Genomic DNA, 137,420 nt, shown 5'->3' with positions numbered 1-137,420 from the left:
AACCTCTCGCGAAGCACCTAATCGAAATGCGGGGTTCATTTGACCGCGGGGCCGCGATCGCACGAATCCAATCGGTAATCGAAAAAACTCGGGTCAGGCCGTTTTTATTTTCGTTTCGCCTCGTCCCGGACGGCCGAGAAGTCGTTCGTTAGCTATCATTTGCATTCGCTCGTTCGTATTAGTTACATTCGACCGGCTGATCTAATTAGTCGTCGAACTTAGCGGATCGTTAGCACATTCGCTATCGTGTGCATTATGCAGAGTCCAGCCGACAACCGGCCTACGAGCAACGCAACGATGGTAGGGGCGCGATGGAGACCGGACGGGCGCGACGAAAGAATTATCGAAATTATCGGAATCGAGGAACGGCAACAAGAACGAGCGACATGTCGTACAAAGTGTTTCATTCGGCCGCGTACAACTTAACTGGCGATCCTGACCCGGTGGAAACCTGTTCTCGACTCTTGCCTCGGTCGAGATCGTTACACAAGAGTTTCTATTTTAACGACGGCGTCGCGATATCCCGCGTTATCGTTCGATAATAGCGTAACAAACGACGCCTTGAAAACTAGTAAACGGTTTATATTACTGATTTAGATCAAACGGCCACTAAGGCGTTTTTCAAGCGTTTGGCTCGACGCTTTATCGCCAAGTTTGTCTTTAAAATTGGAAATTCCAATGAAGGTAGTTCCGGAATTGCGACATCGATTACGCGCATATAAAGATAAAGCGAAAGACTCGTATGTTACCGTGTAAGTGGATGCGATAATGAGAATAGAAAGAGTACGCTCCATAGAGCACCCTTCTGTCCTCTGTTCTTATCTAATTACGCATGCCGCTAGTTGATCGAGTTACACGTACGTAATTGCTATACAAGTGTGTATGCGTTATTAGACAAGGACACAAGCGATTTTTTCGCAACGTTCTGTTTCTATTCTGATATCGGGTTTCTTTATATCTGTACGATTACGCGCGAACCGAAGAACGACTTTCGATTTTCAATTCGTCCTCTGGCCGTGAAATCAATGCGTCCACGCGTACCCACGAAAAATGTACCGCACGACGAGGAATAATCGCCGCAATTCCCTCGCCGGTACTTCGTAAAGCGTCAAAATCGGTCAACTTCGGCTGTATATCGAGCCGTGCGGTTCTCGAGACAATCTGCATCGCGGTTGCGGTTTCAACGTAGGCGGCCGAGATTCAGCAACGCATTACGGATTGTCCGATCCCGTGACCGCAACAAATATATGCATATGCACGCATTTTCTTCGGCTTCGTCCGCGCCACGTTTGCTTTCTCACGCCATGAGAATCGCCGAGCACCATTCGTGAATTAAACGCTACGCCATTCATTGGCAGCTACGAAACTTACGCGTTCGACGATAGAGTCATTTACAGGCTAATTGAATGAAACTCGGATTCACAAACGCGTACCTTCGTTTTAACAAAATCGAAGCTGTTTGAGAAACATTGTGGCAACGTTTCACCACCTAACTTTATTTTCGTTAAATCGCTACGAGATGCGCGTTTTTGATACGAACCTCGGCAATTTCGACGAAAAATTCCGATAGTTCGATAGCTGCAATAAACTACAACGAACAATATGCTTTTATTTATCGTTGTTAAGGCTGGTGGATAAAATAAACAAATAAAACGAACTGTATGCCGTACTTTCGCCAATAAACGCAAGGCTACTTTACATCTTTGTTTGCAATTAAAGAAATCTGTCAGAATCGCAAATCTCTATCGCTTCCTATCTAATGTAATCGAACGAGTAGATAACAGACTACAATCCCATCATGTTTTTATTCGCAAGATACGCAAAATTTTTTCTACGCACAATGGCGAAGAACAGACTCGTATACCTATACTTTTTCTCCGCTGTTCTATGGTATTCGCGGCAACAGGGTCTGTTCTCTCGACGTATAATATCCTGCTGGTCAGAAGAATAGGTAACGCACTCGAGGTCCGAAGTGCTATTGTTCTAAAAGCCTCTCTTGCTTGTCAAAGTGTGCCTGGCAATGCGGGCAAGTCCCTGGCCTCTCTGTAGCCCCGCGCACGTCTTTCACCCTTTCCCGTCTTATATCTCCGCGCACCCCACGCTCGCTTCACCAAAGTATCGAAATCTTGAAAGGAGCAAATCAAAGGAGCAACCGTGAGAACAGCTTGCTCGTTGGCAGAATCTCTTTCTTCTTTCATTTGTCTCGATTTGTTTTGTGACGCTTTCGTACAATGTCAGATTATTTTATTATCCCTAATGTCTATGCACTTATGGAGAATTGAACTTATACTCGTTATAATACTTGACGAAGGAAACAAATTTCTCTCTAGTTATGTTCACAAAGATATCAATTCGCATAGACAGCCGCGATATAGTAAGAAGAAACGAGGAGGATGACAGAAAGATTCTAATCGGCGAAATTAAAGAGTATCCATCGGTAACCTAAAGATTAAAAAACAGACGATCGTTAGTTCATTGAAAGGTTTGGTTGCGGCGACTCGGCGTAAAAGGAAGAACCACGCAGTTCCGCGTTTTCATCTTCTCGAGCACTGTTGACGCATTCCGCCTCATTTCTGCGTACTATCAGTGCAGCGGTGTCGTAAAACTATCTCTAACGACCATATCTCACCGCAAATGCTTCTACAGTTGCTTTTCTCCTACGACATTACAACATTGGCGCCGTATAAGATTCAAGATTCGAGATTCGAGTTGGCAAGAACTGTAAGATCTAGTCAGCGTACCTTCTAGTTTAGTTTTATCGTTTTAGAAGAAATAGGAGGGAAAACAAAGACAAATCTTCGCTGAAATACGAATCGGGTTTCGTTAAACTTTTCCACCAAGAACAACTCTGACTCGTGAGGGAAGATCGTAATATCCGCGGAGGTAACAGGAGGTGAAGCCGAGGTCGAGCATCGTGGTTGTTGGAAGTTTGGAAAATAAAGGAAACGCTTCCGTCGTGCAATCACCGGAGCCTCAAGATGCGACAAGCAGGTAGACGCGACAGGAACAAAAGCGAGGGGCAGACCATGTTCCACCGTATACATATCGCGAGGCAACTTTCCGTAGCGTTTCGAATAACAGCCAAGCAGATTGCTCGTGCATAATTAAGGAAGGAAGTTGATTCCGTCGGAATTCATGGGAAAAAAACGAGAGAGACAATCTTCTCGAGGAAGCGAGTTTGCTTAATTTCATTCAAAGTAACGGAGAATTTTTCATCGTCAGCGAAGAAAGATACCCGACATGTTCAGGTCCTGCAGTGAAATTCTATAATTCTATAACGGCAAATAAAAATTTTCGGACACATTCGCGAAAACCATCAACGCGCGTAAATTCACGAGTGTCAGTTCACGATGGAAAAGATATTGCGCTCCTCGGACGCTTAAAGGCCAAACACATCGAAAGAATTTGCCATTAAACGAAGAAGAAGATGTATAAGAGAGAGAGAGAACGAGGCGAACAAGTCAATTACAGTCCAAATGAAGATTTCAAGAAATGAATACAAATACGAAGGATTAAAGGATCTAGAAGTAGGTGGCTGGATAGGTATAGCGCGCCGCGTGTTCAAGCACCGCCTTCGGACAGCGCACAGAGAGATTAAACCAGTAAAATGCAAGTGCCCATAAAACCGGTAAACGCTGCGCCCTCATCTCCAGGGCGCCGGGACGTCAGTTTAATGACGGGAATAATTTTACTTGTGACCCGACCAACCGACGAGCCGCGACCAGGAAAACCGGTTTTGCTACCGCAATACGTCAATAACGCGGCTATGCTTTGCCAAGGCGAGATACGAGACAATGCCAGATATGCATGACGATTCTCCGGAATGAATGAATTTTTCCTCCGTAATTGAGCTTTTTTCTACGCGTCAAGGTATAACGACGCGCTGGTAAATTTAAGACGATCTGCACGTCGGCGAGATACGGCTTCATCGCATCGCAACAATTGTGTATTAGTGGTAATCGTTGAAATTTTACGTATCTTCGATATATCAAGACCGCTATAAATCAGAGTTATCGACGTTCCGTTGGCACATTTCGTCCAATCGAACGGAACTGATCGATTTTCAACAGAGTTGCCTCTCTAAAAACAGCGCTGTAACCGTGCTTTAATAGCTGACTTGCCACGTTATACATAGAACGCTGGCAAAGCCGAACACGCGCAATCACACGAGAGAAACTCGGTGGATGTGGTTGCATCTTGAATTAACCGACACATCCTGTGCATGTGATTCTGCTTCGGTCCGAATCAGCCGGCTTTGCGTTAAATTTTCACGGAAATCCAAAGACTCGAAACCTACAAATGAAGGAACATGTTCCGTTTAACCTGCAAGTCGCTCTGTAGCCTATCGAATTCTATCGTACTCTGACAAATATTCCGCTAATTGGAAGAAAAAACCAAAATCAGAAAGACGAACGGAAATCATGAAAATTTCAAATTTTGCTCGAGTTCGCGGTACAAACTTTCTACTTTGACGCGATTATCGAACGCGATCAGGCGAGGATAGAGCCGATAAATCAGAGACCGGTCGAGATTAGCAGACACTTCGTGTATGCGATTCAGCGACGGAAAATCGGCCAGAGGGCTAAGACTGCGTAAATATACATGACTCTCGTAGTCATAGCAGTGAGTACGCGTACAAACATCGATTCCGTCGTTGCTTATGCCATCGGTGAGGGTTCCCTCCGCGTATCGGGCATCAATGCCGCGTGTAATACCAAGAGAAATACATTCGATGGTAATCGCGCAACTGAAACGTACGCCCGGCGTACATCCAACCGGCATTAACGTTCGAATCGATCATACAAGCTATCGGTATTACGGGGTAAATCATTTGCCTTCGCCGATGCTAGTGGCGATAGTGGTGGTGGTGACGGAGTTGGTGGTGGCTGGGTACGCTAGAAAGTTGTTGCCGGGTTGCTCGTGCACCGCCGCCGCCGCCGCTGTACCAAGTAGCAATTGCCGCTCATTTGTCAGCCGCGCCACTGAAATATCGCGGCTGAAATAGAGGCTACGCGGCAAACCAACCGCGTTTCCCGCTGCCTAGTATCGGTCACTTTACGCTTTGATCACTATCCTGCATCGTGCACGAATTTCCTTAATGGTAACGCCGTTTCACATGCTAGCGTGCATCTGCTATGAAGCAAATACGTAGAGTGGCGCACGATAGGGGTCGTTTAGAGCTTTCAAGGATTAGGTTCTATAGGAGGATTACGTTTCGTTGAAGAGTTCTCTCTCCGTGATTATCTGTCTTCTTTAGCCAAGTGCGTACGATATCGTTAGATACAGAGCGGTTTATCTGAAATTGAATAGCTTTCGATCACATCTTTCGAAATGGCACGGAGAAGAGGTTTTGGTAGTAAATTGATTGTATACGTTTCCTCTGTGTTATGCGAGAACTGGTGTTTTGTGAAGTTTCGTAGTTTCTCGCTTCGCCGGGTTCCCTACCGGAGCTCTCCCTTCTACCTTCTTATTTTTCTCGTTGCTCTTTAACATTGCGTGTATTCCTCGAGTGCCCTTTACTCTCAGCCCACTTTGACCAAGTCCTTATAGAACTCTAATCCGTAGACAACTCTCCATACCACTCAACCCTGAAGAGGTCGAAGGATTTACCGTCGAGGCACCGAGCGCTCTAAGCAAAACTGAGAAGGATAATGCAAAGAGAGAGCGAGCGAGCAAGAAACCCAAATGCCGAGTATTATCGCATCGACTAAAAGGTATTACAGTATCCTAAGAAGCATTTATTCAGCCACTCGTTTACTTTGGTAAGTTGCTTCATCTTCCTGTTGCAAAACCACCGTCTAACGATGCATCTCTATTTCCATTTGCGTCGTTCGAATTATCAAATAAATTATCTTGTACATTTTCAAAGGCATTCTACGAATTCTCGTTCTCTGCATTCGAATATCAACGTAAAATACAAATTCGATTTCTCGAGAACTATTCAGCGAGGAAATTGAAAATTTCGGCCTAAGTTGTGACAAAGATGGACGGGCGTCACGAGCAAACGTGTGTCCTAGATTCGAAGGGCTGCGAGGGCCTGAAATCGGATCTCCGGTTCCATTCCTTCGCGTCCAGGTAAGAACACGGTGATGGCATTTCGTTCAATGGAATTCCACCGTCGGATTCTTGGACAGCAATTTGCCAGTTGCATTCGAATTTCGCGAATTCCTAGCCCGTGTATCAGGCTGAGAGGTAACCGCCATAGTCGATAGATATAAAAACGACTGCATAGACGCACGGACCACCCCACGTGATCGTCGTCTACGTTCATCAGTCTCCTCCCAATGTTCTGTCGTCGCCAGATAAACGTCGTCCCCGATCTAGTTGAACATTAACGTTACAAATATCCAGGACATATGGGGCCGTACGTGTACGTACGAATAACGTCATTGATTCGTCGGATGGTCGAATCCGAATTCTACCACGTGTCCACGATGAACAGTGACGCGACACTGATCGCTGGCGCACTCGTAAAACACGCGAGAGACGATCGATCGTTTGTCTTGCTCGATCCAATTGCGAACGAGAGCCAAGGCTTCACCAACTATCGGACATTCCCATAAATACCGGGTCGCCCTTTGCACCTCGACGAGCCGCAAAAAGACGAAGAAGAGCGGCAAAAATAAAAGTGGCGCGCGTCAACAGGACGAAAGTTCAGCAGGCAAAATGGCGTCAGGATCGATTGTTTGTCCCGTTTGATCCAATTTCAATCAGGATTTCGTTCGCCAGCCACGATCGTTTATCTTGCAAAGTTCCACTTCAGTTAACCGATAACATGAATTTCACGACGCGACCCGTGTTCATATTTTACTATCTACGCGGTGCTTTTAATCAAGCCGCTGTTATCGCGGCGGTCGTTCTTGTCCAAGAACCGATAGCACAACTGCGTATAGATGCCGATACCTCGGACGAAGGAAAGCATAAATGAAAAGAACGAACAGTTTCCAGAGAACGGATACCAGCGTAGATAAATTGAGAGAAACGCCAACGGTAAGAAAGATCTGTCAAGACATTGCAAAGGCACTCGGGTAACAGCTTCGTAACGATACAGAAAAATTCCCACAAAGTTAACGCGATAGGTTGCTGGCCAGCGTATAACTTAATAACGTCTATCACAGTCGAAGCAAGCCTGAAAGTACAGCCCGGAGCTCGTAGCTTTCGGCTGAAATCCGCGAATGTGCTGGCTCGCTGCGGCACGTACAGATACGCGCGCACGCACGCACATGGGAGGCGAGGGAACTAAGTCGGAAGGGTTATGATACGCGTGTCAAATTTGGACGGGGCCCCGAGAGACCGCCCACGCGGTCGAATGGAGCAGAGTGAAAAGCAGCTCCGGCGCGATCGGGGCCCAAGCGGCTCCTCGGTTAATTATCGTACCTACGCCACATTCGTGCGCGTAAATCACTTGACGATGCCTTGAGACGTGAGATGTTTCCTCCCTCTCTCGTCTCGCCTCGTTTTTTCTTTCGCTTCTCCTCCGTCTTCTTCGTCTTCTTTAACTTTACGCTGATTCCGACCTCTCCCCTCTCTCGCGTTCCCTTACTTTCGTTTCTTCCCCACCTTGCCCCCTTTCTCCGCTTCGTTTTTCTTTTCCAATTGGTTTTATTTCTTCCATGTCTTAACCCCTTTTCGCCAACAGGCTATCCGTAGGATCCTCCGTCCCTCTCGTTCTCTCTCTCGTCCCTCTCCGACCAATAACCAACCGAAAATACCACCTCCTCGCGTCCTCCCCCGCGAAAGCATTTCTCTCGCGGTCCCTCGTCTATACGCGGGTCTAAAATATGAAGGGCCCCGAAGTTAATACGGCATTTAATCGGGCATGTGTAGGCACAACATCGTGGCGTAGCATGACGGAGGGCGCGAGTGGACACGGCCTCGTGTGCGGAAATCGAATAGCCGCATCTGTACACGGATAAACACGAGTGTGTATTCCACGATGTACGGGCATCACGGCTAATTATGAAATATTGCGGGACCATTGGCAGACCACCGCCGGCATCTGCCGGCTTCGTATAGCCCTCCACGCTCCGAACGTCCACGCGCGTATATGTCACGCGTATGACCTCGCGGAGTTTGCCTCCTCGCCCTATGGCCTCAAATGGAGAACACGAACCGAAATCCAAGCGGACGATTCGCACGCGAACCAACCCAAGGACGACGCTTTTTCACGCGAGCATTTCTGTCTTTATACGCGGCTCTGTGACCTCCTCTTCCTCTCCGTGTGCCGGCTCCTTCTCGGAAACTATTCGCCGCTCTTTCAAGTTCCTACCCGAATACTTTTCAACCGAAGATACGGACCAGTCGGAGTTATAGGGGATTAGGCGCCTACTTCGTTGCTCTCCCCGATATTTATTGGATTGGCGATAACGAAAGCTCGTACTTTTCCATCTTCCTCTTCTTCTTTTTTTTCTTCTTCTTCGTCTCCTTTACCCTGCTTCTTCTCGCGTTAGTAATAACGATAAAAACTCGGTACACTTGCTTTCGCGTACGCTGCCCTTTTCTCAAGGCAGGTACGTGATTTAAATGTGACTGTGACCGCAAATTATCGAACCGTCCCTTCACGGTTAATCAGAATCGTTGCTTGAAAAATCGTTAAAAGTGGGCCTAATAATTTATGCCGCGCCAATTCTCGTCCCTTCTCCCTTCTGCCGCGCTCGTGTTATGTCCTTTCTTTTCCTTCCTCGTCCCTTCCTCTCGACGATCCTCGCGCCGCGATCACGCGTGTGTTCGCGATACGAAGAAGCGGCCTTATAACCCCATGAATAGTGCACCGTGCGAAATGAACGATTGGTAATGTCGCCGTGGAATCTCGTTTGAGTGCGTGAAACGCTTCCCAGGGAGGACCGTTTCGCGGAACGAATTTGATTTAACTCGAAATTCGCGCGCACGCTTTATGACCTCGACGAACTTTCGGGAATAAAGTCGGATAAAAGCCGCGCATCTCTGCCGATGAGGAGTCTGCCTCCGCTCCTTCCTGCAAGTTCTCCGCACCGCGGATTAACAGAGCGTATGTCAGGAAAATAACCACGTAATCGAATGGCACGAATAGAATCAACGTCGCGAGTATCGTAACGAGACGTTGTCCCGAACGTCTGATTCCCAACACGGTAACGTTTGTCTCAGTTACTGATAATGGAAGATGGAGAATTCAATTTTTGTCTACGATAAGAAAAATATCGATATTACGTAACTTGTTTTCGATGATACTAAAACTGACTTTAATACGATCTAAACATCGAATGAGATGAAAATTATTTGTTTAAGATTTCGACGTTCTGTCAAAGTTCATTAAAGAGAAATTATATTCGTCGTTCTCACATGTAAAGTTACTTCACCAATTAACATGAAACGTGCGTGTTTTTGTAACAGAGACAACACTGTCCTTTAAGTCTCGTGCTATTAACACTAACACTAAACACTAACACTAACACTAACACTAAACACTAAGTACCAAAGTACCAAAACACCAAAGCACCAAAGCGCTAAAGCACCAAAGCACCAAAGTACTGAAGTTGAAGTTGAAGTTGAAGTTAAAATTAAAGTTGAAGTTGAAGTTGAAGTTAAAATTAAAGTTGAAGTTGAAGTTGAAGTTGAAGTTGAAGTTGAAGTTGAAGTTGAAGTTGAAGTTGAAGTTGAAGTTGAAGTTGAAGTTGAAGTTGAAGTTGAAGTTGAAGTTGAAGTTGAAGTTGAAGTTGAAGTTGAAGCACTTTTTAGTACTTTAGTACTCTGGAGTACTTTAGTACTTTAGTACTTTAGTACTTTAGTACTTTAGTACTTTAGTACTTTAGTACTTTAGTACTTTAGTACTTTAGTACTTTAGTACTTTAGTACTTTAGTACTTTAGTACTTTAGTACTTGGTGCTTGGTGCTTGGTGCTTGGTGCTTGGTGCTTGGTGCTTGGTGCTTGGTGCTATGTACCAAGTACCAAGCACTAATATTAACACTAACAAAAAATTTTAGTTGCTCTATAAGCAGCTTGAACCGTGTTGAGGTTATCCGCTAGAACAACGCGTGAATAAACGTGTAATAGAAATATATTTAAATAAGTATAAGTACAATATACGTTGATCCAGATCCGCACGCTGGCAGCGTTACGATACGACAAACCAAAATCTAATTGCGATTTAAAATGGCATTATCCTACGATCATGCTTCACATTGACGTTTATTTAAAGAGCTGCGGAATAAGAGATGGACAAGTGAAAAATTTCGTACGTGCGAAAGGGTGATCTATCTTTGGTCGTTAAGAGGACAAACATCGGGCGAATTTGTTGAAAGCACCGGACACCTTTCGATCAATGTAAGTATATACTTTCGTGCGAAAAACCGGCTGATGTTCGGTACAGCGAGACGACTCTTGTTTCAAAAAATGATCACCTAAACGATGCACCTGCAAAGTACAGCCCCACTTGCGAGAAAAATGTGGTCGTAATAACATAATCCTTCTTATAGCATTCAACTTTTTCCTAGCGGCACTTTTTTCTGTCATCAAGCAAACAAGAGATACGATTCGTGTGACTCGGCCGGTGTAAAGATTTTTACAATGGAAACTGCACCGCCCGCCTCTGTTGAATATTAACGACCACGTCCAAATGACGGAGATCCTCGTTCAAAATGTGTACAAAACATCGGTCAACTCTTTTTCACCGCATCTTTTCATTAGCAGAACGCTTCATCGCTTAAATAATGTACATAAATCTCCAGAAATACTTCGGACAGTTGGCGTAGAGTTAAGAAACGCGTGAGAGGTCTAAACAGAGCATCGAACCATACTCGTGCAACGAGCAAGCGTTTGCAATAATTAATCGATCGATTTATCGAGTTTGTACCGTGATACCCTGAGACGTAAATCTTTAACGTTGAATTTAATACAGATTTGATACGCGATAACCCAGCCACAATTTCCTACGAATTCGCCGTACAATCTGAAACGAGACGTCACCGTTCTATTCGACAAAACGAACCAATGATATAGCCGCCCACCTTCGCTCTTCTATTTATACGAGTATGTACCTCGAGTAATATAGCGCAGCTCGTAGGATCTTCGCCTTTAGAGAGCAGCTTAGCCAGTCTAAGTCTCTCTGGTGGCTTTTCGAAAACGTAACGTGGCGCAACCGCAAGAGCATTCGTTTGTACGACACCGCAGCGACGTGCACGCGGGGCCAGGTACGCGCCGCAAAACCGCAGGTGGCGCGAAATTTTCGGCCAGGAGTATTACTAAGTAATTTGTTCCCACCCCGTGTTAAAGTCTGCGGCGTGGCGGAGAAAGAGGGATCGTCGCGCGGCATAAGCCGCAATATAATCTCGACCGTTCCCTCTCTGTTCCTCTCTTTCTCGTTCCGAAGGACAGACGCCCGCGAAGGCTAGAGCGCGAAGAAGATAGGAGCGTACTCTCCCCGCGGGCTCATTCGTGGCCGTCGGCCACCATCGACGACGAAGAGTAGGTAATTAAAGCGGACAATGTCTTACACGCGGAATTAAAAGGGCCCCGGCACCCCCCGGGTAGCGAGAAATACGATACTCGCAAGTTTGCGCACGCGAGCTCGTACCAGGCCGATTTCTAGCAATAAATACACGTGGAATCGCGACGTTCGTGCACGTGTGCGTACACGAATGTGGACAGAGACGCGTGTTACGGATGCGGGCGGGTGAGCAAATGGAAAGCTCTCGGTGGATTATTCGTCAGGTAGCGCGGCTATTGGCGATTGACGAAAATCTGACGAACAAGGGATCGCGCTCCAAGCCTGACTCTACATGGAAACGCTATCGAAGCTGGGGTGCCGCGCGTCGATTGGTCAGACTCGACGGTTGAAACCCTTTCGAGAATGTCGATGGGAGTGTCTCGGAAGAACTGCCCTGTGCCAAGTTTAAGGACCTTTCAGATATTTCTTTTGACGAGCTACGCGTTTCTGGCAGAAGGAGAATCGGAGACTGATTAAAGAGGTGCCTTTGATCGCGGCGGAATCCTCCTGATGATCGAATAGAACGTTATGTCGGAAAACAAATTGGTGAAAAATATGTAAAAAGATAAATCCACTGGAATGGCTTAAAAGCAGAAACGAGGATCGAACGAAATTACAAACTGAGGCCGTCTAATTTGAATCACGTGCGACGAAGCGAACGTTAATCCCCGACAACGGTAGCAAAGGCAAGCTTTCGAGGTGTCCTTTCGAGACGTGTCCAGATAGAATTCCACACGAAGCCGGGTGACATCCTTTCAACTTCGACCGATAAACCGGTTCATCGATGGATCGAGTATGGGCAGTATGGGTAAACGACTTTTTTCCACGCCGCGTCTCGAAACATCGGGCCGCAATTAAAATTGGGCTTAAGTCCCACCGAGCGACGTTAATCCTCGATAATAGCAGTTAGGTCGCGGCTCGCGACATTCTTTGGCAGAACTCGAGCCAGGTAATAACGGCCGTGATGCGTTTTGTTTTCTCATCGGCAAGGGATACAGTTGGTGAGTCGTGTTTCTCAAAGTCATCCCATTAGTAAGCGCAATATAATCGGGCATAAATCTCGACGATCTTAATGTTGATCCGGTTTTATACGACGTATGACAGCTTCGATTTGCAGTGGCGCCGTCGTAAAGTCGATTTAACGATATTTTCGTGTATGCAAATAATCCAAGTCCGTGTTAATCGCGCGGAAGCTTCGTTTACTCTCGTCCGTTTACTCCTCGTTTACTTTACACCTTGCGCGTCTTACGTAGTCATTTGCTCGAGGAATGCTCCTTCGAATGATATGTCCTTAATACTGTTTCAAGCAGTTCGACCGTCCAACTCGAACATTTATCAATGACGAACATTTATCTCGGATGGATCTAGTTTCATTCGCTGTATGGATCCCTCGGTTCCTCGTTTTTTGCTTACTCATCCGGCCGGACAGCGACAATCCGAATTCAAAGCGTTAAAACGCAGTGTGCGTTTCGCGGTCGACCCATTATTGCCATCGTTCGCCATTCTCCCCGCAATTACAGACGCGTCTCTCAGAATACGAAGCGCTGATATATATATATATAGAAAGAGAGAGAGAGAGAAAGAGACAGAGATCCAAAGTCATAGAGGACTCCAGAGGTGTCATCGACGCTTTCATCTTAATCGACACACTGGCGCGAGGATAAAGACATAAAACGTAACGGGCGTCCGTGAAGGGAGTGTATAATGGTTAGCTGGAACTTGTGGACGTAACGATCGAAAACCGATCGAAAGGTAAGACGAAAGGAAAGGAAGGACAAGCGGAAGAGGAAAAGAAGGGAAGAAAGAGGTGGACGGTTGATGCACGCAACAGAGAGAATGACGGAGAGACGTCGAAGCGGTCGAGCAAAAGGTTCCGTCTCTGTTCGTCTCTCTTGTTCGCGTAGCTCTACCCTTTCTCATCGGTTTCCTCTTCTCTCTTCCATTTCGCTTCTGCCCTGTCGACCTGCTCCTTTCCTTTCTCCGCGTCTCTTCCCGTTTCTTCGTTCGCGATGCGACGATGTGTGTGGTCCGTCGTGGCAGCCGCCAGAGTCGACTCGCTAATAACACCCCCCCGGCCCTTTCGGCCCTCCTCACCTTCTCCCTCCTACTGTCCATTCTCTTCCATCCCTGCCGTCGTCCTCCCCATCATCTCCTACTCTTACCCGATGCCGACGAAGGAAAAGGGTAAAAAGGTACCAAAGATTCAGAACCCAGTCCGCAAATCGTCTTCTATGAATGCCTCCACGGAGAAGCCCGAGGCTCTCCCGTGGCTTCCACGCAATTCGTCATCCTCGTCCTACCTTTCCCGATTCTCCTCTCTACCTCCGATCTTCCAGATGCAGCCCCTCTTCTCTTCCCCTCTCATCTCTGTCCCCCCTTTTCTTCACCGCGTCAGAGGTCCCCGCGACTACGCTTCTTCCCCTTTTTGCAATGCGCTCGAAAACGCACGAACGCGCGTCCGCTTGTCGAGCTAGAGAATTTTTCGCATTCTATCGCTTCATTATAAAGGCCAGTCCCTTATGCTAGCTCCTGATTTCGGGGGATCGAGATGCGACACTGGCCACGCAGTCGAATCACGCCGTCCTTTTAGAATGTACGAACCTGTTTTCGACTCCCTTTTCCCCTCGTGCGGCCGCAACCAACGACAGGGATGCGCTTCTTCGTGTCGTTCCTCTTCTTCTCCATCTCGTCCTTCTTCGCTCGCGTATCGACATGGCTCGCTCGACTTTCTCACTTTTCTACGGATTCTTCTCATTTCGATAGACAGTCTCGCGTCGATGCGGTCGATACTCCGAATCGTCCAAAGATAAAAAACAATTCGAATAGAATAGGCGCTTCGACCTGTCTCTCGATTCGCCATACTATAACGAACGTCGATTAATTATTCGTTAAACGATAAATTATACAGAAGATATCTTGAAATTGTACATGGAATCGAGCGTTATATTTGCGAGGAAATGGAAAGAATCGATGAAAGAGAACTGTCAACGGGATTAGCGCTTCGGTAAAATTAACGTTCGAAAGCAACCGATCGAAGAGTGTGAAAGGGAAAAAAGAAAATCCCTTTTGAAGATAAAATACATAGAGAACGATCAAGGACGTAGCTGCACAGGGCGATGTTTAACTCTGCAATCACCGTAATCGGTATGCTAGTAGTTCCGAGTACAGTTTAAAAGGAACGAACCCGTAAAACGGCGCGAAACTGGTCGTTGGTTTCGCGCGTGAATTCGTCTTTGTGAATTTACGGCGACCGCTAAATACATATATATTCCAGATAGATTCCGGTTAGAATTTCGTTTCGCGGTTCTACAGGACGAAACTGGGCGGAGAAATTTACCAACGGATCGACCGTGAAAAAATTCTATAAATTTACACGGTGCACGCAGCCGCCGATGGTCACGATAAGTCATTTTACGCACAGAGTCACGGTTGTCCGACGATTCTTGTGCGGCGAATGCCACCAACGAATTATCTATTCTCAAATTAAAGGAGGGAAAAGAGTTATGGCTGCTTAAAAGGTGCCGTTTCACGAGGGCCATTTGTACTTTATCGTTTCGCCCAGGGTATCCACGTAAGCACAAAGTAATAATCGATTGTTCGTCCCTCCCTTAAACGTTGAAAATTTACGTTTCAGTTTTACGAGATACTTGTGCCGTTTCCATGGAATCCGTGACTCAACGAGTCCAAATGAAATGAGAGATAAAAGGGACCAAGAAATGTATACAATGTGTGCTACTGACCATTCTCGCCACAACTGACGATGCAACGAAATTCTGAAATTGAAATATAGTACATGGAAATTGTAATTTATCGGACGCTTAAGCTTCCGTTTTGTAGCCACGTTCGCCCACCTTCTTGCCATTCGTAAACTCCTTTACGATTTGCCACATTACGACTAATAAATTACATTAGAAATTCGAGATCCAAAAGATAGCTGCGTTGATCGTTCTCACTGCGTCTTTCCGTTGGTTCGGTTTTCAGTCGATTCGTTCCTCGGCCAAGAGTAATTGACACAAAATTTCAATCATATTGATTGCACCGCCGCTCCGGTTTAAATCTCAAACACCGCCGCGTATATATACGCGTCTTTTTGTAAGTCATTAGTTTTTGAAAGCCATTAGATTTTGATTCGAGGTAGTAGCCATTTGCAATAACCGTCCCGTGGCTGCTATCGATACTCTATCTGATCTTATTGCGTGTCTCGCCTCGTGGATTTACGTGGGCAAGTTGGGCGGAGTCATCACCAGTGGTTCTCCGGTTGTTCCTCAATTGCGTACGTAGCGAAAATGTCGTAAATTTGGCCGAAAATTCGCTTCGATGAACAAATTTCAATTATCGATCCTCGGCCACATTTTTCCTATTTTCGAAAGATCAACTTTAGCTCAAATACGAATTATATTTTAAAAAAATTGAATCGAAAGTCGTTTTAACGCGCTCGCGTTACGGATTTATTCGGAGATGCGACTGCACATCCGAACGCGCATAAAAAATCGCTATCTTTCGTTTACAACGTCATTCATCGCTTTGTGAGCGCGCCTTTTCTCCGGAATAACGAAAAAAAAAACAAATGTTGCAGCATTGAGTTACATACATCTATTCTCCTTTTAACGCAACAATCCGCGAAACAGCAACTTCGCGCAACGAACGGTGCCAATCGGAAAGTAAATATAAAGCTGCACAGCAGGATTTATCAACGATCCTGTGCATACATATCTGTTCTCTATGCTTTTTCGTTTCTTTTTGTTCGTGCGTGGCGACAAGTGCGATCTGCGCGAGACCCGTCATTCTGTCAGAAAAAAAATGTGTTCGAGCGTTTCGAAAGGATGCGTTTAGAAATAAAAAAAACGTGAAAAACAAAAACAACAACGGGGAAACAAAACGAATCGGGCCGCGGGAAGGCGGCAGGGAACAAAGAGAGGAACAGGAGGGGAGGAAAAAAAGTGACGAGAATCGGGGCGAACTCCGGGTTTCACGCGGCTACGTCGACGCATCGTTCATCCCCGACGCTATCGTTCGATTCTCGCTCGTCGTACTTTGTCATCATAGCTCGCGTTTAACGATTTGCCCCGCATCAGGTTTTACCTCTCTCTGGATCTATCATCTATCGTTTTTCCCGTGGTCCTGTTCCAGGCGTCTGATCGCTCCTCCTCTCGCGGATGGAGAGCGCGCGCGCCAGCTCCCCAAAAAGCCATCGTTAGAGCAATATTTTCGCACAGATCGCCGCGCGTCGCTGACATAAAAAAGCAAAAACCAGCCGTATGTGTCTGATGGTGCGAACAATACCTGGCGATATCGATAGCAAGGAAAATCGATAATACATTTCCCTGAAACCTCGTCCGACCGAACAAGGCTGGCCTTTCCGGTCCTGGCTAGCCTCACTTTCATCCCTTCTTCCAATGGTAACCCGAACTGCTGATGATCCCGCTGTTGTACACCACCCCGATACGTGTCACTGATAAACGACGTCCGTCCAAACAGATTATTTTCTCTCGATATCACAGATTCCTAGCTGCCCGATATTTTCCACATTTTTCTTTCTTCTTTCGCTATTCGTCGTGCGATTTCCAGCGAGGATAAACGACGAAAATCGAATCGAAATTCACAATTTAACGATAAAAATTAAACTCGATCATATTCAAACACGGAACATATAATTTAACAGCGGAATTTCAGTGCGAATTCCAACGTTGAATTTTCACCGCGGTACTTTCATTCTAGCGATTAAACTTACATTTCAACTCGAGTTTTCTAATTTATTTCTTCTATTAATTTTTCTCACGCGGTAATACATCTTAATCCATGTTATCTGTGAAAAGCATACATCGCCACGCCCAATAAACTCATGCACGGTTGGACGTAAATTCGCTGGAATGGAATCAGCATTACGTAAACTTGGATGTACGACTGATAGACGTCGTTGAACGGGCAAATATGCTCGCGTGTACACTCAGACGTAAGCAAAGCAAAGTTCTTTACCTTTTTCTTCTGCCGCTTTTACCTTCGTCTCGCGTATAAAACGAGACACTTGCAACGATCATTTCTCACGGTGCAACAAAAGCCGCCGCGGCGAACACGTACCTTACAGCGTCACCGTTCTAGTTCAACGGGATAAGACGCGTGGTCGCAAAAATATCCAGGTGTGTGCTATATCGGCCGGCTCTTTAATAATTGGACAGGTGGACTTTGCGAGTGACCGGTAAAGACTGGTATTTTCACGCACGATTAGCGCGATCTGCGCGTGCTACCACCGCTGCATTGTCAGCAACCGAATCGAGGCCAACCAGTCTGCCTGTTATTCTTTAGCCGACAATTCACTCGACGGATTTGATAACATTTTATAATCGTTCATGTGTAAACAGTAAACGATTTACGACCAGCTAAGTAAGCTAATTTGCCTTTTAATTCGCCAACTTCGGTTATAAACAATTTCTTCGCAATCGAATTTCAAACCACGTTTGAAAACAGACTGTATAACTCGTTATTAACGACGTTATTAGTGATCCGATGAACAGAGAATATTCAGATGCTGAAGCTTAGGGGATTCAGATAAACTTTAAGGTAGAAAGTATTTATGCAAATTTGCTCTAGTTAAATCGCTCGAGTTCCTAATGAACATATCTTCCTCGAATAGAAAATAAAAGTATAGAATAGTCGAATACTTTGAATAGGATAGATAACAATAGGAAAGTTGGAATTTGTAAACTCCGCATCCCCAAAAACTTGCTTCTTCCATTGCGTGATCTTATTCTTCTCGATGTTAAAGAAAGAAAACGTGTCAAGCGTTCCTTACAATTTGGTTGCGGTGAAAAGCGCTTTTTACTTCGGCTTTCTCTCATTCTTCTGGCCGCTTTCTCTTTTTGTTACGACTAACGTGCGCGACGTGTGCTCCTTTTCGCTTGAAAGGCACGTGCTTTGTGCTTTTGACGCGAAATACGAAAGAAGAAAAGCGGTAATTACTATAGCAAAAATTTCATTCTAATTTCACCGGGCAAACCGAAAGAAATATTCATTATTAAACGCGATTGCGCGAACTATGATGAACAATGAAGGCTTCGTTATTACGTATGTGCTTTATAAATGAACCACAATGGTCACTCGAGTTTCAATAGTTTCCTTCTGACGAGTTTAAAAATCGTTTCGATTCAACGTTTCGTAATCGTGACGAATCTATTGCGCGCTCCATGTAGCAAAGAAAAAGAGTGTGTAAAAACAGGAAACAGTTCGTAAATCAATGAATACGTCCAGCAAGTGAGCACAAATTTTACTTCGCGTTTATTCAGTGCAATCAGTACTTTATAGAAAATATGGAACAACGTTTGAACCCGCCGAGTACGCACTAAAATTCGCTGTAATTGCTTTTCGAACCATTTGTCCTCGTTATTTCTTGAGCGTTTAATTTGCTCAAGAAAATTTTAGAATGCCCGTCGACGAAACAGGTTAACCACTTTGCACCGATAATGTAAAAATTGTTTCTTGCGTCGCCTCCATCGATGAAAGATAGAAAACGGAAAGACCACCGTGCAAAATAAATTCGTAAACGTTTACAACACTTTTCCTTTCTCCTCAATACTGTTGATTTCAGAAAATTACATGACAAGAGCGTACTGGATTTGTCGATCGACCGTAACATACAAATTTCCAAAGTACGAATGTATATATTTATCCCATTTCACGATCGTTCATCATTGACGAGACTCTGTCAGCCACTTCTCCGTTAATTCGTCTCAATTTGCTCGCGAGGCAAATAAAATCGGACAGAATATAATATCTATATCCAGGTACTTGCGTTCGTTCAAGTGTTATTCACGAAGAAGGAACGGAATAGTCGGGGAGCTGGCAGGTTCTAGGCTAGAAAACTGTAGAATGATGAACGAGGAGGAAGGTGCCGGAGATCGGAGTGACGCGCGATTATTAAAGAGTTAGTTTCACGAGTGACACTGCGCCTCATTGCTTATTCAGGCTGCATACTTTATTAGGCTGGAACGAAGACATACGCTGCGAGATTATGAGATGGTCTCGCCCTTGATGGTGTTAAAGGAAGGGACAACGATGAGAACGCGAAGGAGGAACTTAGCTAGGCACGAAGGAAGCGCGTAAAAGAGAATGCGAGTGAGGAAGAGAGAGAAAGAGAGAGAGAGAGAGAGAGAGGGGCAGAAAGAGGGACACGGCGCTAACGAGGGAACGGACAGGAAGAAGGAGCGAGAAGGAAGGACGGAAGGAGCGAGTTGGGTACACAGCAGAGTTGCAGGGGGCTAACTCTGATACCTTGTACAGAGCTACCGGCGTTTAACTTCTAATTGAATTGTGAATTCCAATGCTAGAGAGCGTTAGTACAGAAAGACCCGGCAGTTAAATCAACTGTGTGAGCCGTCTAATTGAATTATCAATCCTGGTATGGTGGCATTTAGGAAAAACCCTGGAAAGACCCGTGATCGAGATAACGAGATTAACGCGAGAGGAGGATGCCACTCTTAGGGAGGGAAATGCCGACTTAATAAGTATCGTTAATACCGCGAGGTGAACTGCGATCGAATTTAACAGACACCGGTTACGCGAATCAACGACGTCCGCGATTCAGAAAATCGAAAGCGTCGATCGATCGATCGATGACTCGTTTTTATAACGTTTATCATTAACGTAAGAGAGTGTACGTAAATAGAAAAATTCCTGTTCTCTGAAATGTCGCGTTTGCGATTCTAAAAGACGCTCTGTGCTGTAACTGTAACTGTTATAAAATGATTTAACGTTTCATACGGCGCCAAACACGTCGTAGAGATGGCGAAGATTTAAAGGATAGAAACGGTTACTTTCTCGCGTCATAAAATTCGTTCCGTCTGCGTGTACCGGTTGAACCGAGCCGCGTGGCGACTATTAAATTATCGAACAGACGTAGACGCGAGCTTTTGTAGAAGGGACACACGGGGAAAGTCAGTGTAGCTGTAGTAACTACGGCAGCTGAAATGAAGTTCAGCTTCAATTTACAATCGAATGCTGAGTTACATGTACATGCATATATACGTTTATACCGTCTGGCACGTCCAATTGGCACGGAGAACAACTTACGCTTCCAGGTAATTAATCAAATCTGTGTGTGGCAGCGATAGGTAAACTTTAATGAACGAACAATACAGCAGTTCCTGTTAAAATCTCTTAACCGCAAATATGCTTCCGGAAACAGCCGTACGTTGCCATACAATAGCGTAGAAACTATTGCTTAAAAGCAAGCGATACAACCCTCTTCCTCTCATACATATAATACTCCGATCGATGATTTGCGTGGTTTGTCCGTACGATATAGTTATAATATTCGTTTAATACCACAATTTAATCCTTTCCATTAAGCAGAAGCTTAATTACAAGTAAAACTGCTATATCGTACGAGTAGTGTGATATTACCAGTAGTGTACACAGTAGAGTATATTACAGTAAAAAATCAGATGCTTTTATGAAAAGGAAAGTCAGTTACGATAGTACAATACGTCTCGATTCTTTCTTCCTTTCTTTTTTTTTTTTTTTTTTTTTTGCGGATATAAGGAAGTTTTGGAAGTTGGTAATTTATGACAGTTTATCCGGCACGTTCGAAAAGCTTGCCTTCACATTTTGCAACGAAGCGAGACGAGGTGAATTTCGTTTACGAAGCAGGCGAAAGCGACAGTTGGCGTACACGAACCATTCACCGGCATCGAGTTTCACGAAACGCGCCCTCGAGACTTCGCATTCTCCCGTGTTCCTCTTGCCGTGAACACTCGCTGCTTGCCCCTGTAGCGCTTTCCTCTCGAGAACGTAACAACCGGAAACGAGCAGGAGCAGTGGAGCTCGACCGCCGCCCGGTACCACCGTGGCGAATGTTTAACGCCTGCCAGAAAGAGACTGACGTTTCGCGTATCGATCGCATGGAATGCGTGCATCGAAAGCCAAACTAGCTTTGCTACGTTGGTTTCTTCGACGATGGACTAGGGAACGCCGGTGAACCGACGGCAGAGTGTGGAAAAACGTGAACAAGTCGGGACGAAAACGTAAACGAGCGCAAGTAATTAAACGCGTAGCCCAGTGTACTCCCCCGATTGCGCAATTAAACGAGAAGAGAAACGAAGGGTTATGCAAAGGAGGATGGGTGAAGCGGTGGGTCCCCCGAAAGACGAGGCAACCGTTCCATGATTTTTATTCTACTCACGTAATCGTTCTGCGATCGCGATTTTTTCATCTTCGAGAACACGAGAGGCCGGTTTCTCACGAACGTCGTCTAATTAAGGGCCGCGAATGGCGCATAATCATGACTATCGGGATGATCCTGCGAAACACGGGGTGAGACGAAAGCCGTGGGGTACAAGGGGTTGGAGGTGGGTCGTTCACGGACAACACACAACGACACCGGTGGATCGTCAAGAGCGGATCGGGGCTCGCGATTATTTTTAATTCAATCAACGTCACCGGCTTTCGCTCGAGGAAGCATCCTTTTCCCTTTTTCTGTCGTATCGTGAGTTAGGGAACGGAGTCGTCCAAGACGGATTTGAATACGCACATGCCAAATGTCTCGAGGTCCGTGCGCCATTCTCCGCTGCCCGTTCTGGCCATCGATCCGTTTGTCCGGCTCTCGCTCGTGATCCCGCGGCAATAAATAAGGGGAGACGAGACGCAGTAGGACAGTCGCGATGTCGTGCGGAATGCATCGGCTTCTGTCAAACGGGCGAGTGCTGCGGAGACAACGACGACGACGACGACGACGACGTGGAGAACGAGAACGACGAGGAGAAGGACGATCGGGACCAAGGAGTCTAACAGAGAAAGAGAGAGAAAGGGAGGGAAAGGATGAAAGGGGAATAAATGGAAAGTGGAAAGAGGAGGGAGCAGAGAAGGAGAAAGACGAAGACAACGACGACAGCAACGGCGACGGGCCATTGAACGCCCAGAGGAGCACGTTATACCCATCCGCTGATCCGAGTCTAGATTGCATTAAGGCTTTTCCAAAATGAGCGATCCCTTGGCTTGAAACTCGGGAGAAAGGGAAAGAGAAAGAGAGAGGGCCCTCCAGCGCAGATCCTACTAACGACTCCCAAATGCGGACAAGCCGAAGGTCCGAGGCACGTAGACCTCGTCACCTTTTCGTGCTTTCGGCTGAGATTTCGTGATATCGAATGCCACTACGTGGAACGTAGTTGCCATTTTAACGATGCAAATGATTCCAACTGCCGGATGGATTACCATAACGGTACGCCTCTGACCTCTGAACGCGATTAAACCCTCTTTCGAGTCGTATTATTCGATAGTGAAATTTTCTGCAGGATAAGTCGTCGTTAAATTCGCTCGCGTAATTGTACAAAAGTCGTCGAATAATATTGGATCGCGACAGAACCGCCGCACCGGCGAAGAGGAAAGGGTATACCCGTGTGTCGTTTAGCAATTTTACGAGCGACCACGACGCTTAAAGATTATACTTTTGCGTGAATTTCACATACAACTGATGAGACACGGCTAACAATGCCCAGTCATACATCGAAGTCGCCAAGGACACGACGGTCCGCTGCATACAAACGAACAGCCTCCGGGGATGCACATCGTGCCGCGACAGCAAGAACCAAATGCGATCGAACTTTTCTCAATCATGTACCGATTTCTACGGCTCTCTTGTTTCTCTTTTTTTCTTTCGACGATCCCTGTGAAAAATACCGCCCAGTTGTAAATCGCCCGTTTCGCCTGCTCTTTCGGCGAACAAAACGCCGCTCGAATTCTTGCCTTTTATTCCTCTGTCCGTGGCACGAGCATACTTGATTTTGTCGAGCCGAAATCTAAACCGCGACAAATCTAAAAATTATCGTCTTCGTGTACGATTGGAAAAGACGGCGCGCGCAATTAAAAGATCACGCTCTCGCGCGATCGAAACAAGTTCAAATAAAACGGAAGAAGGTCTGTCGCGAAATGAAATTACGGGATGCTGAGCAAGCACGTAACGCTTTTCACGACGTACCGGTCCGAGAATCCAAGAGATACGTAGGAATTCGGGAATCAACGTTAACGAACGGATATTGCATCAGACGGCAATCAAGGAATTAGTTTCATTAGGCCGTCTAAGGGCACTCGAGCTGCGATCAATTTGAAAATTTGACACGTTTCAAAGCACGATACCTGGAAACTGTCCGTCGAGAGCCACTCAAGTGAACTTTAGCCAGTGCGTATCGTTGAATTTACTGGAAAAGGAAGATATGTCGAGTACCGATAATTTAATTACGATACCGGCGAACACGAAGGACATAGGATCATATAACGAACCGATCAAATTCCTCGATTACGATCGCCCATTAGATACCTTTGAAACATTAATTTCCCATCGTCAAACAGTTCTGCATAGATTCTCGCTAAAGATGTATCGTTAAAAACAACTGATCCAAATTGTTCGCTAGTCAAAAGTGTTTGTCCATGATCTTTCTATCTCTCATAGAAACGCGTAAAGATGGTCGTAGAAATGAAAAGATGAACATTATAAAAAGACGAACCTATTTAATTTGTAATATCATAAACCTACCTTTCCCAAAGGATATCTTTATCAAGCTACAAGACCAATAAGAAAATCGCTCGCATAAGAAAAGTCATAAAAGAAATCACGAAAGATTGTAAAACAAAGCAAAAGAAACCCGCTTCTGTAAGAAAATGATATGCGAGTACCCGGCGTATATACACGACCCGTCGACCTCCTAGATGCAAATCTGACCGTCGTCAGATATAGTTGAATCCATCGAACCAAGTGGACAGAGGAAATTGGTGGAAGAGGGCGCAACGATGTCGCGAGATCGGCGTCGAGCACGGCCCTATCTCGATTTATACTTTCCATATATTATCCCCTCGGTATCCTTCGTAAAACGATACTCTATCCTTTCCGTTTGCCCAACGAATGAACACATTGCCACACGACTGACAAAGGCCCACCGTGCACTTACCGACCACTAAACGCATTACGTTTTCTGTCGCGCCTTCCTAGCACCTAGTCGCGTCCCTTTTCACCACCAATCTTTCTCCTGTCGCGGGCGCAAATACGCGTAAACGGCTGTAACTATCCAAGCGCTTCTGCCTTCATCTTCTCTCATTCGTAGACGAATGGTCGCCGAGGAAGGAGGAAGAGATATACCGGCGTGTCGTTGATATTCGAATAATAAACGAACCGCGAAAATATGTTCGTCCCTCGGTCCCTCGTGGCGTGCAACCTGTTTTTATTGTTTATCCGTTGGGAAGTTGATGGGGCGGCAGGGTGAGAAAAGGGGAAGCTTCTATCGGAAAATAGACCGGTTGCCTGTGGGGACAGATTCACCAGGGACACCCCTCCGGCGTTTTGTCCGTAAGATGAGATTAAACTTCTTGCTCTTTGCGGTGGCGGAAAGTTTGATTTGTACGATTTAAAACGCAATACAAACGTCGATAAACTATCGAAAACTGTGGCGATAAAATAAAAGTTACAACTTGTAGAAAATACCGGCGATAGTCTTTTAAAAAGTTGTAAAGTTTTGCTCTCGAGTTTCGAACAGAGCAAGTACGTAGCGTGGGGCGAAATAGGGTACCGAGGGGCGAAGAGCCGATAGTTCGCTATGAGAATGGAAACTAGGCTACTGGTGGGCAGAACACGTGCGAAGAAGCTACCACCGACCTACATTTCGCAACAATGTCCACGCATTGTACGCAAACAACGGTGTCCGACGTATAATAGCCGGGGTATTTTTTCAAAATATTCGAGAAGGGGAAGAGAGGAGGAAGAATCGGAGGAGAGGACGATCGAACAAGCGAGTCTGCGGCTATGTATACGCATACACGTGGGGCAGCGCTCGTTAAGCGCAGTGCGATTCCCCGAGATATCGTGCCGGCTTTAAATCAAGTCCGTCTGCCTCTCAACTGTTCGCTGACTTTGAGCCAAGTCCACGGGCGTATACGTAAAACAAAAGAATCGTTAACGTCCACCGCGACGATGCACGGAACCGCGGCGCATTCAAATGAGCTATTGGCCATTGCAAAAATGACGACGAGAACGAGAACGACGCGACGACTCCGTGCGCCGGTCTTCGCCGCGCTCCGGAACACGAGGAACCGATACGATGAGAAATAAACCAGGCTTTGCGATTTCAAAAGGACGACCGAGGGAACGCTCCACGAAAAATACCTCTAACGATGCGCTTACATCTCTACCCGTGTAAAACACCGATCAAATTCCATTGGCTAAAACGATCATGCAATATTGAAATTTTGCCACTGGAACACAGAACGTAGAAAACTAGAATTTTTTTTATAAAATTTCATTAAAACTGTGCGGATGGAAACCTTAATTGTCTGGTTATTGGGAAAGGTATACAAAGGATTTCTAGAAAATTTGGAATATTTTCTCCGATGAATGTGAGTCAGCTATACAGATACCTGGCACGTTTGTCTATTTTATACTCGTAACACTGCGAAATTAGTTGGAAAAATTGATGACTACGGCAATGAGCAATTAACATGACACTGCTACGAAACTTAATCTACGTTTCAAGAAGTAATTACCGCAATGAATGTTCAATGACCATTCATTTTCCATCATACATTAGTAGGAGAGAGATACTACACCTTCGACAACGTTGTTCTGTAAATTGTCAAGATTTACGCGCCAATTAATCGGTCTTCGGCAACGCGGTTTAATCGAAATCGGTGTTAGCGCGCCGATTACCGCGCGCATTCAAATAAGCTATCGGCTTATGTGGAAAACCCAATAGCGAGAAGAGTGTCGCGGCTATCAGTAAGTACATGGACGCGATACGACGAGAAATGAGACCGGTTTGACGATGAAACCGAGTTCGCGTGTCGACTGTTCGTACAATAAATTTTAACCCGTCTTTATTGCGTCCAACCAGAATAAGGATCTACGAGTTTTGCTCTCGTGTTTGCCTTTGCTCGTTGCGATTCGTTAGTTCCCGCAACTTAAAAAGCAAGAACGAAACTAGGCTCGATCGAACCAACATTACCAGCCAAAATTTACAAGTTTACGAGTTAATCATAAGAAATTCCAGAACGCAACAGGTAAAGTTTAAAAGTGAATTTTATAAATGACAAGTCGGTTATAATTGCCGTATTCGACGTCAAATTGTAACATTTTTTCTATTTTTCGATTTGTCGATTCACCAATCTTATCGATCGGTAAATTATCGAACAAGTGGGGTTGTAAGTTGAAAAGTACTTTAATTTATTAGATTACCTACCGATCCCAATTACGAAAGCTATAGTTTTTCCTTATTACTAGATCGATAAATTATAAATATTCAATCAAGGAGGGGAAAATTTGCGGACGCGTCGCTTAGAAACAACTCCGATAAATCGCAGCAATGCGTCAAGCCGCACGACTTATCGTAAAACTAAATATTTATTCCCATAGGTTCGTGCGTGCGACTCAACCAGTATCTCGTGTATCGTTTCAAGCAAAATATTTCGATGCAATTCTTAACGAGCTGATACGTCATGAAAGTTAGCTGGGTCGAAAGCTAGAGTTACTAGATCTTCAGTAATACGTGCACATACGACGAAATAATTATAGATAAACGTTATCGTACGATATTGAAAAAATGTCGTTTGTCACGAACAAAAAAGTCTGTTTATCTCTTTATACGGAACACGGAGAAATCTATCGAAGGAAAATGTCATCCGTGCCAAATGATAACGTAGCGTCTAGAATCAGAAAAAAAATCGATTGCGCTCGAAAGCATCTAATTTTACCAACGTCTTCCATACCCGATACTTCTCTGATAAACGATCGACGAATCTTCGTTCCTCGCTCGCAATTGGCTCGTTGTATTTCGCTTCAAACGGTTTGAAACGCGTCGTGGCCCGTCGCGAAATCAAAAGGCACGCGTTACCACAACCGCTTTGAAGTTGCATCCAGCCGAGATTGATCTTTGAGAAACTCCATTTCTAACGAGAGCCACGCCATCGATGCGGGACACGTATAAAGGGAAACGGGCGCAACAGACGGCAGATTGGTATTTCTCTTAGCGAAAAGCGACGTTTCAAAAACACACATCTAGCAGAGGCAGCGTGTCGATAATTGGCAGGCCAATGGGGACAGATGATACCGTAGGTGGCCGAAAGGTCGCGGAGCTTCGATAGCTGAAACGTCTTAAAAGTGAAACGTAACGTCGTTGATGGATGAAGATGAATTGATGCCGTCCTGACGAATCTTTACGACCAGACAACCATCGAACGGACAGCTTTCAGATTGTGGACGATAAACGTAAAATCGTTGCGTAGTGGAGATTATTTTTACGATGCTTTTCATCTAACGAGAAGTTTGCGCGTTGCTTTCGATAAAAATACTTCGTGATTTTCGCAATACATATACTGTGTATAAACCAGAATTTATATAAACTGTGTATAAACGGAATTTAATAATTTACAGAATATTAAAACAGTAAGATATCTATCAAACTAGCTAATGGATTAACTGATTAACTAGCTAATTTTTGTATTATTTATGTCATCCTCTTGTAATAAATGAACTCATGGAAGTAAGTAGTAACTTATTAATTAAACGTTAATCGCGTATTTACGTAATGAAATTGAGAAAACGCGAAGAATTGAGAAGCTAATACGTAACTATTCTTTCTAACCAAGAGACGAGTTCTCCACCATCGTTTGAAAAGAGACCAAAAACGAGGTTCTTCTTTCTCTAAACGTCTGCACCGAGGATCGTCAACGGTCCGTTTAATTTAATCCACCTTACAATCCGGCGACATTCCAGCCAAGCGGGAGAAAAGAAAAAACGCAGGGACACGCGTACAGTGTACGGAGGGGCGAGCACACGCACGTACTTACTCGTACGTGCGCGTAAAAGAGGGATAGAGCAGTCGATGGCGAAGTGGAATTGGCCGGTGCTCGTCTCTGCCTAGAAGCCGGCGCATCTCCGAATATGATTAGCATATGTATGAGTCGTCCAACCCCTTTCCACAGCCTCGAACCACTGACCGCGCATGTCAGCGTCAGCGTTCTCCACTACCATCCCCCTCCCTCAACATGTGGTCTCACACAAGCGCACGCACAAATCTACACATACGAGAATTTGACAAACGTACGCACGACTTTGCGTACGTACACAGGTGCCTGTAAACGTAGCCACATATACAAACGATCCAGCCTGCCCCACTGCCATCAGAAACTTCAATAATACCTTCCACGTCCCTCAATTACCTCCTATTTAATTACACCGCCGCATAATTAACGTCGCGAGAGCACCCTCGCCTGACGTGACGTGACTTGACCGGTCAACTCTTGGCTACGACAAGGTCGTGTTGTGTCCTATATCTATATAAGTTACCACACAACACTCTCACAGTGTAATCAAGAGACTGGGTGCGATAGTCAACGATGGAATTCGAAAATTGAGCAGCATCGTTTCCGACTAATCTTTGGCGATTGGTTAATCGTATTAGAAAAAGAGAGTAGATATGACGATAAGCAAAGACCGACATTTTTTTATCCTTACATTTCCAATACACCGAGATGACAACGAAAAAAACGTGAGTTATTTGAAGTTTGGATTGATAAATCGAAAGTTAGAAAAAAGTGACATTTTTTTAAATCGACCTTGGAATTTATCATTAATTACGTCACTCTGTCGCGACGAATATAGCTATACAAGTACGTAGAGTTTATTCATATACCGAATGAAATATGCAAATTGCAAGTCCATAAAAACGTAGAAGTCTAGTCGTTTTAACCGTTCTTGCGACGATGTTTTCTTAGTTTTTATTATAATTGCAAAGTAGGCTAATCTTTTACAACCTTCTTACAATGCCAAAGCGATCTCAAGTACGTCAAACAAAATTCCAAGCTTCCGTGAGACTCGTTGGTTTTTACGCTTGGCGATAAATTGGTTGCGAGCAACGAGGCTAGCAAATTCATCGAACGCGCAGGGAAAACGAGACACTTATCTGTCCTTCCGATGCACATGTCCGTTGCATTCCTACGGACGTGGCTAAAAAGATCACGCACGCTCGATAAAACATTCAGGAGATCTCTGTCGGTTGCATAATGCACGAAAGCGGACAGTGAGCCGCGGCTGTGAAGACGCGAGCAGTTTCTCACGTTGCCTCCGTGGAATTCTGTCGTTGCATGTTGTCGACCTTCGTCCACTTAAGGAATCCGATCGGATGCCAGGAAAATTAACGTCCAGACGAATTGAACGGCTACCGATTTAGAAAGCAAAATTCAACGCTACGACAACTACCATCGATCCTGAAACGTAACTGCGTATTACGTCCGATGAGCTTAGAACGATCGCGAATATTCGAGTAATTTGTGGATAAGTGAAAATCGATGAAGGATCGACGTATATAGCGGAAACGTTTTACGAAACTATGGAGAAACTGCATTACAAAGCCGAAAACGTATACAAATGGAAGGAGGATGTATATAATGGGAAACGATTGGTCTTTAATTGGCTACATCTGATTGGAAACGACCCTTCCATCGTTTGGCCACTTCGATAGACCGATTGCAAGCTCCAAGCAGATAAGCAAAAAGAAAAGCATCGTTACGTTAACACGGCTAATACCGTGACCTACCAAAAATAGAAATTTCACTTCGCTTAAAAGTAATAGCAGCTTAAACGTTTGGTCAGGGATGTTATAAAAAGAGAAAAATTGGGACGCGTACTTTTACGAAGATTTCTATCGTCGAATAAAATTTAAATAAATTCAAACCCGCGATGAATAATATTTTTCAAAGCAATACCATTAAATGAATAAGTCAGAAGCTAATTGAACGAGGTTAAATATTTTGCCAATTGGTCTGTACGTTCCTTTGAACTGGCACATCGATTCTTAAACGATCGCGGCTTTTTATACGCTGCAAATAGACCATTCGGAAAGGTAATTCGTACCATTGCGTAAAAGCTACGTCGATTCGAATGGAAAACTGATTGAAAAGTGGTGCGCGTTAATCGTTTTGATAGGCTATCGATCGGCGCGACACGCTAGGATACAGTTTTGATCTCACTGCACGCGTAATTGCCTTCCGCAGGATTGGCATACAATTTCCGGCCAAAAAGTGTTTCTTCGGGAGCCGGAACGAGGCTATTCCACGGTGATCTCGTTGTTCAACCTTCCAAAATGGCCATGATAAAAGGATAATTCATTGGAATCGTGTTGACAATTCTCACTGGCTTCGATAATCATGAAAATCAAGAACGGTCATCGATTTCTTGCTTCTTAATAATCATAGCAGGTCGTTACTTATCTATCGAGAAAATAGAAATCTACGAGGAAGCAGAAGCTCCGTTTGAAAAATTCCCGATCCAACTTCGTCTTGGTGAACAAGCTCGTTAAAGTTCAAAGTTGATCTGCCAGGTATTTTGTTGCGCGAGTTAACTCAAACAAAGTTGTGTCCGATTCAAAGTCGCTAAAATCGAAATGAGACTTCCCGAGTATTCTTCAGATTCCCATCTTAAAGAGTCTCGCGACTGAAAATTTCTTCTTCCGGCGATTTTCGCTTAACTTCGAGAAATGGATTCCTTCGATAAGATATAACGCATTCGTCGCTAAACCGCCATCTTCGCCAATTCGCCATCGCGCGTTTCGCGTTAAAGAAACTCACCCTTTAAAAAATAACTGAATCCTTAAGCACGGTCGTCTGTTGAAAGCCTTAGAACCAGACTCGATGAAAAAGATTGCCAGGAAACTGTAGCCTTTCGCGTGACAGCTTCCGAGGCAACGCGTCGAAGTGACGGACTTAGATTAACTTAGGAAAGAGGCTGGTTGAAGTTCAAAGGGGCGTCGCGACGCCATGCCACCGCGAAGTATTCGAAGAACGGAGATTCAGCGGACGCAATCTGAATCGAGGGAACGGTGTAGTCACGACGGAAGGAGAAACGTAAGGGTGGGCAACGTCGCGAGAGCGGAACTTTAACAAATTTACGCGCTGCGGAGAACAGGAGGAATCGAGGAGGGTGTGTGTATAGGGAGCCGTTCTTATCGAAAGTTGCCTGTGTGTTGCCGGGTCTGCTGCTGCTACTGTCGCTGCTGCTGTTGCTGCCTGTGACACTGAGTAAGCGCAAGACTTTCGTATCGATTAGACGAGATTAGAAGCGAAAGGACGGAACAACAAGCGCCACGGGAATCGTACGCGAATTTACGTCCACGATTTCGTTTATGGTTGATACTGGTCGAGATCGGTTGAAATTCGAACGTTTCTCCGGTGCTCCAGCCATTTCACGAAAAGACGCCGTTAGACGCGGTTCGAATACAAAATTAGCTTGGAAGGTAATTGATCCTTTAAATGAACATCTTGAGGGAGCTCGTCGGATGAATTCGCGATGAGAACGCGCTAGTGCGAAACGGTGTCGTCGTTAACGCTTTGTCGGCTGAAGGGACTTTATCAGTTCGCCGTAGACACGGCGAAGTGTCTCGAAATTATACGGGTCTCAACGTTCATAAATCATGTAGAGAGCCGTGGCGGCGCTAAATCATATTTTTGGAATATAGCTTCAAACCACCGTCCCTCTAACTGTGTGCAAACACTGCGGTTTCCAAGCTCGTGGAATCGGACACCGAAAAACCTAATTGATTCGACGCACATAGTTTAACAGTCCATAGAATACAATGCAACAGACTTGGAACTTGTAGCAATAGAATCGAGAGAGCTAGTAACGAATTTCCTAGAAACACAGACCACGCGAAGGTTTCTAGTTTTCTGGACAACTTGAAAATTCAAGCGACTTTCCCGATTCTATATACCTGGTAAAAGTTTTCGAGAATCTCAAAAGTTTGGAGAGATCGATCCGAATTCTTCAAGATCCACGGTTTACGGGCACCGATTATCGTCGAAAATTTTACTGCCATCCTACGTTCTCACATTCGACGACACGCGACGGGCTTAAAATATTCAAGTAGTTTTAAAAGCACGCAGACATTCAAAGTTGAGAAAATCGCGCGTCCCGTGGTACTCGAGCGAGAACAAGCATCGACCAACGAAAGGACAAAACGATGCGTTGAATTTTCCAACTGATATCAAACGGGAAGATTATGGAAAGTATATATGTATCGTAAATGTATTCGGCCACTTGGTGAAACGCGCGGACTTGGGCCGGGCGCGTGAAAGGGTTGTGCATCGTGGACGAAGAGGACCGGGCCATTTAATAATCAGTAAACTAGTTACAGCTCGCATACATTCATGCAGAAGCGGCCTAGCTCGGTCGCATGTGCGCCCTGAATTATTTACACGGAGGATGACCGCTTGCCAAAATGGACTTAGAATTCGCAATTAAGGTGCACGGGACCATAAGCCCGAAACGCATTATCACATTATTATTAAAATCGAGTAAAGCCGTCGTGCTCACCTCGCGACCGCAAAATGCAAAGACCTTCGTTTACTTAAGCAACATGGCTGTCAGAAGACGGGAACAGTGAAACCTAGAAGAGGAAAGAGAAATAGAGGGCCGCAACGAAAATGAAAATTCACGCGTGTGCACGAAGCAACTTACAAGCTGCACGAGAATTTTCATTCAAAATGTTCGTAGGTGTATTGCGTCAGCGAAAAGGGGAATGGGGACTATATAAGGAATTATGTTAAATACAAGGAAATTCTGACGTACACTTTTTCGTACAACAATTTCATTCGCGGCTATATCGTTCGCGCTACCACAAGCTGTCGAAATAATCGAAACTCAATCAGAAAGCATTGCTACGTACACAAGGGAAGCGGCAATCAAGTGTGGCGAGTCGGAGAAGTGAAAAACTCGTGGATTAACACGCTCACGCGTGGCGCGTGTATCGGCATAGGTACACAATGAACTTTCTACGCGAAGCTGATTGATATTTAAACAACCGGCAAGTGTACATAAACAAACGAAGATGTAAATAAACAAGCTGGACGTGTAAACAAATATACCAGAAATACAAACAAACAAACCGATACCTGTGTTTCAATTTTCAAGCTATTACAAAGAGTTTATATATCCCTAGCAAATAACCTAATTGATTTTCGTTCGATGTCTATCCGACGTAACTTTTAAAACGTTCCAATATTTTTCTATAATTTTTTCGTCCAATTAAATCCAACCTGAATGTTAAACAGAAAATAAAAGAATTTTCATTATTAAGCAGACTTTATCGATTCGGTTAAATCGTTCAACTATTATTCATGGGGGAACGTTTTTGAAATCCACGTACCTTTGAATTCGCCGATTCACCGGAGCGTTTGCTCATTTTTTCGAGTATATTTAGCGCGGGAACGGTGGCCCGTGAACGTGCAATAACGGAACAAAAATTTTCTAGAACGCTCCGCGATGCAAGTGTAAAGGCTTTTTTATTGAAACGACGGGCGAATAGGTTGCGCACACATTCGAGACGGACCACGGCACTGAACCGTACATGCAAATTTTATAGGTTAAATAGGGCAGCGCGACCGGTCGCGGAAATAATTATCCCAGTCTCCCTGCGTTCACTGCCTTACTCACTTTTGTCTAACACACCCTTGCGTACCACCAGTACGACAAGTTACACGGTTATTACGCCCACCGCGTTCGTGCCACTTTCCAAAGTACGTTCGTCGATAATTGAATCGTGCAAAATTTCGAATTGTCGTTAAATAAAGAAATATAGAGCAAGGAAATGGAAATTTCAGACGTATTTTAGATTTCCACGCGAGATTCGTGAAATATCGTTCGTATTTCCGAAACAATAATTACGCGATCATTGGATACGTGGGGTAAAAAGATCAAATCGATAAATTCCAACGATTTTTCCAACGTTCTCCTACGTTTTTGAACGAACGGAGATATTATTCAGTTACGTTCGTCCATTCGAAATGCCTCGCGTATCGCAAGAAAACCGAATCGTGTCGGATTCCATCGCGAACGAGCGTGGATTGCGAGCGAACGAAAGAACATACGCACGAGAGCGCTACCGTGGAAAAATTAATCGTCTCCGCGAATCCTTGGAAAAATTATTAAGACATTTGAACCCGTCGCAATATTTAAGGATCACGTTGTGGCGCGTCGCACGAGCTGGTGAACTACGACGGCCAGCTGAACTGCCGCTAATTCCCAATTTCATGCACGGGAAACTATAAATCGACGCGAAGGGAGTTTAAACGGCAATAGGTAAACCGATCGGCGTACGCTCGCGTTCCTACACACTGCATAAATTCTCCTTACGCTCTAGCCAACTTACAGCTCGAGCCAACGATTCGCGTGTAGGCACACACCGTGCTTTCCGCGAACTCGCCCTCGCGAATATTCTTCACCGCGTACGGAAGAACTAACCGCGTGAAAGTCTACAAATTGTCGGCCATTCGTGCAAAACGAGCCTGTTAAAGCTGATCAAACGGACGAGTCGTTTTCGTGGGCGATCGCCTCTGTCAAAATTAATCACCTTCGTGCAAAAGACAACTAAATCTCTACGAACTGCCTTTCGAGTAACTAGCTCGAGATAGATATAATGCAAGAACCGACTCGTAGATGAGATATCTGAACAACGTAACAGGCTAAACTCTGAAGATTTTCAACCTGTGAGTTGCACGAGAGGAAGGGAGAGAGAGAGAGAGAGAAAGAAATCTAAAGAGGTCGTCGCGATTAACTTTGCTTGCAATTATTTCTATAGAAGGTATCGTCGCTAGAATCTTCAACATTTTTCGTGCGCAATATCTCACTAATAATTATTAACAAAATGTAACGCTGTTTTTTCATAATACAAAGAAAGTGACTTAGTTCGTTTTTATGCAAATGCAGGACTCGTAGGTCGCAGACTATTATAAAACGAGGTCGCGACTCGAGAAGGTTGAAAAACAGCGAGTTAAACGATGACGAACATAAAGCAAAGTTTAATTCTACCTGTAGGTATATACACTTAGCTGGCGAAATATGTTAGAAATGTACAATATAAAATTCCTCGGCGGTCAGAGTGTAAAAGAAGGTACCTCTTTCCGTTCTCCCGCGAGCAGAACGCGCGGCAACCGAAATTAAAGTAAAGGAACGGAAGTACCCGCGGATTTAATAAGAGAAGCGACCGATGGTAATCCACGGGGCAACATATTACAACGGACGAGTCAGCGAAAATATTACGCGTCCCTGTAATCCTAACCCGTTAGAGCACGCTTTCATAACGAATAATTAATTAGTTCAGCTCACGTCACGAACATACGTATACCATCAAACGTGCTCGATCCACGCACAAGCGTGTATATTGTGCTAGCAATACCTTAATTCCAGCCACCGCCTAGGAAGTAATTAAACGTCCGAAGATTATCTATTTCCTACCTAGAGCTCCGACTACCGTCTCCTCCTTCGCTCTTCCAATTCACCTCCACATCTATCCTCGCCACTAGCCGCCTTTGCACAATGACGATACGCCACCAGTTGAACCGGAAATTGCCACGGAATCAGGGGTTAGCCTGCACGCTGGGCAACATCACACATCGACACACGTCGACACATATCGACACGCGACACACGGTGTGCCTACATGTACATGCCATCATCGAGAATCAGGTGCTCCCCAAACAGGGGATGGTACCTGTACCGAATTAGCATGCCTGCTGGAAGCAGCCGTTTCCAACTTGCTGTCCCTCGAACCCTAGACACTATCCTACCCCTTTACCATCAAACGCACAATTCGCTTTCGACGGTTAAAACGGTAATTTCACGAAGAAGGAAATGCAATAAGTTGTGCGTTCGACAGTTGCCACAAAGGGTGGCTTTAAACCGCCGATTAAATCCTAAATAGATTACGGAAGTTTATATAAATTTATATGTTTATGTAACCGCTAAATGCGATACGGAGTACTTTGGATATTTTATATACGTAATTTTACACATTACGTGTGCTTTCTGTAAACGTCCGCGCGTTTAAATCCGCCATAAATACATAAACATTCGTAGTTTCATTTCAAATGATCTACAAACCTTTGCATCAGGCTACCTCTCGAATAATTTCAAATATACAATACGAAATGATATTAAACATTTTAACCTAAATCTACAACTGGCCACCTACCTCGACCGACCCCGAACAACCGTCTTTCCTTCTTCATCCCCCCCCCCCACACACACACACACACTCCAGCCATCTTTTTATTCCCTGGTGAGCTTACAAACTTGTTCCTTAACTTGCGTCGAACGAACGTGAGAAAGAATTCACGCAACGAGCATCTCCAGCGTGTCGAACTCCGCTTTAATCCTAAGGCACCTACCGTGATATAATTTACCGTGTAATCAACTAAAGCATCGCAGTAGGTTACTCGAACCATTGCTAGCGTGGCTGGAGGATTTTTCTGCTACCCGTTCGCGATAATGTAAGGTTGGAACCGATGTTTCATCATCGTTTCGATAACGCTATCCGCACTGTTGCACGCGTGTGCATGTAAGTGCTGGTGCACGTCGCCTCGTATTAATTTCTCAAGCGCTCTCGGTATCGAGAATGAAACATGATCGAAATCATCATGGAAACGCGCTGAGTTACCTATGACGATAACACGCGATCCACAAACGCATCCACGTACAAATATACACGGCTGGCATTTATCTTTTCTTGCATCGGTTTTTTGGCGTGCAAAATAATGAACAACGAAAATGTATATACGTGCATATTCGCCGAAAATCGAGGAGCATCGGTATCCATAACGAAACGTTCTTCCCAACGAACCGTTACGAATGAAACATTTGTTCGTTATTTTCTTTTTTTCCTTTTTTCTGTCTTGTTTTTTAATCGTACGAGGCGTAATATACCAGGGATGCGAAATATTTAGAACACACTGTTTGTATGTACGAAACATGGACTTTATTCGTATTCTTCTAAATTATCGGATCTTTTAAAGAGAGACACGTTTATCTATTTGAGAGAAGCACAGCTCTCGGGTCTAAGAATTCTTCCGGCGACGTCCCGACGATACTCGAACGTCGACAATCCGTCTCACTAGACAGAACGAAATCATCTGTTGTCACATGTTTCAGGATGGAATAACGGGGCAAACCTTAAACTTACCAACTGTTTAACATATTCCCTTTGTCCTCCTCGATAATGCTACTTACAAGCGCATATTATGTAGAGCGAAGCGTGATAATAGATTATCCATATTACGATGCATATTAGATACAGAGTGGCGTACGTGATCGAGATCCGGAATATCCAGACGAGGAAACTGTTCTTCCAATTCAGAGAGTGATTCATCTTCGGTAGCAAGGGAAAATAGATCCGCTTCTCGTCAACAATGCTCCGATCGATCGGATTGCCACGCCGATTCAACTGACCCAAACTGATCGTCTTTGTCACGTGTCACCGGATTTTACGAAATTACACATAGACGCAGATATCTTTGTTTCGTTTCGCGTTATTTTCTCGATGGGAGATCGAACGAAAGGAATGTCAGCCACCGTTTCAGCGTGTGCATTCGTTTCAAGGGAGAAACGTGCCACTAAAATCCGTAAGTGCAACCGTTATTCGACGCCGACAATTTCAGCAATAACTGCTTTCGCGACTATGCAACACGGAACGGAGTCTGGTAAAACAGCGGAAACAAGCGACTGTAAACAAACGAGAATCTCGTCTCGTGTCGTTCCGTCCAGCATACTTCGAATTTGTTTACGGAGCCCCGCTCGTCTCGTCTCACTGACCCCCGTCCGCCATGATTTTAACTTTCAACGACATTGTACAAAAAGCACAACCCACAAATAATTACATGCATCAGGTTCGATGCAAACGAGCGAGCAATTTTACAGCAACTGACTTCAAACACACAAGATATTATCGTTTTACGGAAGAATTGTATCGTCTCTTGAATTTAACAATATCCTAAAACAATGACTGAATAACAAGGTTTCCTATTTCAAATATTACAGATATTTCTTCGACTAACCTAATTCCATTAAATATTCGTTCATCTCGGCTCTACGCGCGATAACCGTTGACCTCGTTTTAACGATTCAAATCGATGAAATATCGCAAAGAACTACTGCTGCCTCGCAAGAAATTACTTAACATTCTCCTTAACCGAGCTTTTGCAGCGAATATCAGCTCGCGATTAAGAAGGATCGTTCGAGAAACGAACGATGCAACGTCGCGTCGCGTCGTCGGCAACGGAGAATCTGTCGGAAGTCGGAACTCGTCAAACCTAACCCGGTAAACGAGGTCGCTCCAAAGTACAAACTGCAACCTCATTCGTTAATTTACACGGTGCAAGTTATTGCCAAGGCCCCCAAGGGGCAACTGTCAATTCCTGGTGGGTGGCGCCTGTATGTCGTGTAACGAGAGATTCTCACATAAATCAGAGTTATTAATGGATCGGAGCGTGTCGGGAAACGTTCCAACGAAGAAGACCGACCACGGTAATGCGCGTATGACCCGGACAAACGTTTAACTAATCTAGTATACTCAGCTTCAAACGAGCCCCCTAATTTAATAACAAACGTATGCATCTGCTAAGCATCCGACCGCGCTGCATATTCATCGACGATTAATGGTCGTTCACTCGTAACGCGCGACGTAAGAAACTGTGCTTAAAAAAGACGTAAGAAAAGCGAAACGCTAAAAAAATTCTTTGCCTTCTTACGACTGGGAAAAGATCTCGTTTTATTCCATTTTTTTTTATTTAGCTGTCTATAGGAGCGGAGATAAGAACGTACGAAGAATAGAGAAGAACGCATAATAATCGAAATTTTGAATGGATATGACCGAACGAATGTCTGTATAGTTTGTCTGTATCGGATAGAAGAGAATATAAAATACATGTTGCCTCGTATTGAATTTTGTATTTAGGAATTGCTTTCAATATATTTAAATCTATTTTTATCACTCTCCCAAGATCGAACAACAAAGAAATGCTGCATATTTTTCGAACTTGTGATTCAAATTATTTGAGAAAAGTACGTCTCTTTCTAACGATACAGATTTCTTTCTTGACTTGTCTTCGGTGTTTAACCAAAGGTTGGAGAATGGTCGAGAAGGAAGGCGATCGGGGAAGAAGAATTGGACGAGTTTCTCGGGAAAAATAACGAAATTGTAGAAAGGAAGGTGGGGAGGGGGGACGAGATATAAAACAGCGGCAAAGAGGGCGAAGAAAACACGGGAGTTCGTGAAAATAATTACTCAGCAACTACCGCTCTTGTAGCTACCATTAGCAACGCAGCGAAGGCAATATTCCTGGCATCCGTAATCGTATTTAAAATTGACAAATTTGTCGCGTTCATCCGGTGCCCGCGGAGCTCGTCGAATCTCGTCTCCTCCTCGTATAATTTATCCCGGGAACCGGGTTTGTTAACGACGAGCAATTTGTTCGTCGAGTGTTTATCGGAACACTCGTTTGAGGGAAATGTAATGAGGTCTGAAAAGAAACTGCCGGGACAAAAGTATCGGACTCTTTAGCGATATCGGGAACGGAGGGGAGAAACCCGCCTCTCCTATTTTATTATTAATATGCATCTCGCGCTTGACTTGTCCTTCTCGATCGGACGCTAACGATTGCTATTTAACGAGCTGAGAAAAACGACTACCAAGTGCAAGATCCTCGAACGATGGAGAAACGATTTAATAAAAGTTGCGGAGCAAGGTATAAGATTTAGGTCAAAATAATAACCGAAAAGGAAAGAAACGAATTTGAATAGAATAAAGGAGAATTTTTATCTTCGTTTGCAATTGTTTCGAAGAAATTTTCGCTAGATAAATCATATACATATAGTTGACGTACGCGATCGACGAGAAAAATAAGACAAACTGGCGCGGATCATTCCCTCCTTTCCGTTTCGTTCCGTTTCGTTTCTGCGTAAAGAGAAGTTGGCCCAGAAGGCCGGTTGTGCTGGTCGATTTAAGCGGAAGCGAACGCGGCGAGTTCAAGCAGCACCACACAGATGCGTTCGCAAAGCTCAACGAGTTAAACCACAAACTCAATTGGACGTCAGAAAGAAACTCTGCAACAAATGGGCGAAGTCTGGCCCGGACACAACCAAGCCTTAGTCATTTGACGCCTCATTTCTGTTGCCGCAAAAACCGGGGTAACGACCAGCGACTTTGTACGACTCGCTATCGACGTTAAACTCACTTCAACTCTATACGCCTTCGTCACCGCACAATGGATATTCCTCTGTGTCAGTTCGAGATCTCTCGAGAAGAATGCAAAGTGGTTAGAAAACATATAGAACGATATATCTTCGTGGAAACAATTGAAAAACCAGTTGAAAGAACGCGAAAGACGTATAAACGGTAAAGGAAACGTAGAGAAGCTGTTTCAACGATTTAAAAACGATAGAATCTCGTAAAATATCGAACGCGATACAGTTTTTCTTTATTATAGATACGTATTAGTTTATTGGTAAATCACAAGTTTCGTCGAGTCATATTGTTACCAACGTAAGTGTAAAATGCGATTTCGTACTTTTGATCGATAAATTGCACGATAAAAATTTATCAAACTTTTTATCCATTAGCGATATAATAACGTCAATTTTTTTTTTTTTTTTTGAGATATTACGCTGTACGATCGGATTTGAGAACGACGTATTCTGAAGCAATGGAGAAAAGTTGTGGCGTAACGGAGTCGACGGTCGTTCACGTCGTTGCAACTTTGCGATCTTGAGGGCACACGCGCATTCAGTGGACGAGGATAGAAGAAGAACTTTGCAGAACAAACCGTTCGAAAGGATTACCGCGAAATAGGATACACAAGCCGTGGCAGAGAGGCGTATACTTGTAAAGGAAACAATCTCACGTGCGCAAGAAAATATTTTCAGAGACAACGGTTCTCGTAACGAAATTAACCAGGTTGCGTACATATATGAAGGAAATAGGGCACAGTATCTAAGCCTGAGGTGCTTAAACCGTTTCACCTGAAGATCGTGCTTATTTTCATCCAACAACCTGGAAAATGGAATAGACACGGTACTGTTGACGTTTCCAGAAAGTCCTTGTTGAAAGATTAATATAGCGAAAGACAGAAACGTTTTCATCTCTAAGAGAATAATTGACATTCACGCACGAATCGAGTAATTAAATGAAATTAATTGGCAAAAACTAATAAGATCAAACGAAACTGTAACTTTTCTCTCGAATATCTTACGATACTTCAAGACTTGACAATTTCAAATGTGGAAACCGAACGATAAAATAAATACAAACGAATAAAACTTGCGGCGATCCACGTCGTATCGTGCACAGTCCAAACATGGTTGTTTCGTGGTAATCGACACACGTGCACGACGACATCGGACGCGTCAGCGAACCTTCGATCCGACCTAATTTCGTTATCCAATGCCATAGGAATCGGTGCTATAGGAATGTTAGAGCCAAGCATTGGAAGCATCGCTAATGAGCCATTATCTCGTGCACAAGATGAGATGTTCGCCTCCTTAAAATTCAGCTGACTAGCAGCGTTCTTAGGTCATAGCGCGCGCTACGATCTGCATTTTTAAACGTCTTGAGCCTCGCTAAGCGGAATGCACACACGAATGCTTCGTCGGTGACATCGTTTTAAGATTAAGGTCGACGGTGTGATACCGTATTAACATTCTCGAGTGGCACAATTTGTGCCTTTCTTTAGCCTGTCGTGCATCTAATAATCCGGATCACCGGCGCTGCAACCCCTTGTACAACATTCTCAGTTTTTATCTTGTCGTGTCTTAAGTGTCTCTCGTCGATCACGAATCGAGGACATATCGAAATGGAAATTTTCGCGCGATTTCTCTCCGACAATTTTTTAAAATTTACCACGCGTAAAAAAGCAAACTTAAATATTTCAAAAACATGTAGTATCGTTCTCTTTCTTTCTTTTGTTTTCTATTTTCTTGTTAGGACAGTAGATCTACGTAAGTTACTATTAAAAAAATAATAAGAATAAAAGATATAAAATCACCTATCACTGCTAGTACAAAGGAGATTGCGATGTTCGTCGCAAGATTATAACACACATACACACACACGTAAAGATATAAAGGGAAGAATTGAAATGATTACGAGGGCACGTGGCATTCATTCAGCAACGATGCCCGATCCCTCGTGTCCCGATCTAGATAATCTTGTAATTTTCATAAGCGTCTCCTCCAGCTAGCGAGCATCTATTGTTATACCTTGCACCTGCACCAAACACCCGCATCCCTCGTATACATCGAGCTATATATGAGTATACGATCCGACCAGTTTTATGGATTATTCCTAACGAGTTGTTTGATCGAGCATTGGCCAATCGAAGAAGAACGAGGATGAAAAAGTGCTAGCGGATGACACATCAGATCGATAGACTTCTCCTAATTCATTTGCCGTCGGTCACGAGACTATGCATCTGTCGCGTTGTCCCAAATACCATCGAGGAAAGTTTACACCTTTCTCGATCCATCCGAGGGCTGTAATCGAGCGAATGGTATGGATCGTTCGTGATCCATCCACGGGCGAAAGAGTGGCAGTACACGTCCGATCGCGAATACCTGGCTCGACTACTAATTAATCAAGCGAAAAAGTGATTTAATTAGCGCAAAGATAGCGTATCTAATTATCAGGGGCGACTCGCACGACCGAATGAGTTCGGGGTCCGTACTGCGAAAGTGGCAGCCTAATGATCGCGTTCGTGGACGCGTTTCCCAGAAATTCTACCACCACGCGATGTTATATCGACGCAGCGTGCAACTTACATGTACGCAAACACGACCACGTACACAGTCGGTGGACATTTGGTGTTGTAGGCGCGTACGTGTCAGAGAATTATGCCCGATCGATGAGTATGAGCGGTGAGGTGGCGAGCGACCAACGGAACGCGAGAGAGTGTGACAGATAGTTTTGCATGTAATTTATTATGTGCATAATTAGAATAACGAATAACCGGACAACTTTCTGCTCGCGACTAACGAGCGAGTATCGGGAACGTTATCAGCTTGGATTCAAGATACGAACAGAAAAGCGTCGCAGAGTCGTCGGAGAAGTCGCGCTCGTCTTCGAGAGAGCTCGAAGCTCGTTACGAAGGATGTTGTCTATACAGTAGGATATACACATACCATTTCGCTATCTGACCATGAGCCAAAGCTCGACTTCTAGATAACGAAATATTAACGTTCTAGGTATAATTAATTAATGGATACGTTTTACTGTCTCTTGCGTTGGAATTGATTTTTCCATAACTGTTCCTCGTAAATAGGTAAATATACGAGTAATCAAATTTAATCTCGCTAAATGTACGTAAACGTACGACCGCTATTGTACATGCTATTCGCCACGCCGGATTTCCGTATGCAACAACGCGGTTCCACGTACCTATCCTGCGAAAATTCTTGGCATCGACCTACATTATTCCAAATAGCAATTTCCGTGGCAAGCATAGGTAGAAACTTTCTAAATTGATTAAGAGGAATTAAAGTCGAGCCTCTAAGTTCGATGAGAAAGATCCATTAGTTGTATCGGTTAAATTAGCCGGACGTTTGGCTGATTCACGAGACAGCTAATCGCTGTATGACACAATATAAATCATCGATGCCACTCGAGCTTCAGACGAGGTAATTAAAATATCATTTGAACGTTCGGGGAAAATTATCGTAACGGTTGCTTAAACTCACCGATTACTCGACGCTATGGGAACGTTAGATTCCAGGTGTCGAGATTCCTACGCTCGTATTATTATCTCGATAATAATAGTAATTAAGCCGTTTCCAGCAGTTCGTAGCAACACTTCGCGCGTAATATGTGTTCCTAATCCGAAGCAGCATATGGTCCAACATGTTCGCCGTCATCGCCCTCTTCTTCGTCCGCCGTTTAAATTTCCCATTTAAGTGCGTTATGCCCGTTCACCATTTACAGCTCGTACTAGATATTTCACGAGGCTATATTATCGATCAGTCATTCCTGTTGACGAGGGGTGAAACTCAATCTACAGGACCCTCTCCTCCACGAACACTAGCTGCTTGTATCGTTTCAATATGTCTACAGGACAGTAAAATATTCCTGTTGCTACTAGTCTTCTAGATAATCGTATACTTTTTTAATGGAAGATTCTAACGACTAAATCGATGCTTCAAATTGTTGCCTCGGATCGTTCGTCTTAGAAGTACCGTTTAATTGTGTGCAAGATTGACGACACATCGTCTACGATATTATAAATTAATAATTATAGGATGAATAATTGAGAAAAACAAAGTAATTAATTTTAGCAATGGACGACGACATATAGATGTTAAAGAACCAACCAAAGTATCCACTAAATTGCACGACGAAGGATTTAGAAAAAATCGAAATCATAGTGATTCTTGGCCTATCTATTTCCTCGATATTTCCGTATGCCATAATATCGACGCGCCGACATATTTCAAAATCCCCCACGCGAAATGAATCACTCTAAAATCGCCTACACGCTACATTTAGATTCAAATAATACGCAAGTATACACACAGATCCCATTGACGTAGAAAATCGATAAATAAGACTTTACGAATGGATACATGGAGACCATCTTCCTCGTCCTATTCCAGTCTCAATGTACGAAAGTCCACCCTTTAGCTCCGGCCCTTACTCCCTCGTGATGTAATGGGTGCATAAATTATACAGTCTGAAATATGCTAATGCTGGGCTCAACCGGGCGCTGCTATATCGGGGGACATAATCTAATAAAAAAGTCGGCATCCTCGGAGGAAAGTCCGAGAAACGTTCTCGTATTCAGTACGGTTTCGTGGCCAAAGATAAGATCAGGTGGTTAACTGCGAGCGTGGCTTTTCCGTGTCGCGCTAATTACGATCATTTTAATTAATCGGCACAAATAGTATCAGGGTTCGCGGCACGTTGATATTAACACGCGATTGTATGGGCTGTTTATCAAGAGCGTACATAATTCTGTTTCGCTCGCAGTGAGCAAGAATGCGGTGTAATTATTTAATCTTCGCCGAGACTCGCAACTATCGAGCAACCGGTTCGTCGTAAAATATCGATATCGCGGCGTCTCTCGAGTAAGACATTCATGAATATTTAAGAGTGGACGGTTTAATATTCGACAAACTGTTTCTCAAGGTGTCAGGACGAGCGTCGCCTTTCTTAAACGTAGCGTAAATAATCTTTTTACACGAATATTACCCTGAACATCATGAACGTAATTTTTTCCTCATCGCCACGCTAAATAATAAAGCGATCTGTCGAATGTTGCGGCTGAATGTCTCACGAGTCCTCGACACAATCCAACATCGATTCATTATACATATATCGCGCCGTTAACGTTCCACCTAAGACGTCTCGTCTTCTAACTGAAATTCTAATCGAAACACACCAGCACGAAACGTAAGACACGCCGTTCACCTGATCGCGAACAGGCAAATGGAAACGTTAATAATACAAACACCATCGAACGTAATCTCGAACGAAATCCGAGATAACGTTCTCCATTGTTTGCGATTAATATCTCTCCTTGCCAAAGAGAATTGATTCCCTTCGCGAAATCGCAACGAGTTCGTACAACGGCGTTTTGAATCGCGTCCAAAACGCGATACGTCAGCGTACGATACACGTTGTTAAACATTCACCATTGTCTAGTTACGTTTTCAACTTCGCGAGCGACTATTTGTCTCGCAGCTCTAAATAGAAATTCTCGTTCAATCCGACCGACGACAAGCAGCCCGTTAAACGGCGAGTAACGAAAAGAGCGACGCCCCGACCACGTTTTCCAGCCCCTCCCCCCTCCCCCCTTCCCCCGGCGGTCCATAGAAGTTCGGGAAAACCTATTTCACGAGCTGATCGCTTTTCTTCGAAGCCACGTCAGAGTTCGTTCGCTTTCTTTTCAGATTTCCTTCCTTTTTCTTTCTGCCTTTTACTCCTGAAGTCTTTCTTTCACAGACAAGGAGTCGTTAGTTCGAGATAACAAATTAAGGAAGAAGCAATGCTGAAAGGACGGAAGGGAGCAGAACGGATTCTACAAAGGTATATTACATTCATTTCACTCTGGCAAACGACCGATATATCTAATCATTAGAAATCTGCATAATGGTCAGTTGGCGTGTCTCGTACGCGCACTCCATGTACACCTAGGCCTGAAACGGCTACCTTCTCTGCACATTTAGAAACACCGGGGCAAGCGGATAACAAATTCCCTGCTTTAACGTTCATCGACGTACCGTTGAATTGCGAGAATTCGCCATTAACGAGCCCGCAAAAACTGATCTCGAAAGATTGATGCTCGAAAAGCGATAAAACACGGCGGTATATATTTTTCAATTAAAAGTCAATCTATTTGACATTAAGCCCTTGGGTCTGTAAGATATTGTATTTATCTCGAGCTTGTATTTATCAAAGGATTGCACCAAGAAGAACTACTAACGACATCTGCCAAGATCGTGTCAAACATGTGCTGCATACTACAGAGCAGGTACAATATAGGTCTGACACGCAGTGAGTCACACGATATGATCAACAACTTTATAACAAAAATAATCCTATAAGATTGAAATTTAAATGGGATTATGAAATTTTACGCAATCATCTATTATTAATTAATCAACTATTTATTTTCCACCTATTTTCTTTGAATTATTTCATTTATTTGAATATTATCGCTAATTATGCATACATTTAATATTAATGTAGGCTTGTTAGTATATTAATGTAACTCGTTAATAGTGCTAGGAAAGAATCAATCAATGTTTTTCTATGATATAGGAAACCAATATTTCCTACTTCACGAGATATTAAACTATCTTGTTTTACGTGACAAAACATTAAAATACAGCTTGCCTAATCATAGATCTAACTTAACTTAAAGATAGCCTATCTAACCGTAAATCTACTTAGATGAAAAAGATCCTGCGTAACAGCAATTCTTAAAATGAAGTTAATAAATATCACTATTTCTTTCTGAACGAAGAGAACTACTTGAATTATTCCCGATTGCCACGTATCGCAACATTAAAAAATTAATTACAGGTTAACGTCAGTTCCACTTCAAATTAAATAAAGTGCGGCAGATTCTAACGTTACTCTTCAAGAATTTATAACAGTGTTGATTAATAATAAAATACTTGCAACAAATCAAAATTCTTCGGTTAAACTTGCTTCAAGAACACGATAATGTTACACGAAAAGCTGAACGTGTAATAATGAATAAACAAGATGGCGCTACTACAGAGAATTTGCGCGGGAAGTGCAGCAAAATGCTAATTATTACGTGTAGTAATTCTCCACGAGTTACGACTTAAGGTATCAAATATGTACCAATAATATAAAAGAAATTACCGAAACACCAATGAAAAGCCATCGAAAAGACTGCTAATCATCATGGCGCCCACATTTTGAATTCCTATTGCATCGATGTTTGTCCCGCCATTAACCAATAATCTACGTAAAAGAAAACCAACAATTGAAAACATATACGCATATAACTAAAATCAGTTACAGTAAATTAAAACGATAATCGAATTCAACATCTCTGTCAGGCAATACAAGCTATCGAAAACTGAAGTAACCAAGTATACAATCAAAACAAACCTAATAGTTGTTAATTGTAGTTATGTATAAAATAGGCAAAATAGCAATAGGAATATTACGCAGTTAACGAGCCATGCACAGATTAATACGTCTTGACACCACAATCTTCGATTCCTGAATGCCGAATAACACCCCGCGCCGCGTTTCACCTTCAAATTTCGCATTGGTGGGGATAGTTAGTTCGGCGTGAAGTCGGGCGTATTCGATTACACATCGGCGATATCTTCGAAAAATCGTGTATTGTAAGAAATATTTTCATAAACATATCATATCTCACACAAAGGAAGAGTGAAACTGCAACATAGATACGTTAGAAATTAATTTTATTCGGTCAAATAATAATCATTAATGAATAGACATATAATTAAACGTTACGAATGTTAGTTCTACACATATAATTAAAATGTTGATGGTTTCTATTATAAAATTATATTTTTGATGGAACTTTTTAGTTATCTGTTATACAAGAATTTATATCACTGTTTTACTCATATGGTTGGTTTATACCACAAATATCGTTAATACTATTACCACTAATACTATTATATCAACACGATTACTATAGTATAATACTTAATTATTCAAGTTGCTATTAATATAAAGTAAAGAACGTTGTAGAGATAATAATATTTCAATAATTAAAAAATATTAGCATTAACAGAAAAATAATGAACAAATTATTCTGTCTTGAAATGAAAGGGAATGTTATTCTTAATCGTCGTTTATGTGTAATTATGTGTAATTAACTAATTAATTAAAAAAAGTTGTTCATAAAACTTGTATAAAAAAATATTACCATATTTCGGTGCACTCAAGTCTTTCATATTTTATAATGAAATCTGAAAAATACATTCGTTAACTATATGCATGCACTTGCAGTAGATGAATATCAGCACAGAAACGTAGGTTGGATCTGACATGCAATTCTTCCTCCGGTCGCATTTTCGAGGGTCAGCTGACGTTACCAATTTTATGTCACATGCGACTTTATCGATTCAGTCTAAAACAAGATTAAAACTTAGGATTAAAGCAGAATGTGATTATCGGATTAAACTATTATTGTAGATATGATATAAAATTCTGTACTTTTATAATATTTATATTATCTTAAATAACATTTCTTACAACGATGATTTACAACAAGAAATCAACATTGAAAATCCTTTCCAACGCGATCTTACTTAATAAAGGCAATGGCAAAGGACAAACAAACACATTACGCATCTAATAAAAACGAAAGATCGTAAATATGTTCGATGTAACAGTTTTCTATATTTTTCAAAATTTTTTTTTGTCTCCGGCATTTTCCCCAAACGCGTTAGAGACCATTTATTGTAATTTTAGATAACAGAATTTTTTTCAGATTTTTGTCTCTTGAACTTATGTTATCAAAGTAAAAAGAATACCTATATAATATTTTTTACTGTTCTTCGAGCCTATAGAATTTCACCCAAATCGGAACCGGACCGGTCGCAACCTTTCGTTGTAGACACTCGTTCAACCCTTCCCCTCAAAATCGGAAAAGCTGATACTGCAATGGACGCTTTGACACCTGTTTCTAATCATCGCATTACATCTAAACCATTCCCGTAAATTTCCCCTAGTGTTCGTCAGGATGTTACATATTCGAAGGGGTTAAACAAATAGGAGGACGAACCAGTAAGACTGACCTGACACGTTCTACTTTACATATAATAGGAGCCCATAAGTTAGAATGCAAAGAGGCGATAATATACCAAGCTGGTGCGTACGAGACCATAGCTGAAGGCTTGTTGGCGCAATTGTACACAATGGTCAAACCGGTGGGCCAACCGAGTCGAAGACTAAAAAAGGAAAAGAAAGAAGGAAGAGCACAGAGAGTGGGAAAGGTCCAGTGTCGAAACATTTGGATCCCAGTTACTGGGTCCGGGCACAATGCATTGATTAATGAAGGACATCAAGACCGACACGCTGTACCCGCTAAGAATTTAATATGGACCAACACCGTGTGATGCCGTCCGGATGTTTTACTAGCGTATTAAGCCTGTCTAACGATGCCCCGGGTGAGAGACGAACATATTTTCGTCTTTGATATACGTCCCCTTGTCAAGGATGTCAGGTGGCGGATCCACCGAGAATGATTGCTAATAAAGAAGAAATAATGATCCTATTTCTTCCCCGAGGTTACCTTTCGGTAAAAAATGTACACGGTAAGTCGAGCGATGTTGTTTCGGATAACTTAATGCTTCATTTCGTACCCTTCTCGCGCCATGATGAAAAAATGAAAAAAGAAAGAAGGGAAAAGTTTCTCGATCGAAATTTATCGGTTACGTTCGAAAGTGTACCGAAGAAATGATGCTTTTTAAAACCATCGAATCTTAATTGCACGAAAACCTACATCGGTCTAGTACGTAAAAATGTCGAAGGAACGCTTCACCTTTTTTCTCGTTTCGTAGATATCATAAATTCGTTCACCGATACAAACTTCGGGGTAATAGCTTGCCAGACGTAAAACTTCACTGGGGAATCGTTCTGGAGTTAATAAAAAATTCGAAGGTGCTTCGCGTCTGGCAAAAGTCGTTCAATCTCGGTCCTCGGTGAAAACGTATCGCAGTAATGAACGCGAAACAGTTTCTTGCGCCAAGCACCTCCTCGAAATCGCGGCGCCGCAGTAAATTCTCTGGATCACGAACAATGCTTGCAGCCCTCGGCTCGCACCGGATCTATATATTTTTTGATCCGGTCCTTCGCGAAACGTATCGCCGTACGGCGTCTAAATTATTGCCGCGCGGATGAGTAAAAGGTATTGTTCGATTCGGATGCACGTTACGGTTATAGACGCGGATCACCGGTAAGAATAAAGTCACATTGTCCGGATAGTACGGGCGTAAGACAGTAACGGACGTTGGTCGTCCAACTGAACAACGATGAACGATGATGGACCATTAGTCAACGGTTACCGAACTAGAGGAAAAGCACGGCTTACAGCTCGCCGCCGTAGCATAGTAGCAAAGAAATAAAAACGGCTTGAAAATCTGTCTGTTTTCCATTCCGAATTTCTCTCTTTCTTTATCTCTCTCTCTCTCTCTCTCTCCTTTTTCTGAAATAGCTCTGATTAACTTCATTCACGTGCTCCCGGAAAATCGCTTGAAATAATTACGGGAGACTTAATTTACTCGATTCGGTACGCGACTAGAAAAATCCGCTGAAAATTCGGAGAAATTCGAGGTCGTTCTGAATTCGACCATGGAACGGAATGAGTATGATAGAGAATATTCATGAGTTCCTGCTAGGGTTTCCTTTCTTTTCTTTATTTTTTTTTTTTTTTTTTTTTTAATCACCATCAAGTTGGAAGTTCCAGCGATGAAGGTTAATCGAAAAGTATAAAACTTGATGTTGGAATTTTATGAACTTGTACATAAAGGTGATATAATATATAACGTAGGATGTTAAGATATGTCAGCTAGCAGTATCGTCAATTTTCGGATAAACGCTCGCCTATATGCTAGACATTTTGATCACGTCCCGGTGCGTGTACGTGTACGCATGAAATTTCATTTACAAGTATTCGTCGACGAGGGAACCCAGAATCACGTACGATAATCGGTCACTCCTACCAATCGTTATTACTTATTCAAACGTGCAAAATATATAACAATTAATTTTATACGATAAATATATATAAATAAATATGATAAATTTATCGTTTTTCATGAAATTTATTCGATGAAATTTCATGCAACAAAAATTGTGGCGCGACCTTTCGCAATTAACTATTCCGACAGGTAAAATCTGATTACGATACGAACGTATTCCGCCAAATTCTTAAAAAGTTTCATGATTCGTTTAATGTATCGCTAAACTTAAGCTAACCAGACCGTCGTCAAATTTTTTCCCTCCGAACCTATTATCCGAAATGACGGTCGTCTACAGCTCGAGCAACCTGAAAAATATAGCCGTCCTTCCACCACGCATGAGGCTCAAGATTCAAAATGACGTAGAAACAAGTAAAAGCGCAAGAGTAATCCAGCTCCTAAAAAAAAAAGAAGAAGAAAGAATTCTGTCCTTCGCGTCTAATCTCAGTAAATCACGACGAGCAGGCAATTTTTTATTTTTTCCAACCATAAAAATTGCAAACGAGATTTCTCAAAACATGGAAAAACATTAAAACCATTACCAGAAATATTCATTTAATTCACAAAGGATTAAGCAACGTTACGGATTATCCGATTGTTACTCGGCCGGCTGGGGAAATGTATGGTCACGCAATTCGTTCAAGTTATTTCGAACGATATACATTTTATTAAAATCGATTCGTTAACAAGGTACGCGGGGCTCGGTCGTACGATAAATTGCAGCGTAATATCGGAATACATGGCGAAACAATGAGAAATGATCACGTTGCAATAACACCGCGTTCGAATAAGTTTCCTAGATACGTAGGTTCGGCGGGACAGCTAGCTACGCTCGTTAAAGCCCAGTACTGAAGACGATGCGTTTGCGAGTTCGAATCCCATCCATCTAAACACAGAACGGAAAGTTGCTTTTAAAAGTAATATACAACAGGCCTCCCTTGCGTGTGCTGTGGATGTACTTTCTGGGAGTACTTGGTTAAAGGTGCTTGGTGTTAAGCACAACAGGGGCCCGACGATCAACTCGCGCTCTAGTCCACCGTCCCGCCCGTGGAAGTTTTAGCCGGTAAGAATCCGGCACTACCTTCTGCCCACCTGCGCAAGGGTGGTAAGGTGTCTATGAAGATTTCCTCCACGTAAAAAAAAAAAAGAAAATGTTGTCAACACGCAATAGTCAGGAAGTATTAGGACTGGCTAGAACAAGAGGACGCGGGAAAGGATGGTCATCGTGGAGTTTTAGTCGGTAGGAGTCCCACACTACTACTCTGCTGTTACGCAATTATTGCAACAGCGGAGTGTCCATGAGGATTTCTCCACGTACAAAAAAAAAAAGATACGTAGGTTCGCGATGTGAATTCACGCAAGACTTACGTTAACCAGAGGAGGAGAGGAAGAGAAAATGGAAGAGAGAGAAAGGACGAAAAAGGCATATACGTGAAAGCATCATCGTACTCTGTTGGCCGAGCTTTTGTCGGCGGTTCTACGCGCAGTACGAAACGAAAGAATGAAATTCGCACTGTCCCGAATGGTATTGTCCGCGACAGAGCACTGTAATCGATCGTCGCTCGATGAATGCCAGGAATAGGTGGTGAGCGGCGAGATCGAAGGGTGGAGAAGATAGGGTGCGTGTACGGACAGATACGCAGAGCCGATTTTTATTACCAGCCATCGCTTCCACGAGCTTTGTAATTCAGACGATCTATATGAAATCTCTCGGCCACTTTTATTCTCCGCATAAAGCAGAAACTTCGCTATCGAAGAAATCTATCCCTTAACGCGTTTGCTTTTCGACAGGAACGAACGATCTCGTCTTATTAATAGATAGACGATAAAAGAATTTTTTATTCCGTACCATTGGATATCTTATGGTGCTCAGCGTGCGAACGTTCGTGGAGTTTACAGGCGTACGTCGCGAAGACACGAACGAATACACGTTCGCACTTTTGTTTTTTAATTCTACTAGATCGGACAGCGAAGAACGTACTTAGAAGAAAGTAATTCTGTTATTGCTTTTGTAGCAGCGTTGAAAGTATGACACGCGCAAAGACGCGTAAATACTCGTTTTACAATTCTCCCCACTCCGTAACTTTGATTTGCACGAGCGAGGGGGAGAAAAGCAATTTTTAGGTTAAAAGTGGGACGCAAAGTAGCGCGAAAAGTTAGATTATTAAAGTCTCCGAATGGCCTGAGGAGGCGTATTATCCGCGCTTTGGTTTACTTCAGATTAAGAAAGTTCAGGTGGCTCGCTTTCGCGTCAAAACCCGGCGAATCATAATAACGATCCGCAAATTCCACGTGTATTCGAGAGATAAAAAGAGAAGAGGAAAAGAAAAAAAGACGGGGAAGAGAGGGAGAAAGAGGGAAACAGGGGCTATACATCGAAGTTACATCGGCGAGTTTCTCGCGACAGGCGAATTAATAGTTTACAAACACTCGGTCGCAGGATGATTGCGAGCTTATATCGGCCGAGGGAAGCTACCTGGAGCGTGTTCGTCTCGTCCACGATTCTACCGTTATATTTATGCCGGCTGGAAACGTTGCTTTCCCACGCGAGGAGAATTACTCGCGTATCTCACGCACGCGCTTTTAGAACAACGCGCTCGACGCTGATCGACGAAATATCAGATCGTAGCCGATAAAAATGTCCTGCCTTCGCGGTACGTATGTACGTACGTTTGTTCTCTCGCGTAATGGAATTATCGTTCCACAGGCACCGCCGCACGCGATACTTCGATTACACCAAATGTTCCCTTTCGCGGCTGCTCGCTCGCAACCCTCGGCCTCTACGCCACCACCCTCTTACGCGCCTCGTTCTTCCCGTTCCATCCTTGGCGTTTGCGGTTGCTTCGATGCATATATGTAATTCGTACTTAGACGTCTACGTAGCTGGAAACTTACGACAGCCAATTACAATCGACGCTCGAGGCAGATTAGAAACGGGTACAAGAAAAAGATTAGAGGGTAGTTGGCGCGTCGATTTACGTTGTAAATCTCACGTCGCGATCTACCGTTCTCGGTCGGAGATTTCGATCGCCTCGAAAGGTAAATCATTGTCGATTCAGTCGGTCGGAGGAATGAATCGACGGGAGCAAAGAAAAGGGACGACAGCCGGGCTCGTGAATAGAACGTCGCCAAGGAACTTGAATGACTCCACTATTCTGAGCACCGAAAAGGAATTTCGTTGGGAAATCTTTCGACACGAGACGATGTAGAAGCGCGTGCAAATAGCACCGAGTCCGTGTGCGCGGGACACGAGTATCGCCTGGAATGAAGCTTTCTTCCATTTACATGCTACCGGCAGAGACATTTATAGACCCCGACGTTAAGAAGCGTCGTCGCCGTGACGATCCTATACTCGCGCACCAGCACGAATAATCGGTCATTTATCTAAAAAGAAAGCAAATATTATGCCTGACAGATTATAGATTCGCGAGCATGCGTGGATCAATATCGAACTACGGCTCAACTGTCTATTATTCAACGAAACGTTCAATCATTCTAACTAGTTATTTGATCCCGTTCTGTAATGCCTAAATGTTATGCGATATCATACGGATAAAATAGAACAAAATGTTATAATTAAATGATTCCAGATTCTCTGTATTCCTATATTGTTATTACGCGCGTATAGGCATTAGTTCAATCGAGTAAAACGCATATTTGATTCGAATGGAATGTTTCGTACTTTCTGCCGCCGTGTGCCCGATGAATCGTTCCCTGCATTTTGCAAATTTCGATAGAAATTTCATTTTAATACAACGATTCTATCGTAAGTACAGCGGACTGCGATGCATCCCAGACAAATTAATTGCCAAAGGTGAAAGGGGAAAATTTAAAAGAAGAAGATTTAAAAAACGAAACGTCGAATGTCTGTAAGAGCAAAGAACGAGATAGGTGTAAAGGCGCAAAGTGGAATAGGTCTTTCGCCCGAAGGCAATTTGTCGCGAAAACCATGATGCGCAATCCGAAAGCAAAACATAAAACGTGTAGGGCAACGTCCAACAAACGGTACACGTATACGCGCGGCCTTTTTGTACTGGAACAAAGAATTGGTGTGCGTAGCTCGCTCGTCTGCACCGTGAAAATATTTCACATATTTTTGTTAGGAATTAATCCAACCCGTAATACTCGTTGGCCAGCGTGTTCACCGCTGAAAATTCTCTTGACAAACAACCCTCTCGGCTGCATTCGTAGCCCCGGCTCGCTAAAGGGCGCGTTGCTTTTGTGTTTGTGCGCTTCTCACGCGTGTATACAGAGAGCATGCGACCGCGCGTATAGAAGCGGTGAAAACGCGGGGAGATCCGACGAAATGGTCAGCGGTAACGTCCGCCTCCTCCTCGGCATCCCCACGACGCGTTTGCAATCCCTTGCACTCGTAGCACCTCTACTCGTACCGTATGGAATTCCTCAAGTTTGCCCAGGGACAGAAATTAGTTGGAGCGACGTAATTGCTCGAATGTATGCGTTCGGCCGTTAACGTTATGGCACCTCTCATTACGGTTCTAACAGCAGCTGACACAAACAGCAGACGGGTTCATCCCACGTGTACGGTTTATGTATTGCGGGGACAAAAATTTAAGCGTTGTCTTGGGAAATCCTGGAAAAATTCAACGATAAATTCGCGACCCTTCGTGGCGACCCTTTTTTACACAAACGTTGTACGTTCCAAGTGGAAGAGAAAGGGTAGACATCGTTAAGAGGATATTCGAGTAATTTTACTGTTGCGCGTTTAAGAGAATAATAAGCGAAAACACGGTAATTAATATTTTCTATTGATAATACGTCATTTAACAATGGTCCTAATTTCGTTGGCGATCGTTATTCGAGATTGACGCGGCGAGTGAACGCTGACAAATTATTGTCATTCCATTGGGTCATCCCGTTAGTCATGATTAAGCAAATTTCATACCCGAGCTATTAATATTAGAGTGGTTGACCGCGCGATGTCCACAAAATTCCCCTGGCTAGTATAGAATGCATATACCGACCCGGCAACTACCGCCCACTAGCAAACTTCCTGAACTTGATTAAACCGGAAAAGGCTTCAGCTGCTACGCCCGCATTGAATTGAGAGACGGCTTTGTTTCAGACAATTAAATAATCGTTATTTAATAGAATGTAAGATTCGTTTCCAAATAATTAAATAATTGGAATAATTAGAATGATATAAAAAGCTGTGAAACCGTTGTTGTACAAATTTTAAACAACGAAATAACTTCATTTAAATGTTTAATAACCTAATTTTATTTTTAAAAAAATGAAAAGGTACAATAATAATTTAATATTTCTTTGAATTAAAGTTTGAATTTGTTACACGTAATTATGTGAAAACTTTTTCAAGTGCGTCATAATAACTCTAAAAGCTATTTGCTTACTTTCCGTCCCTCGCAATATTTAATATAATATATTAATAATGAAATATACAGTTATAATTATCTGCAACATCAATACATTTTTAAAAATTGATGATCATTAACCACAGACAAATGTTTTTGCTCTTTGTAAATTGCCTTAAGATATGTCGGAAAGCTAGATTTCTAAAACATCGACTGTGTTTAACATATTAGAAAATACGAACACGAGCTCTTTGCATACATCTGCCAGAAAGCTCATGAGTTGTTTAAAGTAATGGCATTTGCGACAAAAGGTGTACGACATTTATACAAGATATACAATGCAAATGCAACAATTGTATACTCAGCACTTCGTCTACCGGTCGCTCGGATATCAGTTGTCCAAACGGCGCAAAGATATTATTATAACACTGAAGGTAAGTAAATATAAAACCTATAACCTTATAAAGCCGAAACACGCGCTACACGCATGTTGTTTCTCGTGAAATTCTTTAAACGACATATATATCAGCGACAAATACCTTCATCGACTTTTTTTCCTAATAATACATTACTATTACGTAAATAATAAATTTAATTTCATGGTTTTTGGATTTTATAGAATGTACAACAGTATAAATAAATAACTTTCAATTATATATTTTTACAGCACATAGACCAAAAATAACTGGTAGTTTAACAAATATTCAATCATCGGGGGGAACTGTACAATCTCTAACGCCAGATGGATTAGACAATAAAAAGTTAGACGAAGAAGCAAAGGAGGAAGCAGAGGAAAGAGAAAAACGTGAACAATCGCAAAGAGTGCTTAAATATAGTTTTGCATTCTTAGGAGTATTCACCACTGTTGGACTGTCTTATGTAATATATAATTTAACACGAACAAAATATGACGAACATGGAAATGTTATTGAAGATGAATTCTCAAATTTACCATTCTACGAAAGAATATATAAAATGCTCAAAAGAGAATTTAATTATTACACTAAGGTATCAAAAGCACAAATGTATAATTTCTGAAATGAATAATTTTTACTTGCTTCGCTTTTAATTCGATCACATGCTTTCCAGATGGTGCAAGAACCTAGCAGAAATAAACTTCTTCCAGATCCACTAAAATACCCTTATATTCAACCTCCTTATACTTTGGTACTAGAATTGACAGATGTTCTAGTACACCCTGATTGGACAGTAAGTAGCATATTGTCTTTTCTTCCTTAATTTTAAATTTAATATATTATAAATATTTATTTCTATTAATCGATCGTCTAGTATGAAACAGGTTGGAGGTTTAAAAAGAGGCCTGGAGTGGACCAATTTCTAGAGGCTATAGCTCCACCACAATTTGAAATTGTAGTGTATACAGCAGAACAAGGGATGGTAAGCAATATTAGTTAATCAAATTGTCGTTGAATAATCTTACGTATCATTTTAATATAGTAATAATGATAATAATTGCCTGTCTCGATAGGTACAGAAATTTTTCTTATTTCATACCCTTGTATTCTAAGCATCCTTAAGTCTTTTTGTTTAAACAGGAGGCTCTTAGTTTTAACATTGTTCGTATAAAATAATTTATTGCTTCTATTTGTGCTTCTTTGGGGATTCACAGTATCTCAGGGTATTCCATTGCAATATGGAATCTACATGCTGAATATCACAGACATTTGTACAGTATATGTTCTTTGGTTTCAAGTCCATACATATTGTATGTTGTACATTACACCATTTCCCTCATCCTATGGAATATGTTACTTTTACTAGTTTTATTAACTTCTCTTCTGGCTAATCTGAGCTGTGCTATGTTCTCTATTATATATATATTATTTTAATATATGATATACGTAAAATGATGATAAAATATATCATTTATGTAATATATCACCTTTAGACTGTTTTTCCTATCTTGGATATCTTGGATCCTAATGGATATATCATGTACAGACTAGTAAGAGATACAACACGTTTTGTAGATGGTCACCATGTTAAGGATTTAAATGCTCTTAACCGTGATCTTAGTAAAGTAAGTATTGAACCCATAATTTACATCCACCTTTTATGTAAAGCAATTTTTGTCTATTATATTTTATTTTATTTGTTACTATTAGGTCATAGTAGTTGACTGGAACCCAAAGAGTACAAAATTTCATCCTGAAAACACGTTGCAGTTACTGCAATGGACTGGTAATGACGATGATACGACACTGTATGATTTAGCTGCATTCCTCAAAGGTGCATTTCTTTTTACAATCTTGATCAATATATTCTGGAAATTTAGTTATTTATTTTGTTGGTTATTGCTTTTTAGTTATATTAGCGACAAATGTGGAAGATGTAAGAGAAGTTCTTACTTATTATAGACAGTTTGAAAATCCATTAAAAGTTTTTAGAGAAAATCAACAAAAATTCTTGGTATGTATTACGTTATATCTGTGTATTAAATCTTGATACTTATAATCTATAAAATTTGTTTACAGATGCAAATGGAAGCAGAGGAAAATAAAGCACAGCAAGAAAGTAGTAAAGTACTCACGTCAAAATGGAAGCCGTCTTTTCACTGGGATCGCTAAATCGCTAGAAAATTCAATGTAAAATACAAAACTCTGCAAATTGTCATTAATATATTCGTTCATTTTGTCGATGCATATTATGTAACTATTATTGTATAATTTTTGCTATAAATAAATAAGTAATCCATATGTCGAAATATTTTGTTTTATTATAAAAAATAATTTTAAAGTAATTTTATATATATATATAAAAATAAGTATCAGATATTGCAATTACATAAATACATATTTTAAAATATTTTACACTCTTTGTCTTTTTCGTACACTTCCCCTTTTTGTAGAACGTGTAGTTTTAACTTTTGGTAAAAGATCTTGTAATGCATTACTGTCATCCAAATAACTTATATCTACTTCTTGAGATACACTTATTAATTCTTGAGTATTAATTGGAGTAGATACATTCTCTATTTCTTCTTGTGATAAAATTGGTGCCTTTGTATCTGCAGATTCTAACCAGTTTAGAACTTTTTGATGAGGTGCTGCTGTTAAAGGCAATGGAACTTCTTCATATATTTCCCACACAGCTAAAAGTTCAGGTGCTAATATATCCATATAGGTGTTTAATTTTTCAAGAGATTGCTTCCAACTTGGTTCAAAACAGTCAACTGAGTCATGCTTATGCTTCAATCGTAACTTTTTATTCGTGAAACCTATCAAGTTAATGTACATATAACAATCACTTTAAATAATTTTATACAACCTTTAACTTTTTTTTAAAAACGAATTATCAATTTACTTACTTTTAAAAGGATAATGCATATTTGACTTGCTAGACATTGTAAGAGGTGCTATAGCATCTGTTTCTATGGATACTGCATTTTGCCAAGCATTCAATATACAGTATGATTTACCATTGATAGGTGAATATTTATCTAACGCAATATCATGTGTTAAGCACTGATAATATATGTCACCTAAGAAATATATTTAGATTAAAGCTTGCTTCAATTATCAATATACAATATAAAAAGCAGCAAACTACATACCAATAGAATTTTGAAGAAATAGAAATATATTCTGAGTGTCATTTTTTATCAGAGAAGAACCAGTATTGGATAGTTCAAACCTATCTCTCAAATATGGATTTAAGCACATTCCTTGCATTTGAGATTCATTTAATGTTTCTTTAATGTGAGGAGGAGTATATGGAAAATTATATGATTGTGGAATTTCATTATCTGTCCAAGTATTTACAATGACTGTAGTTTCACCAGCAATTTGACTGGATAAAACAACAAATTCTTTATCGTCTCTAAAAATGATAAATTAATTAGTTATACATATATATATATAATATATAATATATAATAATATAACTAATATATATATATATTTTTATTTTCTTTTTCATTTCATTTTTATTTTCTTTTACCTAGCTATGACAGAACTTGTAAGTGGTGGACTTTTAAATTGATGAGTCCATTTCTGTTGCACACACTGCTGCGGAGAACGACTATCACACATTAACATACTATGATAAGTTCCTATATACCTGCAAAAATTATTTCTACTAGCAACATCTATTGAAAGATGTTCACATTTTTCTAAATAAAATTTTGGGCACATTGTTAATGCTGGTTGATCAAATGGAACCTATAATATGGAATGTATATTCATCCTTCTCTTATATAGACAAGAAATTATTTCCACAATATATTAGAAATAATAATATTAAAAACAATTAGTATCAATATTTTTATTCTTACCCGAACATCAAGATAATGAAGACAGCATCTATCTACAAGTAAAAGAATATTAGGATCTGCGGATTGAAATTTTATACTGCTCCATGAATCATCTAACACAGTGGCTTGCATTACAGTATTACAATTTATTGGTTTCCTAGAAAATCAAAGGTAAATTTAAATTTCTTATTCATAAATATAAAGAGCATATACACATTTAAATTATATTCACATTTTAACTATATCCCATAATGTTACACATCTTTCAACATTTACTAAACAATATTGATTTGCATTAATAGGACTTAAATCTGCACCAATATATGGTGTCTTCGATGTTTGTGTATGTATTTCAGTAAGCTTACATTTATTATCACGTTCAGATAATGTATAAAAATTACAATGCCGTTTATATCTACCTAAAAACATACCTATAAAATATTAAATCAAATATTAATTTTATAATTAATAAAAATTTTAAGTTATCAATATTATACTGCCTTTTATCTCAAATACTAGTTTAAGAAAATGGGTATGTATGTATACTTACATGCATCAACATTGACGTTATGTTTTAATTCATATAATGTACCACTGAGTTCACATTTAGCTGCCTTTTCGAAGAGTGGTTTCCATAAAAAATCTTCTATATTGTCAAGGGGAACACTTACTAAAAATACATTAAAACAAAAGATACAATGATTGTAAACCATAATAAAAAAAAAGAAAATAATTTTGTTATGTACCAATACCTAATTCTCCCATAAATGGAAAAAGTAAAATATTTTTATTATATAATTGTACACAGTCTATTGATCCTCCAGTATAATACCAATTATAGACCTAAAAGAAATTTATCTGAATTTGAATTTCTGTTAAAAAGCATCTAAAATTTCATGTAGATATCAGTTTATCTTACTCCTTCAAAACAAGGATCTGGATCTTTGTCAATAATTTTTGCTATATCTGCTACATATTTAGGTATCTTGGCAGTAATTTCACCTTTCGTATGATTCCATTTTATGTCCTTCTTATGTATTAGTTTTAACTCTATAAAAATATTGTTAAATATACACACATATATATAAATACAAATATAAACTTATTTTATAAAATTAGCACATTTATTATTAGATTTACCTTTCTCATGTTTTAAATAATAGTGTTTCATTCTTTCTATATCACTGTTCACATAATTCTTAAGAGTAATTAATTCTAATGCGGGATCTTCTTCATTCAACACTGTATAATTTAGAAACATATATGCTTATATTCATTTATATATTGATATTTAATTAACTCAATAAACTTACTATTCCTAGGAACTTTAGCAGGTGGTAGTAAAGGCTTTGGTAAGTCACAATGATAAGGATATTCTTGGTACTGTTCTATAACATTTTCCAACTCAGAATCAGCTGCAGAGAAAGTGCTATGTAAATTATATCCAGGTACTAAATAATGAGGGTAATGTTTCAAAAATGCTAATTTTAATTTATCTTGCAAGTTTGTTTTAGCACGTTGATATGACTTCGATGTTAAAATACTCTGCTTCTCCATTTTAAATATCTTTTATATAGATAGCATGAGCATTTTTCTGGTAAAATTTATTATATTACTGTTCTTTCTTCCACTTTTCACTTTGATGGAAAATAACACAATCGATGGAAATTATCCACGTAGCGTAAACGAAAAGTTAACCAGAATAAGTTCTACAGTCAACATGTTAATATTCATAACGCCGGTAATACATTTGTTTACAGGAAAATATAATACACATGCTCAAAACTGTCATAGAATACAAAATTAGATTGAAGCATGCCGTACATTTTAGAAAAATATATTTCAACGCACTCTACATCGTAAGAAATGAATTATACACATGATTTTACACTTCTGGATCAGTAATGATCTATCTAAAAGATATACCGCAAAATTAGATTTGATCTTGAAATTAATTATCTATAACTATGAGACTACTTGTTTTACCATTTGTTACCATTTACACATTTTTTTTTACACCCGATATATTTTTTATTATAATTTTACTATTAGAAAAGTAAAGAGTTATTTCAAGGGTTGTTACAGAAAGTTACTTGAATGAAAATCAGGAAGAAACATAAAAGTTTTAATTTCGGTTGAATATTTACTAAATATATAAAATTTTTATTGAATGTACAATACAGATTATTGTAATAAGTATGAACTTACAAAGAAAATTGGTTTCTTAATGTATTGTCATCTTTCTTTACTTTTTATTCATGTAGAGAACATAGGGTATATTGGTATTATATTAATACATTTGTCAATAAAAATATTTAATTATATCATATCATAAAACCTAACATAATATTGAAAAAAATGAGTATCTGTTGATTTATAAATATATTGCATTAATTAAAAAAATATAAGATAATAAATATGTACTGAGTTGATGGCATTCAAACAGCTATCACAGCACGAACTTTGACGTCGCTATATTTTTCCATGTACAAGAAATATCACTTTTATATTTATAGCATGAGTACATTTAAGGTTTAATAGTCTTGTACTATACGAGATGTAAATAATGAAAACCGCTTCATTTAAAAGAGAAAATACAATTATACAATAAATAAACTTTACATGTTCCAGTAAAATAGTATTGATTCTGACTTGCAGCATAAAAGATATTCTTTCATTATATTTTATATTAATCATCTACTAATATTTAGTGTAAAAAATACTTATATGAAGGTACATATATGCTGACATTTTAATATATATTTTCATCAGTCTGATTTTTACGTATCTCGTGTACAAATGATCTGAAAAAAGAAATTATGAGAATTTTGTGATATATTACTCTTATGGTCAATACTTACTTAATTATATTAGGTAAGTTTTTATAACGACATATATATTTATGTCCAAAACCATGTGTTGCATCAATCCTTGTCATCTGAACGCGATTTGTGTCGTTTCCATGATAATTTATTGCCGCTTTAAATAACTAAAAAGGATAGTATTAATATTTTAGATATTTATATAAAAAACTGTATCCATACCTTTTCACCTAAAGCAAATGGAACAATATTATCATCTTCTGCATGCAATATCATAATAGGACATTGGATTTTTTCTATGTGTTTATCAGATTCAAAACGGAGATAATTATCATAAAACGGTTCAACAATTACCCAATGGAACCATGGTAAATGTTTAAATATCTAAAAACAAGTTTTAAATTTTGAACCTATTGGAAACAACTTTTATAAATAGATATAAAATACTTTTTATATAAAGTACCTGTGATAAAGGATGTTCACTTAATTCATCTGCTATATTATTAAATGGTGATTCCAAGAATAAACCTGCAGGCTGAACTTTTTCTGTTGCTAATAATGCCAATACATGAACTGAAACTCTGTAATATAATAATGATCTATAAATTTCAATTTTATTATTAATTTTATCACATCAGGTAACTGTGAAATTTATACCCAGTTCCTAATGAATGTCCCCATACAAAAACAGGAGCTGTACCATTTACTATTTTTAATAACCATTCAAGTACATATTTACTATCACTAACTACACCTATTTCAGAAAGTTCTGCTTCTTCACTATCACCATAACCTATATTACAGAAGATTGAAGTCATAAATATTTAAATAATCATTTATATTAATTTCTATTAAATTATTTTTAGGTTCCTACAACTAACGAAAATTTTTTCTTACCTCTATAATCAAAACATACAACATGATAATCTAAACTCTGGAAAAGTTTATATAATTCTAAACGATGATTGCTTGCTCTATTACCGCTATTACCATGCATATAAAGGAAAATTGGTCGTTTAGCATTTTTTAACATAGTTTCATAATCATCATCAGTTGTAATAATTGAATCATTTAGTAAAGACTGAGGTAATATTTGCCTGAAAGCATGTTTTATTTAATTTGAATGAATTGTATGTATATTTACTTAAATATACCAACCATAGTCCTATTTTTACTTGTTGATCAGTCTGTAAATAAAAGTTTCTTGTTCCTTTCATTCCAACTAATTCTGGTTTCGAAAAATCTACATTAAGTGGCCATTGCACTAAAAGTACATGTTTAAATATAAAACTCAATAAATAGTCTATATAAACTTATTTATATTTATTTACTTACCAAAATTTAAAAAAAGAATCTTCTTTTGTATGGTATATGAGTAGTGAAATATAATAGGCAGAAGCCCAAATATAATAAGATATGTGATTATTGATACTTTCATGATCCAAAATAAGTATCTGTAATATACATGTTTTTTATATCATTATGAATAAGCAACCACATTGTGAACAAATATTAATATATCTATTTATTCATTATAATATCTTACTTTACAAAAATTTCTTTTTAATTTACTTTATAAAAATAATATAATAACATTGATAAAACTACATATTTTTACATTTTACTATTATTATACTCATCCACTTTTTATTTTTTATAAAATATGATTGAATAAGCATTTAAAAATAAATTAAGCTAACTAAAAATAAAAGTATATGAATAAAAATACTATGACTCTTATAACAAATTGCCAGTAAAACATAAGAATATAATGTATATATAATTATACCTTATTAATTGTATAGGAGATTGATGCATATATTTACAATTTAAATAATAATTATTGCACATTATTTAATGCTTGTAATTTGAAAATTGATCAAATCAAGTACAACACAGAAGAAATAGTTTATTTGTTTTATAAAATATGTAAAAAATTTATCTTTAAATGTTTATTACAGTTTCCAATATTTTAATTCTTTTATGACATATCTTGAATACTATAATAAAAAAGTTAAGGTAAAAAATATTTATTTATACATTTGAACATTATATAAATTTATACATTCTGTATCAAACCATAGCCAAAGGGAATATACATAATCATGCATTATGAATTTTAATAATAAAAGAAACAACATAACAATGTTTGAATATTTATTTAATATATCCTAAAGTAGTTATTAAAATGTATTAGAATAAGTCTAGCTATATTCTAATATACAAAACTTTAAAAATATTATTCATACTAAAGAAAACATTAAACAGAAGTTTTAAAAAAAAGATTATGTTGTTATTTTACATTTTGTAAAAATGTATTTAATGAAAAAAATAATTGAATATCTTCTTCGTCTCAGAAATTACACAAGCTTAATAAGAATTTAAAAAAAAAAAAACAAAGATATATTATGATTATAACAAAGTGACTTACATTCTTGCATACCAAATATCATGAACGGCGAAAGGTAACAGTGCAGCTAATAGTAGATAAGTTGTCTGCATATTTGTTAGTAGCTATCAAACATAAGGTACCTTTTCAAATCCCTCGTTAATGTAATATATTTGTCTGTATACAAGTTATGGCAAGCTACTACTACACATTAATAATACAATAATAATTCAATTAACTAGCATATTTTATATCCATGAAAATGTTATATTTATAATTACATCAATATGAATTATAGTAAATTGCTCATATAGATTAAAAAGTTTCCAAATATTTCCTTATCTTAAATTTGCCAGAGCAGATAAGAATTTCTATGTTATAAATAAGTGTCAGGGAAATTATGAAACATTAATTTATATAATTCCCTAAGAGATAAGCTTTTAAAAATTGTATTATGTATTATGTCAATTAATAAAGCTTTATCACTGTATTTAACAATTTTATTATTTGTTAAACAATTTGAAGTATGAAATAAAAATATTGTATTTATAAAATAAATAAATATATTTAAATTAATTTAAGAATTATATGTTAAAATTTTTGGATTAAGGTAAAATAACATATATGTGCACGTCATTGCAATAATTTCTTAATATAATTATTCATAGATAAAACTAAATTGAAATAGAAAAAAATTCTATAATATTATACATACTGTGAGTAAAGTAAAACATATTTATTAAACAAATTACGATTCTAAAAACTTAAATATTTTGAAAATAATGGAAATAATTACACTTACTTTTTAAATACCTCTTACATTAACATTTCAAAAGGTTAGTACTTATAAATGTAATGCAATTATGCAACAAATCTAAGATTAAAAGATAAAGAATTAGAAACAGGAATGATACCTCTTTTTAAAACGTTTCTTTGGTAGCCAATATACCATTATAATTACAAATTAGTAAAATTTGTAGAGCAACTTGTATCTCTATCTGTAAAGTATAGAAACACCAGTATATATAATTACGCTTTAATTATGATTCCTAGTCAAATACATAAACCATTACATTCTACACAAATATGTAAAGAAAGAACAAATTTTAAAAAATTGCCTGCTTCAAATTACATTTGAATAGAACAAATTTTTCAAATCTATTATTTAGTACACTGTCACATTTACTAATAAAGCAATCTCACAGACACAAGAATATATGGTCGTATATAAAACGAATCGAATATCACGTTGATTAGGCAAAATGTGGACAATATCATAGGAAGAGCCAGAGAAAGCATAAGAGCTATAAATCAATTAATATTTCAATCAATTATTTCTCCAGAATTTTTAAAAATATGTCGCTTAAAAATCAAACTATAATAAATGTTATTAAATTCTTACATTGCAAACTATATTCCATAGAGTTTTTAGTTTTTGGTCTATAAACTAACAATAAAAAAACTAAACAAAATACTATAATATTACAAAACTATCGACAACTATCAAATTTGAACGTAATTGTTGTTTCTATAAATATTGATAATTTATATCATCCTATTATAATTGCATATGTTACAAAGCGAAATTGCACAAATAGTAATGATGGTAAAATTTTCTACTAAATATTTTTATACTTATAACAATTTTTTATATTAAATACAATTTCATAAATAGAAAAGAAATTGTATAATTATTATATAATTATAAATTAAATAATATATGTTTATGGTTATTATTTGAAACTTGATTGGTTGATTTATTTTCTAATAAATAGAATTATTATAATACATGCATATATAAAATGAATGTAAGATATCAATTTGACATCAAAAAAATGTACCATAATATTTTTACATTTTCTTTATATTTTATTTTTCTACTATGGATAGTGACACTCGAGTTCCATTAGTCGATAACCAATAGTTGCAGACGCACAATCAAATTTTGTTTATGTTTACTGCCTCGTCTAGCTGGATCACAAACACATAAACAGTTCTCGATACTCTCTATGGAAAACCGTCCGAAAATTGAGTTGTGTCTAATCGCGGAAAATTAATATGAAAGTTCAACAAAACCTATATTATTACGAGATAGACAAAGATAAGTAGAGTATCCCTGTCTTTGTCTGAAACATTCTTACCGTATCACGCATGCGCAAAACGAGAACATTCTAATCTTCTATGTTGATTTTTTACAAATAGTCACGACTCAATTTTCGGACGGTTTTTCCTAGTCTTCTGTATATGGGTGTCAACACCTGTTTATACAAATGATCATGTGTGAAATATTCCAAAAATGCTTAGTTTGATATGGTCATAACATTTGAACCACTGCATATCGCAACTTTAAACTTGCAATTTCAGATTCTACGCATCGAAAACTACAGGATTGCACATAAAAAAGTCAACAAATTTTAGACCCTTAAAGTAAAGTTTATCTAAATTCTCTTCTGGAAATTTGAAATTTTTAATATTGTAAATTTATAAAATTTCTGCAATAGTAGAGAAGAAATTTCCTTTATTTTCATGGACTAAGGTGACATTACTATGAGAATTTAACATGGAGTGTAACAGTGAGGTAAAGTGTATAATATTTATGAAATTCTTTTAGAACTTTACTAAAGTTTGATAAAAATGAAACTACTATTGCATTATGTAGTAATTATAAGTAAGTCTTAAACACACAACAGGTGGAATCCTTTATGCAAAATGATAGTGCAAGATGTCGTGAAGAAATTATTTCGCCAGAAGAACAGTCATTACTGCAACTTTTGCAAAAAGGAATGTTAGAAACAAGTGAAGAAAACATAGCTTTCAGGAAGGAGATATCATTATTATTGAATAAATTAAACTTGGAATCACAATCTTTGCCTAATGACATCAAAGAAGGATTACAAAAAATAGCCTTGCTTTTAAGGTATGAAAAGCTAAGTGATTTTGATGCTATTACTCTGAATATAGTGAGTGAAAGGAAGAAAATAGAAGAAAAGAAAAGACAGTATGAAGAAAAACAGTTGGCGTTATTATATGATGATCATTCTAGAAAATATACTATTTTTTCAAGGAAACTTAATTGTTTGCAAGAGGCTGTAAATTCACTTGAAAGCATTATTGAGGATTCTCAGAACGAGCAAGCGGATATTCGCTGTAACCATGTTTCATTATTTACAAAGTTAAAAGAATATCAGCAAACTGCAGAAAAGTTAGAAACTGACTTAGCAGATATGCAAGTAGAAGATCTTTATCCCAAAAAAATATTAAATAAATATCATAGATATTTAGAAATGTCAGGTGAATTAGCAGAACTTAATCAATACCTTAGTCAATATAGAGATTTACCACCAAATTTACTGCAAGCTAAAGCTCTAGTTGAAGTTAAAAAAAAGGAATATGAAAGCTTAAAGAACGCACTTTTAGAGAAAACAAAATGAATGATAGGTATAACAGTATTGTTAATCAATATTTTACTTTATAACTTTTTCACTTTTATACAATAATAAAAAAAAAATGTATGTACAAACATATCTTATACAAGTCTTCTATATTTAAAAACCATATTTTGATTGTGTTTGTTTTCTGGTTAACCTATTTTGTGCCCATTGATTCCACAATTTCATTTCCATATCCTTAGTTTGATTTGCTAAATACGTTATTTGATGTTTTTTTTTTAAACAGAGGATGTATTCCACCACCTTGCATAGAGTAGCCTTTGCTAATGAATGATCACAACTAGCGACACTAAGAGTCTTACCCCCTCCATGATAGTCTTCAGATCGTGTATACGACCGCGACAGTAACTTTCAGTTTACCTGCTGTTTACATTTCAACTATAGCACGATTATCTAGTATTGAACGATAAAACTGTAAAATAAAAGCCGTGGCAATAATAACGTGGTATTTCAAGCGTAATTAAAAAAAGAATTCAATAAACGTTAAAAATTACATATAGCAGTAACATTTTCGAAGTAACTAACTTATTTCCAAAAGATTGATTCTAACCTTAATCTTACTTTCTTAAGAAAAACGTAATTTGCAGATGAGTCGTAAGGAAGCATTATCGCAATTTATTCAACAAATACATGGACGTCCTGTTGTCGTAAAGCTAAATAGTGGTGTAGATTATAGAGGTAACATATATCGTGGTGCATTATAAAATAGTTCATTAATTACGAAATTATCTATTTCCTAGGTGTTTTAGCTTGTCTTGATGGTTACATGAATATAGCTCTTGAACAAACAGAAGAATATGTAAATGGTCAATTAAAAGACAAGTATGGTGATGCTTTTATTCGTGGTAATAATGTCTTATATATCAGTACACAAAAACGTAGAACTTAAGTAAAATAAATATATAATTTATATTAAGCTTTTGTTCAATCTACCTTATACAAATATCTAAATAACGTTCTTATGGAATCTTTAATAACAGATTATTTATTTGACATATTTTTTTAAACTGCTACATTAATATTTTGATATAAAATTTTTTTATATTTTTATAAATCGTGTTATATTTTTATTCTAAATTTCATGACTTTTATCTGTTTTTTGTGAATTATTTTCAAGCTCATTATTCTCTGCATATGGAGTTTCATTACTTTCTAGTTCTTCAAGTTTTTTTCTCTTTGCTTCTTCCTCTATTTCTTTAAATCTTGCAAGTCTTCTTTGAACAGCTTGTTGTCTGTTTCTTTCTATACGTGCTTTTACTTCATCACTTAAGTGCGAAGAAGTGGAAGCATTAGTTACAGATTGAGAATTCGTGGTATTGGACTGTGATAATAATTTATCAAATACATCATTGTTAGTAGTAGGTACATTAATTGCTGTCTGTTGCATAACTTTTTTTTGTTTTTCTATTTGTTCTGCAATCAATAAGTCAAATTCATCAATGGGTTCATCTTGTACTATATTTTCTTCAGCATCTATGTTATCTTCATTAATAATATCATTATCTTCATTAATCATATCTTGTCTATATTTCTTTATAAACACCTGAAGATCCTTTTTAGTACCCAATTTCTCTAGTCTTTCAAGAAAATCATCAAAGTCCAATTTAGGAAACAGTCTGTGCCCCCAATGTTCTAGTCTTTTCATAACTCGATCCAAATCTAACTTTTCATATCCTTGTCCATGAAACTTAAACCCTTCAAAATATTTTTCAATAGTGTGAATTCCTTTAGGACCCTTTAAACGTTCTGTATTTAATTTGGGTAAAGGATTTCTTACTATATGTTTCTTAGATGATGATGGATCAATTCTTCTTACAGTATTCTCTTCTTTACTTTGATCATTTTCAGAATCTGAATTCTTCTGAACATTACCCTGATCTCCATCTGACTCTTGATTCTCATATTCAGCTATTATGTCGTGCTCATCTTCTTCATCGTAATCGGAAGTATTCGATAATGTCGTCATATTCAACAAGTTGTACCGCCACTTTGTATATGTATGTATGTATGTATGAAATACTAAATTTGCATTTAATGTTCTCAGGTTGTCCTTAAATACAATTAATATTTGAACACAGAAAATTTTTTACTTTGTTTTTTATCAAGTAATATTTATTCCTTAGTAATTGTACAATTGTAACGGTAATATAGCCGATCAGTGGTATTTAGGTTATGTTTCAAAACACATTTACATTTTACTTAAAATTCATTATCATCTTGAGAATCGTAACTAGTATTTCCCTTGTCCATAAATTTATCGAATTCACCATTTGATTTATTCATTCTTTCTAAGAGGGATACTAATAATTTTTTGTTTAATCTATCGGTTTGCGTTATTTCTCGCACAACAGGCTCACAGTTTACAACCGGAGGGCGTTCCGTTATTTGTAGTTTCTGTAACGTATCGTTTTCTTCCTTCATCGGTGTTCCTGGCATTTTGTATTGTTCGATGAAAATATCACGTTCCACAATTACAAACTTGATTTTGTGAGAAATAAGATTATGTGATCAGTAATAATAACCTTACAGGCAACAAAATTCTTTAACCTATATGTAAGTACATACTACATACCATCTTCTGCGCATGTAGATAACTTGAAGAATTTTGTGCGCGCCTACATATGTATGTACTATCATTTCAAACAGTTTATTTCAGCATAATTAACTATTAAATGTTCGTGTTTCTTTAAAATTTAATAAAATAGATATATAATAACAAATACATATGAATTTGAATTTCGCATTTTAATTTGTTCAGCAAATCTAAAATCAAATGTATTGCATCTATAAGATAATTAATTGTAAAAATTATAAAATAGTCATATTTAAACATAAAATCTTAATATTTTAATGTATACATGTACAAATATATTTGAAATTTAAAAAATCATATAATTTGTTTAATTCAGTATAAGATATGCCCAAAAAAATAAAATATTTTGTTTGTTACAAATAACCATAGCACATAGCAAAAGAAAAATATAAAATGTTATCTTATTTTTCCATTGAAGATGAATTTGTATCTTTTCAAAAAGAAAGATTTATCCAATTATTCGTTATTTAGAATATGTTTAAACGTTTCATTGAAACGTACAAAGTGCAAGTAATTATGATTTCATTTCCATATAAAGTACAAATTCCTACCACATGGCAAGAAGATTTTATGTAATTGTCGGTTCCAAGTGTAAAATTTTCATATGATACAGATCGTAAGTTGACTGTGGATTAGCGCGGTAAACTCAGAGTTTCATCAGTATCGTAAGAACTTTCGTACCGTGCGGAGTTATCTAGTGGAAGTCTCAAGAGATACAAATATATTTTGTATATTCGTCAACTTATAAAATTGTCACTCAGAAGGAAACCAGGAACCAAGGTAACCACATCTGCTGACGCGATTTATAGAAAAGTTTATTATTCAACCGCAATATCTTTATTTTTAAAATAATAAAGATAAATCTTCATTTTTATCTTCTAATTTTACGAAGTTTAATGTAAAAATTATTATAAATATTTATATCTCAATATTTATGAATTTGAATAATTAATTGAATTTACTATGTAATGTGTAATAAATAATCAATCAATTTAACGGTAATATTTTATTGAACAAGAGAAATAAGAATTCTGCGGTATAACAAATTCATAAACGATATGTATATGAATGTGATGTTTATTAACTTCGATACACTATATACATATACGTATGTAAAGTTTTATATAGCGTGATCAGCAATTCCGGATTGTCACTTTCCAGTGATTCCTTATGTTCAATCGTCTTATAATTCTTTTTTAGTCGTTTTAATATTATAAGAGGTATTAGAAAGAGGTAAAAAAGTATGCTTTATTGATTCAAAAAGAAACGTATCCTTTTGCAATAAACCGTTGATTGGTTAAATTAATGGGATCGTATGTTTATTTAGTTGAGGAATCGACCAATCACGAATCTCAACGTCAATAGAAAAAGCTTAATGATTGCGTTTATCAAATATTGTCATTTACTCTAAATCGTCATAGAATAAATAATAAAGCGATGAAACATAAACATCACTGAACATAGTGAAACGTTATACTATATATATGTGTTTATATTCCTTATTTAAATGACTATCTTTACGATTCTTTTGTAATATTTTTTATAATAACTCGTATAATTACTCGTTAAAATAAAAGTTGCTAATTTGTTGATAAAATACTAGTAAAAGCTCATTATCATTACATCGACTGAATACTAACAATTACTCTTAATAACCTTTTTCCATTTCTTTCGCAATTTCATAAAATAAATTATTCGAGCTCATAGACCCACTTTCTTGTTTTCGAATGAATCGGATTGTAGTAACGATTAACGGTACTATTCCCAGTGGAACACAGGGAAAGAGAGTTGGGATAGAAGGAAACTTCTATCACAAAGATATCAATAACGTTAACATTATTTCTTTTTACGTTTAGTCATTTATAAATTTTAATAATAGTTTTATACAGCCTCATAAGAGCTTACTGGCGATATTTACGCAAATTGATGTTTAATAACGATGAGACTGTGATAATCTAAATATACACAGTGCTCTCAGTTTAATCATTAAAAAGATTACAGTTTTCTGAAATGAATAAGCTACTAAACGAAGAACGGTATCACTGTGTTGGATTGGCTGTCTCAGTGCAAATGCCCCAGTCCCAAACCCAATGCATATCCCATTAATAATTTTTTTTGGTCTATTATAAAGCACAAATTGAAAGCAAAACGTATTTTAAAGTTAAGAACTTATCAAAGTGGTCTATTAACCCTTTTTGCGCCGACCGAAAGAATTGTACCTAAATAAAGAATACCGAACCAATTTGATGTAATTTGGTAAGGTTGATAATGGTAAGAATGATATTTACAAAATTTAAAACGGAACATATTACGAAATAAAGAAAAAATAAATTAATGCCAATTGTATTTCAATATTTGTTGAAAATTATACTAATAATACTTATCCACAATCAATAGGAAAAATGGAAAAATCAGTTTTCTTTTATAAACAGTATTTGCAAATAAGAAGAATTATTGTTTAGTCATAGTTTGATGTAGAACACGTAGTGTAAAGCATAAATATTGCATTCTCAATTATTTGTAACAAAATTTCTAATATCAAAACACAAAACTAAATGATAATCCCATGATGCACAGTAAGCGCCAGGAGGATTACTTGCTCGAAAACAAGTGAGCTGGTATAACATCACTGAAATAACATTCTAATATTATTATAAACATCTATAGTTATCCGGCTATTGAAAATGTGTAATATTTACTTATTATCACTCACACAGATAATTTATAATTTTGCACAGATTACAAATTGTGCGTGAACTTCGCACAGACCCACCAAAAATTTTATTCTCGTCCTATCGATGTAAGATTATTTTGTGAAACATAAGAAGATACTCTATTCTAAATAGTATTATCTACAACCTGTGACTAAGGCTTCAAGCAAATCTCCCGTGTCGAATTTTTACCTTACGGCATTAGCATATACACAATCTCGGTATCAATCATCGCAGAATATAACAAAAAGTTAAACCCTAAACAATTTTTTCAATTTGTGGAACACCTCACACAGGACTTCTGCAGAAAAATTCAACCATTTATAACGTTTTATAAAGTTATTTTGAGATGAGATTCAAATAGTAAGGCGTCATCGTATACGCAACGATATATCGTTGTTGACACTTCTCGCAACTGTTGCTAACAACGATATGACGTTGATCGGTACCAAAGAGGTTAAGACTACAGTCGAAAAATATGAGGGTCACTACCTGTATCTGTAATCGATAATCGTATCAAAAATATATTAATTTTTGTAAATATATCGTGTATCGTTAATACACTATTATGATACACTATTATCGGACAGACTGTACTTGACGCCTATAATTAATGAACTTTTAATTACAACGAATAATTATAATAACTAATATGACGATTATTATGCTTACTTTTTCGTAAAACACTATTAGAATATTTTACATAAACTTAAAATCAGACTGCAAGTAAAAACAGATTGAAAATTTTTTGTTCTAGACTTTGAATCAGAAATAAATGATATAGGTAAAAAGAATTCTTTAGATTCATAATTTAATTAATTATATATTTCGAAGGAACAGCATATAATAAATATCATGTCGGTTTTGAAATATCTTTTTAAGTTTCATACATACTAAAAAATTATATTCCGAATAAAATTGTTCATTTCCGAAGTTAATTAAATATTAAAGTTGTAATTTGACTTTAATTACATATTAACAGGGAAATATCATTTGTTGTTACATAATCTGAAATTATCAATGTCATGTCGTTTCTATTTTTCATCTAATAACAGGGATTTCTTCTCTTGTCTTACGTAGTAGTATTCGGTAAATAAAATTGAAATATTGATATGGATACATGATGCATGAATATTTCGTTTTTCAATCTTCCTTCTTACAGCATCTCGCTTTTGCCACGAGACACGAAATTATGTAATATGTTATAAAGTCCAATTACTTTTTTTTATTCTTCGTCACCTTATTTGTGATTTTTATTAATTTTTAGATATGCATTTAGCTTAACGGTCAATGTCGTTTATAAAATCAACAAAAGGATTTAAAAACGATTATAAATCACTCAATTGCTGAATCCTTCGACATTCTTTGAATAATTTCCACCTCAGTTGTATTTTCGCTCAATTTCGCGTCGATAGATTCCACGAATACATTAAGAAATAATGTTGTTAATATGTAATCTTGTGCTGAAGCTTTTTTGTGACAGTAAAAATTATTTTGTTGTTTAAAAAATCGGGATTGAGATGTAAAAATTCGAGAACAAGATTAAATGTACCGCCGAAAGGCAGTACGATATTCTGTTATTGATTTTCGCTAGTCGAACAATACCTTTGTAGTTTCAGCAGGCCAGTGAACTTCAAATTTCATCTAAAATGGTTATTCTACTTTTTAAAGGTATTTGTTAGAGTTTTACTAATTACAGATGAACTATTCGACACAGAATTTACATAAGTTATATGAATATTCCGACTAATTTTATAAATTATCATTGAACTGATAATTTGATGAACTTTCACTTGATGAGAAATTACAGTGTAATGATACTAAACGTATGATCTAAATTCAACCTACATATACATACATGTAAAAAATAAACAGTAACTGCTGACGTTTAAAAATAATTTATCACTTACTGTACGCGATATGAGTAGCTGTTACTGTTATATTTATCAAGTGTACTTTGTTCACATCATCTCATGTCTAGAGTACATAAAACAGAAGAAAGTTAAAAAAAAGTAGGTAGAAATATCACATTTAGTCTAGTTACAACATCGTTATTCTGATAATCGTTAAAAATATATTTTGAAGGCCTATGAGAAACTTCGCATTATTATACAAATGGCTATAAGTAAACAATTCATAATAATGAAAATTACATACAAAAATATCGCGTTCACGAAAGTTTTCTTTTCTTTTGTTTGTATTCACACGATGCGGTTTAATTACGCAAATTAAACTTCCTTCCGCGTCTACTTTGCTTCTTCTTGAATACTATACTTGATATTACATCAATTATTTATACTTGTTGAATTTAAACTATAAAAAATTTGGTTATACATAATATAACATACATTTTTCATTTAAGTTGACGATTTTGAATGCTTTGAGATCGTGAGGTCAAAGATTATGACACATCTATAGATTGCTCTGTACCTTTTGGTACAAAGTTTAGTGCAGAGCACTTCGTATAATTTTGAAATAATTTTGCGTGATGTTGAAAAATACATTAAGTTTATACCGCATTTCAATAATTTTAATATATTTGGATAGTTTCGATTTCCGACAATAACAAATTCGTGAAATGTAGCTAGTGTTATCATTTATAATAATACGTAATGTATAGTAAATATAGTAATGAGATTGAATCATTCAAATCGTTCGATCGTATATAATTATTATCTTCGATTTAAATTAGTCATTGCATTTGAAAAAATCACACTGCATTCAATCATACAATACATACTATAAAACAAACACATATACATTATTATAACACATATAATATGTCATTTTAGATAACATGAATACGGTACAGCCGCTCCAGACAAATGAAGCAATAAAAGAATTTACGATGAACAACAAGGTACGACAGTAAGAAAATGATCAAATAGCAAATTGAAAATTTTTAATTTAATTTTTCATTTTTAATACCATTTTTACACAGTGAAACAAGAAGAATGATATATTGATATGAATGGTATTTTCAATATTACAGGATATAGCCAATGAAGATTCCTATTATCCGAGTAACGAAACTGGTCTAGATGGTGAGTATCTATGTGAATCCTGTATTAAAAAGTTTTGAATATACGAATATAATATATACAGGGTGTCCTAACTGAAGGAAATTACTTAATTATTTCTGTGTCTTTGTTTCTAATGCCATGAAAAATGTTTGTAGATATAAATGATTTCTAACGGGGAACATCATGGAAGAGAAAGCTTTTGATTTGTTCGTTTCTTTTTTTTTTTTTTTGTTTTTTTGAGATTACCATTATTTTTTATCTAAGAAGCAACGAGGAAAGCATTTAAATATGTTTGGATTATGATCTTCAGATAACCTTGAACACTAAGAGGATGGTGAAATTATAAAATAATAATTGGATAGTATGTGAATTTACGGTTTATGTTATTACATTTTGAAAGGGATATTCGGTGACAACTATTAATTTATGTTTGTCGACGGATATGAACAAAATCCATTCTCTAAGTAACTGGGCAGCGATCATTAATGTATTGATAAAACTTTCAATCTGACCAGTTATTCAAAGCATGAAAGAGTTGAGCTGATTTACATTTATAATAAGGCAAAACGACGCGTAAGAGAAGTTATGTGATTGTATGTATAAAGAACGAGTTTCCGATCGCAACAGTCCATCGCGTTTATCGTATGTGGAGATAATTAAAAACTTTGAACGAATCAATGACGTTGAAAATAAAAAGCTATCACTCGGAACATTTCATTTATTTTAAATTTCAAATCGTGAGTTTACATACTATTCTAACATTGTCTCAAGCTCATCTGAAGGTCATGATTCAGGCATATTTATATGTAATTTCTCGCCTGCTACAAGATATAATAGAAAAAGATATACGCTTTGTACATAAAAAAATGGCAATGAGCGAACAACAATTTTTCTTCCATGATATTCTGCTTTGGAAATTATTTAATCAATCATCAAATTTAATCGTACTACAGACGTTTTTTATGGTATTAAGAACAAAGGATATATTTAAGTGGCCTTCTTCAGCTGGTACACCCTCTATGTTATCATTATTTATTATTTATGTCATTTATTCTATTTTTATAGGACCTGATCAAATTTTGCCCGCTGATAGTTTCACGACTACAAAAATAGACGGACGTGTACGAATACAATTAAATAACGAAGATTTTAATCCCATATCAATTCCTGGATTATTGTCAAATACAGTTAAAAAATATCCTAATCATATCGCTCTAGCAGCAACACCTGATGAAACTGGTCACAGAAGAACATATACTTTTACGTAAGTAATCCACAGAGAAAGTATGAAAACTTGTTTCACATGAATTATTCATTTCGTCACCTTATATGTTTAGCGAGTATGAAAATCAAATAAAAATCGTGGCCAAGGCTTTTATAAAATTCGGTTTAGAACGATTCCACGGGGTTTGCATTCTAGGATTCAATAGCCCGGAATGGTTGTTTTCAAATCTCGGCGCTATATACGCAGGGTAAATATCTATATCTACGTTTCTGAGGAAGATCTATAATATTTAATTTCAATATTTCATACATAATTTGCAATTCATTTAGAGGAATTGCTGTCGGAATATATACAACCAATACTCCAGATGCATGTCAACATTGCCTTCAAACTAGCCAGGCGAACATAGCAGTAGTCGAAGATTCAAAACAATTGGAAAAAATATTACAAATAAGACACAATCTTCCTCATTTAAAAGCAATTATTCAATACACCGGCACACCGAACGAAAAGGACGTTTTAAGCGTAAATCATCTTATCTATAATCTATGATATCGAATTCATTATTATGAAGTGAATAATAATAATAATTTCTTTACAGTGGAATGATTTAATAAAAATTGGAGAAGCAGAATCTGATGACAAATTAAACGAAATTCTGAAAAGAATTGCAACGAATGAATGCTGTACTTTGGTTTTCACGGTACAAAACATCAATTTTTTATGAGAATACTTTTACGAAGTGCCATAAAAACAAATATGTCTTTTATTTACAGTCAGGTACAGTTGGATATCCGAAGGCTGTAATGTTAAGTCATGACAATCTTATACATAATGTTCGATCTATGAATAGAACTTTTAAATTTAAAATCGCTTATGAACATATAATCTCTTATTTGCCTTTATCTCACGTTGCAGCACAGGTAAATTATCTAACTTTTTTGTTTTAAATTTTTAAAATTATATGTTATATTATACAGGCAATCCCGCATAATGTCAAGAGTAAATGATAATTCTACATGCAAAAATAAGACGAAAATGTAACATGAAATTTTTTTGTCCAAGACTCCCTTTTAGAGAAAATCGAGATTAAACATTTATCAAGTGTATTTGAACATGGCTAATTTTGGATTAGACAAGAGTAAATGATCGACAGAAAGATATTCTACATGTGAAAATGAGTTGAGGAAGTGCAATAAAATTTTTTTACAAGATCTTTTGTTTTCAAGAAAAGTAAATTTGAAAAATTTATCATACGCGTGTGCTAGGCCAATTTTTAACTAAACATGTTCAAACTCTGTCTTCTTTAAAACGAAAATTTTTACGGAAAAATTTTATTCTACATATATTTGACTCATGTTTGCATATAGAATAATTTCTTGCTGATTGATTACTTATACTTAACCAATAATTAGCTATGTTCAAGAATGGTGGACAAATTTTCAAATTTGATTTTTTCAAAAACAAAGCCTTGGACAAAAAATTCTATATCTTCGTATTTGATATATTGTTGCATATGGAATTGCCGCTTAGTTGGTTGACTAAATTATGTGAAACAGTCTGTATATGTTGTAATTATATAATTTTTTTGATAATTCTAGATAATCGATATATATTACTGCATATATACAGTTGCTACGTTACATTTCGCGGACAGGAATGCTCTTAAAGGCAGTTTAGTTAATACTTTACTTGAGGTACGACCTACCATATTTGTAGGTGTACCAAGGGTATGGGAGAAAATATACTTTAAACTGCAAAGTGAAATTAATACTGGATTTATTAAAACAAGTATTGTTTCTTGGGCAACATCTCAAGGATATCATTACAATGTAAATAAAATGAATGGTAACGATCACAAACATTGGGGCTATATCTTTGCCAAATGGCTAATTTTTAACAAAATAAAAACAGCACTTGGTTTGGATAGATGCCATCATTGCGCTACTGCAGCTGCCCCCTTAAGTACACATATCAAAGAATATTTTTTAAGTTTAGACATCCCTATATTTGAAGTGTATGGAATGTCTGAATGTAGCGGTGGACATATTTTAAGTGCACCTGATCATTTCAAGTAAATACCTAATTACTTTTGTACACGATATCCTATTTAAATTGATTGCCGTGAATATTTTAGAAACTGAAAATATTGATGCTGAAAAATGTTTCAAATAAAAGTTAGATGAGTCTGGGTGACATTTTTTAAATTAATTTCTTTTTAATTTAGGTTGTTTGCGTATATAGCAAATTTTTTAAATTTAGGAATTCTACTTATCTATCTACAAAAGACTAACATTGAATTATATATCTTCTGAAACTATTCATTCGTGTCTGAAATATTTTTTATCATCTTCTGGACACATTCGCAATGACCGATTTAAAAAAATGTATATCCAATTAAATTTTGATAATTTACTACATTAATTTTTTCTAATCTATTTGATATTCAGATTAGGTTCTGTTGGTCGAACTATGACTGGACTTAAGACAAAATTAGATAATCCAGACAGCAATGGTGAAGGAGAAATTTGTATGTATGGAAGACACATATTTATGGGATATCTAAATGAACCTGAAAAAACAGGGGAAGCATTAGATGGAGAAAGATGGTTACACAGCGGTGATCTAGGAAAAATTGATTCAAATGGATTTTTACATATTACAGGTAAACTTATTTTAAAGTACAAATTCTTTTTAATTTCTCAATGTTAGTCTTAATATATTTTTGTACCGAATGTAGGAAGAATAAAAGAATTAATTATTACTGCTGGTGGAGAAAATATACCACCAATTCATATAGAAGAGCTAGTATTAGCTGAATTGCCTGCATTAAGCAATGCTTTATTGATTGGAGACAAACGAAAATATCTTACCATATTAGTTACTTTAAAGGTAAGATGAGATTTCTAAGTATTATAATGTTTACATTACTGTTATTTATATAATTTGCATATATTTCAGACTAATGTTAATACTGAAACTGGTGAACCAACAGATGACTTCACTGAAGAAACTTTAAAATGGTTACAATCTATTGGAAGTACATCAAAAACAATTTCTGATGTTTTAAAAACACATGATCCTCTTGTAAGTTTGTATATACCAAAAGCTTTAGTAAATTGAGAATAAATTTTGATATTTATTGAACATTATCTATAAACTTTACATTTTCTTAGGTATATGAAGAAATTGATAAAGCAATTAAAAGAGCCAATACGAAAGCTATAAGTAATGCACAAAGAGTACAGAAGTTCCAAATTTTACCAAAGGATTTCTCACATGCCACTGGAGAATTGGGACCAACGCTTAAACTTAAAAGGAATGTTGTTTATAAAAAATATGAAAATTTGATAGAAGATATGTATAAGTAAATATTTAAAAAGGTCCTATTTATTACTTAAAAGAAGGAAAAACGAAAAAACATTTCTAAAATAAATACAGAAGTTACAGAAGTCAAAATATGCCTACATAAAGTGCTTTAATATTCAAATTAATTATGAAATTACATAATTTAGAAAATTTTAATGTAATATTCTCACTACTAATTTATATGTTACTTGAATTAATCTTAATTACTAAATATTTTAAACAAAATTTAATTTTAAAACTTCCATAAGATACTTATTCTCTTATAACAACTATAAAGAAAGTAGACATAAATTATTTTTTTGAAATTTGAATATAAGATACATGTATAATGTATTTAGAAATATTCAGTATATATATATATTATAGTATAATTAAAACAAACTTTTATATAAAACGTTTTGATAGAAAAACTTTTGGTATAAAACATTTTGTAATTTATTAAAACTAAATTATTGCTTATCAATATATTTTTCTCTGTGACAATAAAATTTACACTAATTGTTTTTTGATATTCCATTAAAAAATGGATAGATAAAAGTGGCTAAGAATAAAATAAGTGCCTATTTCACATTACTGTAAATAATAATTTTTAGATCAAATTATATTTATATCTTTAAATATGAGTTACATATGAGTATAATGGTATGTGGGTATTGAATATATCTAAAATAAGTTTAATACTATTACATTAAATATCTATATATATAAAATATAAAGATATAAAAAAAATAAATTTTATTTGGCAGATGTGGGATATAACACTTAAATAATATAGTGAAATAGATAAGTAATGTATGTATTAAAAGCTTTTTAATATTACATAATTGATACTTTTGTTCAATTTATTATATTTAGCTGAAACATTAATGAATAAAAAAAATACAAATTTTTTCCAATGTGCTTATTAATATATGTATCATAAAAATATTTCTTAATATATACCTAAAAGCTATAATTAATTGATGATGTAATAATAAAATTATCTTATGTAAGTGCAATTTTTAAAAATTTTACTATATTAATTACTTTTAAATATAGAAAAATGTATTTATACAACAAAATAAAATTATTTAGATTTCTATATGCTTCGACAGAAATGTGAAAAATAATTAATGTTAGTTAATGTGTAAAAACCTATTATTTAAATCATTTTTTTTACCAAAATAATGGATAGGTAACTAAATAAATATGAGAAAGTTTAAATTACAATATATTACTAATGTAGTTTACAATAACCAAAACAACTATTATATTTAAGTTTCTTTTATGCTACATACAGATTCTTATGATAACTTGACATCTTATAAGAATATAGTCTATTAAGCACATCACAGCAACTTTGGAAATGCAGGTCTGTATAATGTTTCATTCTGAAACTCTATTGCATATACAAGTGATTACATTTACAGTATCATCTTTTATCATCAATCTCATATTTTGGATTAGTTTCATTACTTATTTTAATAGGAAATTTTGAAACTCTACATTTATGTATTTGAATCTAAGATACAATGAGGATTAACTTAGACCTCAAAATCAACTTACAAACAACATAAAAATTGCTAAGTATTAACACCTTTAGTACATGAAAAAACAGAATTATAATATTTGACACATGATACATTGTTACAAATTGTTACAATTTTTATTCTTTTAAGTGCCCTATATCTTCAAATATAACTTTTAAGAAAAACTTTCATAGCACACATGTATTGTATTAAAAAGCAATATATTGATAATGAATAAGCATTCCAAAAATATTATGAAAACTAATCTTTTAAGATAATACCATCTACAAAACATAAAGATACTGAACATTTAAAATTTAGATTGTGTATAATCGCATTATATATCACTGGAGTTACGATACTTTTAAAACATTACAAAAACTTATGATGTACTTGTTGTATTAAATTTTTGTTGGATAATAGATGTCTTTCGTTGTGGTACAGTTTCAGGTGTAGGTATAGCATCACCTGTTGGCAGAACACCAGCTGGTTTTGGCTTAGCTGTATATTTTTGTTTTGCCATTTGATAATCTCCAGAATCAAAATATTTTTGCTGAAAGTTTTTTCACATATAACTTAGAAAAATTTCTTTATGCCAATTTGCATTATAGATATATTTATTATAACACCACAATTATTTAGCATTTTAATCAAAAAATTATCCATTAACTCATAGAAGTTTAAAGAATTAATTTATATATATGTATGTATATATACCCCTTTAGCTAGCCTCTTCTGTAGAAATGCTGAATGTCCACTAATTGGGCGACCAGTATTTGGAAATTTTGCTCTTAATTTTGCTTCTTCTATTTTTTCAATATCATTTGAAGATAACTGAAACAAAAATTATTTTATACTTTTTGATAGTTATTGTGTATAGATATAATTGTAAAAATCAGTAAAATTACAATATTGATACAACATTAGCTTTAACAACAAGCATTATCTTCAAAATATTGTAACATTTAAATTTTCTGGAACAAACTTGAACATAATTTAAAATAATAAATATCGTATTATAATTTAAACGCAAGACAAATAGAAAACTATTATTTATTTTAATATTATACCTCAACTGTTTCAGACAGTTCATTTGCTTGATCGTTGCTCATCGTTGGTTGCTGTTTCTAACCACTTTTTTGATGATGACGGCTTTTAGAATTACACAAGTATCGGTCAAATATTTATTTCAACACTACAGCATAAAAGCATATGGCGCAGAGACGCCGATTTTTTACATTAAAACTCGTTCTCGTTCAACAAAATTTAATTATTCACAATTTTAGAAATTTTATCATCGCCGAAAACAAATATCTGTCAATGAAAGTGGACTCAACACAGGCAGCAACAATATTTCGCATACAGTCATATATTTCTAGATAGCCGTTACCAGAGTTTGATCTAGGTGTAAATTTTCATAACGTACAGACGATAAAAATCAATATTTAAATAAGAATTTATAAATACACACGTCAGCTTATATAAGCGAATTGTCATAAAATGTGGTAATAGTTTGATGCAGATGTGCATTTGCGAAGCGGAAAATGCGGTCGATAAAAATGGTTAACATAAATATTTCATCTCACTAAATCGCTTTTCTTGAAAATGTGTGTTAAATTTGTGAATAATCAATGAATAACAAAAGTGTAACAGCGAGGTAAAAATGCGTAATATTTATGAAATTCTTTTACAGCCTTATTAAAGTTTGATAAAAATGAAACTACTATCACATCATATAGTAATCATAAATAACTCTTAAAAAACAATAGATGGAATTTTTTACGCAAAATTGTAGCGCAAAATATCATGAAGAACTTATTTTGCTAAAAGAACAGTCGTTACTACAACCTCTGCAAAAAGTAATGTTAGAAACAAGCGAAGAAACTATAGCTTTCAGGAAGGAGATATTATTATTATTGAATAAATTAAACTTGGAATCACAATCTTTGCCTAACGATATCAAAGAAGAATTACAAAAAATAGTCTTGCCTTTAAGATATGAAAAGCTATTACTCTGAATATAGTGAGTAAAAGAAAGAAAATAGAGGAAAAGAAAAGACAGTACGAAAAAAAAAACAACTGGCGTTATTATGTGATGATTCTAGAAAATGTACTATTTTTCCAAGGAAACTTAATTGTTTGCAAGAGGCTGTAAATTCACTTGAAAGCATTTTTGAGGTTTCTCAGAAAGAGCAAGTGGATATTTGCTGTAACCATGTTTCATTATTTACAAAGTTAAAAGAATATCAGCAAACTGCAGAAAAGTTAGAAACTGACTTAGCAGTATCATAGGTATTTAGAAATGTCAGATGAATTAGCAGAACTTATCAATAATTTAGTTAATATAGAGATTTACCACCAAGTTTACTACAAGCTAAACCTCTAGTTGTAATTAAAAAAAAGGAATATGAAACTTTAAAGAACACTTTTTTGGAGAAAACAAAATGAATGATAGGTGTAACAGTATTGTTAATCAATATCTTACTTTATAACTTTTTCACTTTTATACAATAACAAAGAAAAAATGTTGTATGTACAAACATATCTAATAGAAGTCTTCTATATTTAAAAACCATATTTTGATTGTGTTTGTTTTCTGGTTAACCTATTTTGTGCCCATTGATTCTTCAATTCCATTTCCATTGCCTTAGCTTGATGTGCTAAGTATGTTATTTGGTGTTTCTTTTTAGACTGAGAACTTACTCCCCCACCTTGCATAGATATTGGTCTTTGTACAGGCTCTTCTGTTAATGCTTTTACTAACCATTCCCTTTCATCAGGTTTAATATCTTCTCCATTTATTTCTATAATATTTATTTCTTCAATTTCTTTAGATTTTCGTTTCACTCCTCTTTTCCCACAGAGGTACTCAATAGCCTTATCATCAAAAGCCACATTACCTTCTGAATCTACATTATATTCTTGTTCAGGCAGTGGTAATTTTGGACCTATTTCTGTCTTATTTTTTAATAGTATTTCTTCTCTTGGTAAATTCATGACGTTACTCACTAATGTCTTTTGAGATTCATTAATACTCATTTCTGTTACAACTATATCAGAATTACCAGTGGACCAATTAGGTAAATTGTTATCTTCTTTAGGATTATTTTTAAATTCTAGATCAAAGTTATTTAATTCTACATTAACATTCAAGGAATCTGGTAAAGTGGAAGATGAAACAGTATTAGCTGTTGTTAGTGCAAAGAAATCTGTAACAGAATTACTATCACTGCCTATGGTTGTGTCATCTTCATCGTCAGAATTTGAATCATAAGTTATACTTATGGAACTTTTTGTTGTAATAGGTTTTATGAGTTTTCTGCTATTTGAATCTTTTATATATGTATCTTTGCTAGGTTGAACTGTAATTTGACTAGATTCTTTAACAACTTTATTAATAACACTGGGTACTAAATTATTAGTACTTTTGACTTCAGTTCCTTTAGGTGGTGGCAACAATACTAAAAGTTTACTACCCTTCTGAAATTATACATGAATTTTAATTTCATTCATTACAAATTATTTCTTATACATACATAATACTTACACTTGATGATTCAACTTTATTGGATTTGAATTCATTTTCCTTTGCAACATCTTTAAACTGCAATTAAAACAATGTATCGATTCACAAGAAATAAGAGAAGTACATAGAGATAAAATTTTATCTTACTTCAGATAAAGACGGCACTGTTATTTTAACTGGAACTCGATTCCTTTTTATTGGTCTCTCAGATTTAAATTCAATTTCCTTTTTCGGTGGTATATCATCTTCTTCTGTGACATCCTTTGCTTCAGTAATCATACTTTTGGGTTTAGGTAACTTATCAAAGTGTATTTTTTCTAATGATGCGCTTGTCTTAGGTATTTCTATGTTAATACTATTTTCACCACCTTTTTCTGCAAATATACTGTGTTCTGAAGTAGGTAAATATAACTTGTGATTTGTGTGTAAAACTGTAACCTCTGGAGTAACTCTATTTTCGATTTCGGTATTGCAATTACTTCTTTCATCGTCTGAACTTTCATCGCTACTTCCATATGCAACGAGACTCATTTTCACGTGAAAAGAATTATCGTTCATATAAATAAAATCACTGCTTGATGCAACATATACGTTAGAATTAGAACCTCAGAAAAATATTAATGACTGTATAATTATACACATACATATACAATGTATGAGAAGGTATGAGATAAATTTATTTAATGTATAGCCAGAGATGAACTCTGGTATAGCCTGAAAATTTCTCTATTATTTTTGTTGCTTTCAACGTTATTGATTCAGCTAAGAATAAACAATAAACTTTTAACGTTATAACCACTAGTGAGATACAATTCACGATCATATAATTATATAATGTAATCGTTTATGCGATCGTAGTCATAATCTATACAACAAGCCGAAGCAGTAAACATAAACAAAATGTGATTGCTGCGACTGCAACTATTGGCTGCCGACTATACTCCATCCAATGAGAGAGTCAGTAAAGATAAACAAAACGTGATTGTTGCGGTTGCTGCTATTGTCTACTGCTAGTTAAACTTGCGTGTATATACATTCTATATACATATATATGATACAAATGGATGCAATCTTCTTTGTTTGTTTGTGCCATCGTGTAATTCCGCAGCCACTTCTCGTCTCTGTATTCGCATATCTAAGCAAAAGTCACCTAGTGGTAGAATTCGCAACTGCTGAAAATTATACCATAAAGCAGGTTCCTCTCTGGTTATATACCACGGTTATACTAAAAACGTTAAAAATTATCTAAAAATTTAGATTTTTAATTCAGTTGTTAAATTGATTCCTTTGTCACTTTAGCTTTACAAATAAATTACATGTTACATTGTTTGTATTGTAACATGTTGTAAATTACAATTACATGCTACATTATGAAAAATCATAAACATGATGTATTAATTTGAAACACGATCATGTGAACCGATTCGTATTTGCCTCCATAGCAAATGACCTTAGCACATACAACTTTCAGGTGCAAAGACAACGCTCTCTGGTAGGACTTGGGTGTCCGAATAATACCTAATTTGTGGTTATAATAAGTTAAAGTATAAAATTACTTTTAAAAATTTTACAATATGATAGGCACTTTATTCTCCAGTGCATGTCAAACATTTCCGTATGATGTTATTCAGTATATTTGATCGAAATAATATGTAAGTAAATCGGTGTGCTTTTCTTAGTTATACTGTTTTACAGGCGGCTTGCATCGTTGAGTTCAATAATAACCAATCCATGGGGTCTTATATTGAGTAGAACTAGAATGAGGTATCATTTTCCCCGTCCTAATGAGCGTCGTCGTATTAAACGACATGGATGGGATACAAGGATGTCAACTTTAAGTGGACGGAAAATTCTTATGAGAAGAATATTGAAAGGCAAATACGTACTTAGTCATTAAATATTGTACTTTGAGTCATTACTAAATAATTATATTGTTTTCTTAAATAAATATATTAGAATACTATATATAAGGTTAAGAAATATGATTTTACAAAATAAAAAAACTCATATTTAAATCATGGTATTTATAATGCTGTTTGTGATTTATAAGACATTATTGGCATTAAATATTTAAAATCAAGCTGTTTACATGTCCAATCAAAAGGCGGCATTAAAGGAGCTTCAATTGTTAAAGTTTCTCCAAAAAATTGTGGTAGAACTACTGACTTTAAGTGAATGTGAGCAGGAATAATTTCTTGTTGATTATGCCTTACATTTAACAATCGCAGAAGTCTTATATCCAATTTTGGTAATCCAGGACTACTAAGAAATGGGTCAACTCTTACATAAGTATTCCCTATTTTCTGAATCCGAGATGCATAAATATTATCTCCTAGAATTGGAGCATACAGATATGTAGTAGCAAACACTCTAAGAGCATTTTTACTATGAGTAGATGATTTTAATTCAATTAAAGAACACAAATTAAGTGTAGAGTTGGATAACACCTCGTATTGTGTTTTTAACAGTTTTATCTTGCGATACTTTTCTTCATTATGAGACCATGATGACGTAAGAATTATCTGAAATTTTTTTTATGGTAATATATAATTTCTTTTCAAACAGTATTTGATAAACTTACCTTTCTGTGTTTAAATTCAGGATTTGAAATTACTTTCATTCCCAAACGGGTCTGACCTTTCAATTGTTTTGGTATACCGACTGTAATTATCCAATAAGTGTTTGTTTGAAAGTGAGAACGAGCACATGCAAGTTCTATAGCATGATGAACACGCTCATCTGCTGCTAATAATGTAATACCACTCATATACCTAATTTCAAGAGTAATTGTGAATGTAAATAAGAAACACACTATTAACAATTATCAATAAATGATTTGTAGTTACATTTCAGGGCATCTAACTATAGTTAAATTTAAATAATTCAATTGTTTAGCTATATAAGGTAAAGCATCATTTAATGTATAATCTACACCATTGGGTAGATTATTTCGTATATGTATTGTGCTTGTGTTAGGAGACTTGCGTCTTATTCCGTATGGTTTATTCAATACTACTAATCCATCTATAAAATCAAAATTAAAATTTGAAACCTGAAGATATAAGTTTATGTTAAGTGTATTACCTTTATTATAAACTATATTGTTTAAAAGATCATCCGAAAATTGTCTAAATGATTTCCAGGGATGAATATGTTTATAAGGATGATTTTCCATATAATTTCTTTTCAATATTTTTCTACATGATGTAGCTGTATATGCACATTTGAGTGCATAAGATCTAGTTATTAAAGTTAGCATTCTAATTTCATTGACTCCAATACAATCTTTTTTCTGATTTCATCAAAAAACTATCAAGATACAAGATACCTTAAAAAACATAGGTTAAGTCACAGCTGAGTCGATGTAGTTAAGTAATAACTCAGTAAATAAGTTGTGTATGTATACATAGTAACATTTGCAATAAAAGAGGATTCACAATATAAAAGCAGTAAATAATTAATTTAAATCCAGCTTTAATTAGTACTATTGAATATAAAAAGGATATTTCGGATAAAATCTTATTAAATTCTGAAATTAATATTTCAAAATAACTATATGCACATAACACAGGCCTTACAGCTTACACGGTGTTCATAGAAACATTGCCTGAGACAGTTAGACAGCAAATTAAGTAAAGATGGCAACCACCGTGGATTCGGTTAGGGAAAAAGCCCTTCAAGATTATCGAAAAAAGCTTATAGAACATAAAGAAGTGGAGTCACGTTTGAAGGAAAGTAAGTTAAATCTATTAGATATATTGATTTTGCTTGTTATACTTCTATACAAAATTTGGAATACTTAACCTTAATCTTACATACATGGATTATTATTATTATTAAAAAACCTATTTATATTTATGTACATGATTTAATAAACTTTTACCATATTTTTATCTTTTTAGTGAGAGAGCATCTCAAAGATTTAACAAAACAGTATGATAAATCTGAAAGTGATTTGAAAGCATTACAAAGTGTTGGTCAGGTATGTTATAAATCTTATTTTTAATGATTCTTAGTATTTTCTATTATAAATGTAATGTATTTACACTTTAGATCGTCGGAGAAGTATTGAAACAACTTACAGAAGAAAAGTGTAAGTTTAAGTAAAGTTTCTGAGTAAAATAAAAAGGTGTCCTTATATATAATATATATATAAACACATAGGTTTTTATTTATAGTTATAGTAAAAGCAACAAATGGTCCACGTTATGTTGTTGGATGTAGGCGCCAACTTGATAAAAATAAATTGAAATCTGGAACAAGAGTAGCCCTTGACATGACTACTCTTACTATAATGCGTTATTTGCCCCGTGAGGTAAAATTTATTTTGCCATAAATCAATGTTACATATTTCAGTAAACTTTAAATGTTTATTTATATATTTAGGTTGACCCATTAGTTTATAATATGTCACATGAAGATCCTGGAGATGTTACATATAGTGCAATTGGTGGTTTAAGTGAACAAATACGTGAACTGAGAGAAGTTATAGAATTACCATTACTAAATCCTGAGTTATTTCAAAGAGTTGGTATCACCCCTCCAAAAGGATGTCTCTTGTATGGCCCACCAGGAACTGGAAAAACATTATTGGCTAGAGCAGTTGCTAGTCAGTTAGATGCAAATTTTTTGAAAGTTGTGTCAAGTGCTATTGTTGATAAATATATTGGTGAATCAGCAAGGTTAATTAGAGAAATGTTCAATTATGCACGAGATCATCAACCTTGTATTATATTTATGGATGAGATTGATGCAATTGGTATAAATATTATTGTTCGTAAGAAAAAAAGGAAGGAGGAGAGTAAAAAATAAAATGTCTTTAATTGTCTATTCTTATGCAGGTGGACGCAGATTTTCGGAAGGTACAAGTGCCGACCGAGAAATTCAAAGAACTTTGATGGAATTGTTGAATCAAATGGATGGTTTTGATTCTTTAGGTCAAGTTAAAATGATAATGGCTACAAATAGACCAGACACTTTAGATCCAGCTTTGTTACGACCGGGTAGATTAGACAGAAAAATCGAAATTCCACTACCCAATGAACAAGCACGTTTAGAAATTTTGAAAATTCATGCTGGTCCTATATCTAAGCATGGAGAAATTGGTAATTTTTATCTTTACTTCAACAAAATTTCTTTTTTCGTTTTATAGACGCTCCTAATCATTTTAAATTTATTTCAGATTATGAAGCAGTAGTTAAGCTTTCAGATGGATTTAATGGTGCTGACTTAAGAAATGTTTGCACTGAAGCAGGATTATTCGCAATAAGATTAGAAAGGGAATATGTAATACAAGAAGATTTTATGAAAGCAGTAAGGAAAGTCTCAGATAATAAGAAGCTTGAGTCAAAATTAGATTACAAGCCTGTTTAATTTATATACATATAATGATTACATGAAATTTCAAATTCAATTCATTTACTAAATACTGTGTGGATTAATAAACTTATCTTACTTTATTGTAATACTATTTGTATTTTATAATGAAAATATGTATGAAATTTCTATTAAACATTTTATTTCAATCTAATGTTATTTTTTATAATTATATTTTTTTCTATATAAAAATCATTCATATCTGCTATAATGTTACATGCAATTGATTATGCATCAATTGAATTTGTAAGACGCGTTTTTTTCCGTTGTAAATATTCTTGCACATTATCATATTTTCTTTTATACAGGATTGAAAATAAATTTTGTTGAGTAAAATCTTTTTTTAGTGTTTTCCAATAATTATTTAAGTTATTTATTTTATAATCTGCTCCATCAGTAAGTATAAAATTGTTATTTTTAAATTCATATATTTTAAATCCAAGTTCATTTAATATCCATAGATTATTTTTGTACAGATAACATTCTATTGGTTCGCTGTCTGCAATTATAGACTGCACATATACTACTTCAAAGTTTGATTTTGATGTGCTATTAATTATGTATACTAATAATAACGTATTATTATAAAAGCTCATTATAGCTAAAGATGAAGTTGTATTAAGTGCCAAAAGCTTTAAATGTTTAACAGGTAAAACATCAACAAACTCTTCTAAGTTACAATTATGAAGTTGTTCATTAAACTTTTCAATATCACTTTTAGATATTTTATTATGAAAATTAATACATAATAATTCTTTTCCAATCTTGTAGTCCCATAATATAAACATTCCATCTCCTCCACAAGATATTAAAACATTTTTGTCATGAGGTAATTCCAAAATGTTTGTTACAAATTTTGTATGTCCTAAACAATAGGATACAATATTATATGAATTTGGGAACATAGACACTCTAATTTTTTCATCTCTATCTGTTGTAATAATGTACTTTCCATCTTCCGTAATTAATACGTCAAGTAACATTGATAAATGTCCTAAAAGTAGGACCCCATTGTCAGACTGCTTATTAGAAAATAGGTAAGCATCTCCTGTTTTATCAGCAACAACTATGTCGTTGTTTGGAGTAAATTGCACTTTGCTGGCAGCTCTAGGAAGTATTTTATTTAACACAAGATTCTGACTTTTTCTTTCATACAAACATAGTTGCTTACGATTTGTATAGACAAAGAAATATTTTCCATCATATGAGAACATTACGTTGGTAATCGTGTGAGAAGTTTCTTTGTTTACGTTGTTATGCAAATCAACTTTTTTATCACTTTGCAATTTAGGTAAAGAAATAGTTGTTTCTGTACCATTTTCAATATTATACATTACAATTTGTTCATTATTACATATAATAATGTCTGATTCGTATATACAAAAACTCATTATTGAAAAATGAAATTTTTATGAGCAAAAAATACAATAATTTTATTTAGAACACTATTTTTACGTTTATTATTATGTTGTTCATATATTCGAAAAGAATAAACTTGTATATATTTTACTAAGTTATACAATTTTAATAAATTAAATCCTTTTTTCGATTATATATCACATATATTAACTGTTAAAATTGTCAACATTCACTGCACATGAATAGTTCCGCGTGGATTGCATGTTGAATGTGTGATATAAACTATACATATAAACTATATTATGTCCATCGAGACGTGAGACAAGGTAGTAGATTATACAGTAGTAGAATAGTATCAACTGGTACCAACTTTTACAAAAGAAATTATAGATGTATGAAAATCCAGAAACATAAATACAGAATCAAATTCCTTGAAAAAATTATTTAGTATTAAACATTTTTAACCGTTTCTAATATCGCGAAAAAGCTGTGAAGATCTCTTTCGTTAGATCAATATCTTTAAAAGATTTATCTATTAATGTGTATCATCAATTAAGTACATGTATGTATTTCTAACCGTTGCATTCTTAAGCAGCTTAAAGCGTAAGCGTAAATATCATTGTCTTCAACTTTTGACAAACACACAAACATGTATGTGACATAATGTTGATTAATCGCGCGAAAAATACATATATATATATTTGTTAATCATCTTTTGTTTGCAATTTGTCTGCAAATTGCAATAGATATGTGTCATGCTTTGCATATATAATAGAAATCCTCAATGCATATAAAAGTGATACGAAATGACAATATGTGTTATTAAAAGGTATGAGAGACATAAAAAATCCATAAACATTTCTCTTTGACTTGCATATTCTTCATAAACTTAAAATAGTTTAGTGACTCATTTCTGTATTATTACAATTATACATTTTTTATACAGATTATAGATTACAAATGTTACATTTATACTTTTTTATATTGATAAAAATCAGGTAAAAATATATATTTCGATATGTGGAAACCGTTTGAAGCTGGTAGTTCACCAATTGATTGGTGTGAACGCAATTATAGTATTTCTTCTAGTATTGCGGAATTTATGAATACGGTTTGTATGTACAATGATATAAACAAAATTCTTTTTTCTTTTTAAAATTATAGAACTTATAAATTCCTAAAATATTAAACTAAAAATATTTTTATTCACAGCTAAGTAATGTAGTATTTTTGTTACTTCCACCTGTTCTAATGCATCTCTTTAGAGATTATGGTCGATTCGTAAATCCTGGAATTCATATAATTTGGTTCTTACTGATGATAGTAGGTCTTAGTAGTGCATATTTTCATGCTACATTATCCCTTATAGGTAAGTAGTAATATATCATAGATTTATAGAACATAAATAAAAACATAAAAATTACTTGTTTTTTTGTCATAGGACAATTGCTAGATGAATTAGCAATTTTATGGGTATATATGGCTGGTTTTTGTATGTTTCTTCCACGAAGGTATTTTCCAAATATTTTACATAATGATAGAAAACTTCTTGCCATATGTGCAACTTTACCAACTCTAATTGCAACTGGCTTGTCATTTATACATCCCGCAATAAATGCATTTGCTTTAATGAGTCTTGGTATACCTGCATTTGGATTTATGATCATTGAATTAAAAAGGTAAAATTCTTAATTAACATCTATATAAGATTTTATGTTGTAATCTCTAATTATATCATCATGCATGCTTTTCTTAAGGACAAAATCAATGAGGGTTTATAGATTGGGTTTACGATGTGGTGCTGTATGGTTATTAGCAGTTGCTTGTTGGCTGAATGATCGTTTATTTTGTGATACTTGGCTGAACCTGAATTTCCCTTATTTACATGCACTTTGGCATTTATTTATTTTTATTGCAAGTTACACAGCAGCTGTACTTTTTGCATATTTCTCTGTAAAAGAGGAAAAGCCACAGCAATCACCAGTACTAAAGTATTGGCCAAAGAATGATTTTGAACTTGGTATACCATATGTAACTATTAGAAGTTATGTTAAACTTGATATAAATACAAATATATAATTATCAACATCAATATTATGAAGGCTGTTTTGTATTTAAAAATAATTAGTAATTTAAAACGCAATATACTATTTACTTTACTTATTTAAAGAATTTAACTTTGTACTAGCGTTTTTACAAAGAAAAAATATACACATTTTATATTTATCTATCTTAATTCGAAGATAGATTTATTCATTTTTTAAATTTGTGATATTAATCTAGTTATTACTTATTGTACAAATATATGTGATTAATAAATTAGTAAGGTCTGTAAAAATGCAATATTAAGATAGTGTACAAGATATTTATTCTCTTGAAGTGTGAATTAATATTGTAATATATTGTAATTGTAATTGTATTGTGTAAGAAAAGAGAAATAAAGGTAACATCGAGTTAGTGTTTTTCTTTTTATAACCTTGTTATTTAAATTAACATATGTTTAGACCAATTTAACATTTTATTTTTGTTCTCCTCTGTAAATAACAATATTTTTGTCAGTTTCGTAGATCTTGACTTCATATAAAAGATCTGAGTTAGGCATAATCCTTTTTAGTTCATTAAATATATATATAGCTACATTTTCAGTAGTAGAAACAGTATTTTTAAAATAAGGTACATCTTTATCCAAATTCTTATGATCCAGTTGATCCATTAACACTTTTTTCATAAATAATTTTAAATCTGATATATTCATGACCATACCTGTTACAGGATCTACAGGTCCACATACAGTCACTTCCACTAAAATAAAATATAATGAGAAATTGTGAACATTAATATAGCAATAATAGTTACCTGTATAATTATGACCATGTCCCCAATAGTTATTACATTTTCCATATATATTTTTGTTTTCTTCCTCAGTTAAGTTTTCACTGAAAAATATTCTTGTTTATCAAATAGAAAAATTTTATGTACAAAAATAATCATATAATACTTGTGTAAACGGTGACAGCTGGATATTACTTCTTTTCTCGTTAAATACGCGATTGGACGTTCCATCATGTACATGTTTCACTAAAAAGTATGGAATGTGATTTCATAAAGCATTAAATGCAGGAAAAGAATTATTGTGCAAGGAACAGCATAATTATAAAAAAGATTGTTCAAGGATAATGAGAATTTTTTTGATTACGAGAGCATTTCTTATAAAACATATTATTTTTTGTAAATATTTACAATACTATATCATTTAGTCCTTTATTTTTATTTACTTATTATTTAACCAGAATTCAAATATACGAAGAATTTTTGAACAGAAACGTTTTATTTGTTAAAGTAAATGATAAAAATAGATAACAACTTGCTCGGGAGTCGGGAAAGATTCGATTGAGCCAATCCGAGTAGAATAATTGTATATTCATTAGACTTACAGAACGACTGCCTTTGCGAGTTTATATCAAAGTGAGTGAGTTTACGTTAGTAATGTTCATGTAAGTTATAAATTTTGATTCTTTAAAACGAAGTAGCAAACATCTGTTGTTTTAATATGACTGTAATCTGATTATAAAGTAGGTGATTGTATTGGTCGCTGTTGCTTCCGAATCGTCATGCCGGTAACGCCCTAGATCTTATAACAATTAGTCATCTCACAGAATATGCAATATTTAATAAGTTTTAACATAACAAACATATAGTCCGTTTAAATAATAACATCATATTGAAAAATGGATAGCAAGGGTAGAAAAATTATTGTTTGCGATAACGGAACAGGGGTAAGGTTATAACTTTACTTTTATTTTTTGATTTCTATTTCGTTTATACCTTTTAAATTTATATTTTGTATAATTTTCTTTCTAAAAGTACCAAAGTAACATTATATTTTTATAGTTTGTAAAGTGTGGATATGCAGGAGCAAATTTCCCAGCACATATATTTCCATCCATAGTTGGACGTCCTATTATCAGAGCTGTCAATAAAATAGGAGACATTGATGTGAAGGTATATTTTTTAATTCTCCAATTATAGCAAATCAAATTTAGACTATTTATTGTATTTTCAATTATTTATTTAAAAAAGAGTTATTAATGTAATTTATGGATAATATTTGTTGTTCTATATTTAATATATATTCATTGTTATAAAAATATACTACTTATTTTCCCTAAATAAAATAAATCATCTTTCTTTCATATTTTGTAAGGAACATTAGTAATTGAATTGATTATATGATTTTTTCAATTTGGAGTTTGAGATTCTTTTATTTAACCATAGAAACAAAATCATAATCCATCATTTCTATGTTGTTTATTAATAAATTTACTTAATTTTCAGCAAGAATATTGTATTCGTGTAAGTCACTTCATAATATTACACTGTGTGCCCCAGAGTTTAAGTCTGATTGAAAACGCATTTCTCATTTATTAACCTTGTTTACTAACCAAAATTAAAATGGATTGTGCATATTAAAAGTAAGACAGATATTTTTAAAAGTATTGGAATATATAACATCTTTGTTGAAAACTTAATTAGTAACTATGACAATCATAACATTATATTTTTCATTTTGATAACTTATAATAAATTTATCCAATATATTGCTAATTGTTTTTCTATTTATTGGTATTGAATAAATATAAGAAATAAAATATAAAATAGAATATTTACAGATGTTATATTTATACTTATATATGTGTGGATTTTTATATATCTTATATTTTTGAGACCTACTTAATGTAAATTTTTGCATTTGTTAACTGATTTGTATCCTTACACTTGCTCTCATAGGATGTGCTTAACATGCCTGTAAGTTCATTGCATTTTTTAATGTTAATATTTACATTTATCAATATTATGTCAGTACTTGACAAATTGGACATCTTTACAGTAATAGTTTCCATAAGTTACCCAACATTGATCTCTGAGTAAGAATCTATTAGTATTCTACCATCTCCTACTTTTTTATATGTTATATTAATTTAAACAATTAGCGTTATAAAATTTTAAAAAACTTGTATTTAATTTTATTCTCGATTTTTTCATAAAGGTAGAATGTATTAAGTTATTGAAATATTAACAATTTCTATTAACATGTTATATTTCATCTGATAATAATCTACATAATTACATATTTTCATTATGTTTCACATTAATAGGATTTAATGGTTGGGGATGAAGCAAGCAAACTTCGGTCTATGCTAGAGATTAGTTATCCAATGCAAAATGGAATTGTTAGGTGTGTATATGACCATATATAATTTGTACGTACTATGAGATATTTAATTATTTAAATATCTAATAGAAATTGGGAAGACATGTGTCATGTATGGGACTATACTTTTGGAAAGGAAAAAATGAATATTAATCCTAGAGAATGCAAAATTTTATTAACAGAACCACCAATGAATCCTATCACAAATCGTGAAAAAATGATTGAGGTAATATCAAGTTATCGTTATATATGATATATTAATAATTTAATTATGATACTCTTATTTTCTCAAATTATAATTGAAATATTGCAGGTAATGTTTGAAAAATATGGTTTTGCTGGAACATATATTGCAATTCAAGCAGTACTTACATTGTATGCTCAAGGATTGATTAGTGGTGTTGTAGTAGATTCTGGTGATGGAGTCACTCATATTTGTCCTGTATTTGAAGAGTATGCTTTACCTCATCTCACACGACGACTGGATATAGCTGGTCGAGATATTACAATGTATTTAATAAAACTTCTTTTATTACGTGGCTATGCATTTAACCATTCAGCTGATTTTGAAACAGTTAGAATGTTAAAGGAAAAATTATGTTATATTGGCTATAATATAGAAACTGAAGAAAAATTAGCTCTTGAAACAACTGTTTTGGTTGAATCATATACTGTAAGTGAATTTTGTAATGCAAAACAAAATTTATGACTGAAATATGTTTTGTACCTATAATCTGTTTTAGCTGCCAGATGGGAGGGTAATAAAAGTAGGTGGAGAGAGATTTGCAGCACCAGAAGCTTTATTCCAGCCTCATCTAATAAATGTTGAGGCTCAAGGAATTGCTGAATTAGTATTTAGTACTATTCAAGCAGCTGATATTGATATAAGAAGTGAATTATATAAACATATTGTTTTAAGTGGTGGCAGTACAATGTATCCTGGGCTTCCGTCTAGACTCGAAAGAGAGATTAAGCAACTTTATCTTCAAAGAGTATTAAAAAATGATACTTCGAAATTAAATGTAATTATAAAATATCTTATATTTTTTTCTCAATTTTTTAATGAATATATATTATTATTTCGTTACTCTTTAATATTTTTCAGAAATTTAAGATAAAAATTGAAGATTCCCCGAGACGTAAAGATATGGTTTTTATGGGTGGTGCTGTATTAGCAGAAATTACAAAAGATCGTGAATCAGTATGGATTACAAGAGAAGAATATGAAGAAAAAGGTCTTAGTGTATTAAAAAAATTAGGTTCTTATGAATCATAAGGAAAATAGTTATTGAAATATAGAAAAGAAATATACATTTTTTTATACATTTGAAATCGTTCCAAAGTGCAAAGCATATATATTTTATATTCACGATTGATTTATACCAAATTATTTCCAGTATATACAGGTAACAAGTATAATTAGAGAGGCATATAATGCAGTATCATAAGTTTTAAAAATATTAAGTTTTTAAATTAGAATTAATTTTATTTAAATACATTAACATATGATTGTATTGGAATTAAAATGTTATTAAATTTGATATAAATTGACTTAAATTTTGTAGACTATCCAACTATTTTTGGAGTATTGTATACTCCATATGTGTATATTTGCCATAACGCATATAGCATATTTGTGGATGATACATTGTAAATATATTGTTTATTAGTGCTTCAATCATAATCAATTAAATTGCAATCTTTTTCAATAGAGATACATCATGAATTACAAACAATTGTATGTCTATTTGTTCAGTTTACAATTATTTTATAATGTTCGAATTAAATATTGTACCTATAATTGCTCAAACTAGCAATTTGTTAATATAATGGCTAAAATTAAATAATTAAATTTGTAAATACAATAGTGAGATTTAATTTCATTATTTGTTCTGTTATCTCTTATGTATGGAAGTATGTTTTACTGAGTGATAAGCAATTTTTACAGAGTTGCATTTTTTGATATAGAATCTTTTTAATTCAAAATAATTTTTCACGTAATTGTTCGGAATTTTGGCCATTATTGTAAATCATAATAGTTTGTAAGAAACCAGAGAAGCATTTTTATACATCTCTCTATATCTTCTTTTAATATTTTTAAGCTACACTTATTGGAACAAAATTCAAATTTCAATGTTCTGATAGTAGAGCATATGAGGTATATATAAAAGAATTTTATATTTAATATGTATATATATATATATGATTTTTTTTTATTTTAGTTGAATAATTTGTAGAAATAAATTTATTTCTTACGAAAATTCTATCACTAATTTTAAAACCTTGTACATATTTAATTGTTAAAACTGTACAGTAAATAATCGTTTTCTAATTATAGGAATCAAATAAAAATATTTAATTAAAAATGTGATTCTCGTTGATGACATCTCAACAATGATAAGGAATTAAATTAAAGTAACAGATTCGAAGTAATTACGGCAAATCTACAACAGTCTTTATTATGTTTCCCCATTTGACCCTTATACTGTGTATCAATGTGTACACATTTTATGTATAAATAAAAATAACAATATAATTTGTATCATACAGTTTCATGTTTAATTGGATATATAATATAACAATAGATAAATGTGTATATATTCAATTTGTTAAGATTTGTACAAGTGACTTGCGATAGCATTCTGTATAACAATAAAGTAACAAGCTGTTATTTAAAGAAGTAAATATAATTTACAAACAGTGCTTTAGCGCATGCGTCCCACGTTATAAAGTTATTTTGGAAGTGTATATAATACTTTTTTACGCTTTAATAAATCACTTTCAATGTAACAGTTTGTATCCTGTTTTACTAAGCTATGAATATATACATATATATAATAATATATATATTATAATATATATATATATATATATATATACATCGATCACGTTAAGCAAATAAGAAAAATAGTATATAAAACACTTTCATTACTTGAGAGAACTTTTGCTTCCAAATTTTTATCTTTCAACTTCTGATTTTTTTCTTTGATATATTAGTACATCAAGGGCATGAAAATGCTTTGATGTAATAAATGAAAAATTGGATGGAAAATATGGAAGTTCTATTAATTGTTCTTAAAATATAATTGGTTTATCCTTACACTGGTCAATACAAAAGTTAGTGAAACGTTTAAGGAACTTTGGATACTCCCTTTTATAAACAGCACGTAGAACAGATGCTGGAGCCCATCCACCAGGATTAACTGTATTCAAAAAAAGATAATGTTACAGATATAATAGAATATTACTATATCAATATACACAGATTAAATATATAAATGATATAGTACAAACCAACAGAACAATAAGTTATTTTACAAGTTATATTCTCTCTTTTTATTTCATCTTCATCTTTCGGAGGATCAATAAAAGTCTGACACACAAGGCAAACAGTTAGATAAACCCTTACACATTTTCCAGTATTTGGCTGTAAATATTTCATGTCTATATAAATATTTCATGTTATATATAAGTATATATAATTAAATTATATAAAATCTTACAGGATAATCAGCATGTTCTGTACTATGATTACAAACTATCCATAAATCATGTGCATCTGGATCTTGATCATCGGAGACTCGGCGCATATGTGACCAAAATAATGCGTCTCTCTGACTTGCTGGCCAAATTCGCTTATGCGTTTGTAAAAATATTAAAGTATCTTTGGAAATATTTTCAACCACAGTCATATCTTCAAGGGTAGCTTCCCATCCTGTCCTATACTCAGGGCTGAAGAATATTTCACAAACTTCATGACCAGTAACTCCTTTCACAACATGACAAGCTTTCAAAGGATCTACCACTAAACCATCCGCTTCTTCTTCGCGTCTGTACATTCGCATATCACCATCTTCAGCAAATAATTGCCATCCACCGGCTCCTACTCCAAGACGCGCATAATGCAACTGTTCCATCGTTATTCTTTGTATCTAAAAATTATTATATAGATTGTAATTATAGATGTATTATGTAATTATAGATTGTAATTATTGTAATATAGATATGGCATACTTTAAAAATAAATAATTACCTCTGGCCAAAGTCTGTGTTTAACTGCTGACATTATCGGAGTAGTTAAAATTGAAACTGATTTTTGTTTCAAACGATCTCTTAGTTGATTTTCTTCATCAATTTTATCTAATCCAGTCTCTACTGCATCATAGAATTCTTCATCACAAAGAGCACTATGTGGACCTTCCTTAAACATTAAAATTTTTTTTTACTATGTTATGTTTTTTTAAAGATATTTTGTTAATTTATAAAATCGAACCTCATAATCTGGACCTCCATGAATAAGAACTCTAGGTCTAGGAAAGTCACTTTGTTGCATTGTAACTTGTTCTTTCAAAGCTTTGTAAAGTTCTTGCACTTTTCGTTTTCTCTCGATTTCTTTTTCCCATCTACGACGCCATGCATCTTCTCGTTGCACCATTAATTCAACACAGTGCTGTAATGTTGCTAGCACACCTTCACTCGTTGCTTTAAATGTTATTGCTTCACCTTTAAAGTCCACAGACTGTTCAGCTGGATTAAACATTGTCTCCACTTTATTTTCTGAAACAATTTTCCCATTCAATTAAAAGCAAAGAAAAAAAAAGTACTTATTTAAAAAATAAAAGAGGACATGAAACAACTGAATACATAACAAATGAATCTACACAAATGGAAATTATTAATTTATATACCTTTCGTGGAAATATTTTTAGCATTTTCTGCACAATTATCAAAATATTTCTGCAAAGTATCAATTTGTTTGATCAGAATATCTCTGAAAGTTTCAAGTTCTGCTAACTTCTCTTTTAGTCCTCTAACTCCACGTTTAGTGAAGCTACCTGCACTTGTAATAGATTGTGTATTTGATATAAGTGAAATAGCACTACCGTGTCGCTTCAAACTGTTTTCACTTCCATAACCTGATTCCGACTGTTTAAAGCAAACATATATATTTTTTAATAGAACAAAAGAACATTTATTAGATTTATCTAATAACTTACTTAATTTATATAATAAAATTTTAGTACCTTATAAGATTTCAAAACATCCACCCAACGCTGCTTTTCTTCTGGATTACTTGCTCTCAAATACCATACTAAGCAATCGTTTACAGACACATCGAATCTACATTCATCAAATTCGTGAGCCTAATAAAACAAATAGCATAGAGTAATATCATGAGTTTTTTACCAATTTTATCAGAGAATTAAATCTTATAGGAGACTGATTCCTTTATACCAATTCATACCTTAATATTAGCTTTATACAAGCTTATTGAACCTCGACATCCAAATCCACTGTCCTGCTCAGATTTGTAATAAGATAAAGTACCATCTTTGAGAACAATAAATCTAGTTTGCCAGCCATGTATATAATTTGTCCATTTGGATAATGTACCCTGAAGTTCTGGAACCACAACTCCATCTGAACCTTCTTCATCTACATCATCAGCATCTATCTCTCCTTCCATACATTCAATATCTTCGTTGGCAAGTCGAATCGTTTCTGTTTCATCGGCCATTCTTGCGAGTAAATCTCACTTTCAGAATCAATTACTTTTAAAATAAACTTAACATATCCAAATAATATCTTTAAAGTTACTCTAACGCGGGATAATCTATCGATAGTTATTCTACAGTTACAGTAATTTGAAAATTGCGAAGTAATTAACCAGTAATTGTTCACAAAATAAGTTTCAGAACATATTGATCGTTAATAATCATACGTATTGTTATATAAAATGTCTTATCAAATAAATGAGACATCAACAGCTTGTATTTTTCGGCAAATAACAAGACTAAGTGCCAAATAAGAAAATCAACAGTTTTATTTAAGCAGTATTTTCATGAATGTTATATGTGCGCTATAATCTTTCTTGATTGGTCATATTCTTGAAAATTAAATATTTTTAACATTCCTTAAACATTAATTATTATCTTTTTAAGCTACATAAACAATATTTTTCTTCAACTAATAATGGATAAGTAAGAAATATTTGAAATCCAATGTGATTCCGTTACTTTTTTAATAATAACAATTAAATTAACACAGTTCGATTAAAAGTAACGAATATCGATTTAAAGCATCGATAATTATCGAAGTATGTATATACTTGGTTTAAAAGTTATTTAGTAACGAATAGATTGCTGTAAATCCATATGAATGATGTAAACAAATCACGATTAAATTTGTATCTTTTAACTATTTATACAAAAATGATGTTGTCAAAATTATGTAAAAATATATAGATAATTTATTAGAAGACTAATTATTTGTCATCTTGTTTATGTTAATATTAAATGTGTGCAAGTATATATGTACATAAGAGAGTGCATATTTTGTAATATATAATCTAAGTTACATAATTTTATACATAGCAGAATATTAAATGATATAATGTAACTATAGTTCAAGAATAGGTTGATTATTTTACATATATGTACATGGTTTCTAGTTATGTAATTTATGTACATGTCATACATTCAGTTATTTGATATACATATGTACATAGTCTCAAGTAATAATGTAAAGAAATAGTAACAGGGATTCGTCATATCCTATTCCTTTATACAGTTGAACTGTTTTGCTATATAAAGGGAGGGTTTTATGTAATTTTTACATTATTTATTCTCAAAAATAAATAATATTTACTAATTATAAGATTATATGAACGTAAGATGTAATCTATAAATAAATAATTATTAACGAATAAGCATAATTTGTATACTTATAATCTAAACTAAGCATAATGATGAAGAACGCGCAAATGTAAATTATTTATAAATAATATTTATTATAAAATTAGATGTACAGAAAGGGGGGACAGTCGAATTTCTCATATTTGTATAGAAAAAAGTTTCTGTTGAATGACAGGATAAGTATATGATTAATGTTTTTTTGTAGTTTTAAGTAATTTTTCATATTTGCTTTTACTAGAATACCATAATGCAAAAGGAATAGCTAATGAAGGTAATGTCATCACAGCAAATGCAGCCCAGTCAACCTAAAATGATACATAAGTATTTTATATTTTATTACAATTAATACAATGCTTATATTGACTTACATAATATTCAGTAGTTACTTACAACATGTGAAGAAAATTGTTTATCATAATCTCTAAATGATACAATTATTGCTTCACCAGGTTCACTACTTGCGGCAAATTGTAAGTTAGGAGCATCTTCTTTGCGTTTATATAAAACTTCGGCTGATGTGAAGTTAAAGTATCCAAATTTACGTGGCCTTACAACAACTATATGACTGACATTTGTATAGGGTGGAACACGATCTATCCTTGCATTTAATTCTCCACTGACATGAGTGAAATGATCAGGATGGAAAGAATTATCTGTAATTTCAACTTCTAATGCAGCTGCGCTGCCAACGTTATACACTGTATACTATAAATGATAAATTCTCTATTAAGATAAAAATATTACATATACATAAACCATATTTATTTTTATACTTACTTTAATTACAATGTCCATATTTTCTACAAGGTATTTATTAAGTAGTTGTTTAGATATCAATAATCTTGCAGCTTCTTCTTCTTCCTCTGCATATGTAGTAAGAAGAAAAGCAGCAAATGCTATGAATATGATATGCCACTTCATGCTAGGATATTAACATTGAAAAGAACATTATTATTACTAAAAATTACATTGTTTATATTGATTAAATTCAATGTGTGTGTGTGTGTGTGTGTGTGTCACATTTTTAATTTATATTCTATCAACAGATATAAAATCTATACATAAAATTATACAAATATATAAATAAATGACTTTAATGATAATAGTTGATGATTCTTTTGTACAAAATTTATTGTAGTTATTAAATTACTTATTATAATTCGTAAAAAGTAGAAAGTTTTATATATTTCATTCATAAAAAGCCAGTAATTTACATTATTTAAAAGAGTAAAATATTATAGTTATTCATTATTGAAATATTCTAAACAAAAATAGCAAAGTTTTCTATTACATTTACAAAAGTCTCATGATTATAATGAATAGTTCTATAAGTTTTATGTATACAATAAAAATTGTTACCTTTTTGTACGATAGAACGTCATGTCACTCAAGACAGCGAAACGATTATTTCACTCGATCTGGAAGATACATTTGAGAGAAGTGCCAACAGTACACACTTTGATGCCACGTTTCGTCAAGGGAAAACACAGTCTGCTAGCAATTAACTTCCGGTATAGAGTGTTTAATAAAATGGCGGTGAAAATAAATTAATGTCTTGTGTTGTGTTTATTGTGTTTATACAAAAATTTTGTTGATGTAGAAGAAAGATTTTATTCATTTATAATATCATATGTAAAATATTAATAAGAATATAGAAATTGTATCAAATATCTGAGGCGTATCGTAAAACAGCAAAATATTACTTTCAGATGATTAAATTGATTTAATTTGAGAATTTTGTACAATATTTGTATTTACTTATACATATATAGTACTTAAACTTAATATTAATAAAATATTTTAAATAATGACTGCAAAAGTGTATCAACTAGATCAAGAACTAGAGGCGAGAGTTAAGAAAGGTTATGATTCTATATATACTACATGTGTATATCTTTGTCATGAATATATTTTGGTTGTTTCTGACACCTTATTTTTTTAATATTCTAGCAACTGAGCGTATATCTGAAAATATGCATATAGTTGCAAATGAACCATCTCTTGCGTTTTATAGACTTCAGGAACATATAAGGAAAGTATTACCTCCTATGATGGACAAACGAGTAGAAGTGCTTGATCTTCAACAGCAACTGTTAGGTAGATGTTTTGATGTAGAGTATGCTGTAAGTGCTATTGATGCAATGAATGGTGCTGGAAAGAGTTTTGGAAACACTTTAGAATTCTTCAAGAATGCTATTTTTCTTAAACAACAATTGAACTATGAGGAACAACGAAGGCATAAAAAAGATGGAAATAGAGATTCTGTATATAAAAGTTTATCTGTACACATTCCTACATTAGATCATTTACCAAATGAAATATCTGATGTTGTCAGAGGAACTGCTAACAAAGTATGATGAATTATGTTAAATATTCCACAGAGATTCAAAAAACAAATTAAATTTGAAATGATAATTAAATGCATTAAAATATAATATTGTTCAGAAATATAAATGTAAATACCGTAAATAATTGATTAGACTACTAACAATTTATATGCCATAAAATAGGTGGGTTATGTGAAATAAAATTATTGTTATATTCTGAATAGTTGCATATGTTAACATTTTTGGATATTTAGAATATTTTAATTTACTTTAATTTGTTAATATTTGGCCAATATCGTTTAGAAAAAAAGTGTATAAACAAAAATTATCAGTAGAGATCATTTTAAGTTGTAGACAAAGTCCTATAGATGTCGTTATAATTTGTGTAAGAGAGAATACTGTTAAGAGGTCCAGTATTGGTGTACAGAATGCTAATTAATTTGTGAAATTGTAAAAAAAATATTGAATCATACATATTGGATATGCCAGTTATTAAACACTGATATCTACATGAAACGTATTTTATCTTCTAACAAGTTTTACGGTATGTTGATCATTTAGTACCCTCTTTTTCTTTTTCTAGGTTATGTTCGTTTGATATACAATTTTATTTTATTTTTGAAGATAATTTTATTGCTTATTAATAGTTTTATTATATAGTTATAGTGATTTTCTCAAAAATTATCTAGAGTATCTTAACGTTTTCATACTAATATGTGACAAAATGTTCGATTTCTTGATTAAAATATTTTACCACATTGACATAAAGTAGGACACTAATGTTGTACGTCTTAATTATTAAATTATCTGTTCACATATCAATGTGAAACAATTTATTACAATAATTGATATGTATGTGCAAGTGATAATAGAATATTAACTATAAAATAAAACAATTTTATGTAATCTTTTAATTAATGTAAAATTGTGACATTCTGGTCATATATATAATAGATATTTTTGTAATGAATAAGATTAAAATCTATACTTATGAATAAATAGTGAAATTAACATATTTATATGGTATATTTCTTGATATCAATAATAGTTAGGTAACATCAATCGTTTATATCAATAATTATGTAGTTTAATATTTGAAAATACCTATATAATTAATTCATGCATTAAAATTTTGCGAATTGCAATTGTGGTATACGTGGTTGTCAATATTAATATTGAGACTTAATTAAGTTAAATATAAATGTTTAATTCTCTGTAGAACTCTTAGTCAATTCATACGGAATTTTCAGACAGATTCTACAGATACGACAAATGAATATGCTATACGCGTTTAGTAAGAGAAATCGTTTAAATACAAATGTACTTCGCGATTATAAGCCAGGTATGCTGCATATCTTGTATAGGCTTCACATTATACTTACTAACTTCTGTATGGCCTTCAATTTTTTGCCTTTATAATAAATGTTTACAGATAGTTTTCCATATATTATACAATATGATAATGATTTGTATGACAACATCATTGAGATATTTGACGATTCTTCAATTTTCGAAAACGATAATGACTCTCAAATGAAAGTCAGTTGACTAAATGGAACTTTCTTAGATATTGTCTTTCTCTGCATGAAGTTACGTTTACTTATTCGTACAAAAACAAATTATATATTTTTAGTATAAATATTCATTTAATTATTTTAAATAATATATACGATACGTACATAAGTACGTATTAATCGATTATAATTGTGATCACGTAATACGATCCGCTAAATTCGGGTAAGATGACGGAGTTCGATTCTGACGAGGATGGCGTCTTTCTTGAAACGGAGTTGGCTACTTTTGTTGTATTTAAAATAGTTCCGAGAAGGAAGGTTTATGTTTAAAGCCGCTTATAGATCGGTTCCAACTAAAATGTTATTTACTTTTCATTCAAAGGCGATGTACGAAATTTGTAATCATCCTTCGCGTCGATATTTCCAATATGTACACATAAATGGATTTTCCATGGAAGCCAAGTGTTCTAGTTGTCCTTAATTTAGTGTTATTATAACATTCTAATACTGAAATTTTAATGTAGACCATTAGACTCTTTATTTACGTTTTTTGTATTCGAAAAAAAATATATATATGTCGAGTTATGGTTAGAATTTTGGGCGCGTAACAACTCTTCACGTGAATTAGCCATTGCTTTACAAAGCCGAGATTATATTTACACGTATATACAAGACTACTACAAAGTTTAACAAATAATAAGTCTAATGAATAATAAGTTTAACGAATAGTGAGTTTAATGAATAGTATGATTTACGAATAATAAGTTTAATGAACGCTATTAACAATGTTCTTGGGTTCAAACGAATCCACGGTCAATGGGATAACTCTTTACTAAGCGTAAACTAATTTTAGGCGTAAAACATGATTGTTGAAATGCTCGATGTGTCACTCCCCAAGGCAATCGCACAAATGCCAGCCTCGTGGAGATTTTTCTCGCTGTACGATTGCATTTGTTTTCTATACTCGTTTGGAAGCATCAAAAAGGTTCTAAACGCCGTTGCTAGGCAGTTTCTGCCTTAATTTTGATACATACTCGTTGGAAGCATCGAGAAAGTTCCAAACGCCGTTGCTACGCAGTTTTTGCCTGGAATTTGATTATTAATACAATGGTTGTCACATTATATCAGCACCTCCGAGGCAACATCACACGTGGCTAGGCCCGCTCCCGAGGCCGCATGCCGCCACAACCACATTTGTGGAAAAAACCATACAACCACTTCAGACCTCCGTTAGGCACAACGTCCATCCCGTGACCGTGGTTACGTTCGGCGACCAAATGTCACCTCGAGACCAATCTCGCTATCACAAATTTCGAATAATTACAGCCATGATAAAATCTAGGCTAGAGTACTAGAGGATGTTCCCAAAATTTCGAAGGAAAGGCTTCGGCTTTCCTTTCATCTCCGACATATATATTTCATATATCTATCGTACGAAATAAACTAAAAAATCTTGCACGAAATATAATCGTATTTTCGCATTTTATGCTCGTACAAAGTTTTGTATATAATTGAATTCTCGTAAAACATGAAACTCACATTTTCTAAGAATGGAGAACAACAAATCGCATTAAATTTGTAAATTGTCTCACAAAACCGTGTCAAATCGTCATACGCAAACTTCTACAATGTTGTTAGAAAAGATTCACATTTTACATAATTCTTTGCACAGTTTTGTTTATCATTGTTACATCAATGTAAATTTGATATACATAGCTAAAATAAAAATTGATTTATCAATATTGTTTTGATTCATATATTCACAGAATGTATACTTAAAAATAGTTCGACCACTAGTGTGGCAATAACCAAGTGACATATGGATACATCCGTCACATCTAACAAAAGTACGAGTAAGTGTGAAAGAAATGAAATGCATATTGTTGTCCGATTTTCGCAATGATATGTGTAAGAGATGATTAAACGCGAAATTCCAGCGCGTTATCCCGGTAATTTATTAAAATTTGATTCGATTATTACGACGAATGCTACTTTCAAATTTCAAATCACGTGTAAAGACTAGTCTTCTCTAAATTATTAAACTACTAAAGACCAGATAATTCCTAATAACTAGACTACTAAAGATTCAGTATTATGTATTGAGAAAGAAGACACGTGCTTATGAAGGAAGAAAGGAAGGGGCACGAAAATAGTCGAACACGGTCGAAACTGATTCTGTAAGGTCGATCGGGACGGTCGAATGGATTCGAGCGTTAGCGCAGCTTTGTTTGCTGGTGAGCTTCGTCCTGTTAAGACTGTGCTTGTTCCATATTAGTTTCCTTCCTCTAAACTCGAAGTATCGAATAGTCTACCTTTATATGTGATTTTTAATCGTGATAAATTCGGTGGAAGTCTTCTTCCGTTGAAGAGGTAGTACTTCCGGAAACAAATTGTTTAATATTTTAATTAACAACTACTTTTTAATTGCATTTTTATAAGTCGAAGGCACACAGGAGTTTGACATAGTCAAATAGAAAGCCTTGCCGATTGCATATCATATTTTTGACACTATTTTATTTGACGTTAAAAGAAAATAGGGAAGAGTTGACAAGCACATACATGTATATATGCGATACTGAACCACGTGCGCAATACGTCAAGAGTTTCATCGAGTTGCTACGTGCACCTTAACAAGGTACGCATGTTCACATTTATTGCTATTGTTTCATTTGTGTCAGAAATAATGGAGTTAACGATACACAGTGTCCTGTTAAAACTTCCTTTTCCACCTACACGTCATGTTATTTGAACAATTACCGCGCAAAAGTTGTTCTGTTATTTAAAGTTATTTTACTTTACTTCTACATTATCATTAGTACTATATAACGTATGACTAAAGTTCCTAGTATCTTTTGTATGTTTATCTTTTTTAACTACCAGATTAAGTAATACACCTTATCCGTGTTATTCAGCGTTTGAAGTTCATATAGATAATTGATATAGTCTAATTACAGAGTATTTAAATTATAATTATAGAGTATTTAAAAAGTGTTATTTATTAACGTTTCAGCACCACGTATACTTACAGGGTAGTCTATATTTAGCAACTCGGAAATTTCCATATTGTATTAAGGATTCAGTTCATATTGTAAAAAATAATATCTTTTGCTTTGTACAAGATGAACAGGGGAAACGAATTATTTAACGCAGCTGATAAAGATAGACCCGATGATAGGATAAATCATCGAGATACATAGAAAACATAGACATATATTTAAGAAACTGAATGTTTTCAACAAATTTCGAGAATACCAGTTTAATATCAAAGAGTTTCCTTGAGATAATATTAGCAATGATTATAAAACTGATGAGATTGTGGAATAAAAATTGACAAGAGTACAGCAGTTAAATACTTTTATGAAAAATTATATACCAAGTCCCCTTGTAAAGAAGGTAGCATGGTGATATACTTTCATGTTCGTTATATTGTGCTCGATCATACTTTCTATTTATTTTACGAAGGAGTAATGCTTTCCATGGCTTTCACGTTTTTTCTTCTTTTCACTTTTTTGTTTTATAAGATCGTTTGAGAAAATAGAATAATTACAATTAAATAAAAACTACCGTAAAGTTATTGGAGGATAAATATTTTTGCTCAAGCTTGTTTCAAGATAGAACGAAACCTTGTGCATCGTAGACTTAAGTTCATCAATATTTGAAAATCCAAGGAGTGTATTTTCGCAAATAATGGTGATACTTCATTTTATTTATCGTAATCAAATTGATAGTCTGTTTTATTCTGTACAATATCAAGATATTCTTGAGAGATAAGTTGACTAGCTGGACGGTACAAGAGAGGTGTACAAGCAAATACGTATCTATATTACCGCTCAAAATACCGGGTACTTGCTCATCTTTAACAGAATGTAAATAATGCAATGATTTTATACAGCTGTACAAGGTGGTTTAAAAATCCTTACAATTTTTCAGACACTTCTAATAGTCGGACATTAAATGATTTAAACAAAAATTAATCGACTTTCAACTGACTACAAATTGCAATATTAAGAATTTCGCAAAAGATTTTACTTCGATGAAAAGTCGAAGTCATCTCCATTTTTCTTAAACGGAACAACACATTTTTTTATACATTATTCGATACATTTTTAATTCTCTAAAAAAAAAGCAAAGTATCAAAAGCAAAAAGTACAAAAGACCAAAAGGACCAAGGTAGTTGGGTCGAAAAATGATTAGTTTAAAAAATATTCTAACTTATGTTTTTGTCAACTTAATGTTTTTGTCAAAACTTCTATCAAGGAGAAAGAGACATAAAAACAAAGAAGTACTATACTATTATTCCTTGTTATTAATTTGTGTTATTAATTTGAACGGTAGTATACTCCTCGCACCGTTTAACTACTTTTGATTCTTTCATAGTTACATCAATTTATGCTATGTTAATATGTAGTTAATATATATGTTATAGACGCTGACCGACATTGCAATGTGATTTCTAGAATGTTAAAATTATATACAAATATATGCTTTTAGGTTGTAATACTTTTAGGACACTTGTCACACTGATAGCACAAATATCGAGGCTTACATAAGATTCATGTTTCATTCGTGACCTCTCATTTATCATTAGGAATACGTAATTAAAAATATGTTAAGGTATCGATCAATGTCGACCACATTGAATAAGATGTTTTTCTATAACGACTAGATACAGGAAATTTATATTAGATGATTATAAATACGTTGTGGAAAATCAGAAATGATAGAGTAAATGCTTTCAACGATGGTTTAATAAGATCTACAGTCAGTCATGTATAAAGATTAACTGTCATTGTTTTGAACCTGTAGTGAAAATATATATGCATATTTAATTATGTATAATGTGTTTAATTGTATAATAATATATATCTATATTTAATTGATATATTGATGTATTATTATTTTAATTTCTGTTTTTGTAATATATATTTATATGCGGGTACGTGGCTACACGCGTATATGTGTATTAAAATACTTATTATGCACACATATACTGCATGTTTTATTATGTACAAAATTTTAAATTCCATGCCAGAATTTCTTCTTATTCTTATTCTATGTGCAGGATGTATGTTTTCATCCCTTTATTCATTTACAGCTTCATACATTTATATCTTTATACATTTATATACAGGTACATACCTAAGAAATTCTATTTTTTTTAGCACCGATTATTACTTGAAGCACTTATTCCACTGTTAGAAACTGCCTGTCATAAATAGGGACTCAGGGATTTTCTCTCTTTTTATCTTCTATACCAGCTTATGTCGATATTTCATAAATGAATTCCCGCGCAGATCCTTAGGGCGACTCCGTACCCTCGACTCCCGGTGCTCATGGGGTGACCACTTGCAGAAGAAGTTTTACCAATCATACTGAACTGAGCACTACCCTTGTAAACTAAAATGTATAAACAATTAATGTTAAAGCATGTTTCTACCCTGCCAACAACTCTCGTATGAGGAACTATAGGAGCCTCATCTCGAGTAGTTTAGAGTTAGTGCATCAGTTAGAGTTAGTTTCTCGCTAGTTACACGATACTTAATCCGTTGTCGGCTCAGAATTCTTTTCACTTCTCACATACTTCTTTATATCTGCAAGTGATACTTCTTATTCTTTACCTTACGGGCTAATTATATTTAGCAGCCCTTATTTTACTGGTAAATACTTGTCAGCTTATCATTCCGGCGGTAAATAATCTTTGCTGCTACATCTCTCGAGCCTAGTGTCTTAAACAATATTCATATTTTAATTCGTATAATTATTCATAAATAAATGGCTGCGTTTGCACGTGACAATATTTCCTACAGCTGAGGAACATTGCTCAGACGCAGCGGACGTTGCTGGTATCATTCAATCCTTCTTTATAATTGCTATTCTATTTCTAATCTTGCGATTGGTGTATATTTCATCGCTCATGTCTTCCACTATTCATAAAGGTCAAATATGCAGTATTCTTTCGTTATTATCTTTTAATGAGCTTTCTTTATAGAAAAGTCACAATTTGCAGTGGTATCAAAACATTCAAAAGGTATTCTACCCTTCTTAATTTTGTACAAGTTATAGCTCTTATGCTATAGTTGTATTTGTGTTGACTCGATTTATTATTAAATTTGATGTACATGTATGTATGTATAAGTGGTCCAACAAGTTTGAAAATGTTCAATAACATTGAAGTAAAGTGATTTGATACACGAGCTGCTCTTCTTCTTGTCCTAACGCCTGTTTAGCAATGTCTCTAAATGTTCGCGTTTTCTGACTCTAATGAGATGGCATTTATTGTACTTTGTGTACCGATGACCACAATTTTTTCAGTAATTTCTTTAGGGGGTATTTAGTTTATCAGCAAGACTTTGAGCTATGCGACGTTCTCCCGTTGTACGCAGTAGGTAAAGTTTAACCTTTTATGCTTCATTAAGAAATAATGATATGTGCACTACGTACAAGTGTATTTTTGTACGAGTCTGATAACGTATAGTAATTAATCTTGTAATATTCAAATTTTATACAATCGTAGGTATATATCCAAAGGTGACTTTATAATTCCATCAGATTGTAGGATTGAATGCCTCTGGCTTTGAATGCAATCAATGTCTTTTTTGTTTATTTATATCTGAACTGCCTTTTTCCCTTTTCTTCTTTTATAAGATAAACTTGCATTAGTTTGTCCAATATTTATGAAAGTCGTCTCATCATTTGAATTATAATAGTTAATTATATACTGTACTTTGTGTTTGGTAATTCATGAGCTCCAATATTTCATAAGAAGTTCATAAGAAGAAGCTCCTTTAGCATATATTACAAATGGACTTACTACTATTACGGTTTGTATATCTAAAATGGTCGGTAACAAATTATAGATGTAACTGTCAGAACTGAAACAATTTATTGTATAATATATAACAGTATACTGGTTAATTAATAGTAATTAATAGTAATGGTTAGTAATAGTAATTAATAGTAATGGTTTGTACGAACAGAAATGTTCTCTTGCGTTGTTGGAACGTTACCGTTCTTGATGCATATCCTTTCAGCTTTTGTTTTTGTGATTAAATTTCATTTTTTTTCCTATTTTACATTTATTTGTTTTGCATATATAGGAAATTGCGCATAATTAGTTCAGTAAACGCATAGCTGTAGAAATTTATTGCTTACTTTGAAATTATTTTTATCTTTGAAATGTTAATTAAGTTTCTGAGATCCTGGGATTTAATCACACGTTGTAGCGCTATAAAAACAATCCATCTATTTATTATTCTGATTCTAAAAATATTTCCTCTTAGCATTTGCATTCCGTTCGCCATTGCTTCGTGTTGTTTCATTTTTCTCCCGGCTGCAAGTATTCGAATATCAATGTCAAAGCGGTACGGGCGGAATTTCGGTTTTGTAAAAAAAAAAAATCGTGTTTCATTACACACATGTGGAGCGCGTAACGTAATTGAAAGTGTTATGATTATATGGAGCATTATTGACATGTGGAAGGAATGTTACCGTGTGACACTTTACTCGCTCAATCCTTCACTTATTTTCGCTGAAGTTGTTCCTTGTCTTTTTTTCATGTTTACGCGATCTGTTAGGTATCTTCTTCCCTCAGTTGAAAAGAATAAACGGCTCTACCTGTCGATTTTACCGAATATTTTCTGTAACAATAAATAAAGAACGCTTTCGACAAACGAACACTTTCTTCAACTTCACCATACACGCGGTATCGTCTTCTTTATGGTAACTCTATCTATTTTAGTTCCATTTTACAGAAAGAGAGACTTTATACATTTTTTTTACCACGAGATATAGAAATATCTTAATGTCCTACCTTAAAGTTGATCTTTATGGAGAACACGTTGGAGAAATGTTGAATGTTTAAATACATTATTTTAATATTTTATATTCTTTTATCATAATCTTATTCATAATAACATTTTATGTCATTTCAAGTCGTAGGTAGGTATCAGAAACAAAAAACATGCTGACACATCTGTTCGAAATTCACGGCCGGTTTTGTGCTGGGCACCCCCTAGAAGTAATTGTGACGACCTTCACACTCACAGCATGCATTCTGAACATGGAGACCGGAAGTGGATATCCTCGAGATAGTAGAACTCTTCCTTTGGCTTTACATTGTCGGCCCGGTAGATGTAATTTGGATGTAAGCAGATTTTGAGTAAATTTCAATTGAATTTTCAAATTTGAGTCGAGAAATGTCTTAACGATGGAAATGATCGTTGTAAACCTCAAAATTGCTTACACAATATACGTAATATATGACTATTTATTAGGACCTAAATGCAGCTGATATTATAGTCATGACTATAATACGATGTCTAGCTATATTATTCACCTATCATCAGTTTCGCAATTTACAAAAATTGGGTTCAAAATATATTTTAGGTAAGTGAATATATATAAGTTTAATTGATATTTCGGAAAATTGAAGATACGAAATACGTGTTTAAAGAAGAATCTAGGATAATTATGTATTGGCCGATTATTCATATAACCGGATCTTTCCACGGTACGCGTGAAAGCTTTCAGTGTCAGAGAAAGTTTTATGGAAAGTAATATCGTTTCATTCCGTACGACACGCGATGACACTTAATTATTGAATTCGCATAACATTTAACCGGGAAAAATGCGCGAATTAATTTTAAGTAACAAAATAATAAATAGAATTTATTAGCAGATATTAATGATAATAGTAAGAATACTTGAATGTAATGTTTTGACAGGTATTGCCGGCCTATTTACAGTATTTTCTAGTGTTGTGTTCACGTCCAGCGTAATGAATTTCGGACGCAGTGATATTTCTGATTTAAAGTAAGCCTTATTCGGAATGGATTGTAAAGTCTAGAAATTCCTTTAATTCCTATTGTATAAAGTTATTATTTTTCAGGGATGCATTATTCTTCTTCTTGCTTGTTATCGATCTTTCAAAAGCCGCTGTATTAGCACAATTGGCTCTAAGTTCCAGAAACAAAGAAGAAGTACGAGCAAATATTGCTCGCGGCATGTCGCTCTTAGGACCAACTATTACGTTAGATACTTTAGTAGAAACTCTACTTATTAGCATAGGGTCTTTATCCGGTGTCAAAAGATTGGAAATCCTGTGCAGCTTCGCTTGTTTAGGTGTTATTGTAAATTATATCGTTTTTATGACATTTTATCCTGCATGTTTATCACTTATTCTCGAGGTAATTTTTAGATTTCTGTGCTAATTGTTAAAATAGTTTTATGAATTGTACATTCTACCTCGTACTATTATTATATTTCAGCTTTCTCGTGAAACTAATGCTATGAAACCGTTAACTGCCGATAAGATTTTTATAATGCACCCATTAAACGAAGAGGATCAAAAGCCGAATCCGGTAGTAGAACGCGTTAAATTGATTATGATTGCTGGCCTATTTGTGGTACACGCTAACAGGTATTGCATTTTTGTTTTATTTTCTGTTTTCCATAATATATACGAGTCGTGTTTCCGTTTGAAATGAACTTTATGTTTTATACATCAGATAACAATAGAAAGAAAACTGACAAAAGTTATCACAAATCTGCCCCATACGATATGTATTTTTTTTTACTTGAGCATATTTCTTGTTTGACAGTTTCCTTATTCTTAACTTCCACAGGTCAGGTTCAACTTATTACACAGTAGCATAAATATACATTTGATTCATATTCAATGAATTGCAGAGAAGGAGATAGTATCTCTACGAGGTTTGGGTTTCTTTATCTCCTCGTATGTTAAGTTAGGAAACAGTGTATAACACTTCTGTGTCGAGTTAAAGATGATCATAATTATTAATATCTTTATAGTAAATTCAAGTGTTATTAAAATAGTACATAAAAATAGCGGCAGGTTAATCTATGTACATTATTGTATGTGGGAAGATACAATAAAATTAGATAATTCATAAGCTTAGGAAGTTACATCAATGTAATCGTTGACATAAAATATTTATTTATTTTAGTCGCTGGTCTTTCAGAAGTGACAAAAGCGAACCTACTGTAGAAAGAGAAGTATCTTCCGCGAATTCACATGTCATAGTGAATTCTTATAACAAGACAGAGAATTCATCCGAAGTGAAGAATTATTTAATGAATTGGTTGTCAGTCAGTGCTGATAATATCGTGATATTGATACTCCTTCTTGCGCTCGCAGTTAAATTTATTTTCTTCGAAGATAAAGGAGACATCGCTAAACAATTACGATCCAAAGTAGAAGACGATACAGAAGAAAAGGTTGAAAATGAATGTGTGAAAGGAAAAGAAAATGAAAGTGAAGATGTGAATGTGCTTAGCATCAAGCTGCCATTCAAGCAAAACTTTAGTAGAATGCAAAGTATCTCTTTTCTTTCTAACATACATAATTGGAGCGATGACAAGGAAGACCAAATAGACGAAAAACAATGTAATATAGATAAGCGGGACGATAAAAATCTGCCTCCAGAATCGAAAGTTCCTAGGTCCTTAAAAGAATGTCTCGAAATATACAAATCTGATGTAAGTAAAGGTATTATAAGTATATATATCCCAATTTATTTTTGAAAATATCGTTAATCTATATTTGATTTTTAAATATATTGTTAAATTCATAGCTTGGAGCAAGTGGGCTAACGGACGAGGAAATAATTCAATTAGTGAAGAATAAGCATATAGCCGCGTATCAGTTAGAGAAAGCAGTTGGTGACATGGAGCGAGGTGTTGGAATCAGACGTCTTATAATTGGAGAGGCGGGAAAATTTCTCGATACTCTCCTCGATTTACCGTACAAAAATTATGATTATAGTAAAGTATTAGGATCCTGTTGTGAGAACGTTGTAGGATATGTGCCTGTACCGCTTGGAATTGCTGGCCCACTATTAGTCGATGGTGAATTATATCATATACCAATGGCTACAACAGAGGGATGTTTAGTAGCATCTACAAATCGTGGTAGTAGGGCATTGTTAAAATGCGGTGTAACAAGCCGCGTAGTTGCTGATGGAATGACTAGGGGACCAGTTGTGAGGTTTCCAAATATCGTTAGAGCAAGTGAAGCTATGGTATGGATGCAAGATCCTGAAAATTTCAAAGAAATGAAGGAGAATTTTGATTTAACTAGCAGATTTGCAAGGTTGACAAAGATTCACATACGCATTGCTGGCAGGCATTTGTTTATTCGTTTTGTGGCTACTACTGGTGACGCTATGGGTATGAATATGTTGTCTAAAGGTACTGAAAAGTCATTGAACACGGTAAAGGAACATTTCCCCGACATGGAAATATTATCGTTAAGCGGTAATTTTTGCACGGATAAAAAACCAGCAGCAGTAAATTGGATTCAAGGTAGAGGTAAAAGTGTTGTTTGTGAAGCAGTGGTCCCTGCAGATATTGTTACTAATGTGCTGAAAACATCGGTTCACGCATTAGTTGATGTGAATATAAGTAAAAATATGATTGGGTCCGCCATAGCTGGCAGCGTAGGTGGTTTTAATGCGCACGCTGCAAATATTGTAACCGCAATTTTTATCGCTACGGGTCAAGATCCTGCACAAAATGTTGGAAGTAGCAATTGTATGACTTTAATGGAACCATGGGGAGCAGATGGTTCAGATCTGTATGTATCCTGTACAATGCCCAGCATAGAAATTGGTACTATTGGAGGTGGAACTGGTCTTCCTGCACAAGGAGCATGTTTGGCTATGTTAGGTGTTCAAGGTGCACATACTGATCAACCTGGTGAAAATGCTAGCAGATTAGCTAGAATAATATGTGCCACAGTACTTGCCGGCGAATTATCATTAATGGCTGCTCTTACAGCTGGTCATTTAGTCAAAAGTCATCTTAGGCACAACAGGTATGTCTATAAATAAAATAATGGAAAGCCCTAAAAGAATAATATAAAATGAATAAATAAAACAAAATTTTATTTCAGATCATCTACCGCAGTAACAAATGCGATAAGTACTCCCCAAGATACTACAGGAATTAAACTGTCTGTGCCAAATATGTTACTGCCTGTACAAAATGTATGTAAGGAGTTCATAGAGAAGTCTTAACATTAATGCTATATAAATGAGTTCATCTTAATCTGTACCTAGAATACCTTGTATTGAACGGCTGGTTATATGTAATATGTAATATTTTTTGTGTACATGGAAGAGCATAAACCAAAAAACTAAATGACTAATAATTTGAACAAAAGTGCAACGATAGAAATTTTGAATCAAATCCAAGAATGAATTAAATATGCTAAAAGTTTGACTTTGTTGGAAGTAGGATAGTATTTTAAATGTTATGAAATATGTATACTTAATTTACAATGAAATATAAAGTTGACAATGTTTGTATGAAGCTAATATGGTGAAATGATTATTTTTTTGTAGAAATAGTTATATTTTTACATAGTAGAATATTAATATTTAGCTGTAGTGACTTAGCTAGATTATCATTGAAAACATGTAGAATATTCAGAGTACAATCAAATTGTTTTCCATAATTAAGAAAAGTATATATATATATATCATTACAGTACTATAACACAAATAAAAATTATTAATTATATTTCTCGTTTTTAACTAGTTAAATGATAGAAACACTAGGAATACATTATGATGTATAAACTTTTGTTAGTACAAAAAATAAATTTCAATTGAAAATTAAACAAGAGAGAGAAAATACATAAATAAATAAGGGAAGTGATTTTTTTATCCTTTTTTATTGTGTATGCATTTCGCGAGTAGTAAATAAATTTCTTAATATAAGAAACTCATATCTAAAAACACAATCCAATAATTCCTATAAAATTCATTATTATAAAATTTACATTTTTTCGTATGTTTCTTCATATCCACAAGTAACGCAAGTGTGTGTATATGTATCATCATGTTCATTATATGTATCTTCTCCAAACTCGTGCATATGAGAAGCTTTTGATGTTTTATCATATAACGAGCTTCTGACTTGCATTCTTAATTGTTTAATCTGTACAATACAAAAATAGTAAGTTGGTAAGATAAAAATATCTATATTGTATTATTTTGTATTAAAGTACAAGTACGATATTAGATTTGAAATACGTTTATCATTACCTTTTTGTTAAATTTTTTTATTTTAGCTCCTTCCCTCTTAACATCACGTAATTCTTTTTCCTTTAATAATTTTTCTTCAGAACCCCATACTTGTAAAGCTCTCTGTTCTATTTGTAGTTGCAAATACAATTTCATTTCACCCCAATTTGCATTATGGGGATTTTTTTTAGTAATACATTTTAATGGAGGTTCTCTTTTATCCAAATCACAATCTTTTAATAAATACTCTTGTTTTGCTTCTGTTTTTGTAATCAAAGAGTGCTTGCCCTTAGGATCTCTAATATAAAAAACTAATTATAATAATCTAAAGTTTTATATTAAAATAATTGCTAGTTCAAATAATGCTTGTATACCTGCAGTTATCACATACAGATAAATTAAATGTTTGTAGTAGATATGAGTCTTTAAATTCATTCTTACATTCATCGCAATGAGGAAAATCTACAAGAATAGGTGCAGGTTTTGATATTATTTGTAACTGAAAAGAAAGAAAATATTAGTTATGAAATCCAATTAATATTTAGTGTAATAACTATTAAAATAATTAAAAATGTTATACCATTTGTTGTTCTAATTCATCACTTTCTTCTATAAGAAAACCTCCTCCACTATCTATAACACGTTGTCCTTGAACTTTATATGATGTACTCTTTTCTGAATCTTCGTTCTCACTTTAAAAAAGTACAAATGTTTTGTTATACAATTTTTTTATTTTTCTAACTATTGATATTGGCAACGTACCTCCTTATATAAGGATGAGAAACTATTTTAGATTTTCTTAATAGTAATGCTTTTTGACGATTTCGCTCTGCACGTTCTTTAAAGTGCTGACAATTTTCTATTAATTCTTCATCCTTTGATGGATCATTTACATTTAACGTAATAGACATTTTCGCAACTGTACAGAAAACTTTAAGCTGAAAACAAATAAAATATATAAAAAAATGGGCATTGTGTAATAATATTTTTTATGTCATATTCCTAATAACAGCAAGTACAACTTACATAACCTATGTATAATCCGACAGGTTAAGTATAAACTTCACTATATATTGAATACGTAACTAATAAAGCTAAAAGAAATGATCATATTTTATAATTATAATTACAATATAAATTTTTATTCTTATGTATGATAATCTTTCTACATTTTATAATATAATTAAACATAAATAGTGTTTTATAAAAAATGTAGCAAAATCAGATAAAATATATATAAAATGTAAGATTTTGATATATATTTAGCATTTAAAAACGTACTAGCTAACTATTGAACAATATGTACTTTAGTATGCATTTCACTTGTATATTTTGAACTTCAATTCTTTAGCTTATTTTGAAATAACTACCGGTGAACAATCCGCCATTTTATCTTTTTAAGAATATATATATATATATATATATTTAAACCAATTCTATATTCCGCGAAATTTAATTTTTTGAATTTAATTAACCAACTCGAACTTTACATAGCGAATTCGAAAAAGCGACTAATATTGTGTGTTAATTATAAGAAGTTGATAAAAATGATAGAATAGTGTTCTAAGTTCATTGCATGTTATAAGTTATTATTATGAATGTAATTGAATATCACGTTTGAATTTTAAATTAAACAGTCATGGCTGTGCGCGCATTTATACATTATTCTGTTCACTTGAAATTTTGTTGTAAGAAATGCAAAAAGAAATATTGAATTTTTGTAATACATGTAAATCAAGTCGAGTTCTACGTCGCAGTTTTTCAAGATATTAATTTATAAAGATGATTACACAAGGTAGGGATAAGACATTAACTATCAACATCTTTTTTGAATATTTATATTTCAATATACATATCACGCTTATACTTACAAATAACACATTGTACAAAATAAATATTCATAGTATGTACATATTAATTTTAAGGACGTAGATGCAAATCTAGAAGCTATTAGTTACTGTTTTCTTACCTCTTTTAAAAAAGTCTTTTACATTTCACGAATAAAAATATTAATTACAAATTTTAAATAAGTCATCTTTTGAACTTTTATCTCGTGCAAGTTAAAATCATAGGAAGGAATGAATATATGTATTTATTTCCTCATTAGAAGTTCGCAACAAGTACTAAATGTAGATAAAGATGGTGGTATATCTTCCATTAATCTAATTATGCATAAGGCATGCGCTATATGCTTTCCTTTTTTTAATTCTTGTATAAGAATTTCTGCATTTTCCTTTACATTTGTTAGAGATCGATTCACAAAGACATGTTCAATGATTCGATCAAATATTTCGTGATTCGGATCGAAGTATGCCGTTAAATTTTTCAAAAATAACATTTCTAGTATCGGTGCTGACAATGTTAATTCCTAAAACATAAAATAACATTAGTAGAAATGTGTAAAATAAAGGCCTGAACTTGTTGATGTACGTGCTTGTACATACTTTATGTCTTTCCATAAGAATATTTACTGCTTCTTCGTGAAATTCTGAATTATCCATATCCAACCTAATATAAATTGCGTGCTCAAGAGGAATTTCTTCTGTGTTCAAAAATTCTTTGAGTACCTAATACAAATAAAAAAAAAAAATTAGTTATATTTAATAAATTGGTTATAATCTAATAAGTTGTATTTTAATAAGAAATTTACATTTGTTGAAGATAATGCTTCTATTAATTCTTTATATTCTTCAAAACTTTGTTTGCTATGTTTGTTTTTATCTTTTTCCATAATAAAGGTATTAACTAGTTTCATCATTTTTAATATTGGATGTTTATTAACTTTTGTATATTGAGAATCTTTAAATTGTGGCCATTGTAATAACAATTTCTTTGCCTCATAAAAATGATCAGCATTCCTTATTTTACTAAATATTTTTTCAAAAACTTCAAAGCGATCTTTTTCTGTTGCACATTCCCCTATATCTTTTATTAGAGAAGTATTATTTTCTATACATAGTTCTTGATTTAAAATATCTTTTTTGTTCCCTACGTTTTCTATTATATCTTCATCTGAAAAGTTGCCCCAATTATCAGTCCATTCTATATCATTTTTGTCATTAGATTCAGATGAACTCATCTTAATTTTATCTTTCTCGTTACGTCGCGCATTTTCTGTCGAAATTTCTTCTTCTTTTGATTTTCCAGTAGATACACTTGAACTTTGTGTTTGAACAATATTAAATTCATCTAACTTTTTATGATCTTCAATCTTATCGTCGTTTTTCGTTTCAATGTCGTGATGTAACTCAAGAAATTCCGTCTTATTTATTCCGCAGCTTTTAAATAAACATGCTTGCCAATATTCAAATGGTTTATAAATGTCAGATTTTTTGCATTTGTAAGCTGTACTCATCGTTTTTAATATTAAACTCAATGGATCAAACGAATATAAATCTGTAAAATAATAATCTTTATATGTGGTTTTGTATAATTCCAAACAATAATAATACATTGAAGTTTGTATGTATAGCATTGTTTGTGGCAGTTCCATTAAAACATTGTGTATTTCCTCTATATATTTCTTATGTACACTAAATAAATACGCCATGCCTAGTAACCAATCCTGTTGTATAGTATACTTCGTACACTCTAAAAATACTAAAATAAAAAAAGAAATTATCATTTATCCAGTATTTAACTTATATACATTTCCGTTTAGGTGAATACATAATACTTACAGTGATTAATATCACTCACTTCCAAACCATAACAAAATGTTTCATTCAACATAGTTATCCTCAAAAGAGCACGACAGCATTTGAGTTGCGTATTTTGCAAATCTGGCATTGAATAATTTACGTATTTCGTGTCGAGTTCACTAAGTTTACAATTTTTATGTAAATCTTCATAAAAACATTGGAAACTTTGTATGTCATCATCTTCTATAGGATTTTCATATCTTGTGTCATTATCCTGATTATTTGAGAAATTAAATTTTAATCTAGATTTCCAAAAATTTGTGTCGCTTATATTTTTTATTAAACTAAATGCTGAATCTTTCATAACATTTGCAGAAGTTTTTACTATCTCAGTAGAAGCTTCCAAAACTTTTGGGACAAATTCTTTAGTTTCTATTTGCGGCTGTAAATTGACAATATTTTAGTATAGTTTTTCGTTAGAGGTAGTATTTTTTAATGAATTTCTTACAGTTGTTAATGCATCTATAAATTCATCTTCACTATCTGCGTCTTCACTATCATTGAAATCATCAGATAGTAAAGCAGAAGGTATCCACAATTCCAAATTTTTATGTAACATTTGTATTTCTATTAAATATATTTGATCTAGTGCTTTGCTTAGCATATCGCTAGGTCCATTGTTTATTGCAAACCATAAACATTTTTGCCTAGTTTTCAGATCTTCGTAATCTCCACAAAATCCTAATTCTAAAGCAACTGTCCAGGCAGGAATATAGTTATTTTGCATTAATTGCTGACAGGTAGCAGCACAAACATTAAAGTCCTTTACCTATCATATTATATTATAGATCAATTATCTGCAATTAAATATTAAATACTAGCTTTAAAATAACTCTACCTCAAGTGCTTTTTTTGCAATTAACTCCAAAACCTTTCCTTCCCGCATTCTACTATTATTCCTCTCTATTCGTAAGTAATTCGCTAACGTTAATAATCTCTGACGACTTTTATGAGCATCTACCCTCTTATTTAAACAGTCCTTTATCAACTGTAGTCTGTCTTGCATTAATCGCACTTGAAGTGGTAATATATCAATATAGAATTCATTCAAAATTTGAAGCGAGTTAATGAGATCGTACTCTTCTTTTATCTGTGCATTATCATCTATGATTAGATGAAGGCAAGCTCTGAAATTATATTATTTATAAAAGTTAAAGTAGGAAATCAGTGCAAGAACTAAAAACACTTACCGAGCTAATTCCATATTAGAGTCAGTTAAGGATTTTGAGCTATTAAAATACTCCTTACTAGCATCTAAAATTAAATTCACCGTTTTTTCATAAGACACTTTCAATAAAGACTGTTCATTTTTCTTAGTCTCAATTAAAGCAGTGCAATTTTGTATGTTAGATTTAACTCCTGATACCAAACGTGCTGATACACAGATTTCAAAACAAATTTCTATGTCGAGACATGTAAAAATTAGACCATGAATTTCTAACATTTCATTTAATAATTGAGCCCATTGTTTTTCATCTGGAGGTGGTACTCTTAAATTAAATAGAGAACATTTTGAAATACAAAACATTCTTATAAAAAGAATATAAAAAAATAAAAAAATGCCTAGTCACCTTTTGTTTAAACTCCTTGCCATTTGAATCAGTAGTTGTTTTGCAGCATCAGGATTACTCTTATTTTTTCGCAGTACATGTAGTGTAGTTTTAACGCCATATTTATTTAAAATTTTTGTACATTCAAGTTCTTTATCAAGCTCTTCTAGTAGAGTGTTTATTCTTCTCATTTCACGGTCTTTGGCGATGGAATCTACAATACGTGTTGCTTTTTCGTACATATTAGGATCATTGCAAGCGTATATACAATCTAACGCTAAAATCGCAATATTCTCTATCATTTGAAGAATCTCATCATCTTGAGATTGTTTTAAGTATTCAAAAAGTTTAACTGGTAACTTTAAGTCTTCTTTACTAGTAGACACTAAGTAGTCACTAAATAAATGCCTCTGTAATTCTCCGCCCAGATACTGACTTCTTCTTTTTATAAATGATAATAGAAAACTTTTTATATCATCAACAAAACTTTCTTCACTAGTCATGCTCATTAGCAATTTAATTTTTTCTAAATTAGATAATTTTTGTAATTGATCTAAAGATAGGTCTTCTATATAAATTTTGTAAATGATATCGTCTAAAGTTTCCAAATCTAGCAACAAATTGTCTAATCCACTAATATTATGTAATTTCGCAATTTTTATTAATTGCAAAGCATTATCAATCATATAACTATTCCTCTCGATCTGATAAGCTCGCGACTCGTACCATTTTTGTAACAATTCTGGTGTAAGTAATGTGTTTCTGTATATAATTAACGATGGATCATATTCATAAAGTGATTGTGATTTATCATCGCTTTCTAAGTTAATTATCTCATTGAATTCAGCTTTCTCAGCCCAATCTTTTTGTCGTAATTCACGCTGATCAAACAGAAATAATTGTCCATCAATGTCGCATTCTGGTAGAAGTTTTTTATATTTCAATGGATTTAAAGTCTCTGGAAAGAAACTAATAATAGCTAACCAATGAGGTAACAAACATTCACCATAGTAAGTGAACATAATTTCAACTCCCCGACAATCTCCATCCTTCGCAAATTTAATTGCATTTTCAACAGCTGAAAGCTGTCGAAATTCTTCGTAAAAGTTTTTATCGTACTTTAACGAGGAATTTAAAATAATTTCGTATGTAAGTAACTTATCTAGATGATCTAGAAGCTTCCTTCTATATTTAATTAAATCCTTTTGGGCGTCAGATAAATGTTTAATATCGATCTTTTCCAGCACTTGATTTATTTTCTGTATCTGTCTTAAGCTTATACTAGCTTCATCCATTTCACTCCACTCCTCATCAGTATTATCTATTATAAATTTTCCATTGTCACAAGTTCCAATTGCTACTAAAGTTTCCAGGTTAGCACCTTTTAAACCAAAATTTAATAATTCTCTTGCTGCTTCGATAGTATCTGGAACTCGAGTAATGCATTCATGTAAGACCCAAGACCTTTTTGTAACTTTACTCAAATGTTCTTGAATAGCATTTAATGATAATTCAGATTTTCTCCACTGTGTCTGATATACCAAATCTGTATCCAAATTATATGTATTTGCTAAAGCCAATGCTTCTTCATATTCCTATAATACAATCTTTTGGTTACTTTAGTTTCAGCTATTTTGAATTTCACAAATACTCATACCTCTATATCAATTTTTCTTGAATAAAGTTCTTCGGGTGTAGTACTTTTAAGTCCAAGGATTCTATATGTTCTAAATAATACTTTTGACTTCTTCTTTTTAGGCTGAAATCTTTCAATGTCAGTGATAGAATACAAGGTACTTTGCATTAAATTCGTTGTATAATTTAATATACTAGCTGGTTGTAGTTCATCACTTTCTTCTTCACTTTCTGAAGAGGCTTCTTAAAAATTGAATTGATATGTTATATTATATGTATAGAAAATATGTACTTTTTAATTAAGAACTATAGCACAAACCTGATGTTTGACTTTCTGTGTTAGATTCTCTGTTCCGTTTTTTACTTGTTATGTATGTTTCACAATCAAGACATAAAAAACCTCGATCTGAACCAAGTTCATGTATTTGTGGTTGTCCAGCTAAAAATTCAGGGCTTGAACCTAAAAGATTCTTTAAGTCGGTTGTAGAACATACAGAAGTGGATCCAGAACATCTTGTAATTATAATTGCCTTTAAAAATATCAATAAATTAAAATTAACATGACCATGTATTTAAATATATGTGTATGTACATTTAAATAATAAACATTACCTCTTCTGACCACCAGCCAATATCTATTGGATGGAATTCAGTAACACCTGGTGGAAACTTTTTTGTTTTTGCATGTCCTAAAGGATTAGGTATATTAAAGTCTGGTTGCTCTGATAATTTCCATTTTCTTTGCATCAACAAAGTTGGTAATCTCCATAAAGATATTGAACCATCTGTATGTAAACATGTTAAAAATCTATTATTTGGAGAGATTTTTACTTTAAATATGATAGATTCTGGTTGCAAGCTTAATGTGGGGATAATGTTCCATATGGAAAATCTTGACTTAGTTTTCGATTCATCATCAAAAGTAAATGACAACTTGCAATATGGATATTCATTCAGGGGTCGCCAAGATGTTAATCCACTGTCTGAGGCTGTTGACTGTAATGTTTTATATAGTTCAGGATGTTGTACTTCCTAAATTGATATATATAAAAAGTATAAAAAAGTACATTAACTACCATTAATTTCTGTGATATGGTATTTCCAGCAACATAAAATAAGCTGTGTTTTTCATCATAAACAACAGCATTTATTCCATTTTTATAAAAAGTGCCAAAAGAAAATTCATAATTTGCTTCAAATTCGTTAGTTGTTGAAATGTGATATGATTTGAGTAAACCGCTGTATGTGATTAACATAAATTCATAAGACCATTTGTCAGGCTGTGTCCTTGGTTTGAGAAATATCATAGAAGTTATTGCATCACCAGCTTCTAAAATATGAGGGTTTTGGGATATTGTTTTTGGACTGATATTAAAAATATTGTTCCCCAGGGCATTGTAAAAGGAAGCATAACCATTGCTAGATGCTAATACTAAAAATGTCCCATCTGGACTCCAAACTAGTTTACGCCATTGTGGAAAAGCATCCTTTGGTACTAAAATAATGAAACATACATGAATTTTTGAAGCCTAGGCAGATTTAAGAAATCATATGAATTTACCGGAAGCTTTCCCAACAACTGAAGAATATTCATCTTTTGCTTTTCGAATTTCTATGACATTTTCTTGTAAAACAGCAAGTAAACGTCCATGATCTCCAATTGCAAATTTCCATGGTAGAGTAAGGCTAATTTGTTGTGATATACTTTCTGGTAAAGAATATCTATTATTAAGATATCTAAGTGCATTTTTTATTGTCCCTGTCGTAGGCAATATTACAGAATCATTTTTGCATTTCTGAAATAGATATTATATTATAAATGCGTAAGAATTGTAGATGATGTAGAATGTGTCTCATTCTAGATTTCTTTTGAACAAGTAACAGTGTAAACTTACTATTAATTCTGGCTCTTGCTCGCGAATAAAATATTCTAACAATTCATAAAGTATTGGTTTATTCGATGATTCGTTTGAATTAACCATTTTGTAATCAGAAACATAACCTACTACGTTGACGAAAACATAGACCTGAGGTGGGAGTTAGGAGTGAAATCAGTCAGAATCTGATAAGTCACTAGTCAACGTCATATTCTTGAAAAGCAGATAAATAAATTTAAATGAAAATTATTTGAATATTTTCAAACATGTTAGTGGGAAACTTTAATTATCAAAAGAATTATGCATATGTTTTGTTAAAAATAATTTAGAATAATTGAACAGTATTGATGTGGTCAGAGCTTGGTATCTTTATAGAAGTTGCATAAAGCACATGTGTAACACAGTGCATACATGTGAATTTCAAAATACAAACTTGGTCGTGCTTGCAGTTGTCAACAGGATTGCGTGAACTTTTTATTTTTACAATTGAAATTTCTTAAATATTTGTAAAATGTCAGACGGTGAAGATGATTTTATGTGCGAGGAAGAGGAAGATTATGGTCTTGTGAGTATTTGTGTACTTAGGAAGGAAATGTTGATATACTGAGAATAATTTTGGTTAAGAAATAGGTTAGAATTTTGATCTTGACGTATATGAAATTTAAAAATAGTTCAGAAGTATCTTGTAATGTTTAAATAATAGCAAATAATGTTGCTTAGATTTTGTTTAATAACAATAAAGACATTGAAGTTATATCATAATCTAAATTTGCTTAGGTTATGCTGATGCTTTCAAGATGACACTTTTTATGTTTTCTTTGCTTAGCTATGATAACCGATTGTTTTAGAATAAAATCAATTTTAAAATGATATTGTTTTTGTAATAATTTTAGGAATACTCTGAAGACTCAAATTCAGAACCTGATGTTGATTTAGAAAACCAATATTATAATAGTAAAGCTTTAAAAGAGGATGATCCAAAAGCAGCTCTACAAAGTTTTCAAAAAGTTTTGGATTTAGAGGGAGGAGAGAAGGGCGAATGGGGTTTCAAGGCTTTGAAGCAAATGATAAAAATTAATTTTAAATTGGTACATCATCAGATTTGTGATATATTTATAAGATATACTTATATTTGCTACGATGCTTGATTCTTTCAGGGTAATTATAAGGAAATGATGGCAAGGTATAAGCAATTATTAACTTACATTAAAAGTGCAGTTACTAGAAACCATTCAGAAAAATCAATAAATTCCATATTAGATTATATTAGTACCTCAAAGAATGTGAGTAATATACTAATGTAAATTATAAACTAATTTAGATTTCAAACATATTTGCTTCTTATTGTATCTTACAGATGGAATTATTACAAGATTTTTATGAAACTACTTTAGATGCGTTAAAGGATGCTAAAAATGATAGGTTATGGTTTAAAACTAATACAAAATTGGGAAAGCTATACTTTGATCGATCAGATTTTAACAAATTAGCAAAGATATTAAAACAACTTCATCAAAGTTGCCAGGTAGAATTTTTCTAATTATATTATTAAATGAGAATTATTAGTACAATACATATGTATCCCATTTTATTAGACCGATGATGGGGAGGATGATTTGAAGAAGGGTACGCAACTTTTAGAAATCTATGCATTAGAAATACAAATGTATACAGCACAAAAGAATAACAAGAAATTAAAGACTTTATATGAACAAAGTTTACATATTAAAAGTGCTATACCACATCCATTAATAATGGGTGTCATTAGAGGTAGTATACTTCAAATTGAAAATGGGATTACTTAAATATATCTAACAACATAAAATAAAATTTTTTATTTATTTATAAAAGAATGTGGAGGAAAAATGCATTTAAGAGAAGGTGAATTTGAAAGAGCACACACTGATTTCTTTGAAGCTTTCAAAAATTATGATGAATCCGGATCACCAAGACGTACTACATGTCTGAAATATTTAGTTCTAGCAAATATGTAAGTAAAAAATTAAACAGGTGAAATAGCATATTGTAATATTAATATACTCTGCTGTTAATGCTTGAATGTATATAAAAACAGGCTTATGAAATCTGGTATCAATCCATTTGACTCCCAGGAAGCAAAACCATACAAAAATGATCCAGAGATCTTGGCAATGACAAACTTAGTAGTCAGTTACCAAAATAATGATATTAATCAATTTGAATTAATTTTAAAACAAAACAGGAATAATATAATGGATGATCCTTTCATAAGAGAACATATTGAAGATTTATTACGTAATATACGCACACAGGTATATGCAGTACATGTACTCTATATGTATCAGGAATTTCGAAAATCTAAACATAACATGTATTTACGTAATTTTGCAGGTTTTAATCAAATTAATTAAACCATACACTAGAATTTACATCCCTTTTATAAGCAAAGAATTAAATATCGATGTATCAGAGGTTGAAAGTCTCTTAGTGTCTTGTATTTTGGATAGTACTATCCGTGGTCGTATTGACCAGGTAATGCAACAAATAATTTATATCATTTAAAAGTTATTTATTTGCTTCATCGTATATTAAATTGTATACAGGTGAACCAAGTACTCGAATTGGATAAAAAATCAGTATGCGCGGCGCGTTATAACGCTCTTGATAAGTGGACAGGACAGTTACACTCTTTGCATTTAACTATAGTAAATAAGATGTCGTAAAGAACACGATGCGCGTGAATTTAAAATAACATTGATCTTAAAATAATATATTGTATAGTATATCATAAATACCTGTCTCTGATTATATGAAAAATAAAATCTGTTGTGATATAATAAACTTAGGATTTTAATACGATTCGCTTATTATACCTTCTCATTGTGATATTCTTTCTTGTTACTTCTTGCGTTTATCTATTTATTGTATACTATGAATCAAATCAATTCAAGTCAATTCATTTATAACGTTAGTCACATAGGCTATGCTATCTTTCTATAATTATTGATTTTCTGCTAAGTTGGTATCAAGGGTATTGAGTTGTTTCAAAAATATCACAAGATATGAACGGATGCGATGTTGGGGATAAGCTGTAGTTCCTTGTTCGCTTCCGACACGATATTTTGTCAAGTGTCCGATCTCTTGAATTCTGTCCAATCAATCAAATTTAGAGTACGTTATTTTTTGCATGTCTATTTTTCGATACACGAGTATGAGAACTATATTCAATCGGTTTCTCTTCTGCAGTTTTGCATTTCCTTAAAGATCGAGTTAACAATTAACAAAAGGAGAGTTACTTTATTGCGTCCTTTTTTGGTGCATGCTTATTGATTTACATGTATTATTCAACAGACAGCTGTTACAGTTTCTTACGTGCAATGACGATAACGAAACGTCAGATATAGATTACTTATTTGTTGATCACATTATCGAAAGTAGTTGATCAATTTCTTGAAATTTCGAAATTCGCAAGTTTCAATTAACGAAATTCTATTTATCCGTTCTAATTTCTATGCAAGTTCGATACAACTGAACACCCTGTAGAAGGAAATGCTTCAACAGAAGGATGACGAACGTGCCGTCTCGGTGGAACTGCACGACTGGTTTTAGCTCCGTTTCAAGCATTGTTATTCAGTCTACGTTCGCGCCTATGTAAATGTTGGTTAACCCCAGGCAGGACGGGCGGCAGGGTCCCTAGGCTCGTCCTACATCCTCACTGCTACGGGATGGTATAATCCTCTCGTCCTCGAACAGGTTCATCCTCATCCTCGCCACGTTTAAGGTGGCAGCTTGCAAAGCCACGGAAACTTACTTTGTGAGAAAATCAATTTAGAAAGTAAAATCAGCAACAAATATAATGGATTGTTGATTTTCGTTTTCCATTTCGTTGTTGTTGGATATTTTCATGAGGATGGCTTTCCTTATTTCAATTTTTACGATTAATTGTCAGAGAATTATTTCTGTTCTAATGATTTTCCTAATATTTAACAAATCTATGAAAGTTTTAGACGATCGCATCTCGAAGTATAGAGAAGTCATCTATAGAAATATCCCGATGCGTTTCTATGTATTTTCGTATTAAGGTTCCAGGGAGTGGTGGTTAGAGCTGCAGTCGGCGTGATTAGCGGGCATGCGAGTATACGCGTAAAACGACGTCGACGATAACGACTATGTCGACGGAATCCCAACGTTAATTGGCACTTGCAATCAAAGCACAGCTCGAAATATCTACCGGTATTCACGTGGCTTTTCCACAGATTTTGGAATGAAACTTTCCTCGAAATCTTCTCAACGAAGAGATAGAACTGAGTTAACAATCGAGGTGATTCATCCTTCAGATTGCCAACGGTATTCCTCGGACGATCGATCGATGATTCAGTATTAAGATTTCTTTGATCAAAGTTGGAAAAAGGAGGAGGAAAGTTTATTAAGTTTATCAACCCTTTCGAGTCTCGATGATGCTTTGATCTGGGAAAAATGATACGAGTTAGAATAGTGAGTGATTATTATAAAGAAGACTCTTTCAGATGAAAATAACATAAAGTCAACAAGAAATCATAGATCCGACTGAACGTTAATGAACCAGTATTTCTCATCTCTTTTTCTCTTACGCTTCCTTTTTTTCTCTAATTCGAACATCACGTCCGTTGCAGGTTCATGTTGCAACGTACACGAGGGACGTAGCTCGTGCAGCTGTGAGTAGATTCCACCCTTTGAGAAGAGTTAATTTAAGTGAAAACTCCATTTTCAGTGTCTCTTCCGTTGGAGGATGCCCCACGGGTCTACGCTGTACGTTGAGAAAAAAAGAAATATTCGAGTTTTATACCTCGTTGCCGTGCGCATAACTACAGGGATAGGATATCTTCCACAATTTTGAGACATCTTTCAACGAATTTCGGAAGTTTCTAACTTTTTTCCAGATGGATTAATTGTTAGATCTGGTCTAACTTTGTTAAATAGCCGCTAAAACAATAAGAGGAGAGAATAGATAGAAAGGGGATAGACAGCTGCATCGACGTCAAGACGTTTATTATATCGTCTATTCTATTCCATCTTGGGTGATTAATTTTCAACCGATGGTTGAAAGATTTAAGAATTGAGGATAGTGGTCAACGGTAACGCGGAACGACGCTATCTAATTTTCACGTGACGATTTTTTCTCTGCTATTTCGTAACGCGATTCGAATTGTTGAGCGGAATTCCTCGTGTAAAGGTTAAATTTCACCAATTTTGTCTACGTAATATTACATTGGGAGACGAACGAACAAAAATTTTATTTTATATCAGCATCAACACTCAAGAGGAATTCGTCGCGACGAACGATAATCTTTTTGACGATAATCTCGCAAGAAATAAGTTTTAGTAAAAACGATCGTCAACGACAACTCGCAAGGGGATATACATCATAGGAACAAGCAATACAGTGTTTTTCGT

The 137,420-nt window shown here is 34.7% G+C and overlaps 24 protein-coding genes and 1 long non-coding RNA gene across 46 annotated transcripts; 11 read left to right on the top strand and 14 right to left on the bottom strand.

The window, feature by feature from the left end:
- Positions 1-57,033: 57,033 nt before the first annotated feature.
- LOC117212399 (mitochondrial import inner membrane translocase subunit TIM50-C-like) lies at positions 57,034-59,553 on the top strand. The gene is made up of 8 exons (XM_033457216.1): positions 57,034-57,262; positions 57,496-57,836; positions 57,918-58,037; positions 58,119-58,226; positions 58,738-58,869; positions 58,955-59,078; positions 59,155-59,258; positions 59,324-59,553. Exons 1-8 carry the CDS (start codon positions 57,121-57,123, stop codon positions 59,414-59,416), a joined length of 1,164 nt encoding a protein of 387 aa, XP_033313107.1. The 5' UTR covers positions 57,034-57,120; the 3' UTR covers positions 59,417-59,553.
- Positions 59,554-59,607: 54 nt separating this feature from the next.
- Positions 59,608-62,814, bottom strand: LOC117212392. The gene is made up of 11 exons (XM_033457202.1): positions 62,415-62,814; positions 62,242-62,343; positions 62,021-62,151; positions 61,854-61,944; positions 61,652-61,771; positions 61,334-61,532; positions 61,123-61,258; positions 60,789-61,009; positions 60,403-60,668; positions 60,157-60,330; positions 59,608-60,066 (listed from the first exon to the last, which is right to left on the bottom strand). The coding sequence occupies exons 1-11, from the start codon at positions 62,656-62,658 to the stop codon at positions 59,657-59,659; spliced, it is 2,094 nt and encodes a 697-aa protein (XP_033313093.1). The 5' UTR covers positions 62,659-62,814; the 3' UTR covers positions 59,608-59,656.
- Positions 62,815-63,468: 654 nt separating this feature from the next.
- Positions 63,469-67,643, bottom strand: LOC117212403 (lysophosphatidylserine lipase ABHD12). Of its 5 annotated transcripts, none has more exons than XM_033457222.1 (11): positions 67,386-67,643; positions 67,227-67,310; positions 66,355-66,437; positions 65,259-65,377; positions 65,082-65,187; positions 64,821-65,020; positions 64,581-64,716; positions 64,387-64,504; positions 64,146-64,307; positions 63,963-64,090; positions 63,469-63,905 (listed from the first exon to the last, which is right to left on the bottom strand). In XM_033457222.1, exons 3-11 carry the CDS (start codon positions 66,423-66,425, stop codon positions 63,854-63,856), a joined length of 1,092 nt encoding a protein of 363 aa, XP_033313113.1. In that variant the 5' UTR covers positions 66,426-66,437; positions 67,227-67,310; positions 67,386-67,643; the 3' UTR covers positions 63,469-63,853. The 5 variants fall into 5 exon arrangements, with proteins under 5 accessions (XP_033313113.1, XP_033313114.1, XP_033313112.1 ...); XM_033457223.1 differs by lacking the exon at positions 67,386-67,643 and adding an exon at positions 65,713-65,923; XM_033457221.1 differs by having other exon boundaries at positions 67,227-67,643.
- Positions 67,644-68,412: 769 nt separating this feature from the next.
- On the top strand, positions 68,413-86,592 carry LOC117212408. Its single transcript, XM_033457233.1, has 3 exons — positions 68,413-68,890; positions 69,003-69,603; positions 86,500-86,592. Exons 1-3 carry the CDS (start codon positions 68,873-68,875, stop codon positions 86,574-86,576), a joined length of 696 nt encoding a protein of 231 aa, XP_033313124.1. The 5' UTR covers positions 68,413-68,872; the 3' UTR covers positions 86,577-86,592.
- Positions 69,641-70,677, top strand: LOC117212414 (U6 snRNA-associated Sm-like protein LSm6). 2 transcript variants are annotated; one of them, XM_033457242.1, is made up of 3 exons: positions 69,641-69,750; positions 70,349-70,439; positions 70,502-70,677. In XM_033457242.1, the coding sequence occupies exons 2-3, from the start codon at positions 70,349-70,351 to the stop codon at positions 70,648-70,650; spliced, it is 240 nt and encodes a 79-aa protein (XP_033313133.1). In that variant the 5' UTR covers positions 69,641-69,750; the 3' UTR covers positions 70,651-70,677. The 2 variants fall into 2 exon arrangements, with proteins under 2 accessions (XP_033313133.1, XP_033313132.1); XM_033457241.1 differs by lacking the exon at positions 69,641-69,750 and adding an exon at positions 70,017-70,277.
- LOC117212404 (protein TIPIN homolog) lies at positions 70,573-71,826 on the bottom strand. Its single transcript, XM_033457226.1, has one exon. The coding sequence runs from the start codon at positions 71,725-71,727 to the stop codon at positions 70,834-70,836; it is 894 nt and encodes a 297-aa protein (XP_033313117.1). The 5' UTR covers positions 71,728-71,826; the 3' UTR covers positions 70,573-70,833.
- On the bottom strand, positions 71,663-72,281 carry LOC117212415. The gene has a single exon (XM_033457243.1). The coding sequence runs from the start codon at positions 72,195-72,197 to the stop codon at positions 71,961-71,963; it is 237 nt and encodes a 78-aa protein (XP_033313134.1). The 5' UTR covers positions 72,198-72,281; the 3' UTR covers positions 71,663-71,960.
- LOC117212393 (long-chain-fatty-acid--CoA ligase ACSBG2) lies at positions 72,979-82,951 on the top strand. Of its 2 annotated transcripts, none has more exons than XM_033457204.1 (13): positions 72,979-73,134; positions 77,858-77,925; positions 78,058-78,109; positions 79,154-79,352; positions 79,426-79,560; positions 79,643-79,838; positions 79,915-80,016; positions 80,090-80,236; positions 80,915-81,387; positions 81,764-81,978; positions 82,054-82,205; positions 82,275-82,400; positions 82,490-82,684. In XM_033457204.1, exons 2-13 carry the CDS (start codon positions 77,863-77,865, stop codon positions 82,682-82,684), a joined length of 2,055 nt encoding a protein of 684 aa, XP_033313095.1. In that variant the 5' UTR covers positions 72,979-73,134; positions 77,858-77,862. The 2 variants fall into 2 exon arrangements, with proteins under 2 accessions (XP_033313095.1, XP_033313094.1); XM_033457203.1 differs by lacking the exon at positions 72,979-73,134 and adding an exon at positions 76,611-76,736 and having other exon boundaries at positions 82,490-82,951.
- Positions 74,844-75,529, bottom strand: LOC117212417. The gene is made up of 2 exons (XR_004488450.1): positions 75,068-75,529; positions 74,844-74,983 (listed from the first exon to the last, which is right to left on the bottom strand). It is a non-coding gene; the product is annotated as an uncharacterized LOC117212417 (long non-coding RNA).
- Positions 83,875-85,951, bottom strand: LOC117212412 (alpha-endosulfine). The gene is made up of 3 exons (XM_033457239.1): positions 85,261-85,951; positions 84,908-85,024; positions 83,875-84,743 (listed from the first exon to the last, which is right to left on the bottom strand). Exons 1-3 carry the CDS (start codon positions 85,300-85,302, stop codon positions 84,573-84,575), a joined length of 330 nt encoding a protein of 109 aa, XP_033313130.1. The 5' UTR covers positions 85,303-85,951; the 3' UTR covers positions 83,875-84,572.
- Positions 86,593-86,654: 62 nt separating the features above from the next.
- On the bottom strand, positions 86,655-88,737 carry LOC117212396 (proline-rich protein PRCC). Its single transcript, XM_033457207.1, has 4 exons — positions 88,361-88,737; positions 87,864-88,287; positions 87,738-87,794; positions 86,655-87,670 (listed from the first exon to the last, which is right to left on the bottom strand). The coding sequence occupies exons 2-4, from the start codon at positions 88,272-88,274 to the stop codon at positions 86,756-86,758; spliced, it is 1,383 nt and encodes a 460-aa protein (XP_033313098.1). The 5' UTR covers positions 88,275-88,287; positions 88,361-88,737; the 3' UTR covers positions 86,655-86,755.
- A 450-nt stretch (positions 88,738-89,187) lies between these two features.
- Positions 89,188-89,664, top strand: LOC117212413 (39S ribosomal protein L34, mitochondrial). Its single transcript, XM_033457240.1, has 2 exons — positions 89,188-89,331; positions 89,412-89,664. The coding sequence occupies exons 1-2, from the start codon at positions 89,291-89,293 to the stop codon at positions 89,611-89,613; spliced, it is 243 nt and encodes an 80-aa protein (XP_033313131.1). The 5' UTR covers positions 89,188-89,290; the 3' UTR covers positions 89,614-89,664.
- A 59-nt stretch (positions 89,665-89,723) lies between these two features.
- LOC117212401 (mitochondrial RNA pseudouridine synthase rpusd4-like) lies at positions 89,724-91,195 on the bottom strand. 3 transcript variants are annotated; one of them, XM_033457219.1, is made up of 4 exons: positions 90,801-91,195; positions 90,563-90,740; positions 90,298-90,487; positions 89,724-90,238 (listed from the first exon to the last, which is right to left on the bottom strand). In XM_033457219.1, exons 1-4 carry the CDS (start codon positions 90,973-90,975, stop codon positions 89,741-89,743), a joined length of 1,041 nt encoding a protein of 346 aa, XP_033313110.1. In that variant the 5' UTR covers positions 90,976-91,195; the 3' UTR covers positions 89,724-89,740. The 3 variants fall into 3 exon arrangements, with proteins under 3 accessions (XP_033313110.1, XP_033313111.1, XP_033313109.1); XM_033457220.1 differs by having other exon boundaries at positions 90,563-90,955; positions 91,045-91,195; XM_033457218.1 differs by having other exon boundaries at positions 90,563-91,195.
- A 96-nt stretch (positions 91,196-91,291) lies between these two features.
- LOC117212398 (26S proteasome regulatory subunit 10B) lies at positions 91,292-93,246 on the top strand. The gene is made up of 7 exons (XM_033457215.1): positions 91,292-91,451; positions 91,619-91,698; positions 91,770-91,809; positions 91,895-92,031; positions 92,103-92,475; positions 92,558-92,821; positions 92,899-93,246. The coding sequence occupies exons 1-7, from the start codon at positions 91,355-91,357 to the stop codon at positions 93,087-93,089; spliced, it is 1,182 nt and encodes a 393-aa protein (XP_033313106.1). The 5' UTR covers positions 91,292-91,354; the 3' UTR covers positions 93,090-93,246.
- LOC117212400 (tRNA (guanine-N(7)-)-methyltransferase non-catalytic subunit wdr4) lies at positions 93,217-94,722 on the bottom strand. The gene has a single exon (XM_033457217.1). The coding sequence runs from the start codon at positions 94,481-94,483 to the stop codon at positions 93,320-93,322; it is 1,164 nt and encodes a 387-aa protein (XP_033313108.1). The 5' UTR covers positions 94,484-94,722; the 3' UTR covers positions 93,217-93,319.
- Positions 94,365-96,557, top strand: LOC117212405 (alkaline ceramidase). Of its 4 annotated transcripts, none has more exons than XM_033457230.1 (5): positions 94,365-94,383; positions 95,450-95,562; positions 95,664-95,820; positions 95,893-96,130; positions 96,209-96,557. In XM_033457230.1, exons 2-5 carry the CDS (start codon positions 95,470-95,472, stop codon positions 96,528-96,530), a joined length of 810 nt encoding a protein of 269 aa, XP_033313121.1. In that variant the 5' UTR covers positions 94,365-94,383; positions 95,450-95,469; the 3' UTR covers positions 96,531-96,557. The 4 variants fall into 4 exon arrangements, with proteins under 4 accessions (XP_033313121.1, XP_033313118.1, XP_033313120.1 ...); XM_033457227.1 differs by lacking the exon at positions 94,365-94,383 and adding an exon at positions 94,705-94,777; XM_033457229.1 differs by lacking the exon at positions 94,365-94,383 and adding an exon at positions 94,913-95,280 and having other exon boundaries at positions 96,209-96,548.
- Positions 96,558-96,911: 354 nt separating this feature from the next.
- LOC117212411 (6-pyruvoyl tetrahydrobiopterin synthase) lies at positions 96,912-97,792 on the bottom strand. 2 transcript variants are annotated; one of them, XM_033457237.1, is made up of 3 exons: positions 97,450-97,792; positions 97,308-97,399; positions 96,912-97,253 (listed from the first exon to the last, which is right to left on the bottom strand). In XM_033457237.1, the coding sequence occupies exons 1-3, from the start codon at positions 97,521-97,523 to the stop codon at positions 96,970-96,972; spliced, it is 450 nt and encodes a 149-aa protein (XP_033313128.1). In that variant the 5' UTR covers positions 97,524-97,792; the 3' UTR covers positions 96,912-96,969. The 2 variants fall into 2 exon arrangements, with proteins under 2 accessions (XP_033313128.1, XP_033313129.1); XM_033457238.1 differs by having other exon boundaries at positions 97,308-97,387; positions 97,450-97,787.
- Positions 97,793-97,817: 25 nt separating this feature from the next.
- Positions 97,818-101,399, top strand: LOC117212397 (actin-related protein 2). Of its 6 annotated transcripts, none has more exons than XM_033457208.1 (10): positions 97,818-97,945; positions 98,028-98,227; positions 98,343-98,453; positions 98,787-98,804; positions 99,240-99,257; positions 99,608-99,687; positions 99,754-99,889; positions 99,977-100,336; positions 100,407-100,685; positions 100,769-101,399. In XM_033457208.1, the coding sequence occupies exons 2-10, from the start codon at positions 98,180-98,182 to the stop codon at positions 100,937-100,939; spliced, it is 1,221 nt and encodes a 406-aa protein (XP_033313099.1). In that variant the 5' UTR covers positions 97,818-97,945; positions 98,028-98,179; the 3' UTR covers positions 100,940-101,399. The 6 variants fall into 6 exon arrangements, with proteins under 6 accessions (XP_033313099.1, XP_033313103.1, XP_033313104.1 ...); XM_033457210.1 differs by having other exon boundaries at positions 97,877-97,945; positions 98,025-98,227; XM_033457211.1 differs by having other exon boundaries at positions 97,900-97,916.
- A 697-nt stretch (positions 101,400-102,096) lies between these two features.
- Positions 102,097-105,524, bottom strand: LOC117212394 (ceramide transfer protein). Of its 2 annotated transcripts, XM_033457206.1 has the most exons (10): positions 105,058-105,524; positions 104,909-104,962; positions 104,688-104,807; positions 104,352-104,589; positions 103,937-104,220; positions 103,697-103,864; positions 103,167-103,595; positions 102,958-103,090; positions 102,540-102,866; positions 102,097-102,487 (listed from the first exon to the last, which is right to left on the bottom strand). In XM_033457206.1, the coding sequence occupies exons 1-9, from the start codon at positions 105,097-105,099 to the stop codon at positions 102,739-102,741; spliced, it is 1,596 nt and encodes a 531-aa protein (XP_033313097.1). In that variant the 5' UTR covers positions 105,100-105,524; the 3' UTR covers positions 102,097-102,487; positions 102,540-102,738. The 2 variants fall into 2 exon arrangements, with proteins under 2 accessions (XP_033313097.1, XP_033313096.1); XM_033457205.1 differs by having other exon boundaries at positions 104,909-105,524.
- Positions 105,525-106,425: 901 nt separating this feature from the next.
- Positions 106,426-107,856, bottom strand: LOC117212409 (translocon-associated protein subunit beta). The gene is made up of 4 exons (XM_033457234.1): positions 107,718-107,856; positions 107,136-107,280; positions 106,749-107,063; positions 106,426-106,663 (listed from the first exon to the last, which is right to left on the bottom strand). The coding sequence occupies exons 1-4, from the start codon at positions 107,738-107,740 to the stop codon at positions 106,547-106,549; spliced, it is 600 nt and encodes a 199-aa protein (XP_033313125.1). The 5' UTR covers positions 107,741-107,856; the 3' UTR covers positions 106,426-106,546.
- An 18-nt stretch (positions 107,857-107,874) lies between these two features.
- On the top strand, positions 107,875-109,201 carry LOC117212410 (BLOC-1-related complex subunit 8 homolog). The gene is made up of 2 exons (XM_033457235.1): positions 107,875-108,220; positions 108,309-109,201. Exons 1-2 carry the CDS (start codon positions 108,166-108,168, stop codon positions 108,713-108,715), a joined length of 462 nt encoding a protein of 153 aa, XP_033313126.1. The 5' UTR covers positions 107,875-108,165; the 3' UTR covers positions 108,716-109,201.
- Positions 109,141-122,529, top strand: LOC117212391 (3-hydroxy-3-methylglutaryl-coenzyme A reductase). 3 transcript variants are annotated; one of them, XM_033457200.1, is made up of 10 exons: positions 112,330-112,569; positions 112,730-112,834; positions 118,132-118,342; positions 118,473-118,584; positions 118,923-119,010; positions 119,087-119,384; positions 119,466-119,617; positions 120,165-120,696; positions 120,792-122,032; positions 122,111-122,529. In XM_033457200.1, the coding sequence occupies exons 3-10, from the start codon at positions 118,160-118,162 to the stop codon at positions 122,232-122,234; spliced, it is 2,730 nt and encodes a 909-aa protein (XP_033313091.1). In that variant the 5' UTR covers positions 112,330-112,569; positions 112,730-112,834; positions 118,132-118,159; the 3' UTR covers positions 122,235-122,529. The 3 variants fall into 3 exon arrangements, with proteins under 3 accessions (XP_033313092.1, XP_033313091.1, XP_033313090.1); XM_033457199.1 differs by having other exon boundaries at positions 112,639-112,834; XM_033457201.1 differs by lacking the exons at positions 112,330-112,569; positions 112,730-112,834 and adding an exon at positions 109,141-109,229.
- Positions 122,530-122,865: 336 nt separating this feature from the next.
- On the bottom strand, positions 122,866-124,409 carry LOC117212406 (DNA repair protein complementing XP-A cells homolog). The gene is made up of 6 exons (XM_033457232.1): positions 124,272-124,409; positions 124,008-124,183; positions 123,826-123,937; positions 123,620-123,744; positions 123,267-123,543; positions 122,866-123,159 (listed from the first exon to the last, which is right to left on the bottom strand). The coding sequence occupies exons 2-6, from the start codon at positions 124,154-124,156 to the stop codon at positions 122,998-123,000; spliced, it is 825 nt and encodes a 274-aa protein (XP_033313123.1). The 5' UTR covers positions 124,157-124,183; positions 124,272-124,409; the 3' UTR covers positions 122,866-122,997.
- Positions 124,410-125,067: 658 nt separating this feature from the next.
- LOC117212418 (neuroblastoma-amplified sequence-like) lies at positions 125,068-132,218 on the bottom strand. Of its 2 annotated transcripts, none has more exons than XM_033457244.1 (14): positions 132,027-132,218; positions 131,693-131,927; positions 131,208-131,626; positions 130,744-131,127; positions 130,451-130,661; positions 130,154-130,374; positions 128,518-130,091; positions 128,137-128,436; positions 127,785-128,073; positions 127,395-127,715; positions 126,926-127,328; positions 125,896-126,845; positions 125,690-125,812; positions 125,068-125,613 (listed from the first exon to the last, which is right to left on the bottom strand). In XM_033457244.1, exons 1-14 carry the CDS (start codon positions 132,111-132,113, stop codon positions 125,338-125,340), a joined length of 5,793 nt encoding a protein of 1,930 aa, XP_033313135.1. In that variant the 5' UTR covers positions 132,114-132,218; the 3' UTR covers positions 125,068-125,337. The 2 variants fall into 2 exon arrangements, with proteins under 2 accessions (XP_033313135.1, XP_033313136.1); XM_033457245.1 differs by having other exon boundaries at positions 130,154-130,371.
- An 11-nt stretch (positions 132,219-132,229) lies between these two features.
- LOC117212419 (COP9 signalosome complex subunit 2) lies at positions 132,230-134,828 on the top strand. The gene is made up of 9 exons (XM_033457246.1): positions 132,230-132,573; positions 132,902-133,096; positions 133,166-133,291; positions 133,366-133,533; positions 133,604-133,778; positions 133,860-133,998; positions 134,083-134,299; positions 134,379-134,519; positions 134,591-134,828. The coding sequence occupies exons 1-9, from the start codon at positions 132,520-132,522 to the stop codon at positions 134,708-134,710; spliced, it is 1,335 nt and encodes a 444-aa protein (XP_033313137.1). The 5' UTR covers positions 132,230-132,519; the 3' UTR covers positions 134,711-134,828.
- Positions 134,829-137,420: the final 2,592 nt, after the last annotated feature.

Source organism: Bombus bifarius, unplaced genomic scaffold (genome assembly GCF_011952205.1).
Source record: "Bombus bifarius isolate JDL3187 unplaced genomic scaffold, Bbif_JDL3187 scf7180000008296, whole genome shotgun sequence".
In the NCBI taxonomy this organism is placed as follows: domain Eukaryota; kingdom Metazoa; phylum Arthropoda; class Insecta; order Hymenoptera; family Apidae; genus Bombus; species Bombus bifarius.
Note: the sequence above shows the minus strand (reverse complement) of the source record. Positions and strands in the feature narration are given on the sequence as shown.

Excerpts from the sequence above, each read along its gene's own strand:
- LOC117212412 (XM_033457239.1), bottom strand. The coding sequence starts at position 85,302 with ATGAGCAACGATCAAGCAAATGAACTGTCTGAAACAGTTGAG. Across the intron at positions 85,025-85,260 it reads AACTGTCTGAAACAGTTGAG|TTATCTTCAAATGATATTGA; the intron begins GTATAATATTAA and ends TTTTTGTTTCAG. Across the intron at positions 84,744-84,907 it reads AGAAGAGGCTAGCTAAAGGG|CAAAAATATTTTGATTCTGG; the intron begins GTATATATACAT and ends AAAAACTTTCAG.
- LOC117212406 (XM_033457232.1), bottom strand. The coding sequence starts at position 124,156 with ATGTCTATTACGTTAAATGTAAATGATCCATCAAAGGATGAAGAATTA. Across the intron at positions 123,745-123,825 it reads ATGAATTAGAACAACAAATG|TTACAAATAATATCAAAACC; the intron begins GTATAACATTTT and ends CTTTCTTTTCAG. Across the intron at positions 123,544-123,619 it reads TCTGTATGTGATAACTGCAG|AGATCCTAAGGGCAAGCACT; the intron begins GTATACAAGCAT and ends TTTTTATATTAG.
- LOC117212410 (XM_033457235.1), top strand. The coding sequence starts at position 108,166 with ATGACTGCAAAAGTGTATCAACTAGATCAAGAACTAGAGGCGAGAGTT. Across the intron at positions 108,221-108,308 it reads AGAGGCGAGAGTTAAGAAAG|CAACTGAGCGTATATCTGAA; the intron begins GTTATGATTCTA and ends TTAATATTCTAG.
- LOC117212404 (XM_033457226.1), bottom strand. The coding sequence starts at position 71,727 with ATGACGACATTATCGAATACTTCCGATTACGATGAAGAAGATGAGCAC.
- LOC117212392 (XM_033457202.1), bottom strand. The coding sequence starts at position 62,658 with ATGGAGAAGCAGAGTATTTTAACATCGAAGTCATATCAACGTGCTAAA. Across the intron at positions 61,010-61,122 it reads TTCATTATCTTGATGTTCGG|GTTCCATTTGATCAACCAGC; the intron begins GTAAGAATAAAA and ends TCCATATTATAG. Across the intron at positions 60,067-60,156 it reads TATGCATTATCCTTTTAAAA|GTTTCACGAATAAAAAGTTA; the intron begins GTAAGTAAATTG and ends TTAACTTGATAG.
- LOC117212419 (XM_033457246.1), top strand. The coding sequence starts at position 132,520 with ATGTCAGACGGTGAAGATGATTTTATGTGCGAGGAAGAGGAAGATTAT. Across the intron at positions 133,779-133,859 it reads AATAATGGGTGTCATTAGAG|AATGTGGAGGAAAAATGCAT; the intron begins GTAGTATACTTC and ends TATTTATAAAAG. Across the intron at positions 134,520-134,590 it reads TCCGTGGTCGTATTGACCAG|GTGAACCAAGTACTCGAATT; the intron begins GTAATGCAACAA and ends AATTGTATACAG.
- LOC117212396 (XM_033457207.1), bottom strand. The coding sequence starts at position 88,274 with ATGAACGATAATTCTTTTCACGTGAAAATGAGTCTCGTTGCATATGGA. Across the intron at positions 87,795-87,863 it reads CAGTGCCGTCTTTATCTGAA|TTTAAAGATGTTGCAAAGGA; the intron begins GTAAGATAAAAT and ends TTTTAATTGCAG. Across the intron at positions 87,671-87,737 it reads ATAAAGTTGAATCATCAAGT|AAGGGTAGTAAACTTTTAGT; the intron begins GTAAGTATTATG and ends GTATAATTTCAG.
- LOC117212411 (XM_033457237.1), bottom strand. The coding sequence starts at position 97,523 with ATGTACATGATGGAACGTCCAATCGCGTATTTAACGAGAAAAGAAGTA. Across the intron at positions 97,400-97,449 it reads AGCTGTCACCGTTTACACAA|AATATTTTTCAGTGAAAACT; the intron begins GTATTATATGAT and ends TTGATAAACAAG. Across the intron at positions 97,254-97,307 it reads ACATGGTCATAATTATACAG|TGGAAGTGACTGTATGTGGA; the intron begins GTAACTATTATT and ends ATTTTATTTTAG.
- LOC117212394 (XM_033457205.1), bottom strand. The coding sequence starts at position 105,181 with ATGGCCGATGAAACAGAAACGATTCGACTTGCCAACGAAGATATTGAA. Across the intron at positions 103,865-103,936 it reads ATGGAGGTCCAGATTATGAG|GAAGGTCCACATAGTGCTCT; the intron begins GTTCGATTTTAT and ends TTAATGTTTAAG. Across the intron at positions 102,867-102,957 it reads AATAACTTATTGTTCTGTTG|TTAATCCTGGTGGATGGGCT; the intron begins GTTTGTACTATA and ends TTTTGAATACAG.
- LOC117212393 (XM_033457203.1), top strand. The coding sequence starts at position 76,715 with ATGGTTATTCTACTTTTTAAAG. Across the intron at positions 79,561-79,642 it reads CTCGGCGCTATATACGCAGG|AGGAATTGCTGTCGGAATAT; the intron begins GTAAATATCTAT and ends CAATTCATTTAG. Across the intron at positions 80,017-80,089 it reads GCTGTACTTTGGTTTTCACG|TCAGGTACAGTTGGATATCC; the intron begins GTACAAAACATC and ends TTTTATTTACAG.
- LOC117212398 (XM_033457215.1), top strand. The coding sequence starts at position 91,355 with ATGGCAACCACCGTGGATTCGGTTAGGGAAAAAGCCCTTCAAGATTAT. Across the intron at positions 91,452-91,618 it reads GGAGTCACGTTTGAAGGAAA|TGAGAGAGCATCTCAAAGAT; the intron begins GTAAGTTAAATC and ends TTATCTTTTTAG. Across the intron at positions 92,032-92,102 it reads TGCGTTATTTGCCCCGTGAG|GTTGACCCATTAGTTTATAA; the intron begins GTAAAATTTATT and ends TTATATATTTAG.
- LOC117212399 (XM_033457216.1), top strand. The coding sequence starts at position 57,121 with ATGGCATTTGCGACAAAAGGTGTACGACATTTATACAAGATATACAAT. Across the intron at positions 57,263-57,495 it reads ATATTATTATAACACTGAAG|CACATAGACCAAAAATAACT; the intron begins GTAAGTAAATAT and ends ATATTTTTACAG. Across the intron at positions 58,038-58,118 it reads TAGTACACCCTGATTGGACA|TATGAAACAGGTTGGAGGTT; the intron begins GTAAGTAGCATA and ends TCGATCGTCTAG.
- LOC117212414 (XM_033457242.1), top strand. The coding sequence starts at position 70,349 with ATGAGTCGTAAGGAAGCATTATCGCAATTTATTCAACAAATACATGGA. Across the intron at positions 70,440-70,501 it reads TAGTGGTGTAGATTATAGAG|GTGTTTTAGCTTGTCTTGAT; the intron begins GTAACATATATC and ends TCTATTTCCTAG.
- LOC117212400 (XM_033457217.1), bottom strand. The coding sequence starts at position 94,483 with ATGAGTTTTTGTATATACGAATCAGACATTATTATATGTAATAATGAA.
- LOC117212403 (XM_033457221.1), bottom strand. The coding sequence starts at position 66,425 with ATGCAGACAACTTATCTACTATTAGCTGCACTGTTACCTTTCGCCGTT. Across the intron at positions 65,378-66,354 it reads GATATTTGGTATGCAAGAAT|ATACTTATTTTGGATCATGA; the intron begins GTAAGTCACTTT and ends TGTATATTACAG. Across the intron at positions 65,188-65,258 it reads GATTCTTTTTTTAAATTTTG|TGCAATGGCCACTTAATGTA; the intron begins GTAAGTAAATAA and ends ATGTACTTTTAG.
- LOC117212397 (XM_033457208.1), top strand. The coding sequence starts at position 98,180 with ATGGATAGCAAGGGTAGAAAAATTATTGTTTGCGATAACGGAACAGGG. Across the intron at positions 99,688-99,753 it reads ATGCAAAATGGAATTGTTAG|AAATTGGGAAGACATGTGTC; the intron begins GTGTGTATATGA and ends AATATCTAATAG. Across the intron at positions 100,337-100,406 it reads TTTTGGTTGAATCATATACT|CTGCCAGATGGGAGGGTAAT; the intron begins GTAAGTGAATTT and ends AATCTGTTTTAG.
- LOC117212415 (XM_033457243.1), bottom strand. The coding sequence starts at position 72,197 with ATGCCAGGAACACCGATGAAGGAAGAAAACGATACGTTACAGAAACTA.
- LOC117212408 (XM_033457233.1), top strand. Across the intron at positions 69,604-86,499 it reads TAGATATTTAGAAATGTCAG|ATGAATTAGCAGAACTTATC; the intron begins GTGAATTAGCAG and ends TAGAAATGTCAG.
- LOC117212409 (XM_033457234.1), bottom strand. The coding sequence starts at position 107,740 with ATGACGTTCTATCGTACAAAAAG. Across the intron at positions 107,064-107,135 it reads ATATGGACATTGTAATTAAA|TATACAGTGTATAACGTTGG; the intron begins GTAAGTATAAAA and ends TATCATTTATAG. Across the intron at positions 106,664-106,748 it reads AACAATTTTCTTCACATGTT|GTTGACTGGGCTGCATTTGC; the intron begins GTAAGTAACTAC and ends GTATCATTTTAG.
- LOC117212401 (XM_033457218.1), bottom strand. The coding sequence starts at position 90,975 with ATGCTAACTTTAATAACTAGATCTTATGCACTCAAATGTGCATATACA. Across the intron at positions 90,488-90,562 it reads ATAGTTAGATGCCCTGAAAT|GTATATGAGTGGTATTACAT; the intron begins GTAACTACAAAT and ends TCTTGAAATTAG. Across the intron at positions 90,239-90,297 it reads CTGAATTTAAACACAGAAAG|ATAATTCTTACGTCATCATG; the intron begins GTAAGTTTATCA and ends AAAAAATTTCAG.
- LOC117212405 (XM_033457227.1), top strand. The coding sequence starts at position 94,720 with ATGTGTGATATAAACTATACATATAAACTATATTATGTCCATCGAGAC. Across the intron at positions 94,778-95,449 it reads CCATCGAGACGTGAGACAAG|GTAAAAATATATATTTCGAT; the intron begins GTAGTAGATTAT and ends GATAAAAATCAG. Across the intron at positions 96,131-96,208 it reads ATGATCATTGAATTAAAAAG|GACAAAATCAATGAGGGTTT; the intron begins GTAAAATTCTTA and ends GCTTTTCTTAAG.
- LOC117212413 (XM_033457240.1), top strand. The coding sequence starts at position 89,291 with ATGATAGGCACTTTATTCTCCAGTGCATGTCAAACATTTCC. Across the intron at positions 89,332-89,411 it reads AGTGCATGTCAAACATTTCC|GCGGCTTGCATCGTTGAGTT; the intron begins GTATGATGTTAT and ends ACTGTTTTACAG.
- LOC117212391 (XM_033457201.1), top strand. The coding sequence starts at position 118,160 with ATGCTGACACATCTGTTCGAAATTCACGGCCGGTTTTGTGCTGGGCAC. Across the intron at positions 120,697-120,791 it reads TCGAAATATACAAATCTGAT|CTTGGAGCAAGTGGGCTAAC; the intron begins GTAAGTAAAGGT and ends TTAAATTCATAG. Across the intron at positions 122,033-122,110 it reads AGTCATCTTAGGCACAACAG|ATCATCTACCGCAGTAACAA; the intron begins GTATGTCTATAA and ends ATTTTATTTCAG.
- LOC117212418 (XM_033457244.1), bottom strand. The coding sequence starts at position 132,113 with ATGGTTAATTCAAACGAATCATCGAATAAACCAATACTTTATGAATTG. Across the intron at positions 130,662-130,743 it reads TTGGCTGGTGGTCAGAAGAG|GCAATTATAATTACAAGATG; the intron begins GTAATGTTTATT and ends ATATTTTTAAAG. Across the intron at positions 128,074-128,136 it reads TCTAATATGGAATTAGCTCG|AGCTTGCCTTCATCTAATCA; the intron begins GTAAGTGTTTTT and ends ATATAATTTCAG.